Source organism: Melopsittacus undulatus, chromosome Z (genome assembly GCF_012275295.1).
Source record: "Melopsittacus undulatus isolate bMelUnd1 chromosome Z, bMelUnd1.mat.Z, whole genome shotgun sequence".
Taxonomy (NCBI): domain Eukaryota; kingdom Metazoa; phylum Chordata; class Aves; order Psittaciformes; family Psittaculidae; genus Melopsittacus; species Melopsittacus undulatus.
Window position 1 is genome coordinate 17,766,737 of NC_047557.1, and position 126,388 is coordinate 17,893,124.

Below are 126,388 nucleotides of genomic sequence, written 5' to 3' on the forward strand. Positions count from 1 at the left end.
CGTCCACTCACCATTTACTTTTACCATTTACTGCCACATAATTCCTCATGCATAAATACCGCAGTGAAATAACTTCAGTCTTCTACAAATGTTTCTACATACAAGCAGGGTATTACAAGGAAAAAAATAGAATGTCTTTTTGTAAGAAGAGAATAAATCACAAACAGAGGAATTAGGGTCATGAGCAGCAAAACCCTAGTAGACATTAGCAATGAATAATTGAAAAAACAATAAATGGAATCCATTTAAACATGCAGAATAAGCATTAAAATAAAATATATTTTTTAAGATATCAATATAATGCTAAGTGAAGGGTTGAATATGAAGTTTTGGGCTATGATGGTCTGACTGTAAAAGAATCTTTGTTTTGTGATGATTAAAAGGCTGATCCAATACCAACAAAAATCAAATAAAGGTTCCCCTTAATTTCAAGGAGTTTGGACCAGGCTTCAGAAAATAATCAGGTACTGCATTATTTTTTTTTTAAGTTTTAAATATGAAGACTTGAATTTGTAATGCTTCAGCAAAACAAACCAACGCAAAAGATACAAGAGCTTTTCTAGAATTTGTTCTTGCATATACTAAACGAACAATTACACATTGCTCCTTTGAAATGATCATAAATCAAAGAGTTCTCACCCCATAACGCAGGCACTGTTTATCATACCAAGGAAGAAAAATTGCTAAAGGGGTTATGAGATGTTATCAGAAAGCCATCCAAAATTATATATTACTGACCATGTTTCATGTTTGTGAAACCTTCAGTGTGTTGCACCTGGAGCCGGCAGGGTTATATATTTGGAATCCAGTCTCACAATTGAGTGGGCTGTTTGGTTAGACCCTTTTGCCTGCACTGATTTTCACTGTAAGGCACTTGGGGTTTATCCATATGTATTTCATTTTAGGCTGAATAAATGTTTCCTTTCAGAAAAAGCACACATCGTGTCACCAAAATTCTCTAATGCTTTTGTTTTAAATATCCCAGTGAAGACACATGGTATTCAGAGAGCTCTCATTACTGCTCTGGGTAAATGAAGTTACTACAAATAAGCTCATTCAAAGTCCTATATGAAAATCTTACTTCTAAGCACCTTCCGTTTAAGTTTTCATGTGAATTAAATTGTGGCTCACAGGGAGACAGACAGTGATACAATGAAGATCACTATTATTTCATGGAATATTACATTAGAAGAAAATGAAAGACTATGAGCATTTGTGTAAATTTCTTTGTCAGGTTTGGAATATTTTATGTATTTATATTTTATATATATATATAATGTATGGTAAAAGAAAATTACTTACTGTAGTCAATAAATATTAAACTTTGATTCCTAAAACATAAAGACATTCAGAAGACATGGTGGATGACAGCAAAAGTCTGTCAAGAACAGAGCCTGGTCTCTCTTAGGGTTCACAGGCAGATGCCTGAGTAAAAACAGGGCAAGGATATATATCGTATTTCCCTAAAACCTTCCAGCCTTCAAGTATTTTCAGCTCTTCATAAACTAGAAATGGTTTCTGCACATTTAGTAATCTCCAGTAAATTTCTATTCCATTAAATTTTCCATTTTCCTCTTAAACCCATGTAGATTTTTAATATCTGTAACATCCTTGCAGGGAGTTGTATTAATAAGCTACTTATTGCATGAAGAACCACCTCTTTTACTTGTTTTGAAACTGATTCCAACTAGTTTTCACTTGATCTTCTCTCACTCCTCCCATCATCCTCCCTGCATCCTACAGCATTATAGAAAATGAATCAATAATACATAGCATAGCTGCAGCAGAGTATCTTATTACAAGTCAGCTGCTAAGGACAGATTGCTCTCATCTTTCAGAAGCAGAAAACAGGATAGCTAAACTTTATGGCCAATGTAAATATATGAGCACTATAACAATCTCTAAAATTGTCTGCTTCTTGATTTAAGAGTATATACCAATTGGTAAAGTTTATAATGAAGAAATTACATATCCCATTTTTTAGAAAACCTTCCAACTCTTTGTCAGTTGTTTCAACAGAAATACAAGTGAAAATACTAAGAATTCATTCTGCAAAAATAAAAAAAGCATAGCTTCTGTGAATTATTATCTTACTCTTTCACCTCAACTATTCCTAGCAATAGCACTATAGGAAATGGAAGCTTGAGAAACATGAAGTGCAAAAATCTCCAAACCCAAATTACAGAGCTTGATAGCCACTGCAAAGGTTGAACTCTGCAAACAGTAGGACACTGCCCCAAAGCGTACCAGCATCTACAACCATTTGATTTGTTTACCCATAATTTTGTGTTGCTACTTGAATTAAGGTTTTACAGTATCGTTGCACAACAAATAAATGACCTGAGCCCATTTCAACTACACTATGTGTTTAATATATAATCTTCCTAATGTTTCGAAATATTCTCCATGGTTGTGAAGGCAAACAAGTCCAGGGGATGTTTTTTATTAAGAGAAGAGAACAGCATTAAGTGGGTAAACGATAGCATTATAGACAAGAACTGAAGGGAGAGTAACAAAAAGGACACACCACAAGAATGAAGAGCTCCTCCCTGTTTCACTGCAGTAAAATTCCCCACCTACAACCAATAGAAGTCAATTTTCATTAACATCTGCTAAAGTGCTATTTTGAACAACAGCAAGATAGGATTTGAGTCTAACACTATTTTGGATTGATCCTATTTCACTTTGTTCAGTTTTGTTTCTGTTTTACTGTATCTTGCCACTTAAACCAGTTTGCATTGTTCTAGCACATTGAGCTTAGAAATCTCTTGACGAGAAAGTATTTTTAACAACTGAAATTGCTTGATCTGGCAGTGCTGGAAAACTTAATTTAAAAAGCAGCAAAGATGAGTTAGCCTGCTATTATAATTATATATAAACATTTTATAATTTTATTTTATGATTATATATATATATATATATATATATGAGGGGCTACCTTCTTACACATAGCCTGTTCCAGCTCCCATCTTGAGTCTATGGGAAACTTTCAAATTGCTTTAGCTGGGGAAAGATAAATTTTTCTCTTGAGCAAATCATCAGCCTGGGAATCTGTGCCTAAATATGGAGAGCATGATAAGAAGAATGTCTCTGAAGCTGAAATCTGACCAAATTCTCCTCCCAGATAGAAATACACAATTCTCAGCAGTCATTAAAATGTTTCATTTTCGAGACAGAATTACCGTCATTCAAAAGCTTTTGTATTTCTATTAATTGCTTCTGCTACTTTTTCATTAGCATATAGTTACTTTCACAAAGAGATTTTTTTCTTGACCTATCCCAAACTCACTAAAGCTCATGAAACAAACACCCAAGTTCCCCCTAAAAGTCACATTTCACTTTTTAGTAATTTTTGCATCACTTAATATTACTGTATTATTCAGGCTTAGAAAGTTCTTTCTATTGTCTTGAGGAAGCATTTCTGTTTGTTTGTCACCTTCATTTATTGCTGAGCAATTTTGAAACTTGCTCCTGTGAAAATAATAAATGTGAAGCCATTGCAACAGTGACACATTTTCACAATGCACCTATTTTTTTTATAAATGGAAGTCACCCCTCAATTAGTTAGCAGAAACGTATCTCCAGAAACTCAACTCCAATATAACTTCTAAAATGTTCTGAGACACCACAGATCCTTAGCCTAAACAGTTTTCAATAAATCATATTATTACTCATATTCACCTTCTGCATTTGTTTTGCTTTTTCATTTACTTGTTTTTCTTTTTCACTAACTGTAGCTGTTCCAACTCCCCTTGCAGAAAACTAATTATAAGCTACCATTGTGTCATCTCAGTGATACTAATTGTAACAAGTTTTTACTTATCATCTGCCCTCTGTTACTTGCCCCAGGATCTTCTGTCTTCTTCAATAATTCATCACACGCAGATGACACAGTATTGTTATCCCAAAATGTAATGCAATTAGATTATTAACCTCCGCTTGAAGACTACTCTACAGCTCCTCCAGACAATCATATTATTCAAAAAAGAAGGGGCCAACTCAGCCTCAGGCCAATTTGTCTCTTGGGTAATGTTAATTGGGTCAACAAGGTTGTGTCCCATCTATAACTGAGAGCAGAATTAGTCCCTTTGCAAATGTACAAATTACCCTGGCTTTATATGCCTATTTTCTTTGCATGTATAAACATTTTTTTCATGTACAATTGACCATGCTAAAGCTTCAGTTGAGCTTTTCGGCTGCGAAATTCAGGGTAAGGGATCAAAACTCTTTGAAGTATGTCCTCCACAGCTGTTTCATCAAGAAAGCAAGAATAGGCACTACATGGTAGACCACAGGAACACTTCACAAACTGTATATACTTATTGTGATCCTGTCAGCATTGTGCTACACAAAGTGCACCTTCCACATAATAAGCCTGCTGGATTCGCTCCCACTTCTTGGCAGCCCTTTGTCACAAACTGACTATTAAAAGGTTTCATATAAAATAAAACAAAACAAAACAAACAAAAACCCCACAAACAAAAAAAAACCCAAACAAACAAACAAAAATTAAACAAACACAAAACCACCCAGGAGTATTCTACAAGGATCTTCTCAAAGCTACTGAAGGAAATAGGCATCCCTATTGGGACCTTCCTAAGGGTACCCAGGAAAAAGCAGCTGGCCTTTCAAGTACCTCTTACTGGTCAGAAAAAGGAATTACGTATTTAAATTCTCTGAAAAAAAAAAAAAAAGTCTACTTAAAGGTTTGCTGAGTCATGAAATAAATTTAAAAAAAAGAACAAAACAAACACACAACAAAAACAAAACAGCAACAACAAAAAAATAATAAAAACAAAGGAAAGAAATTGAGAGTAAAGGAAGAGCAATATTATGTTAGTGAATAAATGCAAGCTGTACCTATATGCAAAAATTATCACTCAGTGCTTGCTTTAGTTAGAATATACCTGAACCACATGTCTTTGGTGACCAGATGGAGAAATCTGGGTTATATGGATCATGGTCTTGACGGAGAGTATCAGTGCTGTCATAACCATCCCATGACATACTAAATTAAGATCCCTCACAGAAATGCTTGAACAAATCTCAAATAAATGTTTCAAAGGAGGGTATTAGAATAACTGCATCTTAATATATGTGCCCACAGATTGGATAGTTTTATAACTTGAAAAATAGCCCTCGTGTAACACAGTTCCTACTTGTTCAGTGTGCTTTAGCTCTCACCAATACTTTATCATCTTTGTATCTTTTCAATTTAGCTGTTGAACATGCTTTTCCAGATTACAATGCTGTAAAACATTACCAGTTTGCTTCTTTTATTTTCAATACCAAGTTACAGTAATAATGGTTTAAACCTTTGGGGTTTCTCCTTTTTTCTTTGCAAACTCCTTTGACTGATTTGTTAAAAGAAAAAAGAAATCCTGCTCTATTATTATTTATGCTATTTTTAAGTGACTGCTAAGGTATTCCATGTTCAATTTATTTAATATCATGGATTTTCTTTTGAAAGACAGCCATCAGCATTAAACTTATTTTCAAATAAGATGCTCTTAATTGCCTAATACTTGTTTCTGATTATTCTTAACAGAATCATAGAACCATAGAATGCTTAAGGTGGGAAAGGACCTTAAGATTATCTAATTCTGACTCCCCCACTGTGGGCAAGGACACTTCACAGTAGACCATGCTGCCCAAGGGCCTGTCCAACCTGGCCTTGAAAACTGAGCATTTATCACTTCTCTGGGCAATCTGTGCCAGTGTCTCACCACTCTCACAGTAAAGAACTTCTTCCTTATATATAACATGAATCTTCCCTCTTTAAGCTTAAACCCATTACCCTTTGTCCTATTGCTACAGTCCCTAAAAAAAATAAATCAAAATAATCTTTTTTTCTTTCTTCCTAGATCTCTGTTTCACTACTTAATATAATTTTCTTTCTGTCAACCATTTGCTTACTTTAGTGAATTCTTCCATCCTTTATTCACCCATTGTATACATATTACCCCCTTGTGTCTTCACTTTCTTTCCCATTCATTAAAGACTACCTGCACAAATTCCATCTACAAGTACAAAAAATTCAATTTCCATTTAGCTATTTCCCTCAAAATAATTCAAGCAACTCCTGTGATATCAGGTTAGCCATAAATCCTTTAAGTGCAGGTCTTTCGATATTCTCATATTGATAGAGCCATTCACTTCATTAAAAAAAAAAAAAGAAACAAAGTTAAGAAAAATATTTACTGCATTCTTCATTAAACACAGTCATCAACAAAAGTATTTCTACCACACAGTTTTATTTTGTTGTTGTTTGGTGCTGTTGCTGTTTACCAAGGCTCTTAAGAGCCCCGCTGGAGTCCCAGATCTATGTTATTTACAAACATAACAGAAAATTATGATCCTGGCTGAAAAATTCTTGCAGTCTACAAAAAAATCAACAGATGGAAAGAGCCAGATGAAGCAGTACAGCCATCAAAGATACTGTCTTATCATCCTAAGCAACCATCTGCATGTCAGTAACACAATTGCAGAAGCTTTTGTAGGCATTACAGAGATAAAAAATAAGAAGGATTTGGCTGGAAATAGAGGCCTTTTTATCTTCAAAACATAAATGGCAGAATTGGGAAAGCTCTAACAGGCTTGTTTGGAAAGTCAACAACAATAGCAGCTGAAATCCTGGGGCAACCAAAGGCAGCGAAAAGCACTGCAACTGCAAAACATAAAATAAAAGATAAATTGCTGTAATTTAGCCTTTTTTTTTTTTAGTATTTGCAAATTACCAAATAATTGCTGTGTTGTAGGTGGATCAGTCTACCATTCTAGCAGCAGAAATCCAAATACCAATATTTCTATTTCTTCTTCTGCAAGATAAAAGTGCTAGTTAAATAAAAATAAAAGATAATAATTAGGCCATTGACAATTCATGTTTCAGATCAACACATTCAAAATTAACAGTCTCATGGTATATACCACAACTTGAAGAACTCAGTTGTCTATAAACTTCCTGTATACATCAGAAAGGTAGAAACAATACTGGCAAATAGCACTGGGTTTGGTTTATTGTACCCCAGAGCTGTGTATTATGAAAGGACAAGTCTTCACATTGCAGCCAGCCTTTTCTTTATTCACTTTCACCTGTTGCACACAGTGTTTGCGTGTTTCTCATGTCTATCCTTTTCAAGCACTTTCGTGTTTCCTCTTTCTTTTTGAACTGCCTGCCACACTGCAGCATTTTTTATTTCATTCTGAACAAAGGCATCCAATTTCACCCTGCTAGAGACACACTGTGGTGGGTTGACCCTGGATGGCAAATGCTGACCAAAACCACTACATCACTCCTTTGCAAAGCTTTATAACAGAGGGAAAATATAATGAAAGGCTCGTGGGTCAGCATAAAGACAGGCAGACATCACTCATAATTACTGCTATGGCCAAACCAGACTCAACTTGGAAACTAGTTTAATTCATTACCAAATGAGTCAGAGAAGGATAATTCTTAGAGAAAATAATAATTAGGGAAATAAACCTTGAATTTTAAAACATCTTTCCCCACCCCCTCACTTCTTCCTGGGCTCAGCTTTACTCCCATTTTTCTCTGCCTCCTCACCCCCATCAGTGCAAGAGGACAGGGAATGGGGGCTGTGCTCAGTTCATCACGTTGTCTCTGCCGCTCCTTCCTACTCAGAGGAGGGCTCCTCACACTCTTCCCATTCTCCAGAGAGGGGACCCTTCCACAGGAGACAGTTCTCCATTAACTTCTCCAATGTAAATCCTTCCCACAGGCTGCAGTTCTTCATGAACTGCTCCAATGCAGGTCCTCTCCATGGGGTGCAGTCTTTTGGGAACAGACTGCTCCAGTGTGGGTCCCTTCCATGGGTGCAGTCCTTCAGGAACAGACTGCTCCAGTGTGGGTATCCCTCTGCTCTGCTGTGGGGTTCTCAACATGCTGCAGGTGACCTACCACAGACCTCCATGGGCTGCAGGCAGATATCTGCTCCACTGTGGACCTCCATGGGCTGCAAGGACACAGCCTACCTCACCATGATCTGTGCCACAGGCTGCAGGGGAACCTCTGCTCCAGCGTCTGGAGCACCTCTGCCCCTCCTTCACTGACCATGGTGTTTCTCTCACATACCCTCACTTCTCTCTTCTCACTGCTGCTGCCAGTGCTGTGCAGGGGGGTTTCCTCTTCTGAAATGCATTCTCCCAGAGGCATTACCACCATCACTGACAGGCTCAGCCTCAGCCAGCAGTGAGTCTATCTTGTACACAGCAGACATTGGCTTTATTGGACGCGGGGGAAGCTTCCAGAAGCTTTTCACAGAAGCCACTCCTCTAGCCCATCTGCTGTCAAAACTTTGCCATGCAAACCCAATACACACACACCAAACCATGACTAGTTAGGAATACCATGAGCACTCTTCACTCTTGGGAAACTGTGAAGTATTCTCAGTGTAGCGGCATCATATGTACCTGAAACTCTAACAGGTCTTAGGAAGATACACACCTCTCGTAGTCGAATGAAGAAAAGAATTATCTTTTTGTGACCCATAGTTCCACAGAGTTCAGTTCATTTGCTCAGTTTTCTGCCTGCAATCCTATGGTGTTTTTTTCATGGCAATTTTTTAATTTCCCTTCTTCATGTCCCCTGCATAGGCAGTTAGACAGCATCTTGCTGTGTGTGCAGGTCATTGTCCAATGAACTGTATCATACAGTTTCTCAGACAGATGTCCTTTAGAATGTTTGAACTGGCAACATTGTTCTGATATTCTAACAATAAGAAACAATTTCCCCGATGATCTGTTTTGTTTTGTTTTTATTTTGGGAGGGCCTTGATGTCATTTAACCTTTAAAGCTTACAAGGAACTTCTTTCATAATAGGATTTTGTGTGTAATTATTCCTGAGGCTTCTCCCCAGGAATTATCTTTTGTGCAAGTTTGTTAGATACATCCATATCTGAATGGTTTTGCTCTGCAATCCATTGCCTGGTCTCACTCTGGTGCCAGACTGCAGCTGGTACCCAGAGGAATTTGCTGTGTCCCTTTACAGACAACAAAACTTGCCTCCTCACCATTTAGAATGACTGGGAAGAGCCCTCTATTAGAGTTTGCAGAGATTTCCTTGCTCACTATGCTGCACTGCAGGTTTTCCTGTGGGAGGGGTATCCACACTCACTTCTCTCTGGTTTCAGTCAAACCATCTGTAACAATAGAAGAAAGTTGATTAAAAAGATGGGAGTGGGGAATGACTGTTGTTTGTTTAGTTTTCCAGCCTGCCTCAGTATTTCCTGCACAACATTAATCATGTGTTTTCAAGATGCAGAATACACAGAGCAGCATGATCATGTAAGCACGAACCGTTTTCCCACAGGATGTTCAGCTGGTATATTCATAAGGTCCAATCTGCATGCTTTCAACTTTTGCTGTGTTTGGTTGCAGCTGAAAGAATTCAGCACCTTCTAATTCTGGCCTCTAAAATCTCAAATACAGTAGAGAAAGTATTAAACAAAAATAACCTTGAGCCTCACACCAGCTGCTGTTAGGTCTTAGAAACATATATGAGGTGGCCATATGGCAGCTGCAAACTAGAACTTATTTGTCTGACCAGTAACTGTAAAAGTCTGATACACAACAATTCCAAACTCAAGAGGCTCCATTTCATTCATTCTGTTTCCCACATGTTTATCTGAAGTACAGCAATACCATCCACAAAGGTAAATGGAGCTTCCAAGCCTCTCTTTACTTCCTGTGGATTGGGACCTAAATTATAACCTACCATTAAGCCAATACTGGGTATGTCTTTTCTACCACTGTCCACACTTTAAAATCCATCCAACAAATTTAGGTGCTTCACTGGTGCTGGTCTCAGAGTTTTCTTTTCTTGTAAAGCTGCTACCTAAATAGTAAGGTCTTTGGTATCATGCACAGAAGAACGAGAAAGAGCATTTCTTTCATTTGCCCTCCCTTTTCACTGAAATCATTTTATGGCCCACACAGTGGAGCATTCTAGACTAAGAAGTACTTTCCTTTTCAGACCAATTTAATTTCTAACACTTTTTTTCCAATCTTTTTCTTATAACACAGCCTTATTAATATTGATCCCTAAACTTACTACAGTAGCTGATGCACTATCAAGAAGAAAAGAGTTCTTAGGCAACCATGACAAAAATCAATCTCAGGTTTTATCCACATTCATTGTCCCAAGTTCTGAAGTTCAAAGAAAATGGCTAGACCAGACGCAGGCAAAATCTTGATGATAAACTCTATAGCACAGTCTATGAAGAACAGTATTGTGCCTCCTTATTTTGAAGTAATCATTTTATACTGCCTGCAGAGTTACCTGAATAACTATTTTAGAGCACCGTCTCTTGATGTATTATTACAATAAAACATTTGCTTAGTTTATGAAGTAATACCATTTGTTAGGTTTAGCAGTGTCACACAGTCGAAACACAGTGAACTCCCAGCATTTCTTAATTTGCCAGGTGCAGTTTGGAAGGAATCTTCTCATGAAAATGAAAGCTTATTTCATTAAAGTCCTGATTACTAAGATGGGCTGAAATTTTCCTTCAGCAACGTGAAGTATGTGGAGCACACTGACATCTCTACTGAGAAAATAGCTGAGCCAGTTGGAGGCATGTCCTCACTCACAAAGGTCAGCCAATGTGAAGTGTAACAGCTATTATTTTGGGCTTTCAAAGACTGGGAAGTCTGTACACTGTTTTTTCCCTTCTCTCCCTAGAGAAAGGATAAATACCAAATGGGCCCAGCTGAGATCTGTAAACTTCACAGCTAGAGATGGGGAATAAATGAGCTCAGATCCGTGGTCACCCCAGATTTTTGCTTCAAGATTAATTTAAGGACACCTCTTCATGTGGGCCTGTTTTCCTTTCTCTTTTTCCCCTCAGGAATATTCCACTATGGGATTGTTTGTGGCCTCTTGCCCTGCATTTGATGTCATCTTCCTTTCTTACTTTTTATCAGAGAAGTAGCTTTAAATTCTTTTTATATCTCCATTGCAGCCTTACTTGTAGAGAAACTTTCTATCTATTATACTGAATTAACACATGACCTATCCCAGCCAGCCCAGAGTCTGGCCCCAGTCTGGGTTGGTAGCTGTGACTGTTCTTAACAGTTAAGGCACATCAGAACACAAGAAGTGTTGTTTTAGATTCACACTGTACTTAATCCTAAAATATGTTGAGCCTTGAAGTGCTCCTGTCATCAGACAGATCTTGAAAGGTATAGTAGAGGCTTTAATTATCCCCTTGGTATTCAAGCAAAATGCTACAGTAGATGATCCTGACTCATAATTTTGTCATGCCTTGATGCCGATATTCTCATAATGCTTGCAGCAGTTGTTTATTATGGAGACATTATTTTAGCTGTATGTTTGCTTGTAAACTCAGGTAAATATGTGTAATCTTGAAGCAGGTTGGCAGGCAGAGTGGAGAGGTTTTGTGCTTTCTCTATTCAGTAAACAATCCAGATGCAGAAGGTTTAATTTTGTGTCATTACTTAGATACAACTTCCAACAAAATGAGTAAGAAATTACGATTTTGCTGGAGAAACTAAACCTGCAAGATCCAACAAAGTGCTCTGAAGAAAAAAAATCAAACTATTCTGTCCAGGTAAGCAAGGTAGCAGGGTATATTTGAGCAGTTGATGGAACTAGATGATCTTGAGCTCCTTTCCAACCCTAACTATTCTATGGTTCTATCATTCTACCTACCTGGACTTGTGCAAAGCATTCAACACTGTCCCACATAACATCCTTGTCTCTAAATTGGAGAGACATCAATTTGATAGGTGGACCACTCGGTGGATAAAGAACTGGCGGAATGGCCACACACAAAGAGTTGTGGTCAATGGCTCAGTGTCCAGCTGGAGACCAGTAACGAGTGGTGTCCCTCAGGGATTGGTATTGGGACTTCTCTTTTTCAACATCTTTGTCAGCAACATGGACAGTGGGATTGAGCAAGTTTGCCAATGACACCAAGCTATGTGCTTCGGTTGATACACTGGAGGGAAGGAATGCCATCCAGAGGGGCATTGACATGCTTATGAGACGGGCTGATGCCAACCTCATGAAGTTTAACCATGACAAGTGTAAGGTCCTACACCTGGGTGGGAGCAATCCCAGGCACAGCTACAGGTTGGGCAGAGAAGAGATTCAGAGCAGCCCTGCAGAGAAGGACTTGGGGGCATTGGTCAGTGAGAAAACGAACATGAGCCTGCACTGTGTGCTCACAGCCCAGAAAGCCAACCATATCCTGAGCTGCATCAAAAGGAGCGTGACCAGTAGATTGAAGGAGGTGATCCTACCCCTCTACTCTGCTCTCGTGAGACCTCACTTGGAGTATTGTGTGCAGTTCTGGTGTCCTCAACATAAAAAGGACATGGTACTGTTGGAACAAGTGCAGAGGAGGGCCATGAGGATGATCAGGGAACTGGAGCACCTCCCATATGAAGACAGGCTGAGAAAGTTGAGGCTGTTCAACCTGGAGAAGAGAAGGCTGCGTGGAGACCTCAGAGCAGCCTTCCAGTATCTGAAGGGGGCCTACAGGGATGCTGGAGAGGGACTCTTCATTAGGGACTGTAGTGATAGGACAAGGGGTAACAGGTTGAAACTTAAACAGCAGGGGTTTAGATTGGATATAAGGAAGAAATTCTTTACTGCGAGGGTGGTGAGGTAGTGGAATGGGTTGCCTAGGGAAGTAGTGAATGCTCCATCCCTGGCAGTGTTCAAGACCAGGTTGGATGAAGTCTTGGGTGATATGGTTCAGTGTGAGGTGTCCCTGCCCACGGCAGGGGGGTTGTAACTAGATGATCTTAAGGTCCTTTCCAACCCTAGCTATTCTATGATTCTATGATTCTATATTCAGTCTAAGAGAATGAACACATTAATGAGTTTAGCCTGCTGCCAATACTCCTTTTTAGCTGTGTTCAGAATGCTCCAAACGGGAAACTGACTTGCAGCACTGCTTTCCTCAACATAAAGAGGACATGGAACTGTTGGAACAAGTCCAGAGAAGGGCCATGATGATGAGCTGGGACTGGAGCACCTCCCATATGAAGACAGGCTGAGAATGTTGGGGCTGTTTAGCCTGCAGAAGAGAAGGCTGCGTGGAGACCTCAGAGCAGCCTTCCAGTATCTGAAAGGGGCCTACAGGGATGCTGGTGAGGGACTCTTCATTAGGGACTGTAGTGATAGGACAAGGGGTAATGGGTTGAAACTTAAACAGCAGGGGTTTAGATTGGATATAAGGAAGAAATTCTTTACTGTGAGGGTGGTGAGTTAGTGGAATGGGTTGCCTAGGGAAGTAGTGAATGCTCCATCCCTGGCAGTGTTCAAGGCCAGGTTGGATGAAGCCTTGGGTGATAAGGTTTAGTGTGAGGTGCCCCTGCCCATAGCAGGGGGGTTGGAACTTGATGATCTTAAGGTCCTTTCCAACCCTAACTATTCTATGATTATATGAATACCTTTGTTTTGTTCAGTACCAGCCTTCTTAAGGTCTGATCTTCAAACCTGTCCATTTGCTAGTATGGAGCTAAATAAAAAACATTTCAAGGAAGATATTTCCAGGAGAGAAAGAAAATTTACATTTCATTCTGTAGTGGAAAAGGTGTTACTGATTTAGTGACTGAACACTATGGTTTTCATTCCATTATTCAGCATTTTGCCTGTATAGCAATACCTGCTTGTGACGTTTAACTGAAAAGTTCTTGCATGACATGAAGATCATTGTTGACTTGGTAGAATTAGTAGCAATACTTAACATTAATTCTATCACTGCTGTTTTGGGTAGGGACCTTAATATCTTAGGACTTCAAGACAAGTTTTCAACCAGAAGTCCACAGTAAGAGGTAACCAAACGCTTAACTGCTATTTGCCTATGATATGTTGTTTCTACCCTATGTCACCACCAAGCTAGTATTTCATTCCATTTCTTTCGGTTTTGCCACACAGGCCACTTGATAACTTTTATTTTCTATGACCTAGAAGTTGTTGCATAAAAGACATTTATTCTGGGAATGTCATCTTATGAATGTTATTGATGTAGCAGATGTTATTGATGGTAGCACAGATAGCTTCCAAAAGAGCAGGAAAGAAAGACAGCTGTGGTTTCCAAGTCCCTCACAACCACCCCTAAAATGGTTTGACATGTAGGGAAATAGCACGCACTTTTCAAAGGTACAGAGACACATACTGCAGCAGTGGAAAATTTCTCTCTGCATAGTGCACAGATAGTCATTATGAAGCTAAATACTCATAAAAGCTTCATAAAATTATTACATTGTGTACTGTTACCAAATTACTTCAAGGATTGCAAAGAAGAATGAAAAACCTTTACTCAAATGCAGGCTAAATCACTTTTTATACAGAAAGCGCCCTCAGGAAGAACACAATTTATATTCATATGTATTTTTTACCTGTCACTCTTTCAGCTTGATGGATGTCAAAATATCACATTTTTAGTAGACTTGCAAATGCTGGAGAACTTACATACACCCCATGATTATATGCCACAGAGCCGACAGCTGAAATGCCAAGTGGCCATTACAATGCTCCTGGAAACACTATTCTTCCTTTGTGGCAAAATTTCAGGTGCTTGTCTTCAGCTGCAATTAGCATTTAACGTTCAGAATAGGTTTTGGTTTCTCTCCCTTGCTCCTTCTTTTGCTCTCTTTTTAGGCCTATTGATACAGTCAGAACACTGAATAAGTCGTAATTTCAGCCAGGTCAGAAAGCAGGTGTCCTGGTACATTATTTCATGTTATGGAATTCCTAATCCCTTTTCTGTTAAGAAAGGGCATGGTAAACTTTTCAAACTCATAACCTTATAAAGATATTTAAGAAGTACTGGCAATGTATCAATAAGAGAGAGTGATATTAATATTTAATTGAGTAGCAGTGCACCATTATAATTACTTATAATGGAGGGACTAAAATGTTGCAAAATCTTTTAGCCCAGGTTAAGCATATATTATACATAAAAATTATGGATATAGTAAAAGTGACAACTGTTTTCTACTTACAATGTCTGAAAATTATTACATGGAAAATGTACAGAAAAAAAACAATTTTTTTTGTTTGTTTTTCATAAATGAAAAGAGAACCAGTAGATGGCAAAACAAGTACCTGTATTATCTGTAGCTTTGTCTGTGGAGCTATTATGTGAACCCTGATGTCTAAAAAAATAAACAATCTTAATTTTATTTTTTAAATCAACTCTTTGGAAATATACTAATTACCTGCTGGTCTAGGAAGATCTGACATGCCACTGCAGGGTGACCAAAAATGCCAGCTGCAGTTCTGATATATAAGTGGTATATATATAACAAGCTATACCATATACATGGATTTTAGAGGAGTTCAGTTACTAATTAGGTAGGCACTAACTCCAGAAGTTCCACTTAAAATATTGTACAACTTGGAGGTTTGTATCATGAATCAACGTACTCAAACTTTAACAAAAGCAGTGATGTATCTAATTGTAAGTCACATAAAGCACTTTAGCTAGATGACACTTGACTGTAATCAGGAAATAATATGTCTAATCAGAAACTCAGCACTGTGATTTATTGTTCAAAGGTCTGACAGCATAGTTTAGAATATTTTACTGCTCCTGAGAGTACCTGTACTTGATAACTAATGATTTCCTAAGTCTAGGCAAAACACCATAAACTCAATACCATCTTGATTTCTTCATCATTTCAATTCTCACTTAATTTTTAATGGCTCACATTTTGGAAAAGCTGAAGTAAGAAACCAGTGCTTTATAGAGAGTAAGTGTCTGAAATACAGCTGACAGATGTAAATGAGTTTTAAGTTGTGATCAGACCTAAACAGTCAGGAAGATGAGGACAGATTTAATCACCAAACTTCAGTAGGTTTTATGTATCCTACTCTGAATCATGCGGTTTTGATTAGAGATCAGACAGTGACATGGATTCAGTGGAGCAATAGTCTGATTTAGCGTGATGTTTCCTACATCCATTTTCCTGGTTTATTGAAAGGCTGAGAATAAAAATTGTGATAGCTCCTTGGGATCTGTATAAAAGCAAACACAATGATGTATGACACGACAAATCAGGGCCTCCTCTAACATCTCAAAAATAATTGCACTATTGTCATTTTTCTTGCCAAATTGGATTCTTGTGTAAAATACAAGAGATCTGACAGAATCTAAGCAATATTAGGGTATTTTTAAAGAAATATGAAAATAATTAAAAAAAAAGAAAAAAAACAACACAGTAATAATAATGGTCTAGCATTGGTATTGGATCAGTAAGAGATTTTCTGTTACATTCAAAATTTCCATCAAAAACAAGAAAACAAACCCTGTTGAAACTAACATCAGTATGTATAAGAACTACTGCAAGGTCACTAGTGATAGGTCCACTATATCTAGTCTTTTAGATATACACTGAGTATGAGTATGAAACCTAGATATAGTCAATAGTTGCAAAGAGTATTTCTATTCATTTATTTTTTCTATTTATTCTATTCCCTGTTCAAAGTTACAAGTATCTAGACAATCGTGTAAAGTTTGCTTTACTTGGTCTGGTTTTTAAATCTACAACTCAGAAAGTTTCTTGCAAAAGGTAGAGAAGAGGAAGCATAACTGCAGGCAGTTTCTCTGATGTAAACCGTGAAAGAAAAGGATATGCATACTTCTGAACATTTTTCTGCTGTAGATTGTACAGGAACTGACATGAAAAAACTAACTGGCTGGCTATGTGCAGTATAGCTCTCCGTCTTCATGTTACGCTTTCATACACACTTTCTCAAGGAGATAAATTTTCACGTGCCTACAGTGAAGAAAATGTCAAATAATTCCATGAATTTCCAGTCATTTTAATAAGATTTAGAATAGTTACCAAGAACATAGGAGTCATGACAGACCATTGCTTAAAAAAAATGCACATCATGCCAGAAAAATTTAGATATGTTGCTTTGATTTAGCATTGTGATGCCTGTTAGCACAGTGAAATCAATTGACCTTTTCACATGCAGATTTTTTTTTAATTCAGATTGTATATTATTTCCTGCTAACATAGACTTTTGCAAATCAAACTGTTACTGTACCATCAGTCAAGATTCTAGGAAACAGTATTATTCAACAGTACTAAACAGTACAAAATGACAGTTTCTCTGGTCATAGCTGAGTCTGTCTCTGAAGCAGGATAAATTTACATGCACATAAACCCAAAATATTTTCATTAAATATAGGCAAAATATTAATTCAAGTAACTTGAGCAGTCTGTTGTTTTCTTCCTCCTCAAATGAAAATACCCATTAGGATGATGTTCTTTGTTAGCTGACACTTCCATTCTTCTTCATGCTGAAGTTCATTCATAGCTCATTATAAGTGACTAGCACAATAAACTTCCATAGCATGCATTGCCTTCCTTATAGTGTTATATTTCTTTGTTCTTCCTTTCCTTGCCATTTTTTAAAATGGAAGTGAATAGTCTTTGGATCCATCATGGTGAAAAATTCAGTTTTTGTACCCATCTGTTGACCTCTTCAAAGCCCAGATAATACCAAACAACTGTGACCATACAGACATACATAATGCATTTCAAAAGATAAAGGAAGACACAAAATATCTTTGCTTGCCTACTTTGGCTGTTGTGCAAAGGTGATCATGTGTGGCAAAGCTGATCATACTTATTTTGGAGTGGTTAGCAGACAATGAATAAATGTTAAGAGCAATACTAACCTTTTCATGTTAAAATATAAATTCTCAATAAACTATTTAAAATAACACCAGCAGATCAGCAACAAGAATTTGTATTTTGAAGTTCATGCGTACACCGCTACTGTAGGTTCATCATAGTTCAAAATGCCAATGTAAGAATAGTGTGATATGAAGTTTTGGAAAATACATAAGCTAGAATATTATGTCAGTGTTTTAATATTATTTTTGATTCTCAAATCTGTGGCAACATGCTCTACTTCTCAATTAGCAAAGTATTATGGGTGGAGGAATATATGAAGGACTGATCTGACTCACCACAGAAATACAGCAAACTCTCTGCTTTTAGCAGCTTTCAAATGACACAGAGGAACACTGTACTATATTGCCTCTTTCAGTTTTTTTCATCTCTTCATCTTTCATAAATGGAAAAGGTTTGCTTTATCCACTGTCAGTGTATAATCTCATGTATGATTAATATCAAAGCAAGATCTACTTTTTCAGTCACTCATTTACTTTTTAGGTTAGGGAGACAGCGGAAATATGGAGATGCTGCAGGAGTGTTTTCAACTATCTAAAAATATTTTATTCAATACTCTAGATCTGTTTAATTTTTACAATGTTTCATACAGCTTTTGAGTTTTAAAACACCTATTCTGCCTGTGCTTCATTATCTTGCCTTCTGTTCTTTTACCTTATTCTTATGCTGGTTTAAATGAAGCCTTTACTGTCCCTCTCCTTATCTATCAATATATTTGACAGTTTAATATTTGGATAACTTTATCAACTGCAAATAAAAAATGGCTGATTTTATTACTGGTATATATCTGGATGACAGAGATTTTGTATCTTGAGAAAAGAAATAAAATTTCTCTATTAAGGCCAATATTTATACATGTGCTCAAACGACTTTACTGTCTAGCTGATGCATAGTTTCTGATCACCATTATATTTCTTCCTCTTTTAGCATTCTCTACAGGGTGCAAACAGTCGTCTTCTAAGAAAATTCCATTAGTGTTCCCATATCTGTATTAGTACTGCAGTGAGCCAGCATTCAACGTGACACAGCGCATACCAGAGCCTCAAGGGCTTTCTGACAACCACTATTCTTCCACATAAAGAAGACTTCTCAACTTGTACATTAAAAGAAGGTCTGCAGTTACTTTATGTAGTCGTGTCAGGGACTGGGAATGTGATCCAAAAGTGACTGCTTCTTAAGAAAAGTATTTTGAAGGTTGTACTGCTGGGGTATTGACTTATATTCCTTAGAATGATTCTGGTTATGAATCCTAAGTCATGCATAGAGTTAAAATATTTAAGTTAAGGAGTCTTTACTGGTGCAGAGAAATGTGTATGTTCCATTGAACACTAAAACAAATTCTATTTTTTTTTAGATTTGAGGTATGCCAGTAGCTATTGTAACTCCTTACAGAACTCCCTTATTTTACACTTTCTAGTTAATGGAAGCCAGAAAGCACTTGTAAAAACTGTAGAGTTTCCTGCAGTCTGTGAACTGTTACTGAATCCAAGCTTTACATCGTAGTATACTGCTGTTCAAATCATAGTAATGCTCTACCCTGAACAAAGCCAGTCTCCTGCTCAGCAGTGCAGTATTTTTGTACAAGTAGCTGGGAGGGGTCCAGGAAGTTCTGGAGGTGGGAAGAAGCCTGGGAAATGTCAGTGAGAGCTTTAGCTGGTTGGAATAGTTCAGTGGAGGTCAGGATAAAAAAAAAAGGGCTGGGAAAGCTTGAGGGAGCTTCCAGGTGCTCAAGACACTGACAGGAAAGTAGGATTTCAGAATGCCCCCTCTGGAAGGATGGGAAAAAGCAGGAAAAAATGACGGAGTTTCAAAGAAAAAAGTGGGTTTTGTTAGGGGTTTCAAAGCATACTGCAGGTATTTTTCATTGTTCAGCACTACACACCTGTGCTTCAGCCTGTCCTTCAGAGGGACTAAAGGTGTGAATTAGGTAAAACATTACTATGGATTAGGTAAAACATTACTATGAACAACAGTACACTAAAACTAATATTGGCATTTACAATATACCCTGATTTTTTTTCCTAACAGATTTGTTGTTTGTACTTGCGTTGAATATTATCTAGCAAATGAACATAGAAACTCACAGATTTTATAATTAAGGCTAAAGGAAAAGAAGCTGTATGTGAAAATTAATTAATTAATGAAAAACATATTTGTTTATAAAAAACAACTCTCCTCCTAGCAACCAAAACAAGAGTTAGTACAACTCAGCAGGTACTCACAGTTGTGTTGTATTCCTCTAAGTTACTCTTACATCCAAAAGCCAGCTAAGGAGGTGGGGGAGAGGAAAGGGACAGATTCTCTATATGTCAGCAGTCTTGGTCTTGGGCCTCCTATATTGTTTTATTTTTCTGGAAATCCTAACTGACAACAGAGAGTGAAGAAGAAATACTGAAAGAAAAAGAAGTTTTGCTACTGTGTTGGTTTACCTAAAAACATACTGAGATTTTCATATATAGTCCCCATTAATGTTGCTGATTATTAAAATTGTCTGAGAATCTGGTCTAAGAATCTGAATACACCCAGAAGTATCAAAAATATGTGACTTGCTATAGACACCCTTTTCATTCTAACAGTAATGGTAATAGAGACTTTCCCTCAATTAATTTAATGGATTTTAGTCCCTTAATTCTCTGATTCCTTAGCATCTACATTTTAAATTACAGTATGTATTATTATACTCAAGTAGTATATGTATGTTTTAAACCAGCTAAAAATAAACAGATACTTTTATTTAAGACAAAAACGAAAACCCAGCATTCAGTACTAAATCCTGACACCCCAGCCTATGTGAGCTGTCATTACTCTTATTAGCGTCAGTGGTCCTCCTCAGGTTAAAAGGTGCTTGGTGACAGCCAGCATGGCTTTACTCGGGGAAAAGCCTGCCTGACCAATTTGGTGGCCATCTATGACGGGGCTACAGAAGTGATGGACAGGAGTGGAGCAGTTGACGTCATCTACCTGGACTTGTGCAAAGCGTTCGACACTGTCCCACATGACATCCTTGTCTCTAAATTGGAGAGACATTAATTTGATAGGTGGACCACTCAGTGGATAAAGAACTGGCAAAAGAGTTGTGGTCAATGGCTCAGTGTCCAGCTGGAGACCAGTAACGAGTGGTGTCCCTCAGGGATCGGTATTGGGACTTCTCTTTTTCAACATCTTTGTCAGCAACATGGACAGTGGGATTGAGTGTGCCCTCAGCAAGTTTGCCGATAACAGCAAGCTGTGTGGTTCTCTTGATACGCTGGAGGGAAGGAATGCCATCCAGAGGTACCTTGACTCACTTGTAAGGTGGGCTGATGCCAACCTCATGAAGTTTAACCATGACAAGTGCAAGGTCCTACACCTGGGTCAGAGCAATCCCAGGCACAGCTACAGGTTGGGCAAAAAGAAAATTCATGGTAGTGCTGCGGAGAAGGACTTGGGGGTGTTGGTCAATGAGAAAATGAACATGAGCCAGCTTCAGTGTGCACTCACAGCCCAGAAAGCCAACCGTATCCTGGGCTGCATCAAAAGAAGAGTGACAAGCAGGTCGAAGGAGGTGATCCTGCCCCTCTACTCTGCTCTCGTGAGACCTCACTTGGAGTATTGTGTGCAGTTCTGGTGTCCTCAACATAAAAAGGACATGGTACTGTTGGAACAAGTCCAGAGGAGGGCCACGAGGATGATCAGGGAACTGGAGCACCTCCCATATGAAGACAGGCTGAGAAAGTTGAGGCTGTTCAGCCTGGAGAAGAGAAGGCTGCGTGGAGACCTCAGAGCAGCCTTCCAGTATCTGAAGGGGGCCTACAGGGATGCTGGAGAGGGACTCTTCATTAGGGACTGTAGTGATAGGACAAGGGGTAACGGGTTGAAACTTAAACAGCAGGGGTTTAGATTGGATATAAGGAAGAAATCCTTTACTGTGAGGGTGGTGAGGTACTGGAATGGGTTGCCCAGGGAGGTGGTGAATGCTCCATCCCTGGCAGTGTTCAAGACCAGGTTGGATGAAGCCTTGGATGATATGGCTTAGTGTGAGGTGTCCCTGCCCATGGCAGGGGGGTTGGAACTAGATGATCTTGAGGTCCTTTCCAATCCTAACTATTCTATGATTCTATGACCTTGTCCTTCTGACAGCTTGAAGCAGTTGCTACATTTCTCCTGCTACACGTTCCACACATTGGCTTTCTTTTCCCTCCTTTTTCTTTCCTTGGCCCAGGAAGGAAGCATTACTGTTTCTCCTAGCAGTCTAGCACATGTGCCTTCATAAAGCAGATGCTCCACAGCCCTTAGTCAGTGATTTCCTGTTCAGTCAACTGAAACATGACCTTCATCATACAGTTCACTGTGCTAGCTCTTTGCATTTAGAATGAAATGAGAAAGGGCATGAAGTAAGTATAGAGCAAACTTTGTACAGGATTTTAAAACAAAAGTATATTTATACATTATTTACGTTAAATTCACATTTTAAAAATCTCACAGTAACCTATTTCTCTGTATTCTTTCCTCAACATGCTAAAACAAGCATCTCCCCAGAAGTCTGCTGGGTCCCCCCTCTTTCTCTCTCTCTCCTCTCACCTTCCCACCCCACCCTTTCCCTTCCCTGTTTCTCATTCCTCATCTCTCCATCTGTCAAACAGGAACTTCTGCACATTTACATCATATAACATCCCCACCTCTTCCTGACCTAAGCATGTACTAGCGATCACTGTCATTGCTGACCCAAACAGTCTCTGATTCAGAAAGTCTTACATCAGCCCTTTTTGCCTGACTTGGGGATTTTTCCATGTTGTAAAACTGCAAATTGCCGTTGGAGAGAAATATGGTTGGCCTAGTTCACCAAATCTGTAGCCATTTATTGTCCCAAGGCATTTCCTTTAGATTACACAATTATAAGGCTTAATGATTGATTTTTGTAGGCACATATAATAGCCTTGTCATTCCATCATACATTTAGGCATTAAGGCACTTCTTACTATCTCTGTGTCATAATGTCAAACAAATTCGTGACAGAGTTGTTGAACTGTAACAGGTTACCTTAAGCTATAGGACAAAGGATGGAACCACTACTCATCTCTGGGCTGCAGGGGAGATAAGGAGAGGGCACAAAACAGCCTTTCTAATAGCAACTCAGAAATATGGTGAAAATTCTGCAACACAAACTCCACCCAAAGGAATGGATGTGCACTTTCACCACTATTCATACAACAGCTGTCCTCAGGCTTGATACCTGCACAGTTCCTCATATGAGACAAAACACTCTCTCCTTTATTCAGAATAGTATTTCCTTGACAGCTATTTGACAAAGAAAAGAGGTAGCTCTAAATTTTTATTTTCTGTTAGAGTTAGCTAAACTAGAAACAGCCTGGTTGTCCTTTAGCTCCTGATCTGTTTCCTTGGCAGATAATTCCTAGATTTATGATTTCTTCTCCTTAAAGTGATCCTCTTTTTTTTTTTTTTTCTCAGCATTATCTAGAACTGTGTATCCAGATCTGAAAAGTTTTACAATTCTATGAGAAGGCGATTAGGAAGACAGGAATTACCACTTTATTTCCAGATACTGCACAGCCTTGGGAAGTAAATATAAATTGTACGTTTCATATTTCTTGATTTAATACATGTCTTCTTCAATAAGATGATGCTGCCTGCCCTTGTAGTGGATTTCAGAAATATTTTTAATTATAGCTTCTATCATTCCAACTGCTGCTGTTATTTCTGACAGTTTCTTGCCAGAAATAAAATTGAGTGTTAAAATGGCAAACAGATTACCAATGGATCAAATCACTCACAGAAACACCCTAGCAAGTATATTACTCTCAGAATAAACAAAGAGAAATCAGCATCCTGCATTACAAAGCTGTCACATATGGAGAACTCCAGCAAGCTTAATTTCTCTATTCTTCTTCCAGCAACCAATATTTAAACACAAATTAGGATTTCATGCATTTTTGTGGTATGTATCCCTCATGTTGATTTTGTGGTGAACCTGGCTCAGGCAACAATTGTTGTATCAGTTCTGTCCTTTACTAGATCATATGTCTATACAAATGTGGTTAGAATTGCACAGCTAGCAAAATCCACCAGTCCTGTCTCTTGGAGAAGTCACCACCTCTCCTGCTACTTAGACTGCTCCTTGTCACAGTGCCTACAGCAAGAAGTAGAGCTGAAGGTTCAGAACTGATGTCCCAAACGAAATACCTGCTTCTATTATCTCTCACTCTCTAGCTTCTCTGTATACCTGCATTAGGACTAATACATACTCACCTAGATCTTGTACTTGCAGAAGGCAAGGTTTTGGTGGAACTGGAGCAGCCTTATAGTGGAAGGTTTACTCTTACTCCCATGTCCACATCTACTCCATATCTGTCTTTGTCTGACAAAGTCTTCACTCATATTGAAATTCTGCTTTGTATCAGCCGGGAACATCTGTTCTTTCACTTGCTTCCTCTAACTTGCTACTGTGTGACCTGGATATTATAGCAGAGGTGACTAGGGAGCTCCAGGAAGCAAAATTCAAGAAAATGACTGACAAAGTTCAGCTTGCAAGGAACACAGACTGGAAGTACACTCCCATCAAAAAAGTTTCGCACAAAAAAATAGAAAAATGTACTATTTTACCATATCAGTGTCAGAAAAATCTTTTCACAGCTATGTAAGAATGAAAACCATAGATAATACTGAATTTTTTTCATGTTGAATGAGGAAATTCAAAGAATCACAGAATGGCTTTGGTTGGAAGGGTCCCTAAATTCCATCCAGTTCCAATCCCCCTGCCACAGGCAGAGACACCTACCATTAGACCACGTTGCTCAAAGTCCCATCCAACATGGCCTTGAACACTTCCAAGGATGGGGTAGCCACAGCTTCTCTGGGCAACCTGTGCCAGTGTCTCACTACCCTCACAGTAAAGAATTTCTTCCTAACATCTAATCTATATCTACTCTCTTTCAATTTAAAACCATTACCCTTTGTTCTATTTCTTTCATTCCAGTTCAGATCTTCTGCTTAGCTGCTTGAAAACCTCTCAGACTCCTACAGTACACCATTCTAGGGCAGTTCAGTTTCTAACCACCCATGGATTAAATTATAGCTGCAGGCAAAGCCTTAGCAGATACACATTTTATGTTGCCTCATTTTTAGCCTATTCACCCAGTTAAAAATCTGACAGTAAATAAGAACTCTGTTTTTATTTTAGAAATCACTGTAGCTCTCCTCCTAGAAGACAAACAATGAAATGCCTTTTTGCATCCCTGAATGTTGAAGCACCTAGGAAAAGGTGTAAAATGTTTTTATTCTGAATGCTCAAATATGGAGTTATTCACGCAGTGCTTTTTTAAGTTAACAGCATGCATTGTATCATTTCAAGAACTTACCACAGTGTTTATTTTGGATGCAGCTTCACCCTCATTGTCTTAAAATCATGTTAGTTTATTCAAGGTCTGGCATTGTTTGGGTACTTTCACTTCCAATTTAATTAACTTGAACAAAAAAGAAACACACCCAAACTCATGAACAGTTTCCAAGAAAACATCCATCAAATTTTGATACTGAAAAAAAGGATTTAATGAGTAAGAAAAGAAGCACTCCAAAGCTAGGGAACTAGAGGAGGAGGAGACAATGCCCATATATATCAAATCATGGTCTAGCTGATACTAACGGTTATCTTCCTAATAATAACAATGATAATACTTTCATACTATATATAGGCATAGAAAGATAACAGAAGGTAGGCTTCAATTCCCCTAACTTTAACCATTTCAATATAATACTCAGCCTAAAACGGCAGGTAGGCTCCCTCTAGAGTTGAGGGAGAAAAGAAGGTACAGGAGAGCTATAGTAGCTTCTGGGAAAAGTAGACTAGGTATGGTTAGGGAGGTACTTCGTCTCACTGACTGTGAAATGAGCCTTGACAAATGTCTTAGATCAGACAGATGTATTTTAAATGCAAAAGTGATATCTTACCGCAAAATGCAGTGGTATGACTTAGTAAAGAGTCCTCTCCAATACCAAATTTCAGGATCATGGTTTACAAATGTAAGAGAAATAAAGATCCAACCCCCCTGTATCAGATATGCACTGTATTGGCACTAGATTTCATCCAAGCATGAATGTAATTTATTTGTGCCTGAATTTCAGATTGAATGCCCCTTTTCCAGCCTTCAAAAGACCATATTTTTATTTCACTTACTTGCATATGAGAATTCTGATTTTTGTCCTATAATTTTATCATGTCAGATGAAATTTAACCTAAATGAAACTTTATAATTGTGCACATTTTAGAGATAATTTATTCTTTAAAGGTAAAGAATTACTTAAATATTCAATAAAATTAGGGTTTTGAAAAGCTAAACTTTCATTTTGAGGAAAAAAGATAAAAAATGTTTTCTGACTCAGTAAAAAATAGATCTGGGGAAATTTCATTAAACTGATTTCATCTCTTAATTCAGAGAATTAGTTTTCATATTCCAAGCAATAAGAAAAGCTTAAACTATCCACTATATGAGGAGCTTGAGGTGAAAATACAATCATTCAGTGGTCAAAAATACAAATTCCACCAAACTTCAATGCACTCTCTGCCTTTACACATTCTTTTTAATCCACCTATCTTTCACATAAAATTCTTCAGTGATTTTTATTTAAACAAAAATGACTAAACTTTGACCCTCCATTTGTCTAAGATAACTAAAATCCTTGTAAGTGTTAGACCTGGGATAAAGAACTATGGTTTCAGAGATATCATACAATGCACTGGCAGGAAAAGGCGTGGATAGCTCGCATACGAAATTTCCTGAAAACTATGTTTACAAGGAATTTGCTTTGTTATAAAGCTTTTAAATCCATTCCACTTCCTACTCACCACTGTTCTTTTGGGAAGATACATCTGCCAACAGTTTTGCTTCCTATGGCAAAATATAGTATATGGTTTTCCCTCAAGTAGTTCTGTTCTAGGTAGAACTTAAGCTGGTATGAAAATCTTCATTGCCTTTCCCAGGTGGGAAAATATATTCCATTAATTATTACACCATCTGCTTTTATACTGACCTCTGTCACAGGAAATAGCACAAGTGACCCAATAAAGCTGATGATAAAAAAATATAAATAGCATCTTGCTTTATTGCTATTGTGTTGGCTTTTCTGCAGCTCTGAATTGCCTGTGTCACAATATAGCTCACATAGTCGCACTGCAGAAAGACACTGGAGGAAATCTGTGTGTTTATGTGTAAATTGCTGAAAAAAGAAGCTGTTAAGCTGGACCTGAAAATGAACTTCACAAAACTACTTCATCAGCCTGTTTTGGTAAGCAAACAGAACACAGGTATTTTTAGAAATATGATAAAACCCTTTGCACTATATGTAACTATGTGACTCTCAACAAAAAATACATATTACAGTTATGCTTCTAATTATAGACATGGTTCTTCAATAGTAAAAAAGTACTTTGAATTCAAATGGTGTAAGTATTAAAAACCCCCATACTATAGTCATACTTATTGAAGTTATCCTGGTCTTTTAATGCTAAATTCTGTCATGTATTTTTTTACTTCATATCATTTCATTCTCTATTTCATGGTGGAAAACACCCCACCAACAGACAAAACCAGAAGAAAAAATCATGTCTCATACATCAATTAATGACTGTTATTTCAAAATATTATCTTTAATTGAGCATTAAAGCTATCAGATTTTTCTTCAGTATCATGTGTATGAAGAACAGGATGTCAATATTTCTTAAAAATTTTACAATATATTCTCATTTTCCACAACAGTGGCTGGAAAGTCACAACACCTTTTTTTCATCAGTCTACCAAACTATTTGGTAACTTTGAACAGATAGCTCTGCCAAGTCAATTCCTAGATGTTGCCCCAGAATTCTAGAAAATTTACCATAAGTTTCAGTCTTTTAATTTGGTTTCTTGTCAAGGGAACAAAATTCTTTGACTTCCAATATCTAACTGAAAGTTGATTTAAGTGTGAAAGAGTTTACTAGTTTTGGACTAAATTTTTAAATACAAATCAGGTGAATACTTTGTAATCTAAATAAACAAACAAACAAATAAATAAAAATTTCTACTAATAACATAATGAACAATAGCTATTTTTTGTGAGTGTGCCTTGTAAATCTCTTCCCCTATCATGACTACCTCAATTTCTGCTTCCTTTGATATGCTCACATCTGCCTTTTTTATGCATGAGACAACCATGATGTTGCTACACTGAATTTTTCAGCATGAAAAGTAGCTATCTGATATAATACATACTGCTTGGTGAGGCTGTAATTTACCCCTACTCATGTGACTAATGCCTACAGTTTCCCAGACTTATGAGACCACATTCAGTCCTTTGCTTCTCCCTCAAATGGAATCAGCTGAAACTGACTGCTAGGTTCAGAGATTACTCAGGAAAATGGCACATATGCAATTGAACTGACAGCGTAATTGCGCAATCTTCAACTCTAGAATGGTGATTAAAATGAGCAAATTAAAAGCTGAAAAAGGAATATGTTTGTCATCTTTTGAAAATACCATTTTCTTGACCAAATGGGGTCGCCGCAGTTACAAAAAATTATTCTCTTGCATTTTAGCAGGGCCCTTGTAAAGAAAAAGAAATTAAAATTAAGAAAATTTCTTTTAAGTGATACAACAAAAGATTAGTTACTATGACCATTAATTCTGTCTGCCATGTATTTCATCTAGCAATACAGACAAATAAACATGTAAGAGAAGCTGAAAAGAAAATCTGATGGATTTCCAATGCCTTTCTTTTCCATGTCATGATACGCTTTATTCCTTTTCATTCCCTCCTTTTTTATTTTTTTTTCTTTTTGTCCTTCCCTAACAGGAGAGCTCACTGTAAAACGTTTAAACACTTAGCCAATACCCATGTATTCCAAACAATGAATACTGATGCTATCAACCATCACAAAGATATGTGAAAACAGTAGTTTTTGTAATCTATCTTGAAGCAAGTGGATTTTTTTTACCTCTTCCCTTAATTATGGTGACAATTCTTCTTTTGTCATATGCATATGCAGGAAATATTGGTAACTACTACAAATACACATTGAGCACACTTTTAACTTATCTCTCTGAATACACCCACTAGCATTCTTTGAATAAATCATGTCAGAAGTGGTTTCTCTCTCTTTTCACTATTCTTTAAAAAGGAAATCTCCATGCACTTATTGTGTGGGCCACAAAGTAATAGAAAGATTTTCTCCCTAGCAATGAATGTATAATGAACATTTGGCAGTTGCATCAATTGTGTGGGTGGAAAATTAGAAGCAGAAAATCAGTCTTTGTAATATCCTAGCTATCTTTCATATATGCGTATGCCCCTTCAGAATGCATGCTGATATTCTCTCCTTAATGAAGGCATAAAAATTTTTGTCATTGGTATTTCTAAATATATGATTTCATTCCCAGAATAGAGTTACCTCTTTAGTCTATATGTCTACAGTGCATTCTACATATCAGCTATCCACCACAGAGCCTTACAGACAGTAAGGAGAAAAATGGTGTTTCTGATCATAGGCTATCTAACCTTTTTTAGACATCTTAAATGTTACATCTTTCACACTCTGTGAAGGCCTGTTTCTCTTCACTGATTATAAGAAAAGCTAAAATTACTAGTTCAGGTAAAGATACTTCCATCTGCTCAGCTAAATATTGCTCACAGGACTTAGTTCAGCTATAAGTAAAGATAGTCAGTACTACTAAGTAAGATCTCTGTGAACTACAAGTAGCATCTATCAACATAAAGTGTATCCTTCTTTGAAACTGGCTTTCCCCTCTTTGGGTAAAATAGTCACAGTTTTCCTCGTCACGTCATTTTAACTGTCAATCCTAAGTAAACTTTGTAATTCAAACAAACCAATAAAAAGAAAAAATAAATGGAATTCTAGTTCACAGAGCAATAAGAGGGATCCTTTTTGTTGGATGCCATGACTTTGTCAATGTTCACATTCCATTTTTTAGGAACTCATTTTGAGAAACCATAATAGGAGAAATTGTCAGAAGTATTCACTGGTTGTTACATTCATGTCTGCTAACCTATTTCCTCTGCTGCTTTAATAGAATTCTTTTACATGTGGAACTGATAAACATTAACTCAGGTTAAGTTATTGCTTACAATTGTGGTTTGTTTTATATTTTATACTGACAAGTCAACAGAAAACAGTTTGATAACAGGAAACTAGGTTGAGTTCATAATAAACACAGGACTAATGATGTTACTATTTATAGCTTAACTCTTTACATCCTGTTATGTCAAAGCATATTTTGCCCTTTTTTTAACAATAATTCTTATATTTTAAAGATATTCTGAAACTTATGCCTTAAACCCTTCTCAACCTCCCTCTTGAAATCCCTAAGACCTACTCTAATCCAGACAATTTACACTTGTAGTCCAAAATATAATGTCTAGATAATTTCTGTAAATTCTGATTTTGCATCATGCCTCCTAAAACCAGACAAAATAGTCATAACTGAATTCAGTTGTTAATAATAGCATGAAACATGATGAGGTAACTTAAGGACTGATTGTATTATTTTCATGCAAAAAGCTGCATTTCAACAAGAACATACTATGCCTTGTTGTACTTTTAAGCACATACTTGCTTTCATAAACTGGCTGGTTGCCTTCTAAAGTCCATGAAGAAGTTGCAAAATAGACCTAAATCAAGCTTACCCACTGCTTCCTTAGGCAAAGTTTTTGCCAATATTCAGAGCAAGGATTTTAATGAATGCATAACAGCTCTAATTCTGTTTCTTTATTGGTTCTCTAACTCTTCTTCAACCATCCTGGCTTGACTTGAATCCCCATCTGAAAATTCTCAGATTTGTTACAAAAAGCAACAGTTACTGAGTTGGGTAAATCTAAGGTGAAAGAATTCATATTTTTTAATTAAATTGGTATAAATGTATTTTGTCTAATAATACATAAATGTATTTAATAATTTTATCTGACCTAAAGGGAATATTAAGCCAGCATTCTATGTCCTACAGTAGGCCAGACTAAACAATCATAATAATAACCTTAATCTTAGGTTCTGTTCACTGGGAAATATCTTTTTGGCCATCCCACTGGAAATGCAGGTATGACAGGTGTGTCCACTGTGACAGGTTTTCTTATGTATATTTCAGGCCTACAGATTTAGGCAAAGTCAACAAAATATATCTATAAACACGTATAGTAAATTACTCATGTAATGTAAAATAACAGCATCTCATGACTGCAGATAACACGATATGGAAAACATCAAATAAAACTGACTGAATAGCTTGAATCCTCATGCAAGTGAAAGAGGAGCCAACAAGGACAGATGCCATTCTGGACATCTTACTCACCACTGGGGAGGGGTTGGTGGGGAATGTGATGCTCCAAGGCAGCCTTGGCTGTAGCTATCATGAGATGGTAGAGTTTGAGATCCTCAGGGCAGTGAGAAGAGCACTCAGCAAGCTCACTGCACAGGACTTCAAGAGAGCAGACTGGCCTCTTAAGGAATCATAGAATCATCGAATAGTTAGGGTTGGAAAGGACCTCAAGATCATCTAGTTCCAACCCCCCTGCCATGGGCAGGGACACCTCACACTAAACCATGTTACCCAAGGCTCTGTCCAACCTGGACTTGAACACCGCCAGGGATGGAGCACTCACAACTTCCTTGAGCAACCCATTCCAGTACCTCACCACCTTCACAGTAAAGATCTTCTTCCTTATATCCAATCTAAACTTTGTCTGTTAAAGTTTTAACCCATTGCCCCTTGTCCTATCACTACAGTCCCTAATAAATAGTCCCTCACCAGCATCCCTATAACCCCCCATTTAGATACTGGAAGGCTGCTATGAGGTCTCCATGCAGCCTTCTCTGTTCCAGGCTGAACAGCCTCAACTTTCTCAGCCTGTCTTCATATGGGAGGTGCTCCAGTCCCCTGATCATCCTCATGGCCCTCCTCTGGACTTGTTCCAACAGTTCCATGTCCTTTTTATGTTGAGGACACCAGAACTGCACACAATACTCCAAGTGAGGTCTCACGAGAGCAGAGTAGAGGGGCCGGATCACCGCCTTCAACCTGCTGGTCACGTTCCTTTTGATGCAGCCCAGGATACGGTTGGCTTTCTGGGCTGTGAGCGCACACTGCACACACTGCTGGTTCATGTTCAGTACCTCTTCAGGAACCTGTCCAATAGGGTTCTGTAGGATAGAGCCTTAGAGGCAGGGGTGCCAAGACCGCTGGTTGATATTCAAGAATCACCTGCTCCAAGCTCAAGAGTGTTGTGTCCCAGCAAGAAGAAAATGGAGCAAAAATGCCAAGGGGACTCCATGGATGGCCAAAGAGCTGCTGACAAAATTCAGAGGGAAAAAAAAAGAAAAAGCTTGCAGAAGGTGGAATCGGGGACAAGCTGCCTGGGAGGAATACAGGGGTATTTTCTGGGAAGCTAAGTAAAGCTAAGGCCCAGTTAGAATTGAGCCTGGTCAGGGATGTCAAGGATAAAAGGAAAGGCTGCTACAGGTATGGTGCCACTAAACTGCACTCTTGTCTAAATTTTAAATCTTTTTTTTCCCATCAAAATAGTCTCTGAAATCCAAAAAGTACCAAAAAAATGTAAAGATTTAATCTAATATAATGTATTGATAAGGGTTAAATCAAATTATAAGAAGCCATTCTTATTATATAATGTTATCATTTGGAAAAGTCAGTAACAAAAAAAAAAGAAAAATCACAAAGTTCAGAATGTTCTTGACATTAATTCATGGCTTTATTGGTTCACAAAAAAGAACATACACTTATGCCATGTACAAAATTTCAAACAGCAAACAGGGTTTCATTAACTGGAAAACTCACTCTTTTTAGAAAATCTCCCTGTACCTATACTACTACTATGTACCCAGGTGCATAAATCCCTTTGGCATTGTACATATGACTAATAACAGTAACAAAAAAAATTGCTGTCAAAGTTTCTTTCTCTTTTAGTTTGAGTAACTTTGTTCTGACAGTTAGAAATCCTGTGACTTTTCAAGGCCCTCTTCTCCACAGCTTTGCTATTTCCCACATGAAACACAGTGCTGACTCAGCATTGTAATCCCTACTCTGAATTTTGTTGCCATAGCTGCAGCTAAGGTGGCCATTTAATGTTAGATATTTTGACTATGAGACACAGCAGCATGGTGATTACTGTGATCTAAATTGCCATCTTTCTGAACTCCTTTCTTTAGCTTACCTTTTAGGAGGGTTTCCATGCTGCTCTAAGTACTAGCTGGCTACATGGCTCAAACACACCAATATACCTAGTTTAAATACAACTATAAAACTAGCTATAAAATGATTCCAGGTGCTACATGAGTTACAGGAGTTGTTATATTATAGACAATGTAATCCACTTATCCTGTATAATTTGTTTTTGTTAAAATTCACCACCCCGATCTTATAGTCCTCCAAGAAACTAGGTCATTCAAGAAATTATAAACCTGGAAACTGGAATATACAAGATACAGCTCCTGAAGCTTTGTGATGGCTGGCTCCAAATCAGCTTACAAAATGGGCTGGACAATCTGGTGACATACCAACTTTGGCCTGTTTCTGGAAAAAAGTCTCATTTGCAGAATACTTCAAAATCTCAGCAAAGACCTGCCAAAAATATTTTTCTCCTAGCCTTTTCAATTAGCTTCACAGCAACCATGACTTAGCTGAGAACTGAGGCAACATCTATAAAAATGTGACATCTGTGTTCTGCCCCGGCTGAGTAAAATGCTTTCATGAAAGGCCATGAGACTTTAAACAGGAAAGGAAATGGGAATGTGAACAAACATGGTTAAGGATATGACCATTCATGTCACTTTATAACAATACTCATCTCTTTAATAAGAGAACTCATCAAAGCAAACAAATGCTGTTCTTGCAGTCAAAACTACAGGATGTCCTGGTAACACAAGACCTCACATTAGAGCCATAGACAATTTCCACAGACAGTAAATGCAAATTAATCGACGCATAACACTCATATTCACTGACTCACTAATAAGCATACCATTATTAATAAAATTAACCTGGCCTCTGGCAGATATGTTATTTTAACAACCCCACTGTGATCACTTGATGCTTGGACTCTGCTTTAATAAACCATCTTTGATGAAAGTGACAATTTTTTTTTAAATAGAAAGCATATCACATACTATGGAAAAACAGGCTGTTTTTTTTCATGGCTGTTACACTGAAGAATATATTTAAGACTTTTTTTTTCTCACACCTTACAAATGTGGATGAAATAAGATATTAATTTTTAGTTCCACCTATGTACAAAAGCCAGGTCACACTGAAGCTGCATCTATTAACGTTGTATCATCTGAGTCAACACTAACCTGAAACAGAACATCTGTCCATGGGATTCCTGGTTTATGCCAGTCGTAACCATCCGTTCTGAAAATTTCCACCTAGGAAATAGTTTTCCTGTTACCCCTTGTGTTTTGAGTTAGTTCTCATCTCTAAAACCTGTTAGAGTTCCCTGTAAGCTGGAGGAAATATTTGCATCTTTTTTTTTTTTCAGATTATACTTTTACAGCAAACAGAAAATATTTGGATGTCACACAAATGGCATAAAAATGGTACATGTGTAGTATAACATCTATTAATCTCTACCACTGTTGCTAGTAAGCTACAAAAGAGAATAAGATAGCATGAGCAGCTTTGTTGCATTTCAAAGATGAGTTTTCAGACTAAGAAAAAGCTACTCATCACAAACTCGTATTGTCAAAGCAGAACTTCCTCTTTCATTTTGACTATATAAACAATTACTAGGAAGTTCTAAAGTCACATTGGTTATACCCATGGATCATTTTACAGAAATGAAACACAGCTTCTTAATGTTTGTATCACCAGATAATGCCACCATTTGATTAAAATATTGTAAGAAATCTCTCTTTTTAAATGAAACCCAAAGATATGCTTGCCACGTGATCTAGGTCCACTAGTACTAGTGAAGAAAATCCTAAATTAAACTGGGTACTTAAATCCAAAATTCTGATATGAAAATTCTTGTTTCACCTCTTCTTTATATTTGGCCATAGCTACTCTGTTTGGGTGCTAACATGTTTCAGTCCATAAGGTTCTCCAGATACTTAACATTTCGGTTTTGCATGGCTAGAACTGTGCTTCAAAGTAGTTTGGTGTCTGATCTCCAGACCAGGCATTTCCCCTCAATTTTAATAAGAGCAGACCCTGTAGACACTCAGAGCACACTTAACACAAACTGATAGGATTGATTTCCTCACAAAATGCAGTTGCCACCAGTTCTTTTTGAGGCATGAATAGAAGAAAAAACTATCTGCACTTCCTGTAATAGCTTGATGTTAACAGCATTCATTGGATTAATTTCCCTTCACATTGTGAATCTGTCCAGATTCACAATGTCTTACACCACAAGGGAAATGTCCCAGCTCTTGAGCAGTTTGACAAGATGGCTAAGTTGGCATCATGGTGATAAGACAGTTCCTTGTCCTAGAACCACATGCATTCAGTATGATGCTCAGAACTCTCCTATGTAAGTGAACTAACCTAAAATGACTGAATGGATCCAGAGAACCAGAACAATTCAGTCACATTTAAAGCCCTCCTTCTGCATACCTGAAGGCTCTTTGGATGTGGAGACAATCAGAGTAGGCAGCATATTAAATGGACTCTAGCCCGCAAATGGCTAGAGACACCTATATCTGTGTCTCACACTAAAATACCTAGGCTTGAAAATGAGGCTGGATTTCAGACTCATGTATGTGTTTTATAATCATCTTACTTCTGGAAAACCCAATATGGGATAATATAACTAATATGGGCTTCATATAGAAGCACTGTCTTCTTACCAGAGTGACCTAACCACTCAGATAAGACCATCAAAGGGTTTGAAATCAGAAAACCACATTATTCACATTGACAGGCAGGTGGAGCAGTGAGATCTAGAGTACAGGTTTCAATAGGTAAAAATTACCATAGCACCCCTGAAACAAAGAGTTATAGCAATCTACAGAAGCTGGAATCCCAGCAGAAGTCTGGTTTGCAACATTCACTAAAAAAGTAGCAATGTGCTGTTTGAGGTTTTTGGTGGGTTGGCTTGGTTTGTTGTTTTTTGGGTCTTTTGTTAATCCATGCCATAAAACATACACTGGCATCATGGCCAGGCTCATGTTCCTGCAAAAAAAAAATCAAGATTTTTTTTTTTTATGATCATGAAGATTAAAGGAAAGTCTGAGCAGCGATACATATTTACGCTGGTTTTGCTCTAACTGAGCAAAATAATAGAAATGGAACAGGAATGTGTGCATGCCTCAAGGAAAAATGGGAGAGTTAACATTTTTATCTATGTAGAATAAAAACAATACATCGAGAATTTCACCATGGTTATTGCAGTCACAGCTACCTTTTTTCTGTAACCAAACAGCAATAAGTAATTATACTATGCAGACAAGCTGTGAAGGCAATGAATACAGTGCAGTGCAATGCAATACAATGTAAAATTCTGCAGACTATGTAATTATTTTGAGAAATTACTGTCATATACTAGTCTCTCTCTACAGCACGCTCACAGTAAGTTATTCTTTTATACAGTTTAATAGTTTAAATCTATCTGAACAATAAATAATATTGGTTATGCAACATAAGAGGAGAAGCATGTTAAAAGAAAGACATTTAAGTGTTAAGAAGTGGAGTTAATGCATGGACCAACATCCCAAGCTGGGATGTTATGTATAACTTTAGTCAAAAACCTTATAAATATATTTTGATTTCCAATTCATCCCCTTGATTTTGTACAATATTAATTTTTTTTCTTTCATCTCCTGAACTTGCAGTTACCAGTTCCATTCTCCTCAGACTCAATGCCATAGCTCCAATGACTTCAGTGCTGGAGCTATGAAATACTGAAAAAAAGGCTGTAATACTCAGAACAGAGAGATCAGTATTTCATTAAGGTGCAATAGACTGGTTTTTTTTTCTAGCCTTATTTATAGTGTATACTTTGAAGAAATACATATTAATGTTAAAGTATGGAAATACACTGCAGGGCTCAAAGATGTATTGTTGACATAGTAAATAGATAAATAGGCAAGTAAATAAGCAAGTAGGCAATCTCCTCATGTTGCAGGAGAAAACTGTGAATCGGGATATAAATTGCAAGGAGCTGGCTCAAATAAACAGCAAGAGCCTAAAAGATTATGAAAAGAGTAGAGGTATCATCTGCAGGAATCTTAAATTCTATTCTAATATAAAATTCCTTCTACGTGAGTATAAAGCAACAATCATAAAGAGATTGGTGGAAGAGTTATAACAGTAAATTATGCCATACAAATTAATCTCTTCGAAGTCTTCCTGTACTTTTGTGATACAGCTGGTTTTGATCTCTACCAACTTAGGATGAATACTGAAAAAAAATGCATCTGGAGAAAATAAGGAAAGAAAAGCAGCATGACTGAGGTTCTGAGATACTTCAAATCTGTTAAGGATGAAAATCAGACTATTTTATTTCAGTAAGAACACAGACTGTATCTTAATTTGGTTCATAACTATATATACAACATAACTACAATAGTCGGTACATAATTCAAAAAAGACCAATGAAGAAGACAAAAAGATATTGCAGAGAACAAATTTAACACAGAACATAAAGGACATTTTTCATAATGTTTTCTACCAACATTAATTAAATTAACACAAGCTGCAAAACAATTTTTTTATCAAGATTCCATTGTATAGTAAAAAGGATTTTTGGCACATTTGTACCACTGGTTAATACAGATGGAGCAGAAACATGGGCATTCTCCAAGAATATCAAGTATCAGCTAAAAGCTGAGCTGTAAAACATGAAAAGATTTATGCATAGAGTATTACTGGAACTATACCAAATCCTACTAGGTCTTAGTTCTGGTACTTGAAGAAGGAGTCCTTGAGTATCTCAGACATAATAAAAATAAGACTACAGCCCCACAAGTACTGCCAAATGAATTCTAACATGGTCCTAGAATCAGATAGGAAAAAATGGAGACTATGAAAATGAACAGAGTAATCAAGGTGAAAGACATCTTGGAGACTGTGAATAAGCAAGTGTAAGAAAAAATGTAAATTATCACTAATCTACAGTACAATGTGAATCATCAAAGATGAAAATAAGAGCTTTCACTGATAAATCTTCACTTAGAAGTTGTATGAACAAACTCTGCAGTATTTTCCATGCAGCGCATAATACAGTATAATAACAATGAACATTGCAGAAAACATGTTACATCTCTCTTGCAATTATTGTTGTCATACTATTCCTTTAATGGAAGTAAGTTAAGCACGCTTCTGCCTATTTGAAGTCAAAGTCTTGCATTACTCATTGCTCTTTTGTGCTACAGGTTGGAGAAACTTTTTACCTCACAATCAAAATGAATCAAAATTGCTCATATCCTCCATTAGAATAGAGGAAAAATTTCATGGAAAATGAGTTCTATGTACATTATAGTCACATTATTTAGAAGACTGCCTGTCATTGTAACTACTTGCAAAACTCCGGTTCCTATTCGTTCACCCTCACCTTTGGGACAGAACACATTTCCATGGTTTTTGGGGGAAATAATGCCCTCTTGAACAGAGAATTGGGTTTTTGTGCTATCTTAAATTTCTGTTGTCGTTTCAAAGTCTAATCTTTCAAAGTTTTTAACTTAATCTTTAACCACAAATAGTTCTATCAATCAGATTCCACAGAATTACTAGCGTACTTATTCTACATGTTTTCGTCAGTACTTCACTGAAACTGAACTGGGAGGCAAAGTTCAAAATGACAAATCATGTTTGATTTATAGCACTATGACTTTAAACTAATCTTAACTTTTTCTTTTATTTTTTATTATTGCTAATGAGCAGCAAGTCCAGGGGAGGGCCTCAGAGATGATCAGAGGGCTGGATCGCCTCTCCTAGGAAGACAGATTGAGAGAGCCTGGCGAAGCAAAGGCTCCAGAGCAGACCTTACAGGAGCTTGCAATACCTAAACAGGGACTACAAAAAATCTAGAGAGGGACTTTTTGCAAAGGCATGTAGGGATAAGGCAAGGGGTAGTGGATTTAAACAGAAAGACAGCAGGTTCAGATTAGGTATTAGGAAGAAATTCTGTACCGTGAGGGTAGTGAGGCACTGACACAGGTCGCTCAGAGAAGCTGTCCATGGCAGGCGGTTTGGAACTAGATGAGATTTAAGGTCCATTACAACCCTAACCATTCTAATAATTCTGTGATTTTCTATGCTATTACAATCCACTGAAACTAATAATATTTGTTATGTAGATACTGAAATTACCTAATATCTACTTGTGGGCCTAAGAGCACCTCATCTAGGGATTCCTGCTTAACATACAAAGGTTCCTTACTACTAATGTATAAACCTTCAAACTTTGAGAAGAGCATTTAGTGACATGTTATGAATAGTTGCCTGAATGAATGCACCCAGAGAAACACAAGCTTTGAAAAGCTGCAGCAGCTATTCTACAAGCAGTAGCAGTTGGCTTTTTTCTGAATTAGTTTGGCATTCCAAAATAAATAATGGCCTGTAAGTCTATAATGTATTTTACTTTTCTGAATGTGTGCAAACTAATAAGAAATGCTAGCTCAGTTCAGCAGTTCGTCTTTTCTCATGTCTACCATTTGGCACTGCCTAATGCAGGATGCAAAAGATACCACCACAAACAAAACAAACAAACAAAAGGCACAGAAAACTCACAGCAAAACCAAAAAACAAAACCCAAACAAACACCACAAAAATCAAACAAGAACAAAACAAACAAAAACAAACCACCACAAGAATAATTTGGAAGACATTAGGAATAACCCCACACAAAAATGTTTCTCTTATTCTCAAAAAAGTCTTATTCTTCAACACGATGCACATTTTCCACATACATACTAAATATCAGATATACTTCGAACAGGTTTGAACTGATTATTTTAATCCATGTGAATGTCCTCAGCTTCCCTGTAAAAACTAGCAGGAGTAATACACTCACAAAAAAAAAATACAGCTTTTTCCATAATCTCAGTCTTCTTTTAGTTTTGAATGCCATTTTGGTTTCCTTTCATTTCATGCATAAAATCTTTAACAGGAAAAATGTGTCTAGTCTTTTAAAATGGTACCAACAGAGCTCAGATCCTCATTCAGCAAAGGCTGCACATGTGCTTAATTTCACTAACTTCAAGTAGTCCCAGTGTGGTAATTTTATACTGTGTAAAAGTATTTTATACTGTGTAAAGGCAAGCATATATGAGTAAATTATTACTGAATAAGGACCTTTGCTCTTAAGCCTGGCTTTGAAATGTGCACTGTTTTCTAAAATTTCCACAGATCTACAAGTAAAGGTGTACCCAAAATGTTCTCATAAACTTAAGACATAAGCTGGAAGATATATCGGACTATTATAGTGATGATTAACAGCTGCAGTTTATTAGCCTCAGAGGAATTTACAAAAATTCCACTAACTTCCACTTATTCACCAAATTCTTAGCTCCAATTCAAAGAAAAAAATAAGGATTTTCCCAGTAGCACCACAATGTCCAAATCCTTATATTTTGTTTTCCTTTTAACTTGTTTGATGAACTGTGGGTTCTCTTGTTTTATGAAGAGCAAAATGATATTTCATCGGTGCAGCGCAAGACCTCATACATTGCTGAAAGGGAAGTCACTCCACCTTGAGCATCACTTTGCTAAACACAAAAAGTCCTGCAAACTGCTCTTTTACTGGGTGTAATGAATGCTGAAAATCCCTGCTCACAGGCCTGAATCTGGCTGATTATTACCCTTGTGATTTATTCAGTTATTTATTAATGAAGTCATTCAGGGGCAGTGAAAGAGGGGGGAGGGATTCCATGCAAATGTTCAGTAGATGAGGGCAAAGGCTGGCATTTCCTCTACGCAGCAAAACACTGGGAGAGTCAAAGACGTGAGAAAATCGTCCACTGTCTGAACAGTTACTGCATCCCCGGACCCGCAGAGAATGGGGAGGGGGTGGCTGGCTTCCTCCTGCAGGCAAATGACCGGCCGTAGAGTGCATTTTTAAGGGGTGATGTAAGAGAAATTAAACCTGGCCAACCAACCACGCTCCCTACCTCAACGATGAAACTTTCTCCTCCCGCGAAGGGTGAGAGAGGTAGCCGTGGAACACGCCCAGCTTTCTCCTGCCCTACTGGGAGTGGGGCTGGGCGGCGGGAGACACGTATTAATTAATTATGAGCGGGCAGATGTCCCTTTAAGGTCTGCTGTGCTCGCCGAGGGTTGCAGCCTTGGAGGTTTGAAGGGAGAGCTTTAGCTTTATTTGTACATCTTAGCGCTACGCTAGTTCTGCGGGGAGGTTTCCAAAGCTCAGAAGTCTTTGGGGGCGGGTGGGAGGAAGCTAAATTCTTCTTGATGAGAAGAAGCAACGTAAAGACTTGACTAACAAACAGGAAATGCCTGACTCGGCCGTGAGGCGGACGGGAGGGCAGAGCACTGAAATGTACTCGCACCGAGCACAGCCGAGCGCGCCGGCGGCAGGACCGCTCCCGCCGCTCCTGCACGAGCCCCGGGCCGCGGCCCCGGCCCGCAGGAGCCCAGGTATGGCCGTCTCCTACTGGATGCTGACAGGTGAGGAAAGCCCCCTTTCTGTCTTGAAGACCCAGGTCCCAAGAGCGGCTCTGCTCCCTGAGGGAGGGGGGTGAAGCTGTTGGGGGCCGGCACCCGCGGGACCGCGATCACCCTCCCCAGTCCCTCCACCTTCACCTGCCAGGGAATGCACTCTTCGGAGCTGCCTTGCCGCCGAAGCCCGGGAGGGATTTCCTCGGTTTGCTTCCCTCCGGAAACCTCAATCCCTAAAGCAACCCTAGAACCCATGGGGTAGCGGGAAGGCTGCCAGATGAGGATGAATGGGTGAAAAGAAAAACTGCAGTTGAATCTGGCTTGGAAAAAGAAACTTCTTCTAAACTAGGGTACCTCCTGTTTTGCTCTATTCAGCTTTCAAATGTACTGAGTGGTAAAAGGAGAGAGGAAGCAGTTAACTGCACCCAAGTAACTTCAGAAAGATGAGTTCATCCTTACTTGCAATATGTAGTATTTCCTTTTAGGGTTTCATTTATTGTTAGGGACTTGCTGTTTGGTAAAACAAATACAGTAAGTAACAATCCCCCTAGCTAGTCAATCTGTAGTAACAGTTTGGATGTGAAATCAGGGGAATCAAATGCAATGCTGGGATTCATGTGCTTGCAAAGTTGGACACAGGCTCTCCAGCAGTTCTTGCGCTGGCAACTAGGACACAGAGAACCTAAGGCAGTGCAGAGGAAGAAATCAATTTCATAAGAATCGTCAAAATGCGGGCGACAGCAAGTGGGGAAAAGGCAAATGCAGGGTTTTTCTCTCTTTACTTTGTGCTTATTGTGCAAGAAAGAACAGATACAGGAAAATATGAAAATCTGAATGCACTACTTGGTGTGCCACACTTAGTCGTTTTTTACAATTTATTGCTCTTACTACACTGTGATATTCTCCAAAATATGCTTTTGTTTCTGTTCCTTCATAAAAGGAGGCTTTGTAAAGTGGCAAGAACTTGGTGTACCACAGCTTCCCCTCAGAGCTGCAAAGTTGCTACTGGTACTGCTGAGAGATAACTTCATCAATAATGACAAAAAGGTTTACTATCAGATAGAAAAATGCCTGAAGGGTGGGTTCCATCCAGATCTGTCAGGAGCTTACTACCTTTTGTTGGGGTTTTTTTTGTTTATATACTTGGCTTTTTTTAAAAGTTGTTGTGAAATATAATACACTAAGAAGTATGAGGAGGCATTACACACACCAGGAATAGGATTCAAATTGTCTCAGATAAATAAGAGAAATAGTCCTGCATAAACAAGTCAAAATGTCATAAAAATAAGGACAATGAGTTGTAGAATTACTATGGAAAAATAAATAAATGTGAATTAATTACATGCTCCTCTCTCTTAAAAAGAAAAAAAGGCAAATAATCCGGCATGTACTAGCAAACAAAAGCAATCTAGAATAAAGGAGGTGCATAGAGGTGTATGTTTGTGTATTTATAGGGTTGCATATTTTTTTAATTCAACTTCGTGAGACCTCTGAGAATCTTGAGTACAGGAAGTGAAGTCTGACAGATACAAACAGGCAGACTTGCACAGAGAAGTGACAAGCAGATAAGGGCTGATAAAAATAATGTATGAAGAAAGACTGAATGAGTTAGGCTTCTTTACCTATGAGAAAAAACTAAGGGCAAAATGTTGAGAATTTAAAATGCATATTTTTACCACAGTATTATTAGCGAGAATATTCTTCCAATGTCAATGTTTTCTTTCTTTGTTTTGTGGAAGCACTTGATTGTGACTTTCTCTGTAGCATATATTAATTTATCAAGAGACTGATGAATAGTTGGCTCTCCACGTCCAACAAAGGACAAGAGAAAATCCATGCAACTCACTGTGGAAAAAAAACCAAACAAAACAACAACCAACAAAACTTCGCTAATATTTAGAAGAACTTTATTACTCTTCAGGTAATGAACTGCTAGAACAGGCTACCAAAAAAACCCATCCCTGCATAATCTCCTTCACTTAAAGTTTTGATGAATTTGGATAAACACCTATGAGGGATGGTTCAGGTTTACTTCACCTTGCCTCAGTGTAAGTGGTTTGACTAGGGATCCAGCCCTCTGTTTCAACAGAAAAGGAAGAAACCAGTCCAAAGGGTTCCATTGGTTTTTAATGTTTCTTTACTTTGAGTTTTACACATAGCCTGTCCCCTCCTGGAATTTTGTCTTCATTGGTGATGATCACATTGTTGGTACTGATTAAGAGTACTTGTCTTTATTATAGAAAAGACCAGTAATCACAGACACAGAACGGTATGCAGAAAATAAAGTGGTATCTCTCCAGAGTCTGCAAAGGCAGAACAGACACATAGTGATAAAGGGTAAAACCACATTTTCACCAGTTACTCTCCCCATCTTTATCTCTTTTGCTCCTGCAACATTATGCCCAACATTTCTCAGCAAATTTCCACCTAAATTTGAGACTCTTTCCCACTAGTCTTTCTTACCTAGGACTTCAGTGTGTTTGCATGAATTCTACCTAAATTGGTTACAATGTGGGGGAGAGAGGGTTTCCTATGAACATGATCTCTTCTTGTTTAAAATCTGTACACAACCCATCTTCATAAAGCAGCTGATTAAGACTGGGAGATGTATGGCAGTCTGTCTCACATGTTTTCAAAATAATCTCACAAAACCAGCATGACTCAAAAATCCCTGTGAATGTATGCTATCACCATTTTTGTCTTCTACTGTGTTTAAGAAGGTCAGATTGCTGCAATAATTACACCTATAACACTGTTTTTAAAAAGTGATATATGGCAAAATATCACATATTTAAGACTATGGCACTTAGTCTTAGACTTTTACCAAGACTCATACAGACATGTATGCAATTTTGAATTGTCACATTAAAACTATAAGTAGAGTTAAAAGTATCCACTTGATTTGGCTCTACTGGGGTCAAATTCATCTCTCTTCCTGACATTAGCAAAATTAGTATAGACTTACAAACAGTTACATGGTTCTTGAAATGTTCTTTTTTGTCTACTGCCCATTCTTTGACATAATAAAAAAAGTACAATATCTACTACTTACTTTTTAGCAGGGCAGGCAAGTACCATCACTAGTAAATGCTTTCCTTTGTAAGTTGACAATGGTCTTGCTAATTGTGAATACATTGTTGAAGTTCACAGTTGCCACTAAATACTTGTGGATCACTGTTCATAACTGGATAAAAACTCATGGTGATTTGCTGGAGAAGGAACTTCTCAAACAAAGCCCAGAAAGCCATCTCAAAATGTGTCTCCTTTTGTAACTGTCAATTTAATAGGCAACTTTGTTGCAAGGTGGTGACTCTTTGTTCTGGTTATTTCTCATTTTTTTTTTTATGGTTGTGTGGGTGGGTTTTTTATAATGCAGCAAGTCACCTGCTTTTATGAGCTGAAAGTTTATTTCCTACTGGATGATACTGGATGCCAACTTGCAACCTTTATCTTAAACATATGGCTTCTTCAGGGCTGTGAGGCTGCTTATAAAAATTTGACAGGAACCAACAAGCAGAGAACAGTTTGTAAATACATAACAGCAAAAAGGGGGGGAGGGGAAATAACATGGAAGGTAAATATGCACTACAGCTAATTTTTCTTGAAAGAATAGCATGAGGTCAACCCTTGTAATATTATATTTGCAAATAAGAAAATTCACCGTAAAATCACCATGCAACATACAAAGATAAGTGAAAGGAAGTCTTAGAGAAAAGCTGAATGCATGCTCTCTGCCTAAGCCACATGGTACTAATACAAAATTATAAGTATGTACAACCCCAAATTAAACAGTTATTTATACATGTGCTTATGTTATATCCCCTTGGGTGGTCCAGCTTCCTTCTGTGAAACTATTCATACTAACAGAGTTAAGCATGTGTACTCACAGGAAGAAAGTCTGAGGTCTGATATGTAATCCAATTATGTAATATCTGATAAAATTGTTTTTACATCAGTATCAAGCTTAGAAACAAGGAACACACATTACAGAGCCAGATCTGAGTTCAATGTCCTGTCACAACTGACTAGTGCTACATACTTGAGAGAAAATTCTATGTATGCCATAATGGGAGATATGAGACTTTTGCTCACAGTAGCCTTGTATCTCATTAAATCCTTGACTCTGAAGGCTTTCCAATTCAGCAAATTCCATAATCCACAGTGGGGTGGTTTGGTTTTTTTTTTGTTGTTTGTTTGTGGGTTTTGATTTTTTGGTTGGTTTTTGTTGGCATTTCTCTAGGGGTGGTGGTTCATTTTCCAGAAAAAAAAGAGAAATAACTAGAGGAAACCATAAACTTCCTTTTAACAATTCTAACTTTGCCACTTTCTCAGCTCTGAGAGGATGTCCTCTTGCTTTTTGGTTATCATATTAAGTGTGTAGACATTCCAAACTTACTGTATCTGGTCCAGTTGCCTTGATACAGTCAGTCATCATGGCATGTTAGTTTGCCTACCTTCTCTATTTATTCTGATGCTGTTGTTTTGAATCATTCTTTATTTTTTCTTCCATTCCCCATTATCTTCATTTTTTCTGAATTTGCAACATTCATTCTGAAATGGTGCTTTCAGTGTCATACACAGCTTCAAAATAAGCTGCACCACTTGCACAATGATTATTTATTATTATTCCTAGGTTGTTAAATTTGTCTAGGCTGTAAATTGAGCTGTGTAGTTATTGGTCAAGTCTCTTTTTCATGCAAGTACCACTGAACTAATCTGTGTGGTTTTTCAAGGCATACTACTTACATCTGTCATCACCAAACTTTGTCTGAAATGCGCCTATCTACTCCTGAAGCTTCTCAAACTGTCTCATTCTAAGTAACTAGTAGACACAGGAAGGAAGTGAAATTTCAGTACAGGCTAAACTGTAACTTGGAAGTTTAACCGGAAACTTTTAAGCCGAAATTCAGTTCAAGAGTAATGTCAAAGTAATAGCTCAGGCGGTGGCTTTGCTCTCCTCGCTGGTCACGCACCAGACATTGTCAGGTACCACGCCGGCCCTGCCCGGCTCTGAGGCATCGAGGCTGCACTGCCGCGTCCTCTTTACCCTTCCCGTCGTTCCCGGTCTGTAAACATCACCTGCCACAACTACTTAGCTTTGCGAATTTTTCTCTCTTCTCCAACGTGAGGGGAGGTGTCAAGAGCCTCTGAAAGTCCGAATCGAGGACGGACCCTGCAGGCTCCGACACACCCCTTACCCCCGCCTCTCTCACGGAAGACCACACCAATGCACAGCCCGCCCCACAACACACGGGAGCATCTCGACTGTTTCCCACGGAGCTCTCCCAGTCTGCGCGACTCCGGCTTGCGGCATCCCCCACGTCAGCACCCCCCCACCCTCCTGAGGCCCCACTCCTACTCACAGGCACGAGCGGGAACAGCTGTGCGCATGCGTACAGAGCGCAAAGGGTAAGCGGGTGGACCGATAAGCGGCTAGCCGGCGCCTACGAGAACTGACTGCGCATGCGCTGTGGGACGGCGAAGTCCTGCGCACGCGCGCCGGGAGGCCGGCTGTTCGTTTTTGTGAGGCGCCGCCGTACCTCAGGGCCGGCCTAGGCTTTGCCGGGGGTGTGTGGCAGGCCAGTGTATCTTGCGGGTTGAGGGAGGCCGCCAGCTAGCCCGCCAGCCGGCCAGCTAACGGGAGCGTGCCGCTCCCGCCGGGTTTAGCCGTCAGGCCTCCCGGGACAGGACTTCTGGCCGCTGCCGCTGCGGGAAAGTCGTGGGGACTTGTCGGCGCGAGGACCTGCCAGGATGAAGCTGGTGAGGAAGGACCTGGAAAAGGACAATGCGGGACAGGTGACGCTGATCCCTGAGGAGCCCGAGGACATGTGGCACACCTACAACCTGCTGCAGGTGGGTGACAGCCTGAGGGCCTCCACCATCCGGAAGGTGCAGACCGAGTCTTCCACGGGCAGCGTGGGCAGCAACCGCATCCGTACCACCCTTACCCTCTGTGTGGAGGCCATCGACTTTGACTCGCAGGCTTGCCAGCTGCGTGTCAAGGGCACTAACATCCAAGAAAATGAGTATGTCAAGATGGGGGCCTACCACACCATCGAGCTGGAGCCCAACCGGCAGTTCACTTTGGCAAAGAAGCAGTGGGACAGCGTGGTATTGGAGCGTATCGAGCAGGCCTGCGACCCAGCGTGGAGCGCTGATGTGGCAGCTGTGGTCATGCAGGAGGGGTTGGCTAACGTCTGCCTGGTCACTCCAAGCATGACGCTTACCCGTGCCAAGGTGGAGGTGAACATCCCTCGCAAGCGGAAAGGGAACTGCAGTCAGCACGACCGAGCCCTGGAGAGGTTTTACGAGCAGGTGGTGCAAGCCATCCAGCGGCATATCAACTTCGAGGTTGTGAAGTGTGTACTGGTGGCTAGCCCAGGCTTCGTGCGGGAGCAGTTTTGTGACTACATGTTCCAGCAGGCAGTCAAGACTGACAACAAGCTTCTTCTGGAGAACAGGTCCAAGTTCTTACAGGTAAGGAGCTAAACAGTTTTCAGAGTGGGTAGAAAGAGGCTTAAGAGCTGTCTTTCATAACAGAAGATCATTACAAGGGTGATGGGAAATAATAAATTTGACAAAATAAATTTATGTCTGTTTATCATAAGGAAATTACTCTCATGCCTCCCAAACTGTAAGGTAGTTATGCAAGATACAGGGATGGTTCTAGGATACCTTAGGATATCTTAATACGAAGTAGAGAAAATATTAAATATTTCAAATACTGTATAAAGGCATATTTAATTTTCAGCTAAGAGTGAAAAGCTGGGAAACAGTTTAATTGTGGTGTTAAACTCTCATACTGTATATCATACATATTTTTTGCTTTTTGACAAAGCAAAATTACAGCTTTTTTAAAACCTTTTTCTTTAAAAAGTACACGAATGTGGTATAGTTTAGTAGTTCTGTTGTTACTTTTGTACTGCATGGTTGAATGTTCTACAGACCATAGCATTTCTTCTTGTTCCTTAGTCATCTCATTGGTTGAGTGGGGTTTTTTGCCTTTCACTGGAATAGGCAAACTTGAGTTTTCCTTTTCATAAGGATACTTGAATAATTTTTTGAGTTCACTTCTAATTTACACTTGCAAAAGGCTGACAGGGGAGGGTGGACTGAGCTGTGTCCCAGTGCTCAATGATCACAGTATGTAGGAGACACATTGCTCCAAGAAGCCTCCTTTTGTATTTGTAGCAAAGTGATAATAGTGTGAAAAGTTTTAATGTACTTAACAGCTTTGCAAACATAGTAGCTATGCAGTTTTGCAAAACTTGATGCTTTTGTATTTATGTCAGTAGTGTTAAAAAGTCTTCCTCTTCTGGAATGCTTTAAAAAGGAAGTCCTTAAGTCTTAGTTTCATAGTAGTTTCCAAGTAGCCTGGGGACTGTCTGCAATAGCTTTCATATTTAACCCAGCCTTTGAATAAGAGAAGCAGCTTCTCTGCACATTTTAAAATATGTTTTAAGAGATTAGACATATGCTTTGGGTTGCAGGAAAGATCCTTTAAGAAAAGAATCAGGTAGGTTCCAAGAAAGAGATATAGTGGAAATTGTTTATGATTGGCTAATAAAAATGTCCTTTATATTTAAATAAAAAAAAAAAAAAACGAACCAAACAAAAAACCAAACAACCAAACCTTTGACTTTTTTTTACCTTAGGTCCATTCTTCCTCAGGACACAAATACGCACTGAAGGAAGCCCTCTGCGACCCAGCTGTAACTAGCCGTCTGTCTGACACTAAGGCAGCTGGTGAGGTCAAAGCTTTAGATGACTTCTATAAAATGCTGCAACATGAGCCTGACCGGGCTTTTTATGGTCTAAAACAAGTGGAGAAGGCCAATGAAGCTATGGCCATCGATACCTTGCTGATCAGTGATGAGCTTTTTCGGCACCAGGATGTGGCTACACGTGCTCGATACGTTAAGTTGGTAGATAGCGTACGGGAAAATATGGGTACAGTACGCATTTTCTCCAGCCTTCATGTGTCTGGAGAGCAGCTTGGCCAGCTGACAGGGGTGGCAGCCATCCTGCGCTTTCCTGTTGCTGAGCTATCTGACCAGGAAGATGAATCTAGCTCTGAAGAGGATTGATAACAGTGACTTCATTTCCAAGTCATGTTGAAATGACATTAAAGACCCTCCCTTCCTAAATATGGTGTGCAGATGTGTAATGACATGTAATTTAAGTTTTTGATGGTATTTTGTACAGTACATAGCTCTGCTCAGCACACTAGTGGTAATGATTATTGGTTCTGTGGTAATGATTATTGGTATATTGTGCATTAGAGCTGACTATTTTTGCAAGCTACACCTTGGACCTCCAGCAGTACAAGAAGCTGATTTGACTCCCCAAAGTTGCTCGTTCTGTATGTTGAGGCAAATTGACAGTTTAGTATTTTAGAATGTGTATGAAAAGATAATAAACTAAGAGGAAGAAAGTATGTTAGACCATCTATTTCTGTTCAGGTGCTTGGAAAGAGTATTGCAGAACAAATAAAAACTTCATGCAAGACCTAGCAAAACTGCTTGATCTTCTTGGGAATTCACTGTTATTCCTAAGATGTGGCAAAGGAATAGGATCAACAAAATCTGTAGGGGGTTTTGTGGTATTATGAGTCTAACTACTTAAATATTTCTGTGAAACTTGAAAATCTTTCACAAACCAGACCCTTTAAATTAACCACTTCCTTCCTAATATCATAGTACATGCAAGACAAACTGTGAGGCTCAGTGCACTGATTTTGATTATCCTTCTGAATGCTGTTACCTTTGGAGATTGTCTTGGATGCTAACAAGGTATGGTGTATCTTGTAATTGACTATATTCTCATAAATTTGCATTTTAGCACCTAGTTCTGACAAGGTGTATGAAAAAGCTTACAAAATCAGGGCCCTAGTTTACATGAGGAAACTTCTGATAGCAAATAGTTCATAATCTGATATTTTTCTATTTGTGTACCTCTTTAAAAACATATGTAAGCTTTGATACAGAGGTAAAGATTTGTACATTTAACTTCAGCTTAAGGTAATGAGAACTTGAAAAATCAAAATTACTTTCCCAGTTCTTTGATCTGCTCAAACTACTGAGCCACTGTGAGTTTTGTTTCTTTACTGGACCATGAATTTTAGACTGAGGAAGCATAATCTACTTTCAGATTCTGAAATATCTTCATCGTAAACCAGTGTTTTTTGGTGTAGGTTGTGTGTGTAGCTAGGCATTCCTTTTTTTTAAATATGATGGGAGAGGGGGAACAGGAGAGACTTGCCAAAATTAAATTTCATTTAAGCAAACCATGGAGTACTTGAAGAATATGGAAATGGACATAACAATGGAAGATGAAAAACACTAAGACTTTTATTCAGAGTGGAATAATTTTAGGAAAAGCTTTTCTAATGGTACTCCCATATGCTGATGGGTGCCAGCCCTGTGAATTTGGTATTATCTATTACTAGCTGAAATATCAGCCTACACTCCTTTATAGAGAAGTACTTTGAGTTAAAAGCTATTTTCTCCATCATACAGAGAGTCTGTAAGGAATGCATGAACAGAACTTAAGTTAGGGCTGGACTTTAGTACTACTTTGATTCTTCTCTCACTGAAGACAAGCCCAGCAAGTTGGTTGTTTAGAGTCAGCTTGTGCAGATAAATTATATTATTTAGCTTTATGTTTTTTGTCTGGAATGGTGTTGAATGCCAGGAGTCATAAGGTGCTCATGTAGGCTTCCTTCAGCAGTTAGGACTGGTTAAATTTTTTTTTTTTTTTTAAATACACCTAAATAGAGTTGCCAGCTGGAAATTCCTGATTCCTGCAATGTACAGACTTACATGTAAAGAACATGTGAAACAGGTAAAATAATATGACCTTCAATAAATGCTACTTAGGTGCAGCAAATTATGGCTTCAATCAGACTCATGACCGGTGCAGCAAATTATGGCTTCAATCAGACTCATAAAGTCTAAATTATGAGTTTAATTTCTTTAAAATAGACCGGTATGCTAGTATTTCCCTTCTTTTAAGTAGTGCACATTTGTTACAATTGCACACAAATTATACTTACTTACATTCAAAATTGTAGTACACCAGGAGATTGTTGGTTTTAATTCTCAGTAAACTGAAAGACAAATTGAACAATTCCTTCATTGTAGAATGTTTTGCTATTATATGAGAAGATAACTAAAATGTAAACAAAAATTTCTGAATATTTTTTTGCAGTGTATTTTGCAAAGGTTACAATGGAAATTCTGCAAGTCTTGTTTTGTGCTTGTGGTAGTATCTCCAACGAAAAAAGCAGCCATTTTGCTGCTGTTTGGGTTTGATTTTTTTTTTTTTTTAGGTGTAATAGCAAACATCTGGGAAAAAGTACATTCATAGTTGAATTATTTACACTAAGAATTAATTTTTTTTTAAATTTTATTTTTTAGCTATTGCCATCATGGCATTAAGCCTCTGAAAGAAAAAAACATTTAGTTGCCCATAGTATGGAAGGGTGGGATTTTCTTTTTTGGTAAGCATTTTTGTAGTAAAATAAATATAAAGTCACTAGGTAGACAAATGCTTCCTGTTTCAGGAAACAGCTTAGGGGCTTGGTATTGAAAGTAGGCTGTGTGCACTAGTTGCAGATGCTTGACCTGGCAAAGTTCCAGGGTTGCTGGTATCTTTTACATTTAAAGGAATTTTGAATAGTCAAGAGAAGTCCATATTGACAAAAATGCTTGCTTAAGACAGCCCTTAATATCTGTGTGTAGATAACACCTACACAGAAGGTGGATGTTATCTGCAGATTAAATGAGGAAGTGCTGAAGCCATGGGAATTTTTTTTTGTGTCTTTGGAAGTAAACATGCATGAACTAAAAGCTGTCCACGATATGAAAATTGTTCACTTGCGCCATGAAGTATCTAGTAATTTTGAATAGTGTCTCAACATATTTTCTGATTATGTTCTGACAAATTCTGTGAATTAGTAGCATGGTATACCTTTCAATTTTTAATTTTTCAAAGTAAATGAATGCATCCTGGAGGAAGAAAGCTATGAAATCAGCCTGATCCTCAACCCTGCTGTGTTCCTCAAAGATTCAGATAAATTCATTAATTTAGGTCATAAAGCTCCTCTTGCAAACTCATACTTTGGAGCAGGTCCCAGTTGGTTAGTTTTTGATTTTGATTTAAGTTCTATTGCTATGTAATATTTTTGGTGGTTGTTTACCAACTTTGTTGCAAAACATGAGGTCAGCTTCAGCAAGAAACCAGAATAATCCTTAGTTACAAAGCAAAACTAAAAAATCTTTCAGTAAAACTGTGAAGCATTTTACAGTATCTAACCTCAGGAATTCCTTATCTCCCTCCTCCTGTCTTTACCCTCTTACTGGTAATAAATGATTTTTGGCCACTACCTGGCCACCAGTGTAACAAGAGCCCATAGCTATTCAGCTTAATTTGATAGGTAACTAGCATGATGTTTTTAAAGTCATGTGAATGTCTTAAATAATTTTCCTTTACTACTTTTCTCTCAGAGGTTAAGAAGCCCTGAATATTAAACCTGTCTTACTTGCCCTTTTTAAGTTTCTCAGTTTAACTTCTGAGCTGCTGACCTTGGTTTTCCATTTTCTGTGAAGGTTGTGTTATAGCAACATTCTCTTTTCATTTGTAGCTTAAACTTCTCTAATTTCTTTCTGAGGCTGCCTTATCCATCCAGCAAATGTGCCCAGTTTCGTAAAGACAAAGTGGGAATAAATGGTGCACTCATGCATGTGATCTTTTCTAGTCACCCTCCAGTAATTTTTTTCTCAGATTTTCATATCTCTAACTTTGTGAAGAAAATAAGCCTGTTTCGCAAAGGAATAGATGTGTAGTTTTGCAGGAAGCAGCGTTCTTGGAATGTTTACACTATTGTTTTACTTGAAGCCACATTTGTGCCGTGTGTGGTCCATTGCTTTTACAAAAAAAATCTAAGAATGCAATTTTTAAAATGCAAAACTGCAATTAGGAATCCTTGTTTGTAACCCAAAATTGGAATTCCTGCAAGACACATAGTAGCAAAGAAATGAAGGAGGGATTTCAGAAAACTACTTATCTATGTCCTTTTTAGATATGGCAAAACTTCAGACTTGATTTTTTTTTTTAACTTGCTCTCTGATATGCCAGTTGCTTTTATCAGCTCCCTTTTTTATTTAACGATAAGTTAAAATGTTTCTCTTGGAATGAAGTTCTTAAAATGTAGAGGTAGGTGCAACTGAGGTGGTTCAGATTGATAACTACTAAATAAAATTTCTTCAAGCTGTGCTAATGTTGGGAATGATACAGATCTGGGATTCTCAGTTGTTCACTGGACAAGTGAATGATTAAAGTTTTGATGCAGTTAGCACTTAGGATTTCTCAGTTTTGATTCAGTAGACAGGAACAGAAGAGAGACGTGGCATTGTACTAGATTATTTTGTGGTATTTCTCATATGATGGCCATAACTTGCTTTCAGAGACTGTTGTATTCAGGTTTCATATAGGAAAATTGTATTTTCAAACTCATTATTTTGCAGGTTTAGAGTTAAGAAAATACGTAACCATTGTTCAAATTCTTAATTCAGGATCTGACGTGGATTGAGCCTGGTATTTTTCAGAAGTGGAAAGAGTAAACATAGGCTGTGGAGCTTCTTGTGTTACAGTTGCCGAAAGACTTGCTTAATAAGTGCAATGTTTAGTCCTGCCACATTTTTTGCGCTTGACTCATGCAGGGCATTGACACCAATTTGAGGATGAATGCTTGCATGATACAGAATATAAAGGAAATAAATGTCTCCAGTCTAAGAACCAAATTGTAGTGCATATTCTCTGTGAACTTCTGAACTTGACTGGTTTATAAAAGCCATATAGCTTTTCTGTGAAAAAAGTCTCCTAAGGTGTCTCAGCCTAAAACAGAGTGTGAGGAAAAGGTCTCTGAAATCATGTTTGTTTATTCTGTTGTCTAAAAAGAGTTCTTCCTCTTGTCCTACTTGAGGGCTGTACAAGAAACAGAGAGGGGACTGATACCAGAGCAGTTCTTGCTTCCAAGTCAGTGTCTTCTGGGACATGCAGCATGAAGCAGCAGCTTTCACGCTGTGCCAGCTCTTGTCAGATTTTGCTATATCGATCTCTAATTTATTGCCCTCTTTTTGGGAAATGCTGTGTTCACAGCTAGTGTAATTACTGTCATGTTGCTCTAATAATGACTTAGAAGTCAGATTAGAGCTGATCATGAATCCTCTGACAAAATAGCTGTTCCATTACAGAATGTTAAATTAGTTGAAACCAATCACCCTTTTTAGGAATGTACATACCAGACTTGATGGGAAATTTTTTCTCTGATCCAAAGTGGAATTTCTAATCAAAGCCAAGCCTAGAATAGTGAAAAAGTCTAGGAGTTTAAGGGGTCATATGGGAGAGAAGAAGCTAAAAAGCTTAAGACTATTTTCTGTTTCATTGTTAATAATAGACTAAAGTTGCTTGCTTTCTCTTAGCATCTTTGGTAAGTGCAATTCCACATTATATAAGCAAATATATTTCTATTTTGGCTGAGATAGATAAACAGCAAATGACTCAGATATGGTGGCTCTTGGGATGTGAGAGAGAACTTTCAGATTTCTGATCTGAGTGGGACAGTACAGTGATTGAAAGCTGGGACTGTTCTTAGCTAACACGCTCCAGCTGTATTCTTCATGTTTCAGAAGAAAAGCCCTTGAGTAGGGTTCCATGATTCAAAAAGATTTTGGACCTCGTGGCCACCAAGCTAATCTGCTTTTGAAGAAAGGGAGATTATTTCCCATGCAGCCTTAATACAAACCCTTAAGATTTTTACTTAGAACAAATGTTTTTAGCTGATTTTTTACTGGAAGGATTTCAGAACAAAGAAATGAAACACAAGATGGGTGTAAAGATATATGCGTGTGTGTATGTGTTTTTGTGCATGCATGTGTATATAAAGGTGTGGTATCCTCAAAGAATGTATGTACATGTGAAAGGAAAAGCTCATTTAACTCCTCTTGTAATTGCTTTGGTAGTTGAAGGAATGACTCAGGAGTCAAGCTTATAGTTGTCTTCTGGCTTCAAGGAGGGTCTTGGTAGCAAGTACTACATGTAGGATGCCTAATGATTGGTTATTGAATGCTCATGAGAGTTGTCATTAGTGGTTTCTGAAAGCTCTAGTAGGTTTTGCAGAAGAAAACTGCTTTTTTGTTGACCTGCAGTGTTCAGCCTGGTGACTTCACATCACCAGGTGTAGATGACCTATATATAGTGGTATAGGTATTTCAGTTCTGGTGTCAGATAATTTAATTAATTGCATTTGTTTATCTTACCAGAATAGTTGTCATGAGACCACTTCCACTCCCTTTGGTAAAGAGAACTGGTTTATTGCATATAGTTTATTCCTTTCCTGAATGGAAATCACTGTTCTGCAATAGGGTGGCAAAGAGATGCTGAAATGGACTTTCTTCAGATATGGTGCTAGGAGAACATGGGGCACCAGCTCTCCTTGCTGGAAGGCTGTACCTAGGAGCAGCTGGGATGGCAGTGATGAGAGGCAGAAAAGGAGCAGCTGCCTCATGAAGGAGGTTTTCCAAGTTCCAGAGCCATGAGGAAAGATGAAAAGCTATGGTTCAATGGAAAACATGAGATGATGTGCTGGGCATGTGACTTTTCACAATAAGAGCTGCAGTGGATGTTTGAAGTGCCTGTACTCAGTTCTAACAGTTCATCTTCAGTTGAGGGTAAGATGCCAGCTGATGTGATTAAGCTGGTATCCGAGAGGAGGGAGCCCTGAGGCTGTGGCTTGAAATTGAGATATTGAGGTCTTGCTAATCTTGTCAATATGGAGAAACTAATTTTTGACAGGCCTGCTATACAAGTGTCACATGTGGAGTCACTGGTGTGCTTTGAAGCTTGAGAAAGATAATCTTCCTTTTATACCTGTCTGAAAGCTGCCTTTATCAAAAGTACTAAGAAACAAACACCTTGATGTGCTGGTTTGCATTCAATGTGATAAGCAAAGGAAAAATTTCTAGTCAGACATTAAAAAAATAAACCCACCAAAACCAACAGAAGCTGTTAGAAATAAACCTTTCAGTTTTTGAGAGGATGTTTAGTAAGAAGAAACAGTAAGAAAGCCAGAGAAAAATAATGTTAAAAGGTTTGGGGGGGGGTTAAGTGTTTCACATTGTTTCAACTAAAGCATTTTTGATTGTCTTAACTAAAGCATTGTTTTTTAATGTAACCAGAATAGTAAGACAAGTCAGTCATATGGCAAGTTTTTAGACTTTCTCTTGAAGGCCTCAGTAATCGGTTGTTAACACTGATTTCTATTAATACAAATTAACTTTTTGATTTATTAATATACAGTCAAGCATTGTGATCATGGTAAGGAAGGTTGATTTATGGTTGCTTAAACAATTGCAAGCTGTCTGCATGTTTTATCCAAGCCTACTTGCACAGTTGTGTATTTTTGTTGTGAGACAAAAGTCCAATGAAGTGTTCAGAAAGAACAAAATTAATGTTGACAATTAATACTGACAACTGTAAGTTTGATCTTTCCTAATCTTGAAGACTTGTCTTTCTGGCCTTTTTCGATTTTTTGTTTGGTTGTTTGGTTTTTTTTTGTGCTGGGGAGAGTACTGTAATTGTCACTGGAAAAATGCTTAGGGCTTTAGGCAGTAGTATTTTGAATATGAAGTTTTCACTTCTACATATGGAACACTTTAAAAACTACTTTTTTTGTAGATTAACCACTTTTATTTTGACATAAAAACTGGCATGAAATAAATATATGTTAGAGAGCAGAAAGCTCCTACTACTGGAAAAATGAGAAGTTGGAACACCCTGCCAGTCAGAAAAAATCAGAGCAAAAAGGTCACTTTTATATGAAAATTTGTTAACCCTGAGAAATATGATGTAGTTTCCAGCAATAGACAGGAATCAGTTCAGCAATCCTGTACCCTATGCTCTCAACAGAAGCAGAACGCTTGCTGCTCCTACTCTAGTGAAGCATTGTGTTGTCCTGTTTATATCAGTCCAATTCTTAGTATATACACTTGCGCCACATCTCCCCAGGCACACAAGATTGCACTGCAGTACTATGTCAAACAGGGATTAGCCAGTGCAGAGGGTGCTTAGATTAGGTACCTGATATGGGTTGAAAAAATAATTTTCCTTCATTCTCTGCAAGTTTGATGTCCTTCAGGAGCTTAACAAGACCTATTAAAAAATAATTTTTCAGTGTTCTATTTGTAAACAAGCATCGGACTCAAGTCATTGATCATTAAATGTGTTTCCTTTACAAAGCATGTTTTCTCCAGCAATTCTGAAGTGACCTGATCTGAGCTGGTCCTCTGGGTATATCGGCACAGCTTAGAAAAGTGTTTCAAAAGCAACTGTAGTATCCAAAGAGCTATAGACCAAAGAAGAATGAAAGGGGAGTGCAGCATCAGCACTGCTGTGCTGCCTCATAGCTGGGCTGAAAGCAAAAGCTGAAAGTGATTTGTTGCCACTCTCTCTGCTGAAAGGGTAGTTAAGGTGCAACTTGCATAAAGCCTGATGTTAAGTCTATTGATACAGTTGCATGTATTTGCAAAAGGAGTATTGCGGGATATAAGGTACTGGCATGAGGTTCTTTTGTGACCTTTTCGGAGGTCTTTTATTAACATTTGCAGCTCCCTTTGACTTCAGAAGACTGAGTCACTATTAAATAACACCAAAAATTTACCTTAGCTTTGCAAGCTTCAGTTCAGCCTAGAGAAGTCACATCTACATAGAAAAATTAAATTTGCTCAGTGTTAAGCTTCCATGGTACTTCTGTAAAGTTGATGCAGATGTTTGAAAAAAAGAGTAGCAGGGTCTTTATGAAACTCCTGGTAGTACCAGAATACTTTCTGAACAGACCTGAGCTGGACTGATATCTTAAAATCATGAGTGTACTTCATATGCTGTGGGTGGGAAATGTTAAGTTATTAGCGCCAGTAATTCATGTAGAAAGCCTTATCTTAAACTGCATCTAAAAAACAGGATGTTTTTCTACCTCTAGAGCCCAGCTTAAATTTTGGGGGGGAATGACACACCTTCCTTTTATGCTCTTCATGGCTACTTCCAAATTTCCCTGAATTGTTTATTGAGCAGTAGAAAAGAACAGATATAGTAAAAAGACTTGGGATTAATTGCATACTGCTTTCAAGCAGTTTACCAGTAAAATCCTTACACTAATGTTACAGCAAAAGAGGTGCTTATGCTTTTACTGGTACTTGAGTGTCAGGCTTTAAAAATTAGTAGATAAGGTTGATGACGTGCATTATTCTTATGTGTAAGTTTTCAGTACATTGGTATTCAATATTATAGAATCATAGAATAGTTACAGTTGGAAAGAACCTCAAGATCATCTAGTTTCCAATCCCCTTGCCATGGGAAGGGACACCTCACACTAAACCATGTTACCCAAGGCTCTGTCCAGCCAGGACTTGAACACTGCCAGAGATGGAGCATTCACAACTACCCTGGGCAACCCATTCCAGTGCCTCACCACCCTTACAGTAAAGAATTTCTTCCCTGTGTCCAATCTAAACTTCCCCTGTTTAAGTTTTAGCCCGTTACCCCTTGTCCTATCACTACAGTCCCTAATGAAGAGTCCCTCACCAGCATCTCTGTAGGTGCCCTTCAGATACTGGAAGGCTGCTATGAGGTCTCCACGCAGCCTTCTCTTCTCCAGGGTGAACAGCCTCAACTTTCTCAGCCTGTCTTCATATGGGAGGTGCTCCAGTCCCCTGATCATCCTCATGGCCCCCTCTGGATTTATTCCAACAGTACCATGTCCTTTTTATGTTGAGGACACCAGAACTGCACACAATACTCCAAGTGGGGTCTCATGAGAGCAGAGCAGAGGGGGAGGATCACCTCCTTCGACCTGCTGGTCACGCTTCTTTTGATGCAGCCCAGAATACGGTTGACTTTCTGGGCTGCGAGAGCACACTGAAGGCGGCTCATGTTCATTTTCTCATTGACTAACATTCCCAAGCCCTTCTCTGCAGGGCTGCTCTGAATCTTTTCTCTGCCCAACCTGTAGCTGTTGCCTGGGATTGCTCTGACCCAGGTGTAGGACCTTGCACTTGTCATGGTTAAAATTCATAAGGTTGGCGTCAGCCCACCTCACAAGCATGTCAAGGTCCCTCTGGATGGCATTCCTTCCCTCCAGCATATCAATCGAACTGCAGAGCTTGGTGTCATTGGCAAGCTTGCTGAGGGCGCACTCAATCCCACTGTCCATGTCAGCGACAAAGATGTTAAACAAGAGCAGTCCCAACACTGATCCCTGAGAGATACCACTCGTTACTGGTCTCCAGCTGGACACTGAGCCATTGACCACAACTCTTTGTGTGTGGCCATCCAGCCAGTTCTTTATCCACCAAGGTGGTCCACCTATCAAATTGATGTCTCTCCAATTTAGAGGCAAGGATTCATGTGGGACAGTGTTGAACACTTTGCACAAGTCCAGGTAGATGACATCAACTGCTCCACCCCTGTCCATCACTTTTGTAGCCCCGTCATAGAAGGCCACCAAATTGGTCAGGCAGGATTTTCCCTTAGTGAAGCCATGTTGGCTGTCACCAAGCACTTTGTTGTTTTTCATGTGCCCTAGCATGCCTTCCAGGAGAATCTGCTCCAAAATTTTGCCAGGCACAGAGGTGAGACTGACTGGTCTGTAATTCCCTGGATCATCCATTTTCACTTTCTTGAAAATGGTGGTTATATTTCCCTTTTTTTTTATATTGATGATTCATGGTGGTATATGGGCTTTTGGATGTTTTATTAATTTTTTTAATTGAAGAAAAAGAGTCTTGATCGTATGTATATGCAACATAGAAGAAGAATATTAAATCTTAAAATTGTACTGCAATTTTAAAAATCAGCTTGTTTTTCAAACTGTACTTTGACAGTGGTGGATCACATTCGTATGAAATGTGACACATATGGATTTCATGGATTAAGGTTTTAACATGCACTAAAGGGTTACATTTCATTCTCATTTCAACTGACTGATTCTGGTGTGTAGCTGGCATTTTAGCTTTGTCAGTTTTTCTGATGGTCTTTGTTGGACATGGTCTGTCACTTCCTGACTTACTGGTACAGGAGTGCATTTGCAGGAAGTTCAGTTTTAACTGTTGCCTGTAAATTATGTTCACCTCACAGCTAGACTGGAGCTTACCTACTAACATATAAAATGGCAAGCCTGTGAATGTCCCTGTGGTTTTCTTAGACAGTGAAATTAATAAAGCTGATTAAATCAATGCGCATAGCAGCAGTCTATGAATTACCTAAGGCAATACCAACTGTTCTTGCAGTGTTTTGTTTTCCAAATGTACAAGCTTTTGTATTCCTAATCTCTAGTTTTTCTTAGAGTGCAGTGTCTTTTATGATGTGTATGTGGTGTGGTAGGTTTTGTAGCCCTTCCTGGTTTAGGCAGCTATTTTATGGTTTTTCATGTTCATGGAAGATTGGATTTAATGACCACTGTAGTCATTTTCAGTCTCTCCCACATTTTTGTTTGCTTGGGTTTCTCAGTTTAAAAATGTAAAATATATGTTATCACAGAGCTATAGTTAAATATTTATTTACTTATATTTAAGCTGTCCAGTGCAATAAAATCCCAGATTTCTTACCACAGGTAACAATTCATCAGTAGAGATGAGTAAAGAGAAATGCCAACTGAGGATTATCTTCTCTTTTAGCAGTGACCACTCGTGAATTTTAAACCAGAAAAGCTATGTGTGTCTTGGTAGAGAACTGAGACTGTGATTACCCATGCTGGTACATACATGCTTGAGACAAGTTCAGGGTTTTGCTAGTGAGCAGGTCACAGCTGATCTGTAGAAACAGGCAATGTTGGCTACCCAGTGCTATTGCAGGACAGAGCTAGTGTTCCCTGTGGGCATTTTGCTGCTGTGCAGTTGGGGACAAAGAGGCACTTCCTTCTGACCTTGTAGTGTGAGAGCGCTAGCATCTGGGGACCATTCGTGGTGGTATTCCAGCATTTCAACAAATATGCGACTTATTTTCCATGACTGCCTGTGGCAATCTCTTATCAACTATATTCTCATGGGAGGCATATTTCTAGTTACTGATAGGAGAAAAAAATTATAAAAACATCTTGAAAAGTATTATCAACAATACAATTGATTCATTGCAAAAAATAAACATATGCGGTAGGAAAGAGAAATTCTTAGGACAGTGGTCCTTTTTTTTTCAGTCTAAACTCAAGCATTTTTAAACCATTCGAAATTTGCTTTTAGCAACAGTAGGTTTCATCCCTTATACTCCAGTTCTGCTGTCAGAAAACTGCCAGTTTAAACTTTACTAGGATACTTAAGTTTGTGAAAGTGTTTTCTATCTTAGACTATTGTAGATGTCCCTGTGTCATTTAAATGGAGTTCAGTTTTGTAAATATCCTGATTTACATTTTGCTGGAACCTGTTAGATTTATATGAGATTGTCTGAAAAATAACGTAGTCTTTGTGCTAAGAGGCAGTTCAAAGTTAAGCGTTTTCAAGTCCCTCCTGCAGTACGGGAGTGCATATTCTCAACAGGGAAATACGGAGTTCATCTTATGTAGCCATGACATAAGAAGCTGGAGCAAAATAATGGTTCCCTTTTTATTCTACTAAAAGATGGCTCAAGTACAGAAAATAGATGTTCCATTGTGTTCCAATGAAAATTATTATAGATGCTTGTTTTGTTTTGTTTTGTTTTGTTTTTTCCCAAATCACCGCATAGCTGAGTTTGTTTGGGATTAAAGGATAAGCTAGATATTTGTAAGCTTCCATCTTTCCCTTCCACTGGACTTACTACAGGTTCTTGGATCACAGCTGAATTGATATGCCTGCATTTTATAGACATAAAATATGAGCTATTGGCTTTTAGCATGGATGTTGACTGCATATGTTTTTGATGTACTACATAACACTGGCTTGGATTTAAATTCTGTGGTGTTCTGGATAGCTGGGTGTGAGAGGGTCATATCAGGATATTTGCACTTCCTTTTGGAGGATTTCATCTCTTCCTGAAGCCTTAAATGGCTCGGTTGAGAGTGAGCCAATGATTATATTCAGTATAAGGTGATGAAAGACAGCAGTTTATATCCATTGTGAAGTAAAGAAATGGAAAAAGTTGCTGCTTTTCAGAAAGCTGTTATTGCCACCAAAGCATTTCCACTCTGATACTAGCCTTAAGACTTCTGACCTTTGAGAAAATTGCCCAACAATCCCTGAAAACAATTGGGGGGAAAATTAATGAATAATGATACCAAGTCAGGAAGACAAAAAAATAAAAAAAATTGTCCTTCATCCTTGTAGGGATATAATAACATGAGTTTTCAGTTGGCCATTTTTTTGCATCAGTTCCAAGGTTACTGCATTTCCCAGAATATTCAGGAGTGTCTGTCCTGGGGTGCTTTATAGATTGTTGATTTTAGGTTTGCTGGGGTAGACTGAGAAGTCGCAACAGATCAGATAGTCTGTTTGAGGTTATTGGTGCCATGCTTCACATTCTCTTAAAAGAACCTGAACTATTTTATGTGTAAATAGCAGTATAGTGGAAATATCCCCTCTCAGAAGTACATTACTTTGCAGTGTTTGGCAGTTTCCTCTGATTTTTAGACAGAATATTTTTATTCTATTCTTCGAAAATAGCTTGTTTTCTGACCAGGAGAAAACAAAGTGCAAAGCATGGATTTAAAAGAAACTTAAAATTATGTACAACAGTGGCATTTGCAATTCACATTTGAATACTGACAGGTAGTGACTTCCTCCAGCTCACAGGATTTGCCAGAGTAATGAGTATTCAGTACTTTCTTCTTCCTTAATCCTATATTATTATAGTGAAATTATGAAAGTGTAGGCCGTGTTCCATAATGACAAAAGTCACCAGTCTCCCCTTTTCTCAAAATAAACTTCTTTTGAATGGAGCGTAAGCATTATACTTACTATTGAACATTACTACATCTCTGCCTCAAAATCTCAGAGGAATTTGTACAAGCTTTCACATGCTTCAGCTTCAGCTCTGATACTGTAAAATACATCTCTGCTTCAAAGATGCATTTAAGTTAACTGATTATTAACCATGATAGGGTGTCTCTGCATAAGGATGGTCATACCATTTTTTTAAACCAGGTATTATTATTGATGGGCTGACCTTTTTAACCAGTTCTTCTCCCTATTGCACAATCCAGCTGTTTCTTTGGATTGAATTGTTGGTATAATGTTAAAGGAACTGTTGCTTGAAATGATTTATGTTGGTTACATGTACTAGGAAAAGTATGGGAACTACTTGATTAAGAACTGAAAAATGATTGAGTTTTCTTCCTCCCATTAAGCAAGTGATACATAATTTAATTACTTTGGAAATCTGAAAAGAATACTTAGAAATATTTAAGAATTAATTTGGATTATAAGAATGGTAATGCTTTGGATACTCAGCTTCATGTTTGTTTAAAAGAAATTGTAAGATTCTCATGGGATCTACGTGGCCTTTCACTTAGCCTAAGAGAAACAAAATTAATTGGGAATATATAAAGTAGGTTAATTAGCATAGGAAAAGCAGTCCAGTTAACAATGTGAAATCAAATGAAAAATCAGCACTGAAGAAATGGCTTTGGGGCTTGCTAAGGGTTTTAGGGTTTTGGTAGGTACAGCAGTAGCTGTACCTGGCTTCCCATGCTGTTTTCACTAAGTCTGCATAGTGGAAAGCTTACAGTGGCAGGATGTCTGCCTGCAAAACTCACTTCCAATATATTTGAGCAAGTAGAAAGCAACTGAAACATACCTGACTCTTCTTATCAACCTAGAGGAATTTTGTGCAGAGTTATACCTATAGGTCCATGAGCAGTTTTGGAGAGAATTGTGAAGAACTTATTTTTCTTTAGGTTAAAGATTCCTTGTTTACTCACTTTTTGCACGAAATTAATATCACTCCTTCTAAGCTTCTGGATTTTATTTAGGAAATAATGTACAGGTTTATTTTAGCAATGCTTTCTGTGTGGAATCTGAGTTAATTATGGATGACTATAAATATCTTCTGTCTCAAAAAAAGGTCAAGAGGTGAAGCATCCTGGGGCTTATAGATAAAGCTAGATGGTAGGAAACAACAGTTACAGTGGGATGTTAAGGAGGAAATGGTCTTTGATACACAAAGATTGTAGGGACTTTGACTGGAGTTAAAATGTTGATGAAAGAACTACATCCAAAATGTGGACTGGAGATCACTGAAGACAAGCTGAAACATTTTCTAGGAGTTGTTTCACTTCCATTAAGCTGCTAAATTTGCTAAGCCTCTGTATATGTGTACAAGTCAAGTAGCTGACCTCACCAATTTTCTGTGTATGATTGAATCATTCTAAGGCTTTTCTCCCTTCTGTGAGAAACTGCAGAGTGCTAAGAATTGTGCTGATGGGAGGACTACTTTCCAGACTGAGCAAAGTAGTTATATTCTGATGGCTGCGAACTGAGAGGGGCATATATTCTTGGTTGTGTTTCCACAAGTTTTGCCTATTGCATTGTGTTACTCATTTAGAACCACATTACAAGGCATCGATTCAGTATATTTTCAGGCTTGACACTGCATTATAAAGCTATTTTCCAGTACAAATTATTTAGGACAAAACCAGCAAAGACAGCTTTCTTTAATGGGTTGTACAAAGCACTTAATTGGTTTTGAAAAGCATGTGGCTACTGAATCTGGAACATATTTCTTGGTCTTTTGGGGGTATTTATCTACTTTTAATAAGAAGTTTTTTTTTTCTTAGTTATTTGGTCTTGTGCCAGAAAGTCAATCTTTTGCTCTTCAAAGGTTAAAGATTAATGAAAAAATGCTGGAGGGAAAATTACACAAAGGTTCTTTTGTAGCCCTGAAAAATAAAAGGCTTGATTTAAGTAGTAATGTTTCAGAAGTTGAAACTTTTTTTTTTAATATACAGCTTGACTTCAGATACGCTGATATTTAGCCAAGCAGGACTGAATGCAGCAGCAGCAACTCCTACCACAGGTTCAATGGCCTTCCGCAATGAGGCCAGAGCACTGTGGCCCCCAAGCTCACAGACAGCAATTATACCATGCTGTCGTATTTTCTTCCACTGGGGAAGTCTGTGACTAAGTCTCTTTCTCGTAAGACAAGACTGTATGATTCTGCAGTGAGATTATTGCAAATGAAGCAAAAAATAAAACGTGAAGAAAATCAACTTTCATGTGTTTGAGCCATGATTTCATAAATAGCATTTTTAAAGGTACATCTTTGCAACCAGATGCATGTTTAATCTTCCCTTCCTACCATCCAAATGCAGTCCTGAACCAAATCCTTGGTGCAGCTAAATGATCCACTTTTCAGGAGGTTTTATTTACTGAGGTTCAGTGCTGTACTTGCTGAAGGACGCAGTTTGTTCTCTGATGCAGGCTTGATTCCAGCTAGCTGAGAGCAGCAGCACAGGCTTGCAAGGGCCAGCATGCAGTGTATCAGTTTCCTAAAGTGGAAGAGTTTTCTGATTGAAGAGGATGATACTGTTTGTTACCATTTTGAAAATACGTTTTTGTGGGAGAACAAGCCAATGCTGCCAGTCCTGCTCCCCTCAGTGAGTAACTGTCACCAGCATCCATCCCAATTGCTTACATTCCTGATGTTTGCTTCCTTCTAGGATCACAACAGGGACAGGTAGTCTTTTACAATATAACATAAAAGACTTTTAAAGGCAATCAGTTATTGCCTTTTAGACTAGAACATCCTTCCTAGTACCACGTAGCTTTCAGTACATTTTGATCAGATTCACTGTTCTGTGTTGCTGTATTGCACTCCTTTATCATTTGCAGGTCTTTAAAATACCCTTACAGCATCATTGGTTGTGATACGTGCTGTACAAGACATTTTTTAAAATTTATTTTTGCAAGAGGTCCAGCTATATGATAACTCCATTTGATAGTTTTATCTTCAATTATTCTTCAGCTTCAGTTTCTCTATCCTCTTTTATTTTCCAGGATAGAAGCAGGTTTTTTTGAGTTTTCTAATGTTTGCCAGTTGTGTATACTTTTGCAAGACATTTCTACTTGGTTTATTGTCCTCCTTGATTGCACTTAGACCTCCTTTGTTTCAGACTCTGTCTTGCAAAATACAGAGGAAATTAATAAGGACACCTGAAATGCTAGAGCAGTAGGTGTAAAATGGAACAAGAAATACCACTTTGACCACATGCTGGTGGGGAGAAGTAGGATGCAACCAGGGTGTGAGCCCTCTTCAATCCAAAGTGCAAATTTGTCCTTTCACATTTTTTGCAAAAAACGGTTGCATTTTCAGGATAACCACAATTTGTAGAGGATGCAATTGTTATTTACTACAGACCATGTACAGATGAAGTATCCTAACTGAATTTACTCTCTTCTCTTGGCTACATCAATCTTCATTATGTCATCTACTGTCGTGATTTGTGGTGATCTATTTTCCATCAGTATAGAGCCAGGTGTTCAGCTTTGTTCTCCATTTTGGGTTATGTTTATAACTGTCTGTTTTAGGAAAGTGAGGGAGTCTATTCTTCAGTTCTCTGTTTGCAAATATTAGAGTAGCCAGGCAATACACATGGTTGAGTCTCAGGGAAATCTAGTTTTGCATGAAAAATAACAAGGCAGACAGCACAAACGTTTGGTTAAAAGATCTCATTAAATAAAACAGAAAAAAATTTATTAGTGGCTACTGGACAAGTATGAGCTACTACTCTGAGTCTGTAATAGAAATATTTGTGTTGTTGTCTTGGTGACTGAGTGTCAACCTTTGACGTACAGGTACAAGCTGTACTCAACAAAGAGTGCTGCATGCATATCGGCTAGTGTTCTCCTCACTTTAAACTGGTAGTTGTCCCAGGTTTTTTACAGTGCCTTGTTTCTTGTAGAACATCAAGTTAAAAGCTGGAATTTCCGTTTTTTCCTCTATTAAACATTCATATTCTGCATTTTTGATCTGTATTTTAGTCATTCTTTTTCGTTTAGTCATCCATGTCTGAAAAAAGTGTTAATTTATCTACATTAATTGTGATTAAGTATATAGTCAAATACTATGTACCTTTCCAAAAAAAAAAAAAAAAGCTTTTTTTTCTCCTTAATCCCCATAATTCTCAACAGAAACTTCTCTAACTTCCTTGTAGCTCTTCTTTTTCCACTGCTTTTGCCAATAGTCTTTAATTCATATACACAAGTTTCCTAGAACACATGAGAATGCTTGCATTTTTAGAAGTGGAAGTTTGGAAGACTATAAGCTACATATTGTTATTTATATAAAGTATCATTTTTATATTCACCGTCACCAATCTTTTTAAATGTTCTGAATCATCAGCTTATGTATACAATGATCTTTGGTACTGAAGAATGAAACAAAATATAGAAGCCAGGTTTGCCATAAGCCAGTAGATTATTGTTAGTTATCAGTGTAATGTGGGTCACTGTAAACTCCACTCACTCCATTTACCACCTGAAGATATAAATTTGCAGATTTGACTAGTAACATTTCCTTTTACAGAATCTGTGGGAAGTGTGGTATGATACCTTTAAATCTACTAATAAGTTAATCTTACACCGCTTATCATGGCCCTTTCTTTTATTCAAAAGCTTTATGTTCATAATGTTTCATAGCACATGGAAGCTACAGAAGGTCATGTAATACGTTTTCTTATTAAAATATGCCCCACAGTTTGTTTATGAAGTCAAAAGTCAAAGCATCTGATTTCCAGCTAAGATAGAATGAGAAGATGAGACAGCAAAAAGATAGCCATACTGGATCTAATCAAAGCCGTTTTTTGTTCAGTAACATGTCTGCAGGAGTACATGTAAGCTGATACCTAGATACAAAAAAATAACTGAGCAAGCATATATAATATTCCTTTCACAGCTTCCAAATAATTCCAGTTGAGGGGATTTCCTGAACCAGACGTGCTCTCTGCATAGTTTGTAACTGCAGTGGTTTTGTCTTCCACTAACTCAGTTATCCACTGAATATGTAACATTTAGCATCCAAAATGACCATGTTGATGAAGGATGTTGACAAGTAGACCTTGGTCTACTAGTCTACTGGTCAACAAGGTCTACTGATATGTTCCTTACTGTATGGAGTCACCTCTTTTTCATTTCTGACTAGTCTGGTCCATCCAGCTTCTTTTGATTCCTCTAGCTTTATTTTTTAGGACATGCGTTATTATTGCTGATTCTAATTTGACCTTCCTCAGAAGCACAAAGATTTGGGTGGTTAATAGCAAAGAACTGGCATTTTTTTTATTTCTCTTCTAGTTTTCTTGTTTTAGCATTTCATATTTTCAAACTTTATAACTATGAGAATTATCTTTTCCGTTTTAATAAAGTGTAGTCATTAAATGGCAAGATTCTAGTACACTGCACAACAGATTCAGGAAACTTTGAAACCATTTAGCACAGTCAGCACACCATGCAAATCACAAGACTTGTCAATATTGCATCGTTGTGACAAAACTTCTTGTCTATGAGCAGATGGTGGAATGACGATGAAGGCTGTTGTGCTGAAGTGTACAAAACACTAAGTGTACATCTAATCTTCTGTGGCTTTGTGGGAAAGTAAATTGGAACAAATGAGCTGGAATCTGTGGCCTTTAATATTTCATATCATAATTTACAAATATCATTGTAAGGTGAGAAAAGGGGAAGAATTTGAACCAGTGATGAGTGATTTTTTTTAACATTTATTTTATTGATTTTAATTATGCTTTGATGTGTAGGGGATGAAAACCCCTATTGCAAACGAACAGGGATAGCAGAATTTCTTTAAACATAAATGTTTAAGAAAGACAAACGATATATGGATTTCTTTTCTGGCAAATTACCTCCCATCAGACTAACAGCCATGATTTTTTTCTTATCACTTGCAATGAATCTTTCCTGAAGAATAAAAATAAACGCTGTTTTAGTTTGTTCACTTCTTTATATTTCCTGACTCTGTCTGGAGGAAGAAAACCTCCATTTGCGTTATTTTTGACACAAAGGAAACTTTTCCTTTTTTGCTGTCCAGTGAAACTGGAAATGCCTACTGAGTGATAAATAGTCTTCTGTGATAATTTTGCTGCATTAAGCAGGAAGTAAGATGCTGAGAGAGACGGATTAGCATTGACCACTTGGGAGCTTAATTATAGTATCAAGCTTTCTGTGAGAATATCATCTCAGTGGTGAATAACACAGATGTATTTTAGTAACTGGACATTATTTAGGATCTTTGACATGCAGCAAGTACTATGGATTTGGCTATTTTTATGTAACTTTTAAATGTCAGCCAATTGTCATAAAATGCTTCTTTGAAATGAAATGGAAGTTGTGTATAATTGTGTTTTTACGTAGTCATGGTGTTCTATAAATTTAAATAATTTTTGGCTCTTGTGAATTAAATATACAGCTCTGCAGTAGCAGTCAGTTGTGGCTTTTGAAACTGACTTCAACAAGACAAAATGGAAGAGATCACTGTAAGAAAAAAAATGAAAATGATTAGACTTATTTTTATGCATAAGTAGTAATTTTGGCCTCTTAATGAGCCTCACATTATGATTATCACTTCAAATTGAAGTTTTCACCCCAGATACCTCATTTTCCCTGAAACTTGTTATACAGCCATATTTTTACAGTATTTTCCCTGATGATGGTCACTGAGCTTTAGAGTACAGGAAATCAATCTGAAGAAGCAACTGCTCTCATGACTGATCTCATCATAGTCCAACACCGCTGTTGCAGAGCAACTTTTCTTAAGAGGGTGAATGCTGGATTTCTGCAAATAGTCACATACAGGTGTATTTGAGATAACAACACCTGGTTGCTTAAAAAATTTATTCTGATCTTTTCCAAATATGAAAGGTCTACAAATGCTCTAGAATAGAATAAAGAGAAAACTATATAACTTTTTTGTCCAATATAGATTAATATTAAATACATCTGAAAGCTTTTCCACATTCTTTTCCAGTGTATGTCTTCTGCAAACAGTTGAAAATTAGTTACTTCTCAAATTTATTAAAATTTGAAAAATACTACCTCGAATGAGGGAAGGAACATTTTGTATATAATTCTTACATTAGAAATGTGTGGAGCTAAAAGGAGTAAAAGTAACAAAAAAATATTTACTATTAAAGGTAATAATGTTTTACTTAATATTATTTTAATTGTGATTTGCAAATGAGTGATGGACTTTGTAAAATAGATTTTGGGTACAGAAGTCCAGTTGCTAACATTTCTGAATTTAGCTGCATACATATGTACGTGCCACTTTCAACTGCTGTCTTGTACCTTCACTTAAGTTATAACTGAACACTGATTTCTGACAAGTCTGGGTTTTATGTGTATTGCTACATATTGCTTTTTTTTTTAAAGCTCTCTTTCACCTCGTTGGCTCTTCCAATGTTGATGTGAAAAATGCAATGACCTTCAGTGGCCCTCTGGAAGACATGTTTGGGTACACAGTCCAACAGTATGAAAATGAGGAAGGGAAATGGTAAGCTGTTTTTCTTTTCTTAAATGGAAACTCCAAATTATCTGGTATTTACTGATTCAGACATTATTCTATTATTTATAAGTATGCCTGACACATAAGGGTCAGATTCTGACAGTCATATTTCTTAAATATACAGTTGTAAGGAAACATAAAAACACATTGGGAGGCTGAAATATCCAAATTTATATCTGCATTTATTTCCTCAAAGACAGAAATGAGTTCACAAAATGGGTAAATTCCCTCCTTGATAGAGGTGAGAAAGTTCTGTGTTTTGCCTGAGCCCTCTTTTTTCCATTTCCCAAATAAAATCATTACCTTTTCCTTGTGTTAATGTATTGGCAGTGAAATCACCATTCTGTTTTACCTAACTAATTCTTCTTCTGTTTTACCTAACTAATCTGTATGTTGTACATTTTTTTGAAGTTTTCTGTTAGGGGTTGTCTGAACTGAGCTTTTAACTGATTTCCCTGTCTAAATATTTATTAATACGGTAGTCTACCCTTCATTTTGGAGAGTTAATTATACCTTGAAATTAATAATGCATTAATATTTGGGACTTGGAGCATTCTTAACCTGTCTTTTCCTTCTTCTTGTTCTCCTGAACTATAAGTTACATTTTGGCATGCTTACTGGTATCATTTCTTCTTGGCCTTCTGATAAATACCTGCTTATGCTTTTCTCTTGTAAAAATAAACTTCACAGGCTAACCACTGAGCTGGAGGACTGAAATAACAATTTCATGGTAAAAGGTTTGGGAATCCTGAGGTCTCCATGATTATTTGAAGATTGCTCTGTTTTTCACAGAGCTTTGCCAGTAATTTGATGTTCTTGGTAAATCCAAAGACTCCCATGGGCAGCCTGGAATGACAGGCACTTGGCTGTGTGACAGCCAGGTTGGACTGTTCTTCAGCACCCCAGCAATTCCTCAAACTAGTGCAGGGGCTGCCTGACGCCAAGAGTCTGACCACTACTGTAACACAGTGTTAACCATTAGCCATAGGGAATGTTCATAGAATTGAAACTGTAGAGCCTGCTTTTGAAAATACTAGCTCTTGTTTGCATCCTTGTTGTAGGATGAGGGTCATGAAAGCATAATAACGACCTTCTTTGAGCTAATTTAGACCATCAGGAAATGGTGTCTGTCCTAGAAGCTGGGATTTTGCAGTTATTGTAAACTGTCCTGAAACCGTTCAAGACCAAAAAATAATATGAGCTGGAAATGGTTGCTCTTCCAGTAGCAGAAGGAAGACAGGAATCTAAGCTAGTGTACTAGATCTGAACATCTCTGAAATTAACTGCAGAGCTTCTGTTAAATTGTCAGGCTTCCAAGTTGCTTTCAGCATAGCAACATCCAGAGCAGGAAATCTGAAGGTTGACAGTTTAATATACAAAGCTTTGTGGTGCTTTATCAACTGCTATAATGCTACCTAGATACCACAGATAGGGCTTTTCGGCAACAGAAGTTCTGTAAACCTGGCTGTGGTTGTTTCTCTATATAACTGTGGTCCCCTAAAAAAAATCCGCACTGCAAAACATCAAAATGGCCTTTCAGATCTCTTCTGTCTTTTCATGGCACCCTTTTCTTCTGAGAAAAGAACAGCACAGAGACATGATCCTGTTCAGCGCTGATCAACTCCCATAGGTTGTCAAGCTCACTCAGCTTCTCTGCACTTAAATGGAAGGCTGTGGTTCCCATTTCTAAGTTTGGTGTAAAAAATGGACACATTACAGCATACAGTTGAAAGAGCAGTAAGATCTAGCATATACTCAGAGTATGTAATTTTTCTTTAGAGTTAGTAAATTTAGTATTAGTGAAAAAATCTTAAATGATCACAATGAGCTATTCCAGTGTGGGGTTTTTTAACTGGGATTGTGTACTGGATTAAAATTGTCCTGTCTTTTTTTTTTTTTTTTTGTAGGTTACATTTTACATATTATATCATTCTCTTCGAGTATTTTCTGCCTGGACTCATTAATTTATGATTAAATGTTGAAATGGTTCTCTCAATAAATCTTCACCCTTAGGACACTTATGTCCAGGAGCAAAACTTAACCCAACTACTACTCCTAAAGTACACACTCTTTCCTGTGTATGCTGTGGTTTCTAATTTAATCCAGGTTCTTCCTTAAGCATTTAATGGAGCCAGTTGTTATCTGCTGAGTAATGCTGGAGTATTTAGTGTAGCCAATGAAGATTTGGGAACAAAAACAGTGTCCACCTCTAAAGAGTGTTTCCTGCTGAAAATTGGATTTAAGAGTGGATGCTAATTTGTGTTGCTTACAGAGTACCATATGAGAATAGTGATGTTTGATCACACCAAATTTTGAAAAAAAAAATGCACAGGATAAAAATCCTTACCATTTTTAAAAATTGAAATTTCTTTTAATAACACTTTTAATAACATTTTTTTTTATTTATTAAGGAGAGTAAAACCAATGTATTTTACACTCCTGGCTCACATTACTTTAGACTGAATTCTTTTGGATGCTTGTGAGCCTCTCCTTTTGCATTTGGTCTCTCAGCATTGAAAATATAATTTCTTCTAAAATATATTAAAGATCAAGGAGCTATTAAATGAAAAAGCTCTTTCTTTTTGTATTACTTTTAATACTTGTCATCCGCTCACCAATATTCCATTCATTTTCCAGTGGAGTTTTTAAAATTGTTATTCTATTATGTAATTTGTTTTATAGACACATTTCTTTCTGTGTCCTTATTAAAGAGAAGAATGTCTGCTTTTGCTTGTATCTGAAGTAACATAATAGATACTTTTCTTGTTCTCCATCCTGTACTGCTAGTACAGCAGCTTGCTGCAGCTGTGCTCTCTAAGTTTTCTTTTCTGACTTTCATGCCTTTCTTAAGAAATAAGAAATTTCAGGTAACTTATTTCATTTCCAGGGTACTTATTGGCTCACCGTTAGTTGGCCAGCCAGAAAAAAGAACAGGAGATGTATACAAATGTCCTGTAGGAAGGGACAACCAATCACCCTGCACAAAACTAAACTTACCAGGTATGAAAAAAAATAAAGCTGTGTTGTGTGGAGGGATAATAGAGGTCAAATCTTAGGAGATTTTTAGCTAGTAAATATGCGTTAGAATTTTTTCTACAGAGAAAATTTACTTTGGACTCCAGAGCTAAACTTGAAGGAAGTTGTATTTGCAACATCAAAAATAAATGTATTTTAAAGCTTCTTATTGCCCTATGGAAAACATTCTCATAATTTTAGAATGAACATTCAGCTGTGGTTTTAAAACTTTATGATGACCAGCATTAATTGACTGTGGTTGGTAGTCCTGGCCATCGAGCAAGATAGGTCATGGAGCATAGTAGACTCATGGGTTACCCTTTCCAAAGAGCCTTTGTAATGCCATCAGTAAACTTTTAAAAAGATGCAACCAGGCTGATGCATCTTACTATGATGCAGGTAAATATTAATCATTTTCCTGCTCATGTCAAGAGATACACTATTTAGACAGGAATATGCCCAATTAATATGATTTTGCCTAACTATACCTGTTGTGGTATTTTTTGTCTCTTCTTTTTCCTTGAAAGCCTAAATGTCAATAATGTAACCTAACAGTAACAAATATAAAGCTGTTAAATCATTTATAGCAGGACAGGGTAAAAAATGAATGTTTTCTGATTAACAAAACTGTGGTAACAGTAATCTCTTGCTTTCATTGTGCTGTTATTTTAACTTCTTTCTTTTTTGCAGTTCAAGAAAACTATTTGAGACAGCAACCCAGACAAATTTTCTGGGATAAAAGCCAGAATCAGAATTTTTTCTTGATTGTTGTAATTGAAGAAGGAGGAGGAAGGGTGCTAAAATATTAGATGAAACCAATGTCAGTCTGGGTTTTATTTTAGAAGCTAGAAGCTCCATGCTAGGGGATATATACTTTAATATTTTGTTTTCATGTTCCCAAATACTTAACATTTTAATCTATTTATAGCTGCTACTTCAGTTCCTAATGTCGTGGAAGTAAAAGAAAACATGACACTTGGAACAACCTTAGTGACTAACCCAAGAGGAGGCTTTCTGGTAAGAAAGGACTTTTTGCCAACTTTAAAAGAAGTCTGTTTTTTCCTCAGGTACCATAACAAAAACCTTTCACCCTTTTTCATCTTTTAAAGGCATGTGGACCACTTTATGCTTACAAATGTGGGCGTCTGCATTACACAACTGGAGTTTGCTCTAATGTCAGTTCAACTTTTGAAACCATAAAGGCAATTGCTCCGTCTGTGCAAGGTATGCATGCCACAGGAATTCTTTTGTGTATCCAGAAATATGAAGTGCCAAGCAAGACAAATGTATACACATAGGCATACCAAAAAATATGAACTGTTTAACTTAGCTACCAGCATTACCAAGTTAAGTAAATGTTTTCATTGTCCGTATATAACCTAAATTCTTGCTACTTTTGGAATTTATCTCAGTATAAACAATCATTAGAGCACTATGTAACATCCAAACACGACTGCTAAAAATAGTTGCTTATGCTTTTTACTTATGGCCAAAGGTCTTTTTAAATAATGACAGCATGTTAAGATCTCATACAAGCCCAATTTAATAGTATAGTTAAAAATTGTAAGACCTGGTCCTTTGGAAAAATCTAAGAGGAACAGATTGACATTGAAGAAGGTAGGGATCACTGGTGAGTACTTCAGTTATGTGATCTTCTAATCCCATTCTTAAATTTCTGCTTACAAAGAAGTGCCTTGCTGGCAAGTGGAACAGAAAACATGTAAGTTCAGCCCAGCTGAGAAGGACATGAATTTGTTACTGATCGCAAAAGTAACTGGAGCTCTGAGATATAATTGATCTTTGTTAGTATCAATTCTTACATGGCAATTTGCGTTGCAGAGTGTAAAAACCAGTTGGACATTGTCATCGTCCTTGATGGGTCCAATAGCATTTATCCATGGGAGAGTGTCACAGCCTTCCTCAACAGCCTCCTGAAAAACATGGATATAGGTCCTCAGCAAACACAGGTACCACTGTAGATATTTTATGGTTGTTTAATTTGCAAATTAAAAAGGATACGCAGGAAATGGGATGAGAGCATCCTCTATGGAACTCTTCAAATCCAAGAGCTTACAGCAATGGGGTCCTAAAACAAAATAGCTGAAACCACAACAAGGTAGTGTCTGCCACCAATTAGCAATGTCAGGGAGGCTTTCCCTCCCCCCACTGCTCAGGCAGTCTGGAGAAGCAGACTTTCTAACCTAAAGACAGAAGTTAAGTACCTTAAGTGAGGCTATTTGAATGCTGTCCTTTCCCACTTCCTTCCTCTCCACAACCACTTCTTGTCTCCTTTTGTACTTCACAGCGAAAAGGTCATTTCTGCTCCTCCAAGGCACACGTGTGATTCAGACAGCCTTTGATTGTAAGCTTTTTGGATTAAATATTTTGTACTGTGGAACATTGAGCATACACCTTTTCAACATTTGAAATCATAATTAACGAGTGGTTGTTAAACCACATGTTATTAATGGCAGAAGCTGCATTTATATAATAAGTGGAGAGGGCCAAATTCCCAGCTGCTATAAATCAGCATGATTCCAACAGAATTAACAGAGCTACAATCAATTACCCCAGCTGAGGATCTCAGATATGTTTCACAGTCTGCTAAACAGAGTATGTAAATAGCAATATCAGCAAAACTCAGGGAAGGGAGGAATTGTGGATGCTGGGATACATTTCAACACAGAAAGCTGTATTAACAGCATCAGAAGAAACCAGGTCTTCCTTTCACTTTTCCCTTTTGCCCCTCCCAAAATCAAGGATTTTATGGGATCCTGTGTAGTATTTGATATGCTGCAGGCCAATACTTAGAGGGTTTGCTACTTCAAGTTCCTCACATTTAGTTACTACATTCACAAAGGAGACTGTGAGAAGGTGTGAAGGATACATTTGTTTGCAGAGGTTATTCCTGTCATTTCCCAGTTAATAGGGATTTGTTAGTTAACTACCCAGCTCCCCTGTTGGCTGTACTGAACAGTGGCTAATAAAATTATTTTTTATAAACTGTCAACTTTACAATCATGTCCTGTTATATTAAACATGCTGTTCTTCCACATATTGTAAGGAAGAAACAAAAACACTTTGTCAAATTTAATAGAAAGAAAAAAAAAATTTTCCTGGTCCCTCAAGCTGGTCATTACTCAAATATGTGCCACCCTGGGAAAATACTTAAACCTGAACTTCCCAGTATAGAGCAATGGCTGTGTGGAAATCATCACTGTCTTCTACCCACAGGGCTTCCTGGAAGTAGTACACAGGGCAATCAACTGTACTACACCCTCACCCCATTTTCTCACCCTGCAATTCCTAAATTTTTACATTACCACGCCTCTGTTATGTTTAGTTTTGCAATCCTGCCTCATGTGTGGGGCTCAGCTTCTGCACAAAAGGTCCCTTGCTGGCCTGTACTCCAGCAGCCTCCCATCTCCACCTACAAAATGTATTCTACCCACACTTTGGCATAGCTGCCCCTCTTCTCACATGTACACTTATTCAGTTGAGAACGTCAGCTTTGGCATCTGATTGCTACAGAGCAGAAACACTTGAGAGGGAGATAAGAGAGGGATAAGGAGGGGAGAGGCTGAAAAACTGGAAGTGGAAGGCTAAAACTAGGTGGAATTTTCTTGGTTCCTCTTTCCTTCCCCCTTTTCTTAGAACACATCCCATCCCTCTCTTCTCCTCCAAGCCATTTGCTTGGGAACGCTGGCACAGCGCAAGGTAGTAATGAGTTTCTACCGTCTCCTCCACCCACACTGTCTCCTTTCTCAGACACTGTGTTTAAGTGACTGTTGAATGGGGAAGAGGAGAAAGGACAGAACAGGCATATTTCTCCCCTCTCCCCTGGGAGCACAGAAAAGAAATATAGGAAATGCTGTTTTCTTTCTGTCTGTTTAAATTGATTTTTCCATGTTCATCTTTTGGGGATTGTCGAGCACGTAGGAATCAGTAGATTTTCACTGACTTCAGATTGTTTTCCTCTTGCAAGGGAAAGAAATGAGGTTATTACAGAATGACTCCTTAGCAGCTTGGGTGTGACTTGTTTAAAAACCATGTTTTGATTAGAGGCTTGTAAGATATTTTTTTCCCACTTACCCCTTCCATGAACAATGGTCGTTAGATCTGTGGTAAGTCAGAAGTGAAATTTCTCAGTGTCTCATGTTTAACAAATTTAAAAGTGAAAGCCAGGAGATTCAGATGCAAACAAACAAAGTTTATGATATATTTTTTTTCAGAAGTATTTCCTTTCCGTCCTCTTTCCGTTCCCCAGAAAATCCCAACACCATACTCATAGTTAAGCTGCATATCCTGAGCTTAAGAATAAAAGAAGTAAAGGGAAAGTGATGACAGGAAAGTAGAAATGGAAGAAGGAATTAAATGGGGGAAAAATAAGTGTAAGTGGGAACAAAATATTTTTGATGGCCTTATTCCACGTTTTAATGTAGCTGCATAGAAGATTGGGTTTTTCCTCTTTTTTTAACATTTGTAGAGGTAATTGTCTTTTTAATACGAGGGTATGGTTTCTAGTTAGAATCATAGAATACTTAGGGTTGGACAGGACCTTAAGATCATCTAGTTCCAACCCCACTGCTATGGGCAAGGATACCTCACACTAAACCATGTTACCCAAGGCTTCATCCAACCTGGCCTTGAACACTGCCAGGGATGGAGCATTCACAACCTCTCTGGGCAACCCATTCCAGTACCTCACCACCCTAACAGTAAAGAATTTCTTCCTTATATCCAATCTAAACCCCTGCTGTTTACGTTTCAACCCGTTACCCCTTGTCCTATATCACTACAGTCCCCAGTGAAGAGTCCCTCACCAGCATCTCTGTAGTCCCCCTTCAAATACTGGAAGGCTGCTATGAGGTCTCCACGCAGCCTTCTCTTCTTCAGACTGAACAGCCCCAACTTTCTCAGCCTTTCTTCATATGGGAGGTGCTCCAGTCCCCTGATCATCCTCGTGGCCCTCCTCTGGACTTGTTCTAACAGTACCATGTCCTTTTTATGTTGAGGACACCAGAACTGCACACAGTACTCCAAGTGGGGTCTCATGAGAGCAGAGTAGAGGGGCAGGATCACCTCCTTCGACCTGCTGGTCACAGTTCTTTTGATGCAGCCCAGGATACGGTTGGCTTTCTGGGCTGCGAGAGCACACTGAAGGCGGCTCATATTCATTTTCTCATTGACTAACATCCCGAAGCCCTTCTCTGCAGGGCTGCTCTGAATCTCTTCTCTGCCCAACCTGTAGCTGTGCCTGGGATTGCTCTGACCCAGGTGTAGGACCTTGCACTTGTCATGGTTAAAATTCATAAGGTTGGCATCAGCCCACCTCACAAGCGTGTCAAGGTCCCTCTGGATGGCATTCCTTCCCTCCAGCGTATCAGCAGAACCACACAGCTTGGTGTCATTGGCAAACTTGCTAAGGGCACACTTGATCTCGCTGTCCATGTCAGTGACAAAGATGTTAAACAAGAGCAGTCCAAACACCGATCCCTGAGAGATACCACTCATTACTGGTCTCTAGCTGGACATTGAACCATTGACCACAACTCTTTGCATGCAGCCATCCAGCCAGTTCTTTGTCCACCGAGTGGTCCACCTATCAAATTGATGTCTCTCCATTATAGAGACAATGATGTCGTGGGACAGTGTCGAACGCTTTGCACAAATCCAGGTAGATGACATCAACTGCTCTACCCCTGTCCATCATTTCTGTAGCCTCGTCATAGAAGGCCACCAAATTGGTCAGGCAGGATTTTCCCTTAGTGAAGCCATGCTGGCTGTCACCAATTCTCTACATATGAACAACATTGTGTAGTAGGAGAATATCAAAAGAGCAGAATGCTTCCAGATAACGTTCAATTTCAGCTTTAGAGCTATGTTGGAGTGGCATTCAGAAATTTTCAGACAGATTTTATTTTTCCATTAATATAGGACTTAGGCAGTTATAGGTGTTTGGTCTGTACCTTACTTTATCTCCAAAGGGACTGTATGAGTGGATGAGTAAGTCATGCCATGTCATATCTCATGGTCAGTTTTGTCTTCAGAAGAACAGAAGAGTATTAAAAAGGTATTAAAAAGATTTGGGGCTAAGAAGGATGTTTGCAATAGTTTACACGTGATTTCTGTCTGAGTCCTTGCAAGGAAACAAAATTTTGCTTTGATTCAGGTATCTTTAGCACATTCTCTGTATGATAAAATGCATTACCCACCAGTGCTTCCCAAGGCATCTATGCTTTTCTTTTGTCTTAAATACAGGCAAAAATATTTCTTATTTTCCTCCACATCCCATTGGTGAAAATCCTACTATAACATTTCTGTGTACTAAATGGTTTTTCTTTCTTTTTTTTTTTGTGTGTGGTGTTGTTTTCTACCAAATAGATGAGCTTAGTAATTTATTGAGAAAGCCAGAATGTACTTTCCAAATAAGGGGCGGTATTCACTTATAGAACAAGAATAAATAATTGCCTTCAGAAATGTTTTGTCCAAAGTAGAACAGCCCTTCACTTGCCTGTTCTCTCGTACAACACTTTTTTCACAGGAACTGGGGACAATTAAAGAATTATTCCCTTGTGTAATATAAAAGCCATGGAATGCTAGGGAAGGGAACATTAGTTTAGGCATTACAAAGATGTTCAATAGATTATGATCAGTAGTGCTGGGAAAAATACTGGGTTTTCTGGAGTAGAGCAGAATTGTGTCCTTCTGTATAGTACTATTGCATTTTCAAGGTTTAATATAAACAAGCAAATCAAAACATACAAAGCCTGTAAGCATCATGCGTAGGGGCTTGCTGGAGTTAGTGTGAAGAGGTTTGTTGTCCCATAAAAGCACATTTGCATTATATAGATGAGTCATTTATAGTTTTCCATTAGATTAAAAGGCTGCAAAAGCTTAAAATTTCATTGCTATCTGATAAAATATAGTTCTCATTTCACAAGGTGAACTTGATTCTGTGATCCTGTAGGAGACTGGAACATGCAGCCAAGTAGTATTTTATCAATTCTGGGAAGTTTTTCATTACCTTTTTTGAGGAATGGCTCATCTTTGATGCCATGAAATATGTAGAACATGATGAGCAGTGTTTTCAAAACTAGTACTAAGGAAGGGGTCCCTCAGAACAACAATTGTATCCCATAAGATAACCACATCCCCCCCTTCCTTCCTGATTTACAGGCTATGCAACACAGTGCAGTTTTCCAGACTCAGATGTTCTTCCCATTCACTTCCTGAGAAGGAAATGCTCAAAATGTTTACTTACTGTGATCATGGACAATGTTTCCTTTCAAATAGGAAATGATACAACTCAATGTCAGCCTGTAATCTTTTTTAAGATAAAGACAACACCAATGTGGGTCTCTAGAATCAAGAAAGACTGGCAGGTACTTTTCACACTGGTATCAGTTAATAGTTGATTTAATCCTTGATACCAATAAAATCCTTTCAGCTGTAGATAAGCAGCCCAGGAATCCACAGCACTAGGCTCCCTGGCATACAATAGTTTCTGGCCACACTTGTGCGTTGTGCTGGAATAGTAAGGCACTCCTCCTGCACCAAAAAGTCAAAAATAATGAAAATCCCTTGTTTATCACCAGTTAATGGCAGTCTTTTCAAAGCAACATCCTGTTCAGGTTATGCTGTATGTCACTTTTGATATGTGCCACAGAATTGGTGCCTTGGAGGGAACGAGTTAAAAATGTCATCTTCAGCTTGGGGTTTATTCAGTGCCACATGACTGCTCTGAGTGGTAATAACAGCATGTGCCCCAGTCTGTTGTGTAAACATTGTGCAGAATTAATAGTGTGCTGCCCGTGAGAGCATGCAGTATCTGGATGCTCTCAGCTGCAGGTGGAACATGGCGTGCCTTCAAGAGAGAAAATATCTTAAAGGGAGCAACTTGTCATAGCTTTGAACTTAAATCTGTTCTTGCAGATTTGATAGTACTTTCAAAAGGGTACAGAAATTGAGTGAGATAGATTTTGCTGCCGCACACCACTGTGATTATAGTCCCACATTCTTATGTAACTAGCTCTTCATAATGGTCATGATATTGATGTTTAGTATCAAATGTTTATCTAACTCTAACCCTTCTACTACAAGTAAAAAAACATTGTGCAGAATCTGAGGGGCTACAAAAGTAACTGAAAAAACACCAATAAAGCAATTGCAAGCCACTTCTAAAATATCATAATAACATAAACATACCAGAGGTTGTATTGATCTCCAGTACCGAAATGCTAGAGTGCTTTTAATAATAGATGAATGAGACATAAATGTCACATAATGCTGCATTATCCTAAATAACACCTATAAATTGCCATGTGTAACATAAAATTGAAATATGCTAATGGAACATTGTGTGAATTCTTCCCAGTAAAAGCTGTCAGGAACCCGCTAAAACATTAAAACTGACAGAGATGAATGAGAGAAATTAATTAATATTTAAGAATATTGCTCATCTTTTTATTTCACACATGCTTTTGCAGCAGGTTCCCTCAGGCATTTGTGGTTGGGTTTCAATCCCATGCATTGATATTTTTCGCGAAGACTTGTCTTGCTGAGGTCATCCAAAGTCTTTACATCATCCTACCCCATTCCAAAACCCACCATTTTATTCATTTTCCCCTCTGGCACTTGTCTTACTTTGGCTCTCCTCCTGCTGGGAGGACAGCCATGTCTTAGACTGCCATTCTATCTTCATCAAGAGAAGGGTACTTGAGTCTTCCTCTCACCGTAGGGCCTGAATTTGTCATTGCAGTGCTATATCTAGGCTAGGTTTACGGGAAAATAAACTATCAGCTATAGGAATAGTATATTTGGAGGGAATAAAGAGAGTTATGAGTGAACCATGGCTCTGTATACTATAAGGAAAACTATTTTGAGAAGTTGTGGCTGGTGGTTAGGGTATTGGTCTGTCTTGGCATAGAGTTGAGCAGAGCTGCAGCACAGATTACATAAGTCAGGAACAGCAAGGAGGTGGGCCTGATTTTGGCTTTGCTCCTGTGTTTAATAAAACAATTTAGAAACTTCAAAATGTTCCATGAGATTCAGTTCTCTAGCGAGACTTTATCAAATGCTTATTGGTGTTTCATACTGATGAAAACTTACAGATTTAAATTCTTTTGTAGGTACAGAGGAACATTTACGCCACTGCAGGAGATACAGATGTTTTCTCTAAGGGTAGTTGATTTTCAATATGAACTGTGTGTTTCAGGTTGGAGTTGTTCAGTACGGACAGACTGTAGTCCATGAATTTTTCCTGAATACATACTCATCAACAGAAGATGTGATGGCTGCAGCCACAAGAATACGCCAGCGGGGTGGTACACAAACTATGACAGCCCTGGGGATCGATACGGCAAGGTACGCTTACAAAATGTTGTCCTGCATATGGCAGAAACAAACGTAAGTAGATATGGTGACAGTTCTAATTTTATAAATTAAAAATATGATGTGGCTGACTTCTGACTTTATTTTAGCTGGACAAATAAAATTTAAGAGGAGGGTGGATAAACAGACCCTGTCTGGCATCTAGAACAGTTGTATATGGCACCCTGGAAGGGCAACTGTTTTATGAATGGAGAAATAGAGAAAGAAAAGATACAAGGAGCAAGGTTGTAGTCCTAAGCAAAGAGCTGACAATCTTTTATGTCCACACAGAACAGGTAGGAACTATATGTGTAGAAGGATTAAAAAAAATAAAGTTTTCAGGGAAAATGTGAAAAAAAAATTTTTTTAGTGTTGAATTGTCTTCTTGCTAAAGTTAAGATTAGTACAGGCTTTGAGCACTTTTCAGAAAGCCAATGAATTTTATATCTGAAGTCTTTGAAGCTTCTGGATCACTGGTAGTTTGAAGATCTGTTGTAACAATAGCATTATTTAGAAATGCTTCCTTTATGAGAAAAATTAAGACTGAATTTTGTAAAATAGACAGTAAATGAAAAATCTCTTAACACATTCAAACTGTACAGTGTTGTATCTTTTTTGTTTTCTACTGTTTTTTTCTGGCACCACAGCTTTACTTCTGTAAAAGATTGCATTAGTCGTTTCTAAACAACCATTTAGTGAAATATACCGCACCCTTTTGATAAGCTATTTGATTATCTGAGTAAAGTTTTGTTCAGATGATGTCTGAATCCAGTGAAATTCTTGCATATTCACCAGTAATGATTTCCTCAGAAACAAGCAGAAGCTTGGGATAGTCTGAAAAGTTTTTTCAGAGAGAGAATTCAAAAGAGAATTGCCAAATACTCAGAAACCACATGTGGTTCAGAAAGTCCCTGTGCACCACAAACTGCTGCAGACTTCTATATACAGAAACTATCAGGAAAAGCTTCTTCTGTTCTTGCAGTCTCTCTAAGCATCCACTTTTGGCTATCTTCAGTGGGACATCTCAGCTTTCACTCGTGTGGCCAGTCTGAGAGTTCTGTGGTATTTTACTAAAAAGAGGAAGACCTGCTTCCTTCCTTCTCTTCCAGAGCCCTAATTCACCCTTGCCTTTTTGGGTCCTTGGCAGAGTCTGGGGGCTCAGCAGCTGCCCAAAACTTCAGTATCTGCTTATCTGCAGCCATAGTATTCAACCAGTCATCCCAACCTACCAGTGCTTACCTGAAACCTACTTCTACAAACAATGAGTTTTATTGTAAATGCGAAGAGGTGTGCTGGTAGCTCAATAAATACTTCGACCACCTGAAGAGCTGCTGTAGGGTGGAAATAGGTCTGGGGAGAGGGGGTATGTGGGTTTTAGGATGGGGGATGTTCGTTAGGTCTTTTTTTTAAGCCGCCAAAAGCTGGTTTAAGGTGCCAGATTTTTTCTGGAGAAGGGAAGCATTTTCAGTCCCACATTGTATTTTCCACTCTCAAATAAATGAATAATGAATGAATGATTGGGAAACTCTTTGGCTGTGAACTGTCCTCTAAGTTCCAACTGTTTGTATTTGTTCATGGTTAACATTAATCTCCTTTTCCTGCTCCTTAATTAATATAGAGTGCTTTAGTTAATGGTTGACTATGCAAACATGATGCATGTGCTAAATGCTGACATTGCCTTTCCCCAAACACTTTATGCTCCCTTTAGAAAAGAGGCTTTTACTGAGGCTCATGGTGCAAGAAGAGGAGTACAAAAAGTAATGGTTATTGTGACTGATGGGGAATCACACGACAAACTACAGATTAAAAGAAGTGATTGATGATGTGAAGATGAAAACATTCAGAGATTTGCTATTGCTGTAAGTAAAATTTAATGGGAAAATGCAGAATCTTAAAAGTATGTTTCATCTTCCAAATATAATTTCTGTTTGAAAAGTTCATTTCATAGAATCTTTATGGAAATACAATCATTTCAGAGAGGAAGAAAAAGAGGCTGAAAAAAAGAAAAAAAACATTAAAAATTTGCTTTCTGATTTTATAGCACATAAGAAAAATCAATCTATCTGTCTTCCTGGTGATGGCAGGTCTGTATGTGTGTGAAGAAATGCAGAAAGAGTTTGAGGGGCACTATAAAATCAAATCTTTTTTGTTAAGAGCAATACTGAATAGAATGTATTAGTTCAAATCTTCTGAGCAATTTCTATGAACGCTTTACCTACTTTAAAAGAAAAAAGACAAATGTAAACCATCAACAAAAACTACGTTTATTACAGCTCTTCTGTGTGCTGGCATTCTGAAGTTGTCATTTCTATGTTGAGCAAACTTAGCAGCTGAATGAGAGGAACATGTCGAAGCTGTTCAGCCTAGAGAAGAGAAGGCTGCATGGAGACCTCATAGCAGCCTTCCAGTATCTGAAGGGGCCTACAAAGATCCTGGAGAGGGATTTTTCATCAGGGATTGTAGTGATATGACAAGGGGTAATGGGTTTAATCTTACACAGGGGGAGCTCAGATTAGATATAAGGAAGAAGTTTTTACTTTGAGAGTGATGAGGCACTGGAATGGGTTGCCTGAAGAAGTGATAAATGCTCCATCCCTGGCAGTGTTCAAGGCCAGGTTAGACAGAGCCTTGGATGACATGGTTTGATGTGAAGCATCCCTGCCCATGACAGAGGGGTTGGAACTAGATGACCTTAAGGTCCTTTCCAAACCAAACTATTCTATGAGTCTATGATTCTATGATTTCGTTTAAACCCTACATACCCTTTGTGCTGTGTTTGAGTATTCTATTCTCAATCTTTCTCTCATTAATTTTGAAGATATTTGGGATTGTTGCTTCTCTGTTCCTGTCTTTCATTGTTTTGATACAATGAGATGGTGTGGAAACATGCAACTTCAAGAAGATACCGTCTTAAATTTAAGGAAAGACATAAATAAAAAGTTGAATACAGCAGCACATAGATTTTCAATTATTTCCTTCATAAAGCTAGATATCTTTAAATAAAATTGTCCTTGAAGCTGCAGTAATTTTTAGCAATAAAAGCCTTGTTTAGAACCAAATTTGAATTCCTCTGGTGTCCAGTTGGACAGCTGTCCAGCTCCAAACATGGGAGCTTTTTTTCCTTTTTTCCTCTAGGTAACTGAAGTGTATAGAGCACTTTTTCCTCTTAACAGTACTTCTTGGTCTGGGAATTGAAGAAGTGAGTCATTTTGTTCTGAAGCATCCTGAATCTTTACAGCAGTGGTGTTAAAACTAAAAATCAAGTATGAAATTTCATAGTGTGATAGTGTTATTCATACTGAACTCAACTGTTATATAGGATTCATAGTAAAAATCTGCACACCAAAAAAATAATTATTCTGTACCTTATTAACTTGTCATTAATTGCTTATATACCAAGTTGTGAGGAGAACTGTTGGTATTTATACAGAAGCCAGTGCAGTTGTGTTTTATTTTGGGGATTGTTGTGTTGTTTTTTTCCTAAATTAAGGCCTGCTTCAACAAATCATAGAATTGTAAAATAAATCATTCAAATTTTGTGAAGAAAGTAAAAAAGGACAGTTGAAAATTGCAGATGTTATGCAGTTGCTTTGTTTGTTATTGATTATATTCTCAGAAAAAAAGCTGAGCCCTCATACAGTTGTGTTCTTATTGCAAAAGAATGGTTTTGAAATCAGTTTAAGGGAGGTTTTAACAGAGCAAATAAAGATTAGATATGATTTCCCAGTATTCTCTAACAACCTGCCTTAAAGGTATCTATTTCTTAAAAGAAGTTAAAACAGGTTATAAAATGTTTTCTTGACTCCTTTTTTATTAATTCTCTTTAGATTCTTGGCAGCTACAGCAGAGGAAATTTAAGTACTGAGAAATTTGTAGAGGAAATAAAATCAATTGCCAGTAAGCCTACAGAAAAGCATTTCTTCAATGTTTTCAGATGAATTAGCTCTTGTAACTATTGTTGAAGCACTTGGAGAGAGAATATTTGCCCTAGAAGGTATGCAATTATTTAGAATTCTACTTCATAGCAGCATTATAACTGAGGCAAATAGGAGACCATCTGCTTTTATCTTCCTTTGCAATGTATTGTGCTGTATAAAATGTGTTGTGCAGTAATTTTTTCATGCTGATCATAAGAATATTTTGCAATTAACATCAAGCCCATAGATGATGATGTAAAATATATTCAGATGGGTTAAAGCCTATGGAGACAATAGCTTAAAAGGGTAACTAAGCGTCGCTGGTTTTGCTGGGGTAAACATGCAGTTCCCATCCCTTAGATAAAAAGCATTGCCAGACAATATCTTGATTGTATGTTCATCTGCTTATACTTTCAGGTTGTCTTTTTGGTCAGTTGTTAGTTACAGCATATTACTTTGCCATATAAGCTAATACAGACTTGGTATGTGTAGTTGATAAGATATATTTTTCTTTTGGAAATATTCATGACACTCAGATTTTAGCACAGAAAAGTCATTCTCTCATAATTTTGCTTACATTCTCCATTCAAATTAAGCAATGTTTTCCAAATCTCTGTTTGATTCAAGAGCTCTTCTGGCTATCTCTGAGGGATTCATGGCATGCAAAGAAAGACACCCATCAATTTGGACTTCTTTTTTTTTTCAACATCTCAACTCTTCAGGTAGCTGGAATAGTGTAGTTTACAGCTGACATAAAAAATAATGTTGGCTTGAATTTCAAGAGGTAGTACAAATATGAGAGAGTATTTTGAAGTGTTTTGTTTTTCATTTTTATTGGAGCTATATTTCTCAGACATATTTAGCTATTTTTTTAGTGTATAATTTAGCTTGATCAACTATTATTATTTTCAGCAGATTAGTACTAGATATTTCTTCCAGTTTATATGTTTTTATCTTTTATTTCTGGAGGGTTTTGTTTCCTCACTTATGAAATAAATTAATTTGAGGAGAATTTAGTATCTCTGAAGCCCAAAGTTTAGCCTACTTAAACTCACTGAGTACTTCAAAGTTCATTGACTAGGGGACTTTTCTGTTAATCTTTGTTTACTTCCAGTGGAAAAAACTAATGTTCAAACAGAAATTGAAAACTTAGTCTTCAATTTGTGCTTTGTACTTCCAGAAAAAATGAAAAAAAAAATCACTTTCATTAGTAAAATAAAATGTTAGTTACAGCTATTAAATATAAAGGATATAGAATAGAAAGTTAATCAGCTGCTGGTCATGACAGTTTATGGACATCTGTGTGCTCAAAGTCAAGTTTTCATGCCATAGCTCAATACTTGTATGCCAGTGGAAGAGGTGGGTCTCACTTTGGCAGAATCCACCTTGTCTCTTTTAGCAGTCAGTAGCCATTAGGTAGAGCCTGTCTGTCACACAAAACCCTAGCCTCCAAATAGTGGAGTAAGTTGTGCTGTCTTGAAATCCTTGGTGGAGGGGAATGCTTTATATCGTGACCCCTAATCATTTCATTGCCTTTAGTCATTGATCCTGCTAATCACATGAAAAAATTACAAAACATTTGAACGGTAAAAGAAGTTCTGAAGCTTAATAAAATATACGAACAAATGTAGTTATGTTGATGGTGGCAAAACTAACTTTAAATTGTATAAATGTTTAAGTTGTATGAATGTTGTCTGTTTCTATGACAGTCCACTCTTGAGATGACTAATCCTTATCATCATGTCCTTCAGTGTTTTGTTACTTTAAGCATATTGTACCTCTTGAAGTATCAACCAGTTTTGCAGTACTCTTTGAATTCAACTTTCATTTTCTTCAAAAGATTTAGTAACAAATATGTACTTCTTGGATATTCTAATTTTTTACCATAAACCTATTATAAACTGTTTGGATATTTGCACCTTTATATATTTTACTTACTTTCAATTTTTATTTAATACAAACTTGTTTGTATTACAAAAATTGTATATTTGAAATGAAAAGTTTGGAAAATCATTGTTATCCACACTGAAGAGACAAGCTAGGGAATTTCACCACTCCCAAAAGGTTTCTTGATTTCCAGACTTTCAGTAGGAACTCAGAGATGTGCCAAGATTTCTGTATATAGACACCTGTGATGTAAGACAAGAAATGTTGCCTCCTCCACCTGTAAAAGTCCTAGAGATCACATAATCTGGCTGCAAGGGAGTCAGAATAGAAATTGAGAATGAGATCTTGGCTTTTTGTCAAAGCATAGCAAGTTTTAGCTAGTCAAGTTGCTCCTTGATTACTCCATCTCAGTTTCCAAGGTTGAGATGTTTCTGTGTCAGTTTCTGGCACAGTTTCCTGTCCCCTCACAAAGCATTGCAGTAGCTATTCTAGATTTGCTATACTAGACTGTGTCCATGGATGTATTTAACCATGTTTAACCATTTAACTAAGTTTAACCATGACAAGTGCAAGGTCCTACACCTGGGTGGGAGCAATCCCAGGCACAGCTACAGGTTGGGCAAAAAGGAAATTCAGTGCAGCCCTGCAGAGAAGGGCTTGGGGGTGTTAGTCAATGAGAAAATGAACATGAGCCAGCTTACAGCCCAGAAAGCCAACTGTATTGTGGGCTGCATCAAACGAAGAGTGACAAGCAGGTCAAAGGAGGTGATCCTGCCCCTCTACTCTATTCTCGTCAGACCTCACTTGGAGTACTGTGTGCAGTTCTGATGCCCTTAACATAAAGAAGACATGAAACTGTTAGAACAAGTCCAGAGGAGGGCCACGAGGATGATCAGGGGACTAGAGCACCTCCCATATGAAGACAGGCTGAGAAAGTTGGGGCTGTTAAGTCTGGAGAAGAGAAGGCTGCGTGGAGACCTCAGAGCAGCTTTCCAGTATCTGAAGGGGGCCTACAGGGATGCTGGTGAGGGACTATTCATTAGGGACTGTAGTGATAGGACAAGGGGTAACGGGTTGAAACTTAAACAGCAGGGGTTTAGATTGGGTATAAGGAAGAAATTCTTTACTGTTAGGGTGGTGAGGTACTGGAATGGGTTACCCAGGGAAGATGTGAATGCTCCATCCCTGGCAGTGTTCAAGACCAGTTTGGATGAAGGCTTGGGTGATATGGTTTAGTGTGAGGTGTCCGTGCCCATGGCAGGGGGGTTGAAACTAGATGATCTTAAGGTCCTTTCCAACCATAACTATTCTATGATTCTATGATTCTATTTTTGTGGCAGGGGAGAAAAGCAGATTAGTTCTGTTATACCCAGCTTCTGGTGACAATCCAACTTATTGAATGTGTGCTGTGTGGAAAAGATTAGTTAAACCCCATACATTGCAGCTGAATTAACTTATGTGCATAACATGGTGATCACAGGAACCTTGATTTTTTAAATTCTGCGTCTAAGTCTGTTTAAATTCTCAATCTAAATAGCCTCGTGCTAGTATAGTAGCACGTTTGGATTTTTTTTCTTGGATTTCTTGTTTTCTTTTTGGTTTTGGCCTTTAAATTGCAAAGTAAAATCTAGAGAGAATTGAAAAATGAAATCCAATGAAAGCCCATACTTGACAGCCAGTAAATTTTTACACATAAGCTTTTCAATATGCGTCTGTGTTTCATGGCATGGACTTCTGGATTTAACAGCATTTTATGTTTTAACCAACCCATAGGCAGGCACAAATGTTTTTTCACAAAATATCCTTTGTAGGATGCTTGGCAGTTTGAAACTCAATGGAAAGTTAGACTGAGGACCACTATCTAAGCAGCATTCAAAGCTGCACACATCAACAGTACTGGCATTGTCCTCTGCCTTGGACTGTGAGAGTCCTGTCTTTCTCAGCTCACCAAGGAACATCCTTTACTGTATGAAAATATTGCTCATCAGCAAACGTGAAACTTAAGAGTTTTATGGCTAAAAGGGACTTTTTCAGACCTTGCAAATTGTGAAACATGATGGCCCATATTTGTGTGTAAAACATTTTGTGTCTGAGATCATGTCTCCTTCCTATGACTGGCTATAAATCGAAGCAATTAGCAAAGACATTGTGTCCCGGGGAGCAACCTCTGCGGTTTAGTTGCTGAGTATCAAAAGTTCAGTGTTATTTAATAGTTCAGATGCCTGAAATTCATGCAGTCATGGCTCCCTATGCCTCAGTTTCATTCACACAATTGGAGGTTCATCTCAGCACTTAGCTGGTGGCAGATTGTGAACTCTTCCTGTACCATACAGCCTGTTGCCACATCTTGCTCTCAAGGAGGAATCAATATGAAGGATCTTGTTACCTTACTTGTCCACTTAAAGTGGCAATATAGTGTCCTTGAGTACTGCTTTAAGTAGAGGAAGGGGCAGACTTTCCTCTTTCCTGATGATACTTCAGTGTACTTGGGAGAAAAGCAGCCCATCAGAGTCTAATAACTAGCATATGACTAGCTGACAAGACACAAACTGATACTAAATCAACTGATACCCTTTTTAGTCAAAGAGAATCGGGAAGATTTTCATGTAACTTTCTGTTCAGGATTATAGTTCCCAAACCATTTCCTGAGCCTTATGAATCTGGAACAGCTGAGATTTTCCTATGTTATTTTTGTGAAGGTTCATACAAACATCAAGTGTTTTCATTTAAAGTTCCTCCAGCTGCCTACAAATTTTTGGTTGCTTGAATACAAGGCCAGGGCTACATGGCTGTTGTTTTATTGTTCACTTAGCTCAAGTGGAAAATGGCTTAACCGTATTAATCAAACATTCCAAATATATTTGCCATCAGCCTGAGGTCAAATCTGTTCAGTTTTAGCTTAGAAATATTTGTTGGACTAGTTCTGAGACATGATCTTGAAATGGAAACCTTTGTACTTAATGGTAGCAGTTAACACATCTTAATTTTTGTATTTGTTACAAAAATTTATGGCAAACTGTATTCACCAAATGTTCTAGTTAATTATGCTATCCTTTACTATCAAATAAGCATATTTATTACACTATTCAGATACTTTTCCAGATTGAAACGAATTTATTTTTGAAAACTTTTTTTTTTCTGTTTTATAGCAACAACAGACCAGCAAGCCTCCTCTTTTGAAATGGAGATGTCTCAAGCTGGTTTCAGTGCTCATTACTCTCAGGTAAACAAACTGTTTGAAAATACAAGTTCTTTTACAAAGCAGATTTTTGTTGATGATGGCATGAATTTGGATGAGTGTTTCAGAATTCTTTTTACAGTCCTGTGTGCTGTTTACCTCATTTCTTAGGGGGTAAATATTTATTAAACTGGGATGCAAAAAAACCTTGGAACTTGTATTAGCAGAAAATCACTTCCTAAGTATTTTATTTATTCTTGAAAATCAACAAGTATCCATTCACACCGATGATCTACTCAGTGTACATGAATGAAATTAAAATTTAACATAAGATGAAAAGAACTGTTAGGAGTTAAGCTTTAAAGACACAAAAAGCACTGACAATGAAAAAGAGCACAGAAGGAGGATAACTGAATGGAACTGAATAAATGCTAAGAAATCTGGGATAAATTGACATATATATTCATAATGTCTTTGTATAGAGCTCAACATATCACTGGGGAAAAAAAAAGAATAAAAATACCTTGGTGTGATTTAATATAAATATATTATTGCAGAAATACTCCCTGTTCATTTTTACTCACTGCACTACATTACACATAATGCTCCAGATGGTGTATCATGCCTTAGAAACAGGTATTATCCTGTTAGGGACTATGAGGATTATTTATAAGACTATCTGTTTGGTAGAGCATATTCTTAAAGTTCACAAACAACTGACCTGCTGTCATCAGAAGCTCATTTCAGCACCCCTCTTCAGTCTTTGTTGTCTTGGGAGATATGAGGTCAGTGAAGTTTGCCTTATCTAGAAGACTACATTCATATCTTTATGCAAGAAATGTCAGCAAACCATTTCTCATGGACAAAAGACTCCTGCATAATATGCAAGACTCAGAGATCCAACAGAGTTCAAGTTTCTGAAAATTTGATTGGGGAATGTATTCTCTCATTAGCTTTGCTATATCCCTTTGCCTTTCTGTTTGTCTTGGAACGATGGGATAAAGGCAAAGGAGCTACATTTCTTTCTGCTGCTTTCCCTGAATGTCCTGAATGACCCTTTTAAGTTGGGTGCATTTTTAACAAAAAGTACAAGACATACTATGATTGTAGTAGCCATACTATAACAGAAAAAAACAGAGCAAAAAAAGTGGGTATGCAAGAAACATTACCCAGATGTAAGCATCATGATTAATGAATGCCTTAAAGATAGGTCACATAGCTTTTTGTTTTTCTCTGCATAAGGATTGGATCATGCTTGGAGCAGTTGGAGCATATGACTGGAATGGCACAGTGATCATGGTGAAGGACAGTGATATCTCAATGCCAACTAATGACACTTTTCGTGACAGGCGCTCAGAAAAAAATGAACCCCTTGCAGCCTATCTAGGTAAGAGAAATAGCCCATCTTATAACACTTTTCAACAAGTGCTACAAGACCTGTCCCAAGTCTCATTCAGAAAGTGTCTTACAGCTTAATATCTTAGATTCTAGGAGTCTGGGAAGATTTCTAATGTCTAAACATGTCTACTGCATGATTTTCTTGTTCTTAAAAAATAAATAATTGCTCCTTCTACAATAAAAAAATAGCTCAAACACTTACATACCTATGTATATCTGTATTTTCCCCAATAGACATGTCTAATCTGTTCAGAGATTTCACAGATTCCTCTAGTATTCTTGTAAAATTTTTCTATGCCTTGATATTGTAAAAAATATATACAATATTAAGTCTAAATCTTCGTTTAAATTTAAGCTAATTTCTGTCACTCAATGGACAAGAATAACAATTTACCACTATCTTTTTTTAACAATTGGCAAGCTTTTGTTTTCCTCTCATCCTTTTCTGCGAAAAAGCACTGGTGGGCCTGCTCTCTCCTGTAGGGCTTGCTTTCTACACCTCATGGTTCTGTTCACTCTGCTGTCTCATTTAGGTCACATTTTCGCTGATGAAGAGTCAATACTAGAATATTTATTTTTTTTTTCCCCCAAGCACTCTACTTTTCTTCTTTGCAGAATGTGATTAGCTGGGATTTTCATATCTCAATTCAGTAAAATAATTTTAAATCTAGATCCTGTCCTCTATAATACTTGCAACCCTGACACTGTTTTGATTGATATGCAATTTTTTTAAGTCTTTCTTCACCCAAATTGTTAAATTATTGTTAATATTAAACAGACCTAGGTTCAAAATGCCTCTCAGGATCACATTGGGATGACAACATTAGTTTTGCCAGTGAGATGACGTCAGCTGTTCTTTGAAAGTAGCTTGTCAATCAGCTACCCAGGAGTTATTTATAAGTACCATTATATTCCTTACACTGTGTGAGGATGGCAAAATGAACATGACTCACCAATCTGCGAACAGATTCAGTAACAGCTGTGCTCATGACTAAGACTGTAGGCAAATGCATATCCAGCCCTTTGACAAACTCTGCTATTACTCTCTAGAATATTTAGGGTTAAACATCTAGTTGTACAATAACACTTAAATTATTAATCAGAAGTTATTTCTGATGCACACATGCATTTTGTGTGTACTGCATCTTGAATTCTGCTTCCTAGGATATACTGTGAATTCAGCACTGACACCTGGAGGCGTGCTGTACATAGCAGGACAGCCACGATACAATCACACTGGCCAAGTTATCATTTATAAAATGGAGGGAAGAGAGGTACAAGTACTTCAGAGGTTTAAATGGAGAACAGGTAAGTATGTATTCATGATTAACTACCAGTGGAATATGGCATGAGAAGTAGGTACTATGATTTCAAATAAGAACTCTGCACCAGAAGAGTAATTGAAACTGTGAGTTGTAAGCAAGATTAGAAGGAAAGTTTAGGTAGATATTCAGGTATAATAAGTAATGGAAAGTGGACTATACAGCAGTCAAAGGCTCTTGGAAATTTTCCCATTGAGAGAAGAAGTCCTATGCCCCTTAGCATGGAGAAGACACCATTTGTACCTTCCAAACTCAAGAGAGTTGAAAGTTGAATGGACCATTCTTAAATTAAAAAATCTGACAAAACCTAAAACAGAAAACAAGCTTCAACAACAAACAGACCAAATAAAATATTCTAAGTGACAAAGAAGATTTCTGCCTGAATGGTTTTCATTTGGCAAAGTCATAAGCAATTGTAGAACCGGTCTCTGAATAGGCAATGTTGCATGACATTACTGACTCTGATTTATACTTTATATTTTCTCACAGATTGGGTCATACTTTGGGGGTGTTCTTACAACAATCGACATCAATAGAGACTCATTTACAGACCTTCTTCTTGTTGGAGCTCCTATGTATATGGGAACTGAGAAAGAGGAGCAAGGGAAAGTATATGTTTATAGTCTGAACAAGGTAAGGATGCTCCTTATTGTCTCATATCCTTATTTTAAAGATATATGATCATTTAAGCTGGGCAAGATGAGCTGTTGAAATCAGCAACACATGATTCTGCAATTGAAAATATTGCACAGATTGATTTTGAAAACTTTCTTCTCAAAGTCTTGTTTTCTCACCTTTTTTTTTTAACAGACTGTATATATAGATAATGAGCATGTAACATATAACTCTATACAGCGTATATATATGTAACTATATAACATATAACAGCATAACTATACACATAGATAAGACATCCTGTAAGCTGCAATACAGCATAGACAGAAGTTTATAGAATTAGTTTTCTATCATATTTTCTTTTTGCTTTCACAGATTAGGGAACTGTAGGGCTCATCCATACTAAAAGTGTGCTTTAGTATCCTTGTGAATTGCTTACCAACCTAGAGATAAACATATATTTCAACAGCTTTTAAGCATGTCACAACTAGACTGAGGAATATGTCAACTACACCACAGCTTCTTCATTTGATAAGTCTCGCTTCCAATACATACTTTTCCTTCTTTATTCTTCTTTTAAATTGGAGCCATTGTATATTGTTATAACAGTTATCAAAATATGGCCCTAGCAATGGTGGCCTCCTAAAATGCTATTGCAAGAAAACGACCTGAGGAGGCTGGATCTTTTTGACAAGGAAACTCTTCCAGTTTCTACATGCATGTTGCTAACAACAAATTGCTGGTGAATAGGGTTGGCAAGAAAACAAGAATTCCATGTCCTCCAGTAATGTGAGGTTTGAAATTTGTTTTTCCTGTGTTTTCTTTTATCCATCTCCAAATAAAGGAGATGCAGCAACTGCTTGCTGCTGCTAATCTCTTAACATGGAACTCATTGGACCCATCTCTTGGAAAAATTGGTTACATAGCATACTGTCTATATGGTTTTAGTCTAGTGTGCACATGGGACCAGAAGGATATATAAGTTAGGCTATGGAGTATATGCCTACTGAGGACAGAATTCAGTCTGTATAAGATAAATGCTGGGTTTTGTTCTGGAATAACAGTATTGCCGTCTGTGTTTCATCAGAAACTTGGCTAACTTCTCAGATTAAGAGAATGCCTTAAGAAAAATTCTTTACACTGTCTTAAAATGGTCTACTTGCAATGACAACCAAATATTATGATACTGTGCTTTCTTGCTAACCACTAACTTCAAGAAGTACATACAAGCACCTAGATGCAGAAAGAGAGCAAGAATGTCTTTCCCACCTGCTTCTCAGAAAGAATATTTGAATTATATTTACAGAATCACAATTTTCACAGTGCACTCAATCACTAGAAATAGGGTGTAATTGTTTCATTTAGTTCATCAATTTGTCTTCCAGACAGGATCTCTTAAAAACCTGCATTGCTAAAATGTTGATGGAAATCCACAAACTTTAAATCTGCTCTTTCACAGACAAAGTTTGAATACCAGATGAGTCTTGAACCTGTAAAGCAAACATGCTGTTCGCCACTAAAACAGGACACCTGCAAAGTTCTTAAGAATGAGCCTTGTGGTGCGCGCTTCGGGACTGCAATTGCTGCAGTGAAAGATCTCAATCTTGATGGATATAATGACATTGTAATAGGTTCTCCGTTAGAAGATGATCATCGGGGAGCTGTTTATATTTATCATGGCAGTGGCAACACAATCAGTAAAAAATATTCGCAGGTATGAAATCAAACTTTAGATTGGCAGCTGCTGTAACATAAATTCTGTTTTCCTATGCCTTCCCAACCTAGTGCCAAACTAAGACTTGGCCAGTCATAACAGCTTGTTTTTTGAAAAGGTCTGTACTTCTGAACTGCCACTGATTTAACTGAATTTCACTCTGTTAGAAAATATATTTGCTTGTTTTTATTAGAAACCTTATGAAATGTTCTGTACAGCCAGAAAAGTAAATATTTTGCAATTCTTAAAATTTACAGTGTTTTCATCACCATGTAACTATTTTAGGGGTATTGTAAAGAAAATGTAACATATTTTAAGAATCTAAAAGCCATCAAACTTCCAACAAGTGCATCTTGAATGTTCTCATAAAATTCCTCAATATACACTGCATAAACCTCTTAATGCTTTTCACAGCGTATTGCATCAGGTGGAGATGGGGAAAAAGTTAAATTTTTTGGCCAGTCTGTGCATGGAGAAATGGATTTAAACGATGATGGACTGATTGATGTTACCATTGGAGGCCTTGGTGGGGCTGCCCTCTTCTGGTACGGATACTCACAGCAGCCGTCAGGCCAGAAAATAACCGTTTTGTCTTGGGAGATCTGTGTAACTTGCATGCACTGCTGTTTGGACTGTTGTGAGGGTACTGGTTTCATCTCATGTTTTGACACTGGCTGTGAATCTTTGTCTTTTCATGTGTCTCTGGAGGAAAAAGTATAAAGCATAATGGATAACAGTAATAAATACAGGAATGTTTTAGAAATCTTGTTAGCCTAGTATGACCTTGTTCTACTAGGCCATATTCAAAACAGAAACTGATTCCACTTATAGCATCAACTAAAAGAAGTAAAATCCAAGTTTTTTTCTTTTTCATGCTGTATTACATATTATCTTATTAGCAATATCAAGGACAGGTTCAAAGACTTGGAAGTACTGTCTGACAAGAAGTTCACCATGATCCAGCAATGTGCACTCACAGCCCAGAAAGCCAACCATATCCTGGGCTGCATCAAAAGGAGCATGACCAGCAGGTCAAGGGAGGTGATTCTCCCCCTCTACTCTGCTCTCCTGATGCAGGAGATAGGAAAATAGAAAGATATTTTGCCAGCTAAATTTTCTGTTCCTTTAGAACCCTGGCACCTCAAAGGCAAAGAGCAAAATGTACAGAGTGTATAGTTAATTACTTGTCTAGACCATCAAATATGTGTATTTTAATATTGAATGTTGCAAATTTGTAAGTTCATTCTCAAAGTAAAAAAAAAAAGTTGCTGTTATTTCCGAAGCACTTTCTCTGTGGTGGTTTTTTTTTAGGTCTCGTGATGTGGCTGAAGTAAATGTTTCCATGCAATTTACGCCCAAAAGCATCAATATTCAACAGCAAAATTGTCAGATAAATAAAAGAAAAACAATATGCATAAATGCCACAATTTGTTTTAAGACCAGACTAAAGTCAAAGGATTATACATTTGAATCCAGTAAGTAGATAAGTGCTAAGCTTGGAATCTTTATGCTATAAAACTGCTGTGCTTGCTTCTGTGTATTTCTGCAAAAATGGAATGCAACATTTTCTAAATTTACCATTCAAAGTGCATTTAAGATACATTAGGGAAAAAAGAATGTGTAAAGGCAAAGTGCTCCATAATATTGATCTCAACTTCCTTTGCAGGTCTGCAGTATTGGATTACTCTTGACTCACAAAGACAAATTTCTCGAAGCTTGTTTACAGAAAGCCATGAGAGGAAAATGCAAAAAAATATAACTATCAAAGGGTCAGAATGTATTAAACATAACTTCTACATGTTGGCAAGTAAATCATTTAAAGTGTTTGACATTATATTAGCCAAAAATATTCCATTAATTGTAAACTGGGTAACAAAATCTGCAGCCAGAATTAATTTTAAGAAGTGTACATAAAATTTGTTTTCTACTTGAGAATTTATATATTTGTATATGTATAGAGATGTAAGCTATTTAGTTAAATGTGCAGTCTATTTATATTTGTCTCTTTCTTTGTGTCTGTCTTAAGAAAGAGCATAACACACCTAGTGGAACAAGCAGCTGTCCGTGATAGTAGTTTAGATGCATTCAAAACCCAGCAGGAGCTTGTGAGCTGGAGGTCTAATTTGCATATCGGTGCAATTCTGCCTACTGACATATAGTAGAAAAATATGCAAATTACATTTGGGATAGAGAATACTTACTCACTGCAAAACAGAAATCTAATTAACAACTCTATGAAATTGCCTAGATTGTAAGTAATGTGCAGAGTGAATGGACATATACACACATTTAAAATGTTTAATGACTTCACAGTTATACCATAATGAAAATGAACGATAAATGGGGCCCAAAATTTGCTTGAATAAGCAATGCATCTACTAACAACAGGCCTCAGTTGACTTAACACAAGGTGATACTGCTGCTGTTGCTACCTTGACACAAGGTGATGCTGATCCTTTAAGCATGACTAAAAGAGGAAAGTCTCAGAGTAGGTTGTTCTGAGACATTTTTAAATGCAACTATGTTGGATATGCTCAGGCTATGTGATATTTTATGATGAGATACACAAAAATATTAATGGATATTTATAAGGATTGGCTTGCACATTAAATGCTTTATCATAGATTGCAAGCATTCAATTGCTTCTCTAGCAAGGACAGCAACAGTTTGACTGAAAAATATTCTTTCTCAGCATTGTTTGGGATTTTTAACCTCCTTACACACTAAAGTACATGTCCATAACTGAAATTTTGTTTTGTTTATGTTCTAGGATAAGCCTGACTTTCAGGACTCTGTAAAGGTTTTGCTGGAGTTCAATTTTTCCGATCCAGAGAGTGGACCTGTTCTCGATAGCAACCTGCCAAGCTCAATATCTGAATATGTAAGTCAGCAAGACTGTATTAATAACAAAAGTTTTTAAGGTAAAATTCATAGCGCATACAAGATCTGAAAGTATTGGCCACAAATTGGCTAAAGAGGGAGGGTCCTTGAGCTTGTCCAGAAGATGCTTCCTCTAAATGAGTCTTCAGGGGTGAAGAGCTTGATTCAGTGTGTTTGGGAAACAGCCTGGGGTTTTAAAGTGTCCAAAGTTAACTGAAGATAGAGCACAAGCAATTTTATTATTTATTTCTAATAATTTTATTTTTTTAGATAGAGGAATGCTAGTCATTTACTTTGATAGTGTTTGACATTCGTGCTTCTGCTATTGCCTCTTTAGTCTAGATGAATCACTTAGAAGGGAAAAAGTAGAAAGCTTACATTTTATCTGTGCATTTTACAGGATATTGGCGTAATTAACTGATTAATATAAGGGAAGGTTGGTTGTCAAACAGAAGACCTTGTATAAAATTAGATAATGAATTAAAATGCAAGTATTTAATTTTAATAAAATTGAGAATAAAAATACTATTGTTGCAGATTCCCTTCACAAAAGATTGTGGAGCCAAAAATAAATGCATTTCAGATCTTGTTCTGAATGTAAAAGCAAGCATAGCTGGAGACAGGTAACTACACTGGGTTTATTATATCCATTGATATCTGTATAACATTTCTATCTAAATTACATATTCTCTGGTCTAATAAGATAATGTTGTGGCATAATATCCAAATCAGAAACAATACAGTCTGGACAATGAAAGAAGTTCCTCTTTATGTCAAAAGAGATTAAAAAGTTGAGGTGTCCAACATTCTTACTTTATTTTACAGCTCTTCTCCATTCATTGTAAAGTCACGCAATGATAAGTTCACCATCCAGCTCTCTGTGAAGAACAAAAAAGACAGTGCCTATAATACCAGAGTTTTGGTTCAGTATTCTCCAAATATTATTTTTGCTGGCATTGAGGTATGAATTTTTCACATTACCACGTTTATCATAACCTATATTGCTGGAAAGATCTGAAGAAACCTTTTTGTTACACCCAAATTCCACTACTCTGGCATCATCAGTTGTTTGGAAAAATGCTGTCCTTGCTTATCTTTCAAAAAGAGTGTATTTATTTTGACCTGAGTACACTTTTGCCTCATTCCTGTTAACTTCAGACACAGGTTTCACAATGCCACTTAGTAAGTGCTTGTATCTTAGATGAACAACAGCACCATGAACCATCTGCACATCTGCAGAGCCAGAAACGCTTTTTATTCATCAGTACAACTCCTGAGCTCCTAGAATTCTTGCATGTGCACAGAAAAATATCTGTCTTGATAAAGCAGCATAGAGCAGTGCCTTCCTCATCCCTATTTCAGACAGCATTTCTGAAGTATTCCATTTCTGCCTGCCTCAGCTGTGCTACACATGCACCTCATTGCAGGTAGGAAACATTAAGAGAAGCTAGTTTTTCTATCAACAATCCTGATGTTGCACATTAGCAAAAGTCAGGGATCCACAGCACCGTTGCTGACCCTATTGCAGTAACTTATACAGTAAGAATGTCACTATTATTGCAAAGTTAGAAACAGATTTACAAAATTACTTGTAAAAACAGTAATAATGCATATGTTGATCTGCTAGACCTTATGACTAATTTGCACGGTGTCCCGTTTGCATATAACTGTTAATGTTCCTAACAATTTCACTGGAAGGAAATAATGGCTACTAATTTATGTAGATTTCTATAGGTGAAAATTATTTTCCAGAAGTTGCAGCTTCCTGTTCCCATTCAAGTTTAGTTAAGGCTATGACTCTTAAGACATGATGATGAAAAGCAGCAATGGTATATATGTTCAACAGGTCTTTGATGCCTAGTGAAGATTTAAAAAGAGACTGCAAAAGACCATGATTTCACTTTCTTTTTTTTCTATAGGATATACAGAAAGACAGCTGTGAATCTAATCACAACATCACCTGTAAAGTGGGATATCCCTTTCTAAAAACTGCAGAAGAGGTAAAAAGTCCCCCTGCATTCTCCTTGCTCAGTGTTGTTCTAAGGCCAAGGCAGTCCCTATCAATTCCGAATTTCTTTTCTCTTGTGTTCATTCCAAAACCTATCCATGTATGTTTCCTAATCTACCATTGATGTGAACTGCACAGATAGGAAAACATCAAATCTGGCCAGAAGGGTCTGACTCCAGGTATACAGAATATTGGTTAGGATAGGTAAGATACTAGATACTGTGGCTTTCAACAGGTTGAAGCCTATGGCTTTAGTTACTTTGTATATAAAACTTACTTGGTTGAAAAGAGAGTAGGCTGGTATATGGAAATGCTAAATTGGATCTGACACAGACAGGTATCAAGTGTTCACCCCTGTTTAGTGGGGAGTGAGAGGCATTTCCAGCAAGCAGTCCACTTAAAGTCAAGCTCCAGCTTCAACAGTTCCAGGAATAAGTCTGTATCTCCTGCTGGAATAGAGAATGGGCTTTAGCTAAACTAAACCTTTGAAATTATGCATCTAAAACCTAACTTAAGTAGTTCTGGTATTGAACTGGAAAAGGTCACATTGTATGCAAATGAGACCAGCTGTCTTTTCTGACAGTTTCTTGTCTATTCCTCTGACATATGAGATCTGTGTTGCAGATACAAAACAGCAGGAGAGTTGTTCTCCTACATTGGCTTCTGCATACTCCTTCCAGCTTGTGTCTTGGACATACTTGTAAGAATTAAGTGAGCTGTTAACTTTGTTGCAGACAAATAAGCATAGTAACCAAGGCCACTGCCCACAGTGCAACATTCCCAGCTTTACTGGATTTTTCACATTTTCCTTTCATGCTTTGTTGGTTAGTTCATCTGTAGCTGTAGTTCCCCAAATTTAGAAATCAATCAATATCTGATTCACTGATACCCTTCCCTAATAAATTCTTTTTTAAAGCCACTCCTGGCTCTTTTTGCTGTTTTTTAAATATGAAGAAATATAGAAATATAGAATCATAGAATAGTTAGGGTTGGAAAGGATCTTAAGATCATCTAGTTCCAACCCCCCTGCCGTGGCCAGGGACACCTCACTCTAAACCATATCACCCAAGGCTTCATCCAACCTGGCCTTGAACACTGCTGGGGATGGAGCATTCACATCTCTGGGCAACTCATTCCAGTGCCTCATCATCCTCACAGTAAAGAATTTCTTCCTTATACCCAGTCTAAATTTCCCCTGTTTAAGTTTGAACCCGTTACCACTTGTCCTATCACTACAGTCCCTAATGAATAGTCCCTCACCAGCAACCCTGTAGGCCCCCTTCAAATACTGGAAATATATGTAAGACAACTTTCTCTGGGTCATGTTGTAGGAAAGGTTTGTTAATGTTAAAGAAAAAATGAAAGTCTGAGCAGAAAAATCCATTACAGTAACAAATGGTAAAGCTTTTGCTTCATATATAATTATCCTTAAGTGTCAGCATATGAAGGACATGTTTAGGACAGTGTTCCCAGATTTTGTATACTGCCAAATTGTGGTAGATTTGCCCTAGTTATAATGAATAGGGAATTCTATAGAAAGCTCATCTTCACTGTCATGGTCAGGTGCTGAAGCTTTGTTTCGTCCTCTTTGGAGAAGGGAAAAAAAAATATATATATATGTATATTATTTGTAAGACCAGTTGGTTTGTATTAAAAATTATTTAGCCATGGATTTCTAATATACTATAGAGTAAGTTTTACTGAGGCTTCTTAGTTCTAAAAATTTGAGGATTCCTTTATAGAAAACTTAAAATGTGAATACAGGTTCTATAGATAACAGTAGCAAAAATGTGCTCATTTTTCATCAGATCAAACCGTATCAGTGTACTTTTCTTTAATCGCTTCTTTTAAAATGTGTAATATATTTCCCTAAACAGATTTTTTTCAAAATATCATTCCAATTCAATGCGTCGTATCTCCTGGAAAATGCTACCATTCATGTATACGCAACAAGGTTAGTTGCAATCCTTACTTGTTCACCTTCTGATTTTTTTTTAAATATCTTTTTTTGTTGTTTTTTTGGTCTTGGAAAGCTCCACAACTTTGTATTTCATTATAAAGCAAGGATGACTTTTCTGAACTCAGAAGTAGAGTTAGTACTTTTACAGAAGTACTCAGTCCAGCAGTAATGGAGTAAATAAATAGCGGTTTGTCTCTAGAGTCTGAGAGTCACAAATAAGGCATAATTTCCAATATGTTTACCTTCAGAAAAGGTTTATTCTGTTAAAAAAATACTACCTATTTTAGCATGAATTCACGCTAAACAAAAACACCTGGCCTTCAAAGGGGAAGAGCATTGCAGAAGTTGTCTGTGATAAAGGAATGCACTTGCCCTCAGTGTTTATTTTCCCTGAAAAAATCCAGGGATGGTGTGAGATTAGTGGCTCTTCCTTGGCCTATTTTCATTCAGTCAACTGCAGTCTGTAATTTTAACAAAGAGCTGGGACTGATGCAGGTTTTAACTTTTCAGTTACTGGAAATATTTTGAATTTATTGTTAGGAGATACCAATTAACTGGAAAGGAGTAGTGTGGTTTTATACCTAGAGATGTAGGTATGTGTTTCTTAAGATTCCTTCACACTCAGTAGTCATTTTGTGTCTGCATAGTCTGATCTCAGTGGTATGTGTTGTTTTTTTAGTGACAGTGAAGAACCGCCTGAGACCTTGAGTGACAACAGAGGACACATAACAATTCCTATAAAATATGAAGTAGGATTAATATTTGTAAGGTATGCTTCTGTGGGCTTTATTTGCTAGCACAGTAAATAGCAGATGTTCAATGAGAATATAGGATTGTTCTTGAGCTGTACTGAATATCTACAGATGATAGCTTCTAGTCTCTTGAACATGAAGCACAGGCTACATTGAAAAGAGCAGTTACGTGAAATAATGGAGTAGTTACTGTCCCTATCTTGCTGCATCTCCATTTTATCTGTTTAGCTTTGATCTGCTGTTTGCAGCTACAACAGCAGCTTTTGTTGATTCTTGTACTTTGCTCTCATCTTTCAAAGGCGTTTCAGGTATGCAAGAAAGCAAATACTCGCAACTTCCTGATGGCCATGAGTTCATGTCATTATAATATTGCATGTTGTGATGTTTGATTTCCAGCTTCAAAAATTATCTTTGATTTTAGGTTCTCAGGAGCTTGTTTTTATCAATTCAAACATAAACTTTAATGCATATCTTGTAATACACTTTATTTTCAGAAATATCTAGAATGCAGTTAAATTCCATCCCAGAAAAACATTATTAATTTATCAGTAGACTACATTGCATGGTGAACAGGTGTAAATAATTAAGTCAGATTAATTTTGGATGCATTTCATGGTTCAAATCTAGACTTCTTTTGTCCTGTAGGGAATAAGGCTGAATTCAGAAACTGCTTTTGTTATCTTTTTATTCAGTTCTCTCTTTCTTAGGACCCTCCCTATTTCACATGGCAATACTCAGGATAAGGGATTGCACAGCTAGAATAACGACAGCAAAATTGGGCCCTGTATATTCTTAGGAACAATATTTGCATATTTTATTGTTTCTTCAGAGCACAGCATTTAAATGTGCATAATAAAAAGTTAATGCTATTTAAAAAATGGGGGGGGGAGGTAAACTCCAGTGGAAGTAGTAGTGCACTCTTAATTGCAAGAGCAGTCCTGGGGGTTTAATGAAACAATGAAAATATCTGTATTATCAAGTGTTGCAGTTTTTATGAAGTTTGTGTATTTACTGGGTTTTTTTGGTTGTGTTGTGTTTTTTTTTAAATCCACAGTGTTTTCAAAGAGCACCATGTTATAATTGCAGCAAATGATACTGTCCCTACTGCTATTAACACAACAGAGCAGATTGGAGATGAAGTTACTCTACATTATAGGGTAAGAAACCACTAAAACCGTAAAAATTAGTTTGTGTTGCTTACTGCGATCGCCTGTTGCTTAAATAGAAGATGTGTAGTATGTTAAACCTTCTACATGGGTGTTTTGTGTTCAACACGTCCTTTTCTTTTTGCTTGCTTTGGAATAAGGTGAGTCAGAAGTTTTCAGAGTGGTTTGTCCCTGTAGAGTACTTCTAGTGGGGTTTAGAGCTGCTACCCTCAGCAGGAGAAAGACAACATGCCCGGGTAAATGAGAACTTGACCTGTGTACATTGCAGTTTAGAAAAGGTATTTTCAAAATACAGTCAGCTTTGAAAAAGGCAAATGCTATGCTCTAAGAATGTTTTCTTCCCAATGGAATGAATACTGCAAACTAAAATCACTTGTGAAAGATACTTAATGGATTAGAAGCCCAGCCTCAAGTTGAAATAGAATTTAATTCAATTATATTTAGAGCTACCAGCAGCTTATCACAAATGATGTTGGAAGAAAAAGGTTCTTTATCTTTACTGAGCTTGTCCACTTCAGAGTGAGGACCACCGGTTACCCCTGCCAGCAATTCCACCTAGGAGTTTTCTCCACCTTTGGCCACAGCAGCCTGTTCAAAAGGAGCAACAGCCTACAGATATATTGTATGATCTTCTCAGGGAAAGCAGGAGAGAGGAGCAGGTGAGCAGGATGGCTGCTGTCTAAGCACACCTGAGGAGTACCTGGCAGGAGCCTTTGCTGATACAGTGACTCCTATCCCATCTTAAAGCATTTTGGCTCTTTATTAAAAATTAAAATGAAATTGCTTTAGGTAGAAATCCCAGATGATACAGAGGATGCAGTAAGCAGGATAACGAGAAGGAATTTATTTCAAAATTGCCTCTTTCATCCTGTTCCTTTGATTTTCTTTAATAATGCATTTTATTACAATGACCATGGAAGAATATGTTTTCTAGTTCAGAACAGGCTGCTCTCAGGAAAAAGAGTTCATCACACCACATTTTGCATAACTGACTAAGGGAATGTTAAAAAAAAAAAAAAAAAACAGACACAAAAGAAAAGGAAAACCAGGAAAGGAAAAAAAAATCACAATCAAATATCATCAAAATAAGGAAAGGACTAACCAAAACCTTTTTTTTATAGGTTGAAAAAGGTGAACATTTTCCAATGCCAAACCTCACACTGCAGATCTTATTTCCAAATGTAACTGCAGCCAAGAACACTCTGCTCTACCTTACTGCATTGTCACATTCCCAAGTAAGCTAGTAATTTATATTTTTATACGTATTTTTATAATTTAAATTTGAATTTTTTCTTGTAAGGAATTGTGTAAGGCAAACATTTGAGGTTGTGCTGTGCTTCAAGGTAGATACAGCTTTTAGTCTACAAGACAAGATGGTGGCATTTTAAGCATATACACAATTTTAAGTGTATGTACAGATTTAAGTATATGTACAGACAGAAATTTCTTTCAAGGAAGCAAGTGATTTTAAAATGATGCTGAACAATAACTGTACTATAGCAAGGTTAATCTGATATATTGCCAAGTGATTAAAGGTTCAGACTGAGATAAGAGTGACAGGAGTTTCTTTCTTAGTTTTGCCTACTGAGCCTCAGATTATCTCTGTTGCAATCAGTGCTTATTGCAGTGCTCATTGCTTATTGCTGCTGTGTACATCTAGAGCTCAATCTCCTGTTCAGTCCTCTTCTTTCTGTTACTGAAATTAGCCTTCTTGCACGTCTCCTCTCCAGCACTAGCAGTCCTCTGGCTTCTTCCTCCTCTGGGGCACTGAGACATCTTGAAGGGGATGGTAGGTCATGTCTTTCAAATGCTCTTCACTGCAGCCCTCATTTGAGTTTGTCCATTTCACTCCTCCAGAGCAACTGAAGGAGATCCCAATTCCAGCAAGTCACGTAATTTCAGTTCTGTATGTTTTAAAACTAGAGCTATATGAGTAACTGGATGGCTGAAGAACCCAAATATCAAGAAGTGATGACATAAACCTCTTTTTTTTTTATCTTTCCCTCAGAAACACACACATGTACCTCTCTCTAAATATTTAATTTAGTTTTGAGATGTTGCACCACTGAAAACTAAATCACATGATCTAAATGAAAGCTCAAGCTTCATTTTAAAACAAAAAATCCCTCAACCCCCAAAAAAATCATGTTTAGAACACAAAAAATTGTCCTTAAATTCCTTTCCCATTAGTTTCGTTCCTACAAAATCACACATTTGACCCATGTTTGCACACAAACTCAACAAATCTGTACTTTTCCTGTGGGTATAATTCATCTACAACTAGTTACACTGTAGTGATAGTAGTTTGCCAAAGTGCTCTGCAGGGGTTTGCAATCCTCTTCATGCTAGCAATCTGAAAGTGAATGACCTAAGAAAACAAATTCCCCAATTCCAAAGACACCAAAGGATTTTCCAGCCGCCTTTGAAGGAGCCATGGAGGTCTAGCAGTGCGCCAGCACCTGCTCTGCCTCCATGGAGGCTCCTGAATCTTGCACTTAACCTGCCTGTCTGCTTGCTAAGGCAGAAACCTCTGTGGATTCCTGTGTAAAAGGTATTGAGCTTTTCTAACAGCCAGTTCTTGCTGGTTCATGTAGCAGTCATCTTGCAGGAAGCTCTGGTTTGCTCCTACATATGTCTAGGGTCTAGGTAGCTGGGTAGAGTTTAAATTAAATTATCTCATAAAAAGCTCTTTTGTTGTTTGAATAATGATACTTTAGTATCTACACTATCTGAGTTTCCTATTTTGCAATCTTGCAATATGCAGCTTTATTGCATTTATCTGTTTGTAAATATTATTGATATTATTAAATATTATTAATGTTGTCCTGTTTGCAGAATATTTTTTGCAATAGATTGTATATTCAGACAATAAGAATAATATTTGCATTTCTGCTGACAGAATACCATCTGCCAAGCTAGTTACCCTGTAGATCCCTTAAGGATCAGCACTGGGAAATCATTTGTGGTGCCAAAAATAAAAGAACCTACAAAGGATACAATTATGGTAAGCCTATATAAAGTATACATATTCATTCCAGATATTAACCTAGATCTTGGAGCTGATTACTTGTGCAATAAATATATAAAAACTTCTCTCAAACTGTATACTATGGAAACATTTTGTCTCAGTAACCTAAAAAGCTATTTTTATGCAGACTAGCTGTAGATTTTACTTGGCTACAAAACTGGATGTGGAACTGTATTGATTTGTGGTTTTGTTTTTTTTTTTTTTAATTTAGCAAATGTGTAAACAATGGTAGCACATTTGACAGCTGAGTAAATCTCCACCTTCTATATTCCCACAGTAATTACTAAATAGCAATATTTTAAAAGCTTCTCATCTCCCTTGCAATATTTTTAGATATCCAGTTGAAAATATTTTCAAGTGTTGACAGATTTTCTGTGTAACTGGTAGAAGTACAATTAATGATCTCATGTGGAAAAGATTAGCCTTTCACGTTTAAATGGGAGAGTTGCAAAGTAATTTTGCCAGAATTGTGTTGGCATGTCAGAGGGAAACCTCCATGCTACCTCCTCAACATAGAGGTACAAGTTGAATTTCTTATGTAAATGAAACCATGCCATAAGAAGAATATTTTGCCATCTTATCATAGTCCTTTACAGTAGTGATAAAAGTCTAGCCTGTGCAAATGTTTCCAAGTGTTGAATTAATTCTGCTGTCCTCAGAGCTAGCAAGTGATACTGGGAAGTAAAGATACTTAAATTTTCACTCACATGTCCTGCCCTCTCCTTGAAAGATTCATATGTAACATTATTTGAAAGGATCAAGAAACACTGCAGAGAAGCCATAGGTGTGTAAGCAGAAAAACACTGGCTGTTACAAACTGTGCCTTCTTTAGGAACCTTGCTGTTGCCTTTTTTCTATGTACATAGAGTAACAAAAGTTTCTCAAGGCTAAGCAAGCCTGCAATAGCTGAATGTATTCTACCACAACATGAATATCTCAACTCAGTTTATATATTATATACTGCAGTTTCGTTTTTACATAAATTTTTTTACATAAGAATTTTTACATATAATTCATATCGTACTGGTGTCATAGCAAGTCTATGATCTGTATATATTATTTTCTGTGAGGGGGCTGAGGCACTGGTAAAAGTTACCCAGAGAAGCTGTGGATGCTCCATTCCTGGAAGTGTTCAAGGCTGGATGGGGCTTTGAGCAACCTAGTGGAAGGTGTCCCTGCCTGTGGCATGGAGCTGGAATGAGATTTTCTCTAAAGTCACTTTTAACCCAAACCACTCTCTGATTCTGTGATATATAGTAGTTTACATGTTTTTGGTTTAGTAATGTGAAGTCTCTTGCTATTGATTCTTGCTGGTGCCTTTTAAACAGGACTGTGATACATACAGCTGTGCATCTATTAATTGTGCCCTGGTCCCATCTGACATATATCAAGTGAACGTTTCATTAAGAGTTTGGAAACCTACCATCATAAAAGTAAGTAAATCCTATTTGTATTCAGAATACTCATGGGCTTAAGAAACTTGAGTTTCTGATGTCTACTAAAATTATACATTTAATTTTCTTAAGTCTCCATAGTCCCCTAGTATTGGAAACAATTTCTCATGCTATTTTAAGATTTCCTCAAATCTAAGTTACATGTATTTTGCTGTCCTTAAAGAAAGTGCTTAGAACCTAGCAGGAATTTCAAAACATGGTAAGAAGGCACCTTATTCTGTATTAATGGTACTTTTTAAAATAGCTATTTATACACCCACAAATTCTAATTCAGCAGATATAAGGAGGGGTATATAGAAGAATATAATTTTAAAATGATTTCTAATCTGGAAAGATTTCTCAAGTCTTAAAAATATTTTTTCATCAAACAGAGCAGAGGAGAGAAAGTGCGCTCCAGGTCAGTACTGTCTTGATGGTTACAGCAGTGACCAGGCTGTGGTCCATTTTGCTCAGTGATACTGAGTTCCTGGTTAGTGTCTTTTTCTCTGGAAAGGACAGGAGGGAAGATACAGCAGAATTTTTATAAAGCCTGAATCTGCCCCTGTGGACAACATAGTATTCCAGGATTACTTAGTATTTATTTGAAAACTCTGTGATCTACGCTTTCAAATCTTCATCGCTATCTCATAAACAGTGGTGTATGCACTGAAGGTGACACACATAAGCAGCTTCACTGGCTTTCACATTTTTCAGCATATCCCAAAATGCAGCATAAAGTTTTGCTTTCACCCTTCTTTTCTCTACTTCAAAATACCTAATTATAAGCCATAGCCATTTCTTACTTTTTCCAGGCCAGTATTCACAGCTTAACCCTTGTTGTGAAAGCATTACTTAGGAGTGAGAACTCATCACTGATTCTGAGAAATGACCATCAAAAACTAGAGGTAAGAACAGGATAATTCATGGGTTTACTTTACATTTCTACTGAATCATTCTTTTTCATTCATTACTGGTGAACTGATTGTTACCTATTTTATTGTATTATCCCAGTCTGAACAGGAGTGTTTTCATTATTATCATAGAAATGTCAGAATTAGTCAGATAATGATACCAAAATCCCATTACCCATCAATATACATGGGGGAGAAGCACTGTCTGAAGTATTTCTGCCTGCTACAGTATAGATGCTTCCTGCATCTATGTAAATTAAAAGCAATTCTAATTCTTTTAAGGAATCAATAGTATTTTAGAAGTTGTCCTGGGTCATTTAAGAGTGATCTTACTTTGTGCATTGTATTTTCTTTATTATTTCTTTGTTTGTTATTACTTTCTACTTCAGCACCCTGGTTATATATTTGAAACAGGATGTTTTATTTTTTGGAAGTTCCCTGTCATTTTCTTAGAAAAGAAAACATTATAGTAGTGGTATCAAGTATAAATAGAAACATCTTTAATTTTGTTGGAGTTGCTATTTATCCTTCAATGCCTATTATTCCAAGACATTTATAGTGGTTAATGCATTGCTTTTCTGCAGTAACTCACACATGCAGCAACTTATTTATGAAAATGTACATTTTTAAGCAAAAGACTTATTATGTTAATACACCCAAATTTAGAGCAAAGTAATAATGTGAATTACATCTTGTGCAAAATATTTTCAAAAATACAAATATCACAGGTGAACTAATAGGTGATATTGTATTTGAGTGTTTCTTTTAAGCAATAGATTAAAAATCAATCCAGGAGTGAAACACAGCTGAGAGACTTCCATTTACACACCAAGGAATTTCAGAATTAACTTTTTTAAGACATAATTTCAAGTGAATATTTAGTGTTCAACTCTTCAACTTTTTTGAACTCTGAAGTTGTGTCTCTAATAAATTCTTAAAATAATTCAAATTTGTATATGGTCACATTTATTTAAATGTGAATATTCCTTATTTCAGTTATTTTGCACCAGATGTGCGTTGTTTAAAATCAAATTAGTATCTACACAGCCTTCTGCACTTATTTTGTTTAATTGGCTTGGAAGGTTGTTGATCACTGCCACCTTTTAGGAAGGCTGGCAGTGAGGGGTCAAGAATATCCTGAAGATAATCCTCAACATACACTTCATGTATTCATTCTTTTGCCCTGTATCCTTTATAACAATGATTACTGACTTATAGCAGGGCTGGCCATCATGAAATGCATTCACTTAAAAAGTGCAAGATACTATTAAATATAGGGGTTTGTGTTGCAGATTATTTGCCCAGTTCCCTTCTACAAATTCCTGTACTTAAAATGAAGTACCCAGGAAAATCACTGCATGCTGCTGAAAGTCATGCTGCTTTGTTGATATTTTAGAAGGAAAAGTTATTTACTGCTTATATTCTGAACAATTTGCAGACCATGATTAAGATTTCAAAAGAACTTCCACCAGGTACAGTCCCCTTATGGGTTATCCTCCTGAGTATCTTCGCTGGACTCCTGATTCTTGCACTGCTTATATTTGCTTTGTGGAAGGTAAGCTGCATGTTCTTGTCTTCATGAAAATAAAAAAATATACTTAAATTTTCTGCTCACAGATACCACTTGAAACTTATATTGCCAATACGTTATTAAACGAAAAAGAAAAGATAGTTTAGTATGATTAAGGATTTATTAAGGGCATTTTTTTTAGCTTTGGCTGTGGCCTTTGATAACCAGATTTTTAGTTTGAGCAAGAGATGCTAGGCCTGTGGAGTAAGTACTGCCACAAGTGGGCACTCCAAGCTAAACATTTAGCATAGGAAGTTTACAGTTTATAAATTTCAACCTGCATAACCTCTTGAAAAATTTGACAAGTATAAAATAAAGTATTATTTATTCAAATGAATATAAAATATTATTAAGCATTTTAGCTTTTGACATTATGTGAGCCTAACAATGGTTCAGCAATCACTCGCTATATATTAACTGTTTCCTTTTGTCTGCTTTTGCTACATGTCACTATTTTTTCCATTCTAGGAAAAGCAACACTGTATTAAAGTGACAAAATATTAAATTACTTTTTGACTGTACTGAAAGTATTAAAAAAGTATTAAAAAAGTATTAAGAACCAGCACATGAATGCTACCAATATGGGTTGTATGCTTGAGCATTTTTTAGTCACTTTTTTTTCTTTCCTTCAGGCTGGATTTTTCAAGAGACCACTAAAGAAGAAAATGGAGAAATGAATTAAAAACAAAAAAATGAGAAATTTTTGCTCAGGTCTGCCTCTAAAATGTTACTGTAAAATTATAAACTTAGATGCAGTGGTCAAAGTTTTCTAAACTCTAAACAAGAAGCAGAACAAGAAGCAAATCAAGCACACATGTGCAAACGAATGATGCAAAGAAAGAATAAACACCCTTATGGCGTTTTGTGATACTCAAGGACATGCTATAAGTGTAACTCATTTTTGGAGAGTAACTGAGTTCAAAGATTCTAACATTTTTTAATATGAAAATGAGTAATCATATTTTTATATATCAATATATATAGAACAGTTTTTCACTCCAAATTATGCAAAAGTCAGCTTTTATGTAGCATTCTCAATCTTTTTTATCAACTTAAAATTTTCAAAAGGAAAAAGTATCATTTTCCAAATTTCCTCCTTATCAGTTCTGTGAAAGACTATTAGTTCACAAAGCCAAACATACCAACTTTGAGAATTCACCAAATACTGTATCGTAACTGATGTAATAACAATTGAGAAGATGGAGGCACATGCAGAATTTTGGGTGAAAATTACTGAAATACCTTGGCTTTCTTTTTCTGCTTGTTTTAGCATGTCCAGCTTAACCAAGGATACTTTAAAAATTGAGATTTTTGTGGTCAAGTGGGCCATAAAGGTTTGATCCATTAGATTATATAACTGTTTGAACTTGAAAGAGATTTTTGGCAGGCCTAAAAATGTATGTAGAAAACATTCAAACCCGTCTGATTGCACATTGTACTCAAATAAGCAGGGCACAATTGTATCTGCAAGTTGAGATATCCATATTTATGCAGGAAATGTTTAGAGGTACCCTGAAAGTTTGACTCTTGCTGTATATCTTGGAGTAGCCAGGAGGGTGCTTCATAAAATGTCACTGTAAATTTATTATGTAGCTATTTAATCCAATGAGTTTAACGTGTACAAAATTATAATTAACAAAAGAGCACAGATAGGAAATTTAGCACTGGCAAGCTTCTAGTAAATTAAGTCGCACCTCATCTTTGTTAGTTATGAGTTTAAGAAGTAGTGAAGAATTTGCATACTAAATAAGCACTTAACAAATGATGTTTATTTTGTGACAAAGATTAAAAGTTTATATGAGACCACACTGAAATGTAGATAGCAAAAGATTTCTTTAAGAAATGTTTTCTATTTAGACTATTCGTTTTGTCCTTTCTTTCACACACTTGTCTTCCTTCCATGAGGATCTCTCACCAGGGCTCTGTCTATACCTTGTCCTTAAGAGCTTCCTATATTACTTACAGCCATACAAAATTTACAGAAGAAAATTGAAGCATGCTGGCAAAGTGCAGTGTTGCCTCAGCATGAGATGGCTTGCTATTGATTGCCAATAGGTCAGAAAATGTTGAGGAGACATCCTGAGTTTTATAAGACATACTGGTTTGTAGAAGAGCATTGCCTTGCCAAGGAAGCCAGGAAAAATTGTTCCTTCTCTTGATACAAATGCCACTGAAATGAAACCAAAATCATTGTAGGTTTCCAAAAGGCTTTAATCTAGCACTGACTTTATAGCTGAAAAAGCAGTAATATATTTTATAAGAAGTTTGGGGGTTTTTTTTCTGTAAGAAGAGACCATAGATTGGTTTGAACATGCTGGCAAGTACAACTCTGGAAGTGTGCCATAAGGTGCTTTACTGTTTGAAAGATGCTGTCACTCTTAAGTTCCTTCTGTTTAGTTCTTAGAGAGTAGCTCTTTTTAAGGAAAAAGGCTGAGACTATGTGGATGCAGCAAGTAGGATTAAGTTTGAAAGTGTTTGCAGTTTCTCCTTGTGTCTGTGGGAAAGGTGGTTATTTCCAGCAACAGTCTGCTGAAGGTAGCAGCATGACTCAGAGGAGAGGGCAAAGCCCTCCGTGGGAACACTGTGGGTGGCTGTGATTTGCGGAGCCTGTGAGAGCCACTGAGTCGGCAGACTTGCTGGCTGTGCTCATCTGAGCGCCTGGAAGTGCTCCCTATCTGGAGGGGCATGAGGTGAGTTGTCCTGGTTCTGAGCACAGCAGGAAGACTTGAATGGAAGAAAAAAGATGACATAGAGTTGTGTATACAATCTTTGTTTTATTCCTTGTTTAACTGTCCCTAAAGGAAAGCAAAAATCTATCTGTTGAACAGTGAAGATAAATTAATATTCATGGAGGTGTTTTCAGTCCCATGTGAGATGCAGGTATGATTTTTCCAATTTGGTTGAAAGATTTAAATGGCATTTGTCAGTGTAGTATCTGAATGCCTCAGAATTGTGAATGTTTTTTCCTTGCAGTATCTCTGTAAAGGCATAAAAGTGCTGTTACCCTATTATGGTTTGTAAAGGAACAGAATTATGAAGAAATTGTGACTCACCTATGCACACATAGAAAGCCTGTGGTAGCAGAGGAAAGACTTATATTTATTATTATTCAGCCAGTTTGTTAACCATGAGGTCATTTTTCCTGGCTTCCTAAAATTACTCACGGGTTGTGCAAGACATACATCATTTTTATGCAGTATACTTTTGTTTTAAGTATTTCGCTTTTCAGTTGTGATAAGCTGTTAACCAGAGCTTTTTACTTTTCTGATGATACTTCATGTCTTATTTTGAAGCATCAGCCTAACTGAGAAAATATGTCAGTAAGACAGTCTTTTTCCCTAAATAAAGGCTACACAAAAATACGTATTTTTATCAATGTGAAGTATATTTGAGATCAGTGTTACATTCTTTTTAGACTTGCTTTGCACTGTAAAAACAGTAATAAGCTTCATATAACCACACTGCTTCCCTCTTTGTCATGATGCTTTCTCCCTTTTCACATTTGTCCTATTATCAGATTTTTGTTTATAATATCTATTTAAAATGTAAGTATCTAAAGGGGATAGCACTGTAGCACATTATTCTTACACACGCTAAATTAGTAAAATTGGGGATATCACTATAGCATGTTATTCTTACACAGGCTAAATTAGTAAAATTGCTATTTTTATTCATAAGAGCCTTTCTACAGAGCACTGCAAGAGGAGTATTTTACAACTTTTCACTATATCCAACAGAAAAGTCTATTGAAAGCAATATTGCAAACATTGGGAACATCTCACTGAGATTTGGCAGGCACAAAATATATCAGAACAGCGTGTAATCTATTTTGTTCCTATAAAAGGACACATTAGGGTTGCAATATGAGTCTAATAACTAACAAGCTAAACGTTTTTTTTCATTTAAATTAAAGCCTATAGTAAATAAATGAATAAATGAATAAATATAGGGTTTATAGTCAGAGCTTAAGCAATGGAGGGACTCTGGCCCCGCTCAGTTCCTAATTTCAGCACTGAAGTAGCTAATCTTAAAGGGAATGGACAAGCTACATTTGTATAGCATAGAACTTCTCTGCAAAGGAGCAAAAGCTTTAAACCATCGCTCCTGCTTCAATCTGAGACAGTTCTAGAGGTTGTTGATCCCTTATGTAATATTGGAAGGCTTAGAAAACAGCATGTATATTGGAGCAGTCTCCCTGGGCAGCTGCTTGTTTCTGTGCTTGTCTGGTCTCACTCTGTGCTATGAGCCCTTCCTGCAGATGCAACCCACCTATCCTGATAGCTTTCCTGAGCCCTTTAGTACACCTGTTCTGAGTCATTTTGAACATAGTGTCCCTCTTCTGCAGAGCTTGAGTCAGGGGAATCTACCTTAAACTGAAGCCAAGGGTTTTCAGCTCACCTGGCACCCAGAGGCTGGAGTTAGGGTCATACTTGTGTGATGAATTCCACATAATCTGATTGTTTTAATTCTCGATGTAACTATTTTGTAGATCATGAGCCATTCAAAAGTTAAAGCAGAGCAAGAGAATCAGACTGTACCATCATTAATTATACTGCTTAACGGTAATATAAGGGAATTTGAATCTTATTTAAGAAAATCACAACTTCTGCACAGCAGTTTCTTTTTCATGTAAAATTATTCCATGTGTTTTACTGATTAAAAAAATAAAAAAGTTTCTGTAAAATTATTCCATGTGTTTTACTGTTTAAAAAAAAATAAAAATTAAGAGTTCCTGTAAAATTATTCCATGTGTTTTATTGATTAAAAAAATATACATAATCAAAAAGTCTAGCAAGCCTCCTTTGTAGTTTGTTTGCTTCTGTTGGTATAAGTATAATATAAAGGCATCTCGGTACCTAAAACTGAATCCATGTACCTGCCTATTGTAGAAATCATCATTCTTGCACAGCATAACATCAAGGAAAGCTTAAATGTGGTCAAGCTGTCAGAAATACATTGCCATTAATTGTATGTGTTCTGTACTTTTAGCCGCATTTGAAAGCTTTTCAGAGGATCATATGACTTCCTGACATTTCATTAAAAAAAGTTAAAGGCACATTTATTCATGTAACCATTCCTCCTATCCAATGATTTTTATGTACGGCTTATTCCTGTGACCAGAATCCATTGTTCTGTATAGTTGTAAATGAGTCACATTTTCTTAAAGGTTAGTAAACATTTGTATCAAAACTTCCTAGAAGACAAAGATTACAGCTTTTGTATTACTTTTTAGTGATAACTTTTAGAAAACATTGCAAACCATGTAATTACCTAAAGCTATTACCTCATCAGAGACTACTTTGATGGTGAATCACAATTCTCTAAGAGCAACATCCTGTTTAGTCATAGGGGAGTGCTCACCAAAAGTCCTGCTCTGTATATATCTGAGTTTGCTGGACATTTTCTGTGGAACTGTTCCAATGAAAATCAGAAAAAAAAAGCCAATTCTATTTTTTGTTTCTTTTAATTGCTTTTCAGTTAAGTTTACACAAAACCTCAAAAACTAGAATCTTTTCTCACAGCAAGGAGTGAAATATTTGTCATTTTTACAACACTGGATTATAATTAATTGCATTTAGCAGAAGCAGTCCTAACACTTTAAAGGCAATAGCCATTCTTACAGTGAATGTGGTTTGAGCCCTGTAAGAATGAAGATTCATAAAGATTAAAGCACTGATGAAGTTTTAGTAACAACTGACCGATACCACAATTTAGACAGCACAACTGAATTGTGTTTTAAAAAGCAGACAATAAGCTGTATTCAGTGTAATCATGTTTTAATTGCAAAGACTGAGGACGTACACCCCAGAGATACTGGACTTTGCTCATTCAGTCAAAAAAGAAAGGGTGAGTTAAAGACTCTCAAGCAGATTTTACTTCTGACTGTAGTACAGTGGGGTATAGCGCTCCTTTACTGCTTTTCCTCTCTCATGCACTTACCCTCCTGCCCTTCTTTTCTCAGTGTTCTGTCTTCTCAGAAAAGACAGACATTCCTCAAGGGCTCACTGAATGTTGCACCCTCTAGGGATCTTCATAGATAGGAGAAGGGAAGCAGAAGTATTTGAAGTGGATTGCACATTTAGATCTAGGGGGCCACTTGTCTTGGCATGCTTTGTCCAAACCCTTTGCACACTCTGTTTCACTTCAGTGGTGGCTATGGTGAAATCTCACTTCTCAGTTATGGTTCAACTTGATTTGGTATGGAAAGTTAATATTTATTGAAAAGTTTCACATATCTGGTTCAGATATGGTCCTTAAGGTTTATTCATGTTTATTCACGCATTCTGCCTTCTGGAGTACAGAAAAAGATTATCTCTCTCTAGTGAAAGTTTCTTCGTACCATCTTCCATTACAGAGCCTTTCCATCTTATCAGAGAGGATAAGACAAAAAAACAGAGGATCTCCTCAATTTTCCCTGGGAAAAGTAATCCATATTCTTTCCTTCTGGGGAACTGTATACACAAACGTTGTTGAGTATTCTCATCTCATGGCCCAAACTAATAGCCATTAATAGCTCATTGTCTTGTTTGCCAGCTCATAAAATCTCACTGACAAGAGACTCTGTCATTTTTACACTATGCTGCAACAGACACTGTTACATCTCAGAACTTTTGGGATTCAGCTGAAACTTTGCATTACCCTGTTAGCCAGACAAGAAAAGTTCTGGTGGTATTGATATTGTAGATTTTGAAACTAATGAGTTGCTTTTTTCTGCTTATTTGAGCAATCTGGCAAAAATAATTCATCTCCTTTATGTCATGAATTTCCAGTATTTGGAAAGATGCCTGTAGCTCTCAGCAAACAGCCATTGGCAACTATATTTAGAGAGCAGTATGTCTTATACTGATGCAACATAGCTCATACTTTCATGTAAAGAACTTTCAGGTTTCATTCCACTTACTGAGATCTGGCCTGTTTGCTCCCTCAAGAGAACTTTTCTTATAGAATAAGATTTCTGCAACCTGATAAGGAACGCATTTGTACCTCCAGTCAATGAGATCATACTTGATTCCGTACCACATTTTATCCCCTACCGACCTGCCTCATATTTCATTTGTAACTCAAGGTTTAGTAGCTACTGGTAAATATTATAGCAAATGATCAGTTGAGAATAGGTCAAATTCAGCAGCTATGTATATTCAGTATTATTTTGCATTCGCTTATTACATTTAGGTTGCAAACAATATGAGAAAATGAGAAAAAAAGGCAATGCATTAAGACAAATTTCTCTCACATAATTAATTTAAAATTCAGTGTGATTCAGTGAGAATTGTGAAGAAAGTTAGGTCTGCTAAAAAATGCCTACCAACTGATTTAGCAACATTTTGTTACAGGCAAATAGCAAGGAAAAAAAGATAGGTCTTAAATCCATGAACCAGTAAACAACCACTATGTTTTCAAAATAGAAATGGTAAAAAATGTAAATAAAGACGTATTTTGAGGAGATGAAGGTTCTCGTCTTCTCATTATGTACTTACAGTTCCTATCTGAGAAATATTTTCAAGATGATACCCACTATTTTTCTGAGTTCAGGTGATTACAGGCACTTTATCAAGGCTAATGCTTTGATAAAAGGGCTGAAGTTGCTGGGTTAGCACATCAGCAGCTCTAAAGAGCATGAAATTACATAGACTCCATTATCAGGATCTCCTATAGGGCCTCACATTTGAGGTTCAGAGGTGAGTGGGAACATTTCTTCACTGGCTGCCTTATTTCCTATTAATATAATTTCCCCATGACAGCCACAAGCTTTGTTCACCCAGAAAGAAAGAATCCATAGAAACATGTATATACGCTGTGGTAGGTAGGACATAGTTCAGTGAAAATAGCATGAAATAGCTGAATGTGTTCTGGTACATCTAGAGTACGAAGCAATGCCGTGCATCAGGAGCAAGACTGGAGAGTAATACAGCTATTGCTAAGGACATAACACCCACACTAGATGCCTTTTGAAGGTTTTACTTTGAACACTGTCCTGGATATCAGTTTCATATTTATTTACCAGGGGACGTGAGTACAGGAGTATTATTCCTGCAGGACTGCTCTTCAGGTCAGAACAGTGGCATACTTGTCTTCGCCTGTAGTGAAAAGGAGCATTAAACTGCCTGTGGCTGCTGTCTTTTCTCCCTGAAATCTTAACTTCCTAAATGTTCAATTCCATTTAGTCCCTCAGAGGTTCATATTACCCCGTTAAGAAACAGAGTGCGTGCCGACCCAGATGGACTTGCAAATGTTTTGCCATGGTTTAGGCTGAGTCTCTACCAGCCCTTTTCTGTTCATTTTTAAGTCTTTGCGGAAAACAGGTTACTTGCTCTAAAAATTATACTCTAAGATGTAACAAGGTAGGTTACTTTTGATCACCAGGTGAGAAAAGGAGCTTCCCAAAGTGAATTTGAATTCTTAGAGGGAGCATGGGGAGGTAATAGAGGCAACTCCACAGCTTTTAAACTGATCTGCTTTTGTCTGCTTTTGTAACCCATCTGCAATTTTCTTTGTGTTTCTGTGTGTGTGTGTTAGTTTTTAGCCACAGTGCCCCAGCTGCCTCCTTACCCCCTTGTGCAAGTGCTAGTACAACCACAAGAGCTGGAGTGGGAATGCTCATGCACAATCAGGCAAAGGGGAGGCCGAGTCCAGACTTTGCTTTGCTTAAAAGCATAGCCAAAGAAACAGAAAGAATACATCAGCTATGGAAGGTGCATCCAGTAACTGCTGTTCCTTGTTAACTTCAACCATGAAGGCTAAGTTTGAGAACAGGCACTAAATGTGGGGATCAGCTTGCCTCACAGGGGGAGTGTATGTGCATGTGTGTGCGTGCCTGGGGAAAGAGCTCAACATACCACTTTACATATTACTCCATGTATTACACACTACTTCAGTTGTCTGACATGCCAAGCCTCCTGAACTACATGACTGCTTTTGCCTTCAAGTCAGCAGTATAGCTATTTCTGAAACTTACACCGTCTTTCTGCCTATGTTAGCTGTCCACCTTTTGCATGCAGAGGCTTTCAAAGGGCAGCAAGACTACAGAGTATTTTCAGGCGTCACTGACATCTTCTCCCTCAGTGCAGATTCCAGGTAGGGGAAAGCATCTATCTTGTTAATACTACAATGTTAAGACTACAGAAATATAAAGTCAAATCAGAAATCATATTTTCAATAATGGCTTAGAATTAAATCATAGAATGACCTAAATACTATAACTAACCAATCCTTGCACGCTAAGTCTGTCTTCCTGATTATTTGCAATCATTAAATTAATTGAATAGAAAACTAAAAATTGGTCCAATTGCAGAAACAAATACAAGAACCAATATTGTGTCAGACATGCAGTTCCGAGTTCTGTGTCATGTCAGCCAAAGCAGAAACATAAAACACTAGATTAAGGCACACAGGTGACCAGCATCCCACAAGCACTCTTCAAGCCTCCTGCCTTTCGGCAGCTCAAGATCTTCATCAGCTGCAAAGACTCAATGTGTTTAGTAATAGTAGGAGGATTTCTCTTCCCTGACCTTGATGGGGAATCCAGGTTAGCTTTAATCATCCATCACTCTACAGCACTGCAATCTTCACCTGCATGCTCTTTGGGAGAAGAATCTTCTCCTGTTTGTGCTGACCTTCCTTACTTTGTCTTAATTTTTCTAGTTCTACTGTAGTATTTAGGGATGATTGAACAAAACTTGTACAAAGTGATAAAAAGAGTGATGTGGACAGAAGCAACAGAAGTGCTCTTTTATTCTCTACTTACTGCCTAAATAATTCCTAAGATTTCATTTGTGTATTATTTTTGACCTTTTCCAGCTTCATACAAGCTGAATTATTACTAATGTCTAAACTACATCCTCACAGCTAATTTTAACATTTCCTTTTTAGTTTCATTGGTTTTGTTTTGGTTGGGGGGTTTTGGTGGCTTATTCTCTTTTCCTTCAGTGCAGTCCTTAACATAACATTTTTGTTACAGACATCATGTGTCTGCCAAAAATAATAACTGATATTTGGTAGCTCTTCCCTCCAAAATCTTCAGACAAATCATGTCAAATGAATGGCCTGGAAGCATACACCTTGGCCTTCTGTGTGTAAATTACATCACCTTCACAAAACCTCCTCCCAGAAATACACTAACAAAAAACTCCCCAGTTTTCAATACCACAAAACCTCTGATTCTGGGGCCACTCCTCACAATTGACAAAAATATAAATACCTGAATATACTTCCAGTGAAGTTGGCATTAATTGTATATGGTATCATCACATTAAAAAGCTAGGAAAACACACATTGGTTGTAAAAATTCCACAATAAAATTGACTATTAATTATGTGTTCATCAGAATATCTGTTCAAAATTTCATAGAATCATACAATAGTTAGGGTTGGAAAGGACCTTAAGATCATTTAGTTCTAGCCACCCTGCCATGGGCAGGGACACCTCAGACTAAAACATATCACCCAATTTGCTCAATATCTTCCCTCTGCTACTTGTTAGTTCTTCTTGAAAATGCTGAAATTATCTTTTTTTTGTAATAGAACTGACCAAGCAACTTGCTTCCCACAGTCCTTGCTGTGAAGAAGAATGTTTGTTTGGCTCTTGCCAACAAAACAGTTTCTTTTAATGTGCAAGTTATCTATATTTGCATAGAACTGAGCCTGAAACTTTGTAAACCGTTTCAGGCAGACGTGGCGTTTTTGGCAAGTGTCCCTATGATCACTAACAAGCAGACACAACAGGGTGCTGTAAAAAAAACATTATAGACAACAAAGACATGTAGACCAAAGGGTGTGTATCAAGGCCTCATTTTAAATTGCAAAGATAAAGACCACTAACCAAACTGTTCTCTGAGTTCCCTGACTATTTTTTAAGCAGTGTAGGTGAACTATAATAAATAATATTTTTTTCTGAATAAATGTAATACCTATAAAATAGCTGAAGATAAAATACTACAAAATACAGAAAATAAAAAAGATAAAATACTACAAAATACAGAAAATAAAAAAGATAAAATACTACAAAATACAGAAAATCTTGTTTTCCATAATATACAGTAGCAGTTCAGGATTATATGAGAGAGTTGTTATCAAATGCCTTATAATCCGTTTGAAACAGAAGTATTCATCTAAAGGAATATTGTTAAAGAACACAATAATTCTCACAGTATTTGTTCTTTTCTAACCCATTCTTTGTAGGTACAGACAAATGTTGGTCTGAGAACCAATACCCTGAGAGACGGCCTTTGTGTGTGAGAAACTATTTTTCAACATTGTGTCTGGATGAGGAAGAAAGTTTCATATCCTCAGGGTATATTTATAATTAGAATGATGTAACTGAATCAAAGACATTGTTTCTTAGGAAACTGAGACATCTTAGTCTGAGGAGGTTATTTTAGGGTGTGGCACAGGGGGATTCTAGGTTTATTTCAACTATTAAGAGACCATTTTTCTCTATGCTGTGGATTTTTGTCGTTGCTGTTATTGAGCTTGCAGCCCAGAAAGCCAACTGTATCCTGGGCTGCATCAAAAGAACTGTGACCAGCAGGTCGAAGGAGGTGATCCTGCCCCTCTACTCTGCTCTCATGAGACCCCACTTGGAGTATTGTGTGCAGATCTGGTGTATTGTGTGCAGTTCTGGTGTCCTCAACATAAAAAGGACATGGTACTGTTAGAACAAGTCCAGAGGGAGCCATGAGGATGATCAGGGGACTGGAGCACCTCCTGTATGAAGATAGGCTGAGAAAGTTGGGGCTGTTCAGCTTGGAGAAGAGAAGGCTGCGTGGAGACTTCCTAGCAGCCTTCCAGTATCTGAAGGGGGCCTACAGGGATGCTGATGAGGGACTATTTATTGGCAACTGTAGTGATAGGACAAGGGGTAACGGGTTGAAACTTAAACAGCAGAGGTTTAGACTGGATATAAGGAAGAAATTCTTTACTGTTAGGATGGTGAGGTACTGGAATGGGTTGCCCAGGGAGGTTGTGAGTGCTCCATCCCTCACAGTGTTCAAGACCAGGTTGGATGAAGCCTTGGGTGATATGGTTTAGTGTGGGGGGTCCCTGCCCATGGCAGGGAGTTTGGAACTAGATAATCTTAAGGTCCTTTCCAACCCTAACTATTCTATTATTAATATCCATTAATTAGGGTTCTTCCTCCTTATGGAGGCACAGATTTTCCTCCTTGTCCCAGAGTGGCACACATAATTGTACATTCTGTGCAGATGGGAAAAGTAGTGGCTAGAGCTTCTCTGCCTATCACAAATTGCCTACTGGTCACTGCATTACAGGTGGTACTGAAGCTCACATTTTTGCCTTAGGGAAGCTGCTCCTTGAAATGTCTGTTTACAGGGCTCCTATGACATCCTGAGCAGGAAACCCAGGGCCTGCTGTGACAGACACGTCAGTCATTTCTGGTAATGCTTGACCAAGAGCTTCAGAGTCCAGCACTGACAGTGTCTTGGGAAATGCTCGTAAGTGCAAGATCATATGTTAGGGAGAGTAACATGTCCATATGTCTTAAAAGAGTAAAGACATGAAAGAAATCAATGTGAATTATACTGGGACAGCTCCCTGCTGTACTTCTACCAATGTTCCTAGAGGAACTTCTTGAACTCCATGATATCCAGAAAGAACCAATGTCTAAATAAATACCTGTTAGACAATCCCACCTATTGAAAGGCTTCTTCATTTTAACTTAGAATTTTGATTCAGAATGTTAAAAATAAATAAGAAACAGAGCACACATGTACTTTTACAGGACTCCTGAAATGAAAAGTACAGTCTGTCTGACATCTAAAGGACCATGACCTAAATGCTGAGAAGGGGGAAGTATTTCTATTTCAATTTTCCAGGCAAACTGTCTTTTTCATTACACAGTGTTAATGCCAAGAGCTAAGAATTATTCAGCATAAATCGTTGCTACAAAATAGAATACATTCTGTATGAAAAAGTAGTGCCACATATTTTCATGTTTACCAGAACTGCGGGATGGAGAAAATGAATGTTTCTCAAATCAATATACAATATTCAGACAGTGCTGACAAGACTGGATAGGCTGGAAGTTGCACAGCACACAGGCACCCTGCACTTTGCACTTCTTCCTGATTTCTTAGCAAGTTGAAATCTTCAGTTTTTACTGGCTTTAATTCACATTGTCTCTCTGGATATTGGCATGACACCTCAGCCAATGTAGGCGGTTGTTCTGCATAGGCAATACATCCACTCCACCACTGCCAACTCTGGATCAGTTTTGAGGCATGGCTCCTGGATCCTGTTGCACTCCTGCATAGCTGAGGACATATTCTGCAGGAATTCCATTAAAAGGAGAAGATGCAGATCCAATGCCATTAAATGTGCAATTTAATACTGGTGGAAGACAGAGACTATGATGTTACATAAGCCCACGTCTTACGTGGTTTCTCATTTTCCTGACTTCAAAACTCAGA

At 37.5% G+C, this 126,388-nt stretch overlaps 2 protein-coding genes across 2 annotated transcripts; both read left to right on the top strand.

Moving 5' to 3' along the window:
- The first annotated feature begins 41,226 nt into the window (after positions 1-41,226).
- ITGA1 (integrin subunit alpha 1) lies at positions 41,227-117,528 on the top strand. Its single transcript, XM_031051669.2, is given in 32 exon segments — positions 41,227-41,316; positions 70,707-70,827; positions 73,727-73,839; positions 74,783-74,871; positions 74,964-75,078; positions 75,694-75,821; positions 83,072-83,220; positions 84,935-85,085; positions 87,054-87,155; positions 87,157-87,220; positions 92,180-92,253; positions 93,451-93,595; positions 94,771-94,898; positions 94,900-94,914; positions 95,418-95,561; positions 97,003-97,257; positions 97,672-97,802; positions 98,569-98,732; positions 98,924-99,060; positions 100,028-100,138; positions 100,675-100,760; positions 100,963-101,098; positions 102,057-102,137; positions 104,023-104,099; positions 104,785-104,874; positions 105,912-106,014; positions 107,145-107,258; positions 108,923-109,027; positions 110,380-110,484; positions 111,297-111,389; positions 112,834-112,950; positions 113,598-117,528. Coding segments are annotated over 32 exon segments (3,516 nt in total). The 5' UTR covers positions 41,227-41,288; the 3' UTR covers positions 113,643-117,528.
- Positions 46,762-50,748, top strand: PELO (pelota mRNA surveillance and ribosome rescue factor). Its single transcript, XM_005151960.4, has 2 exons — positions 46,762-47,784; positions 48,963-50,748. The coding sequence occupies exons 1-2, from the start codon at positions 47,059-47,061 to the stop codon at positions 49,392-49,394; spliced, it is 1,158 nt and encodes a 385-aa protein (XP_005152017.1). The 5' UTR covers positions 46,762-47,058; the 3' UTR covers positions 49,395-50,748.
- Positions 117,529-126,388: the final 8,860 nt, after the last annotated feature.

Excerpts from the sequence above, each read along its gene's own strand:
- PELO (XM_005151960.4), top strand. The coding sequence starts at position 47,059 with ATGAAGCTGGTGAGGAAGGACCTGGAAAAGGACAATGCGGGACAGGTG. Across the intron at positions 47,785-48,962 it reads ACAGGTCCAAGTTCTTACAG|GTCCATTCTTCCTCAGGACA; the intron begins GTAAGGAGCTAA and ends TTTTTACCTTAG.